This window comes from Urocitellus parryii, unplaced genomic scaffold (genome assembly GCF_045843805.1).
Source record: "Urocitellus parryii isolate mUroPar1 unplaced genomic scaffold, mUroPar1.hap1 Scaffold_40, whole genome shotgun sequence".
NCBI classification, from domain to species: domain Eukaryota; kingdom Metazoa; phylum Chordata; class Mammalia; order Rodentia; family Sciuridae; genus Urocitellus; species Urocitellus parryii.
The window spans coordinates 6,948,890-7,093,068 of record NW_027553586.1 but is presented as its reverse complement, the minus strand read 5'-3'; the positions used below and the strand labels follow the sequence as shown (position 1 = coordinate 7,093,068).

At 35.5% G+C, this 144,179-nt stretch overlaps 1 protein-coding gene and 2 long non-coding RNA genes across 3 annotated transcripts; all 3 read right to left on the bottom strand.

Annotated features, from left to right (window-relative positions):
* Positions 1–70,433: 70,433 nt before the first annotated feature.
* Positions 70,434–90,347, bottom strand: LOC144252271 (uncharacterized). Its single transcript, XR_013342953.1, has 3 exons — positions 90,296–90,347; positions 89,346–89,504; positions 70,434–70,548 (listed from the first exon to the last, which is right to left on the bottom strand). It is a non-coding gene; the product is annotated as an uncharacterized LOC144252271 (long non-coding RNA).
* An 11,515-nt stretch (positions 90,348–101,862) lies between these two features.
* On the bottom strand, positions 101,863–110,528 carry LOC144252283 (uncharacterized). The gene is made up of 3 exons (XR_013342956.1): positions 110,446–110,528; positions 108,642–108,691; positions 101,863–102,359 (listed from the first exon to the last, which is right to left on the bottom strand). It is a non-coding gene; the product is annotated as an uncharacterized LOC144252283 (long non-coding RNA).
* A 15-nt stretch (positions 110,529–110,543) lies between these two features.
* Positions 110,544–127,493, bottom strand: LOC144252331 (adhesion G-protein coupled receptor V1-like). The gene is made up of 12 exons (XM_077794727.1): positions 127,382–127,493; positions 126,104–126,182; positions 125,848–125,986; positions 125,119–125,260; positions 122,044–122,306; positions 119,312–119,487; positions 118,492–118,616; positions 116,818–116,976; positions 116,569–116,715; positions 116,132–116,239; positions 112,489–112,582; positions 110,544–110,660 (listed from the first exon to the last, which is right to left on the bottom strand). Exons 1-9 carry the CDS (start codon positions 127,491–127,493, stop codon positions 116,693–116,695), a joined length of 1,218 nt encoding a protein of 405 aa, XP_077650853.1. The 3' UTR covers positions 110,544–110,660; positions 112,489–112,582; positions 116,132–116,239; positions 116,569–116,692.
* Positions 127,494–144,179: the final 16,686 nt, after the last annotated feature.

The following is a 144,179-nucleotide window of genomic DNA, read 5'->3' as shown; positions in this document are numbered from 1 at the left end:
AAGGTCATTAATATCACCAATCTTTTCTGACTCATAAATCTTGTGTACTATGCCAACATCCATAAAATTATGCAAGACTTTCAAGGAGAGTAAACTGAAAGCCCTGCATAATATAGTTCTAGTTATTCAGTTCTTGAATATTGTCATGTGCCAACTTCCTCTAGATACATTTTTACTCTTATGTAACCTCTATTTCTGGAATGATCACTATAAGTATATAATTCCAACTATTCTTCATATGCTTGTCTCCCCAAATCTACATATTAACCCTGTTCCTATTTCCTTATATTTAGATAAAAGCAAATAAATGGTTTGAGGTTATTAATGTGATAGCATATTCCCCAAATGGTTATTCTTTATTATTTCTCTCAGTACATCAATATCATTTCCCTGAAAGATCTGGAATCTATGTTTAAAGGGAAGTCTTGAGAATTGACTTTACCTCTTATGAGAAAACGATCTGACTGATTTTCTTGACAAACAACAGGAAAAACTTTCTCCTTTACAATTTCTTCCTACTTGGAAAGCTCATTGTGTAGAATAAAACAAAACACCACTAAATAAACTAACCAATTACCAGGAGTCTGGCACTTTTCTTTAGGAAATCCCAGATAGCTGTATAGAGCTACCATCCCATTCCCAGTTTCAGACATAAGAGCAAAAAGTCATTTTCAGTGTTCATCCCAGTCAAGCTTCACCTAAAATGGCAATTGATTGAGTGACTGCTGAAGAAACTTGCCTTGCTGGGCCCATTCTAAACCCAAAATTGTGAGGGAGAATAATAAATTTTAGTTTTTGTTTTTAAGATTTGAGTTAGCTGGTTATACATCAATATTCACCTAAAGCTAGGAATATTTAGGTGGCCTATATGAAATCAAGTAGATATAAAGTAAGAGCTCTCTCTCTCTCTCTTTTTTTTTGCAGAGTTACAAAAAATTGTGCTGTGAATGGATAATTATAAATGTAATGCATTCCACTATTGTCATGTTTGTAAGAAATAAATTAATTTTAAAAAATAAAGTAAGAGTAGCTTCCAGCACTGATTTATTCAATTTTTGTCTAATACTGGGTCAATCACCACATTACACTAATACGCATAACTTAAAAATAACTGGGTTTTTAAATATTATTTTATATACACCTTAACTATACATCTATTAAGTCTTTAGATTCCATTTGTACTATATGCTATCAGAACCTGTGTCTTCAAATCCATTTGAAAGAAACATACCCCTATATGTGTTCTTGATCCATGGTAAATTCCTTCCATTCGCTTCCTTGAGTCTCCTAGCTAGACATTTTACCACAGTTTTCTATCAAATCTAATTAGGGTTATCATTTATTACTACACTTTAGTAGCTCACCAGTCCTAAGGAGGTTAATGACAAACTATCTGTGAATGTGTTAAAAAACACTCTTGCTTTCTTCTTTAATTTACATCAGCATCTACTGATTGCCATATTCCTTTATTATGGGTTCCGACATCATCTAATCATCATGCATTCTGTTTTACAAGAATCATTGTAATTGGTAGTAAGGCATAATGTACAAAAGTAGCTACATAATAATCAGATATCTCAATTAATAGGAATAGAAGAGAAAATAATAAAGTTCTTGTCATGAAATATTTGTGTTCTCCACTATTCCGTTCTATTTTTTATCTTTCCTTCTGTTTCCTCTTTCTCCCTCTCTATTCTTTTTTTTTTTTTTTTTACACAAAAGAGACGTCTTCTTGGGCTTGGGATGTGGCTCAAGTGCCGCGCTAGCCTGGCATGCATGAGGCACTGGGTTCAATCCTCAGCACCACATAAAAGAAAATAAAGATATTGTGTCCACCTAAAACTAAAAAGTAAATATTAAAAAAAGACATCTTCCCTTCATGTTTTTAAATTTATCTGGTTTATTGTGTGCCTTCTATGTCTCTGTTTCATACACACAGGCACACACAAACATCTGAGAATATCATTCTATTACAAGAACAGTATTCAACTAAAATTGAAGAAACTGTGGGCATACAAGGAGTTAGTATGAATCAGCAAAATGATAGAGTAGTAGGATGCTAACACTTGAGCATTCTTGTATTTTAACATTTTTGACAGACTTCAAAAATGTTGTCAAATTATTATCCAGGGCTTTGAACTTCAAAGTTTTTAGCTTTGAGAAGGTTTTAATGGGAAGAATCAACCATCATTCACCGAAATAGATAAAACTATGAAGCTAATGCAGAAAAGTAAAATTGATTTTTAAAGAGCATGAAGAGAAGTACTCTATCCAAGTAAGAATTTGCAGACTGAGAAAAATGCTTCAGAAATTACCAAATGCCTAAATAGACTCAGGCATTTCAGAGCAAGGATGAGGAAATGATTGAAAGCTCTAGAACTGAAAGCCCCAAGGAAACATTAAACTTGTAATTCTATGCAAATACATTTTAGCTGTTCCTCTTTTAGCAGACACTGAAAAGAGATTTTTTTTTCACCATACATTTATAAAATAGAATATGAAGGGTGATTTTTTTCCAAATTTCTCAGTAGTGAAAAAAAACCAATGATAACAGTAACAAAATAAAAGAATAATGAATAATTTTACAAAAAAAATTTACATAGATTTTTGATACTATCAACAGCAAAACTTTCTGCCATGTTAACAATTTAGTCAAAGAAAATATATTTAGACCATAAAATATGCTTTATACTTTCCTAGTTTCTGATAATATATATTACTATAAAAATGTAAAAGCCTATGACTCATGGAGCTTACATAGGATTGGACAGGGACATATATAAAAAGGACAGAAATGTAATGTTACAGATGGTGATCAGTGCATGAAAGTAAAACAGTACAAGGCATTAAGAGAGTGACAAGTAGTTTAATCAGCTACAGCAGGTTAAAATATCTCATTATCCTATCACCAAATGATTAGTATTATATTTTAATAGCCCAGAGAAAAATTAGCCAATTAGTGACAGTTCTTGCATTCTCAAATACCCAGTGCCCTGGTTACACTTCTTTAGAACTAATAACTGAGTCTTGTTTTGTGCAACTAAGTTTATGGTAATTTTGTTGCTAACACAGAAGTGTTTAGAAATACTAAAAATGACAATACTTTATCAAGGCTTTTGCAATAGGAAAGAGATTGAACTCAACTTCTCTGTAACAGAAGGCAGGAGGATTTTTAACCTCTAAAGTGAGTTTATGCAAGAGTACAGAAGAATGTTTGCAGAAAATTTCTCAAAATGATCCTGTTATATGTGTTTGCTTATTAATGTGCATGTTTTTACTCTCCAACAGAGGTTGGGATAATGGGAAATTATATTTCTTGTTCATGGAATTGTCTTGAGGAAGGCAATTCTGGGTAGTAGAATATTTATCTCTCAAAAGATAGAGAAAGAATTTACAATTTCAAGATTTCTGAGGTAAGTGCTCTGTAGAAGGTAGATTAGTTGTCTATGGTGAGAAAAAATATCTCAAGTCTGTGCAAACTGTTAAGAATGTTGAGACCATTTTGGGTATTACACAGCAATAGGTTACTAATATATTAGTTATCAGATATCAGTATGTAACATAGTCTATTCATTTCCCATCAGGATGACATGACTATTCCTGTATCTGTCTTGTCCCAAATAGTTACAACACAAAGGAAAAAATTACTTTGTCCATATTGTCTCTAGACTGTTAGTAAAGATGATCAGTTCCTTAGTCACCTGGAATCTTCCCTAATGTATGCCACATCATATGGAGAATAAGTTTCCCATAATTGTGAATCTCTAACTTAGTCCTCTAGAAACTCAGGCTGATGATTTTAAAATACATCAGATTTCACAATGATTAAAACATCCATTAGCCCTTTGTACATGAGGGTTTAAGCTATTTGTTAACACTGCTACACTACAGGAATTATTTTCTTAGTCCAATTATTTATGGCTTTATTTTCTCCAAAGTTCAATACACTCATTTTCTTGGGAGGTGCTTTCTAATAAAATCTGAATTTGTAGCTATTTTTTCATGCTTATGAGTGGTCTCTAAAAATGTCATTATAGAGGCATTAAGAGATTGACGAACAGACTTACTCAGACCCTTAGATAATCTCCTGAAATTCTCTGAAATCACCGAACATCCAACCACTGATATATGGGCCAAAGTGAATGAACCCACCTCATATGATGTTGCCCTTAAATATATAATATTTGAACATAAAAATATTTTATATCCCATGGAGCTCTTATAGGATACATTCTTTGTATCTCATGCAATTCCATTCCAGGTAAACCACAAAATTTTCTATAAACTTCTTTTACTAAACTTAACATGTATGATTTGGGTAATAAACAGCAACTATGCAACATCCATGATTGTATCTCTTAATATTGTCCTTGTTATTTCTACTTTTCTCAAATACTTTTCATATAAACCCACTTTTGCTATAATCAAATCAACCTCTGTCTTTAGTGACTTGACAGCAATCATTTTCCCTACCACACCATAATTTAATCATGGATTGTCACCCTAAAGAGAAAAGAAGTTCTGATGGTCAGAATTATCCCTTCCTATGATTCATTGGTAATATTTCTCTTAATTTATTTGAAAATTAATCAGAATTTTAATATAATATAACCTGTAAGTACAAGTTGATGATTAATGGGTTTTGGCTACCGGGAAATTCAGTGGTCAGGAGACACAGCATCATTTTTACTCCTAGATTATCCAAGTGCAGTATTCAGGCAGGCTTCAAAAACCAGTAGAATTGTAACACTCCTCCTGTGAAGGACACAGGTCTTCACAAGGGTTTTCTCTTAGCATCAGTCATAGAAAGTACCAGATCTAAAATGAGTACAGGATGGTATTATTCTCAAGATCTAAGAGTTTCTCAAGAAAATTCTCTGAATTTCATCCACATACAGGTATTTCTCTTATTTTTCAGAATCACTGCTATTTCTGTGTACTATCTCTTTGTCCTCCTACCCCTATTTGTTCTGAGTTTCTCACCCTGGCTTGACTGTGCCTCTTACCCATAGGGCAGATACTTTGGAAACTGGCTGTCATTTTTCTGTCAGACTCTCTTGAGATGGATGCCAAAGGATTTCACTAGATAAAAAAAAAATCACACAACTGTCTCTGTTGGTAGTAATAGAGTTGTAGTCAGTTTGTTCAAATTTGGCTGCAGGGGTGTAGATACAGTCTAAAGCACATTTGGGAACATAAACTGTCACATATGATTGCAAGGAAAATTTGACTCTTGCATTTGTATCCACTTCTTTGGATATTCATAGATATATAACTACCAAAATCAAAGAAAGATTTAGTAAGATGAGATAGAAAAATTCTGTATTTTCTTCCACCAATTCCTTATTACCCTTTTTGATCTTTGGAACTTTGTGCATCTTTAGTATATATCATTTAAAAAATTAACCCTTGTATGTAAGCATTTTTATCACATATTTTTTATAACAGGTACTTCAATCACCCATTTTAATTTTAAATGAGACAATGTTCTGAGAGTGTGGAGAAATGTAGTGTGTCTTTATACTATTTCCTTGCCTATTTTTTTTTACACATTGGTAATAGCAATGTGTATAATATGATTAGAAGAAATATATTCATGGAGTCTAAAATGCTAACGAATTTTCTCTCTCAAACTTTTAATTGTATTGTCCGAAACTGCTTCTTTTACAAGATAAGCTAAGCATAAAGTAGAATAAGTGAAAATTTCAGTTAACAACAATTTGTAGCACCCTGTGGCTATTGGCATATGTCCAAAATAATCCATTTGCTAGATATGGTGGAGCTCCTGAATGTGAGATATTTTTTCTAATGCTATTTTCAACTGAGTTTTTGCCTCTTCAAATGGCTAGAGGTAGGTTTTGTTTTGTTTTGTTTTGTTTTCCCCTAAGAGCACTTCCCTGGATTACCAAGGGGAACATTTATAATATGTATTATCTCCTCATTATTGCATTTTACCAGTACCAGCATTTGTATATGCACCATATGCATGGGGAAGAAACCTTTGAGGTTGGACAAAGGCACAATCCTTGAACTGACAAATGATTTTTGCATTTTGATTTTTATTGTGTATATTGTGTGATTGTAGGTGTCTATGTATGTATGCATTTATACACACACTTGCACACACACCTTCCCACAATTGTCTATGTGTTCCATTTTAATCTTGCTTGTTAATTCCTACAGAAAGTTTTACTATTGAGAATTCCAAAGGATGATTTTTGTTTTGACTATTTATCTAATATCTGTTTGTGTATATTGCAAGGTCCGAAGGTATATAAATATTAAAACAATGCCCTAAAAAGCCAAGTCTAACTTCTTTCTACTGAACTACAATGACAACAAAATGATCTCTGTGCCCTTCTGGCTCTAGGATTTTACCGTTTGCTGAATGCAGTGCAGATAATTTCCAAGCCACCAGAAAAAAACCTCAATAAGGGAATCAGGAAACTGGTTTTGTCTCACAGAGTCATATATTTTAGTTTATGCAGCAAAGGGCCAGAAAAGTCCTTGGAGTGCTCTACAGTTAGTCTGATGGGCAGTAAATTAATATCTGCCCATGAACAAGGTGGATGACATTCAACTTTCCCTAGTTAGTATGTCCAGTTATATACCACTTTGATTCATGAGCAGTCTTTTCTGGACTTCTTCATCAATATCTTTAACATCATCCAAGACCTAATCAGATGTCTGGTCCCAGAATTAACTGTGGGGGCAGTACATATCAACATCCCATAGAAAGGTATGGAGTGCTATTTAATGAGCTATGAAAAACAGCTGCACAGACAGCCTTTGAATGCAGAACTCTTGTGGAGGGCATGGAATAGACCGAGACTTCTGTTTCAGTGGGATTTATCAGTCATTTTGTAGTATGGTTGACTACAGTTCTTAATTCTTGTACCTTTTCCTCAGAGAAAGAAAGGATTGTTATCCTTATGCAGTGCAATGGTTTAGATATGAATGCCCTGCACCAAAACTCATTTTGAGTCTTAATTGCTCAGTGTGGCAGTATCAGGAGGTAGGGCCTTTGGGAAGTGGTTAGGTCATAGTGTTAGCCAGCTATCATCACTGTCAATGAAACACCCAACAAGAATGACTTAAGGAAGTAAAAGTTTAATTTCATGATTTTAGATATTTAGTCCGTGGTTGGTTGAGTCCTTTTGTGTGGGCTCAAGGTAAGGCAGCACATCATGGCAAAAGGGAGTGGTGAAGAAAACCAGTTTCCCACATGATATCCAAGAAACAGATAAAGCAATGGAAAGGGGTCCAAAGGAAAAAAGAACCCTTCCAGGGCTAGCTCCAGGTGACCTACCTCCTCCTGCTATGCCCTGCCTGCCTACAGAAACTACACAGTTAGTCCATTCAAACTTGGATGGTCAATCAGGGTATAGCTCTCATAACTCAATATGACCATATGACCTCTGAAAATTCCTGTATTAATACAGGAGTTTTGGCAGGACACTTCCCCCACAAACCATCACACTCATGAAGGCACTGCCCTCATGAATGGATTTTCTTTCTTGAAATCGTGGGTTACATTTTCTGAGAGTGAGTTGAGTCTAAAAGGTTAGTTACCATGAGAACACATTGTTGTACAGCATGATTAGTCCTGGTAATGTTGTGCTCTTTGAACATCCTGCTTCCTAGTGTTACCTGTGCTCCCAACATCTGATACCATCTGCCATGTTATGTAACATGAGGTCCTTACCAGTTGTAGCCATTCTAACTGGAACTTCCCTAACTCCATAACTATGAGTAAAAATAACTCTCTTTTCTTTACAACTTACCCAGCCTTTGTTAGAACAAGACAAATAGAATAATACACATATTTTAAGTGATTATGAAGTCTAATTCCTGACCCACTCTATTATAATAATTTAAATATTCCCATAGAAAGCAATAATTGTATACCAGATTTCGATCCATAAAGATTTCACAGAAGGTATACAGGTGAAACATGTTATTTGCCCCACGCAATATCTGGAAAATAATTATACTAAAAAATGTATTTATTTTATCTGAAATTCAAATTTAACTAGAATCCTGTGTTTTAATTCATAAACCCTGCACCCTATTTTTGTAACTAGATTGACTACTGATCTGTAAGGAAAACAGAATTGTCTTGTGACTTGCTATGCCTCTTGGTTCTTGCACTTCCTGTGTAGCCTACCCCATATTAAGTACAGCTGAATTGATGCAGGGAAACTTGTCTAATCCTGGAAGTCTATTGCTAAACTCCAGGAACCAACTGTTTTATGACCATAATGGTCATATAGGGTTGATAAAAAGGATTTTAGGGGGATTTAAAAAGACCCATACAATCATTCTCTTAATCATAATAGTGATCTCCCAATGCCTTCTGGAATACTATAATAATGTTTAATATATATGAACAATGAATTATTAGCTGGTTAAAGAGATTTCATCTGTAGATTAAATTATCCACCTAAAGGATTCACTCAGGTAGAATCTGTGTGATTACAGATGGGTCTTTCCATCTCACTTTCAATTTTCCTACTCAAACTTTACTTTAATTCCTTGTATCAAACATCTCCATATGCTCCAGTGCTCCATATGCTTTGCCTTAAGGCCTCCTAGAGTGTGCTGTTTTCACCAGAAGGATTATTATATATTGAAATTCTGTATCCAGAAATTCTAAAATGTGTCATGCACTACCACCATCCTGGACATGTCACCCAGTTCTTTATGTGTTGTAGGACGCCAACCCAGGAGTTGGACAAGCAAATTTAGGATTTTTATTTCATTTGGGACTTTTATTTCATTTTTAAATTTTTAAAAGTTTTGAATTCCTTTAAGCTACGATACAAAGGAAATATTTGGTATGGCAATTTAAGAACCAAATGGAATAAATCTCTTACCTCCAATCTCCACCTCATATTGTTAATGAACTATGTAATCATTAATAGAAATGCAACCAAATTTCTTTGTTTTTACGCCATTATTTAAAAGCCATCTAAACAACTCTATCCATTTGAGATATTTTTTCCCATGAAATTTTCTTCTGTTTTTTGTTTATCCTTCCTATTATGCTACCTAATGCATTACTGGATTTTTTCATGTCTTGAACCTCTTGAATGAAAACTAAATCAGTTATTGCTTTCTAAATATTCACTTGACCCCAATAATTAGATTAAATAAGGCGTGGAAGATCGGAAAGTGTGTGTTTGTTCCTACCACATATATGATAATTTTTGTCAATGACATTAAATTAAAATTTTCCTCTCATGGCATCATAAAGCTATTTTGTAGGCAGTCAACTCTTTTACACTAGGTCTGCCAAAAGCCTTTCTTCACTTTTGGGAAATATCTACTCAATTTGTTTATTCAGGAAAAAATAATTTCTTCCAAGTAGCATGTGAGAAGTTCTCCATACACTCCATGGTTAATCTTAAGAATTTATGTATCTAGGCTCATGATGGTTTGGTAGGCTTGTGCTATAAGAAGCTTAAGTTTTAAACAGTCTATTATTGGTATTTTATGGTACCTAGGCCATGGCTTTTATTTTTGTATTCTTTTTAGATTAATAAATGGTTTTCACTGAGTTAATTTTCTCAATAAATGTGCCAGCTGACCAGGTGGCTATGGAAGCAGCATAAGGTTTTTCCAGTGACAGAACCTCCTGGTTCTATTATTTTTTAAAATAAGAATAAGGAAACTTCTGAAGATCCAGTTTTAACTGTAACTGATGACAAAAAGTACAAAATTAAATTTTTTGTTAATTTTCCTTCTACCTAGTTGCATATCCCCTGCCTATCCATTTGTACAATTCCCATATATCTCAGATCTCATCAGTCCCCCATAGCCTGCCTCTAGATGTTCACACTACATGACAAGAAGGGAAAATATCACCTGCACATCAAATTCCTATTATGTTTTTTTTTTTATATCCTCCTGGTTCTTGACTGATGGAGATTGAGATTTTTAGGAAATGTGGATGTGAAAAATAATTGTTCACACTGTGAAAAATCTATGTTACAAAGGACAACTTTATCAGAGATCTTCCCCAATATCCTACTTCACTAAGATTTCAGAATTTTTATACAATCATGAGATATGAGAAAGTCATTGAGAAGTCTGTCACCTCAAAAACACAACTTCCACCAAGCGCAGAGGAGCACACCTATAATCCCAGTGCCTCTGGAGGCTGAGGCAGGAGGATGGTGAGTTCAAAGCCAGCCTCAGTAATAGCGAGGTGCTAAGTAACTCAGTGAGAACCTGTCTCTAAATAAAATACAAAATAGGGCTGGGGATGTGAGTTCAACCCCTGGTATTCCCTCCCACCCCCACCCATGCCAAAAAAGACAACTTCCATCATCGTTATCTGCTTCATTCAATATACTCTGGCAATTGTGACACTCAAGTAATAAATGTGGGCCTTTATTTACCCAAAGATAGTTTTTTAATTATGAAAGATCTTCATATTTTTCTCCCAAAATAGTATAGATTGTGGTGGCATTTACTTGTAATCCAAGGAATCCAGGATGCTGGGGCAGGAAAATCTCAAATTTGGAGCCAAACTCAGCAACCTAATAAGCCCCTGTCTCAAAATTAAAAATGCAAACGACTGGGGATGTAGCTCAGTGTAGATTTCTCTCCCAGCATGTATGATGCCAGAAGTTCAATTTTCAGTAACAAACATATACCAAAAAGTAAATAGTGATACTTCCTACTGTGCCATGCCCCACAAACCATAAATTCTGTATAATTTTTCATAAACAATTTAAATAAATTGAGTAAACTCCAGGAAAAGAACTCTGTATTGTCATTATAAACATATCATCACATGCAATTAATATATAATAAGTGATAATGAATCTCATCATTTTTCCCTTTTTTATTATCAGATTCTGTGATCTCAAATGTAAGCAAGGTGAGATACATACAAATTGAGCATTCAGTTTGTAATCATTCTTGCAATCAAAAGCATTGAAAATGGAAAGAAAACTCTATGTATGTTTATTTATGTAGCATATACTTATATGTCCCTTGTTATGTCTAAGCACATTAACAAATCATGTTTCATTTATTTCAATGCCAGTAAACAATTTCAAGAGGCATGTTGTTATTATTACTGTTGTTGTCATTGCCATTTGATGGATGAGGAAACAGAGATCCAGAGAGATCAGTAACTTGTTAAAGATAGGTAGAAGTGAAAAAAATAGAACTCAGGCATCTGGGTTCAAGGGTTTTTCTTAGTCACTATGATTAATTTGCTTTTTTTTTTTTGGAATGGAGATTGGACTTAGGGGCACTCAACCACAGAGCCACATTCCCTGCTTGTATTGTATTTAGAGAGGTTCTCACTGAGTTGCTTAGCATCTTGCCTTTTCTCAGGCTGGCTTTGAACTCTCAAGCCTCCTGTCTCAGCCTCCCAAGCCACTGGGATTACAGATGTGTGCCACCATGCCTGGGCTATTTGCAATTTAAGTAAATATTTATAAAGTTATTCATTCAAATATGAGTTTATTGGCATCTTTCAAGAAAGAACATCATGTAACATAAATGGATTGGCGATCTACAGTTCTGGAATCTATCCCGATCAGGTCATGAAGTTATCTGAATGAAAGTTTGCTAAGCCTGTCCATTATGCTTTGTTTCAGCGTTCTCATCCAGACCTTATAGAAGATGTCCACAGCTGGGCACAGTGTTGTATTCCTGTAATCCCAGCAGCTCTGGAGGCTGAGACAGGAGGAATTAGAGTTCAAAGCCAGCCTTAGTAAAAGGGAGGTACTAAGCAACTCAGTAAGACACTCACTCTAAACAAAACACACAATATGGCCGGATATGTGGCTCAGTGGTTGAGTGCCTCTGAGCTCAATAACCGGTACCAAAAAAAAAAAAAAAAATGCCCATTAATGTAAAATATTTGATAAATCTCACTTGCCAAAAGGAAGACTGGTCAAAAAAAAGTTAAGCCTCATGATAATAGTAGTAACATACTATGGTACAATAAATAAAATTATGCCTTTTCAAAAGACACTAAGATACTAAGAAGATGTGGAACACTAGAGGAGACAGGAATGCTCACTTGAGAAGAAATCCTCTACATGGTAACAAACAAGAAGCAACATTTACACACATAAACAGAGATAGATGGATACCCAAATATCAATATAATGGGTTAAGAAAAGAGATTCCTCTTCTGATCTAGTGCATTCATTCTTTTATTTACTCATTGAAAAAGTATTTATTGAGCTTGTATTACTCTGTTATGTATAATTATGGTTTTAAACACTGAGCACATAGGTGATTTTAAAAATGTAGATATATTATATCTGAATGTAAATGTAAATTAATTGAATATTATCTTATATTTATTTTATTTCTGAAAGGGTACTGGAGATTGAACTCAGGGGCACTAGACCACTGAGCCATATATCCAGCCCTATTTTGTATTTTGTTTAAAGACAGGATCTCACTGACTTGCTTAGCACCTCGCTATTACTGAGGCTGGCTTTGAACTCACCATCCTCCTGCCTCAGCCTCCCTAGCTGCTGGGATTATAGGCTTGTGCAACTGTACCCAGTTTTATTTTTAATACAGATATAAACTAAGATCTACAAAAAGCCAATAATAAAGCATGTGATCACTTTATCATATATTTTGCAAGTAAATTTTTAGATCAACTTTTTGCATGTAAAAGTCAATGTATTAAGATGTTGAAGAGTTGTATAAAATACATAAATTTATCAAATATCTTTAGGTGTTTCCCATTATTTAAGCATCTTAATATTTCTTGGGATTGCAAAAATAAACTATGGTCTCTAGTCTACAGCATAAGATATTCCCAGGATTTAGGGTTGACAAATAATATTAAGTAACAATTGTACATTAACCATCAAGCAATTAATATTTTCCTTTATTTAATTAATTGTACATGTTGTTGAGAAACTAGTATTTGAGCAGAAGAGATAAAGATGAAATTTGAGAATAGAATTGAAACCATTAGGAAAAGACTGAAATAAGTGTGGAGAGGAAGGCAAAGATCAGATTACATATGGTCTTATAGTTTATATTAAAAGATTTTTCTTTATCTCAACAAAAACAGAAAGCCATTAAGTGTGTGTGTGGAGGATGTTATTATCAAATGTAATAGTTCTAAAAGGAAGACTGGTCATAATTGGAAACCCATCAGAGATGTGAGAACTGGATGAGGATAGAGTGTTGGTAATCATGGACAAAACGGTTCAAAACAATGAAAATTTCATTTCAAATTATTATATTTTATTGTCTTGGATAATTTAATGCTTAAAAATTGACAGATGTTCTTTTAATTGTTATTCTAATTATTTTATATGCATACACATGTGTTCCTTCACACACACATACACACACACACACACACACACTCAAGCCATCTAGGGGTACTGGGCTGCTTTCAAGATGAACATATAACCCATTTTTTAATAAATATTTAATTGTTCCTTAAAATATCTTTTGTGGACAAATCTACTTCTTTTTTTATTAGTTGCTCATGACAATACAATGATCTTGACATATCATACATTTGAATCCAATGGGGTATAATCTCTCATTTTTCCACGTGTACAGGTTGCAGAATCACATTGGTTATACAGACACGTGTATATATACAGCAATACTAGTATTGATTTTATTCTTCTGCCCTTCCTATCCCCCCTTTTCGTGTCCTCCCCCCAATCACCTTTCTCTACCCAATCATTGATGTCAGATCTCAAGTAGACTTTTGATGCTACTTCATTTTATGCCCTCCCCCAGTCCTCTAGAAGACTGTGTGAGATATTCTGCATTCCTCTCACACCTGAAACCTGTCTTATGCTAACTGAACTCTCAGCTAGTGGCCTTGCTTGTCATTTCATATTTGAGCAAAAGAGAAGGTGCTGAAAATCCCACTACCATATCTCCCAGTGCCACAGCATAAATATTAGGATTTTCAATTTTTCTCTTTAAAGTTCAAGCTTGGGCTTTAAAGACAGTGGCTCAAAGTGTATACTAGACTCCATTTGAGGAGTTTGTGTTACCTATCCAAGGACTCTAGATTTATCTTATATCATCACTATTTACTATCATGTTGGATCTTTCCTGTTAGTAATAACTACATCATTTCTTTCATCTTGAAAAGTTCTCTTGAAGTCTTATTTTTTTACTATAGGATAACTCCTTGCAAAAGTTATTGATTATTGCATTATAATATTTGTCCTTCCATTCATTGTTTATTTTACTTTAGTATTAAAGATATTATATTAGAGCTTTATTTATTAGAATTTTGATTTTAGAAATAATCAAATATGGAGTAAATATAATATTATTAATCCATACACACATCACCTAGTTATACTGATAATTAAATCATGAAATTGTATCTCTTATACCCTCACTCTCTTTTCTCAAAAATAATTATTTGAAAACAATTTCCATGTATGTTTTAGTCAGCTTTTTCATTGCTGTAACTGACCAGAACAACTATAGAGGGAGAAAAGTTTGAGGGCTCACAGTTTCAAAGGTCTTAATCCAAAGAGGTCCAGCTCCATTCCTCAGGCCTCCAGGTGAGGCTGAACATCATTGGCAGGAGAGTGTGGCAGAGGGAAGCAGCTCACATCACAATGACCCTAAAAAACAGAGTGAGAAACTACTCTCCAAATAGAACATCTCATAGCCACACTCCCAATGAACCACTTCCTTCAGCCACACCCATCGGCCTTCAGTTACTAATCAGTCAATCCCATTAGGGATTAATTCATGATTGGGTTAGGACTCTCACAACCCATTTTTCCTTAGAACCATCTTGCATTGTCTCACATGTGAGCTTTTGGGGGACATCTTACATCTAAATCATAATAATATGTAATTATCCATAAAGATTCCAAGATATTTCTCTAAGAAATAGATCATATTTAAATATGTCCTGTGCCATTTCAGCAGAGGTTTGAAAATATACTTCTCTAATAATATTAAATAGCCAAGCATTATTCTAAACTCCCCACATTTTTCATAAATAGAATTCTTTCTCATCTGTTGACTGAATCGATTTCCAATAAATCAAATATTTTGGATTGATGGTAATTTTATGTTTGTTTAGGATCTATCTATTATGCCTTCATCATAGTATTTTCTTTTCCTTTCTACTTATTTTCAAACTGTGTATCATTTTTGCTACAATCTGGATTTTTACATATAACAAACTACGGTGTCACTTAACATATTTTAGTTTCAAGTTTGACATTTTTAAGACTATGTTCTGTTTTAGATGGTGATATGGAATATCTACCTCAGGTTAATAATCTATGATGTTTTTGTGATATCAGCAAACTGATGATCACTACTTGATTTTATTAATTCATTAGTCATCTTTTTTCTCTTAATTTTACCCAAATTATGATTTTGATTCTCAACTATAAAGATGCTGTTCTCCTTAGTCACCAAAGATCTCTGTTATTAGACAAAATGGTAAATTTTGTGTCCATAAATTATTTTGCTCTGTAAGCAATATTTGCTTGAATTGATTAGTACTTAAACTTAATCACTGTTTTCACTTGCCTTCTAGAAAACACACACATGCAAACACAAACACACACTTTATTTCTTCCTATAATACAGGCCATTCATTCTGTTTTCCTGGCTGGATCCCTTATTTTCTATATATTATTGATGATGTATTAGTCATTGGATATTCCATAAAATATATATATGAATATAATCTATACTATTACTCTAAATTTTATTTTTCCAACATGTATATTGTCTATGAACTTCTTCATACTTAACCCATTTATTTAGATGAATAATAGGCATTTATTATTTACCATGTTCATAACAAGTAATGAAATTTAGATTATATGAGGTACTCCTAAATATCAATCAGACAAATGATAAGCAAAATAATCCTATAGACACACACAAACAAATATATTCAATAAGCACAGGAAACACAGGGAAAGACATTCAACATCACTAATCATCAACAATTAAAAATATCAACATATTCTACTATATGCCACTACAAAATTGATTGACAATAACAAGTTCTGGCAATAACTTTGAGCAACTAGAACTCTCTTCTACAGCTGATAGATTTCTGCAGTTGTAAAATGTTACAATTCCATTGCAGAAGGATTTCCTCAAAAAGAAAACACCTAATAATGGATCTCACTGTTTTATTCCTATATACTTATGTAAAAAAAAATGAAAACACATGTCCACAAGATGATTTAGATTTGAATATTCATAGCAACCTTTGTATAAAACTCAAAACTAAAGATAATAAAAAATTCTAACAATCACTGATTAGATAAACAAATTGTGGTTTATCAGTAAATAGAACATCACTCAGAAATAACATAAAAGAACAAATCCTTGATAAATGCAATGACATGGCTTTATCCCAAAATGTTATGCAGTACAAAAGATACCATATCTCAAAATGGCATGCTATAAAATCCCATTATTAATATGAAATTATATAAGTAAAAAAAATATTTCAGAAAGCACATTAATGACTACCAACATTTGTCTTTGGTAGGGGATTGGTTGGAAAATAACATGACACAAATTTTGCAGGCAATATTCTATTTTTAAATTTTATTCTATATTTTAAAAATATTCCACATTTTCATTCCATTGGTGTATATTTATACATATTATAAAGCTCATTGTACATCACATTTAAAATGGATTTGCTTTATTGTATGGAAATGATGCCTCAGTATAGGTGACAGTGTATGTATTTGTATGCTTATTAATAATCAAACTCTGCATATTTCAATACCATCTTCAGTGTTATTTTTTTCATTCTGAGAAACCATTTTCTTTAATTGAGTCACTGTTTTAGCTATCAAATTACTCCTCCTCCTGTCAAATTTGTCCCCCTAAATTAGAATCTCACTAAGACATCTTTAGTGAATGTTGCAGAATGCACGGGAAATCATTTCACCTTTCTTCTCAGAATACTCTCATTTTACTCATACCCCACACACCCTTGCCTGTTAGTGTTATTCTCTTCTTGATTTACTTCTGGAACACAGGATTATTGGTTCTTTCTTCATAATTCCCCTTCATATTCTGCCCTCGGGACATTTCATCAGGTTTTTTTGTTTCTCCACAGAGCCCTTTCCTCAGAATTCTGCATGGCTACTTCTGTAGAATTTATAAAGATGAGTCTACATTGCTATGTTTCAGAGATTCTTCTCAACAAACTCATCTAAAATGCCAAACCCCTATGCCATCATAACCACTGTGCACTCTTTAGAGCTGGTTTCTATTTCTTCATGGAACATATCAACTACTAACACAGTTATAAGTTTTATATTTTCTGTACATTTCTGTGTAGATATTTTTAAACTTTATTGTGGTAAGAATATTTTATTGTGGATAACACAAGATTTTATGTAGTACTTAAAATATTAAAACTTTAAATATAAAATATAAAATTTGTTATTGCTGACTATAGGTGCAATGTTTTATGATAAATATCAACAGCTTTCTCAACTTACTTAACTGATGTACATTAGTAACTCCTCATTTTCTCTTTTGTCTATCCATGGAAACTACCTCTCCATTCTTTGATTCTGTGAATATGATAATTTTAGAGATCTAATTTTAATGCAATCATGCAGTACTTGTTTTCTTGTGACTGGCTTATTGCACTTGGATTAATGTTCTCAAGGTCCATCCACATGGTTGCATATTGTGAAGTTTCCTCCTTTTTTACAAGCTTCTTAATATCCCATCCTTACTTTATTCATTCGTTTCTCAGTGGACATTTAGTTTTTTTCCACATCTTTTTTTTTCTTTTGAAGGGGGAAGTTACCAGGGATTCAACTCAGGGGTACTTCACCACTGAGTAACATCCCCAGCCCTATTTTGTATTTTATTTAGAGACAGGGTCTCACTGAGTTGCTTATCACCTTACTTTTCCTGAGGCTGGGTTTGAACCTTGATTTGAACATGATCCTTATGTCTTGGCCTCCCTAGCTGCTGGGATTACAGGCACGTACCACCCCCACCCCTGGCATATGTATCTTGACTATTGAGAGTAGCACTGGAATTTGCAAACTTCTTGAAAACTATTTATTCCTGTAACTTCTCAAGCATACATAACATTGAAACAAACCAAAATAATTCTCCCTAAAATTGAGGAATATGGAGATGAAGGCGGTTGAAAAGCAAGTTTTGTCTTTTCCTCAAGTCTGATAGCAAGACAGAAACTGACACAAATGATAAAAGATTATTATTCTTTTCCTCCCTTTTTTCACCTAAATTCAGACACGTAAACACCCCTCTGCTGGAGAAAGCTGCACATTAGCCCAGAGTCGGTACCCAGAAGACACCAGAAGAATCTAAGAGCATACTGACAGTCATCCCATGATTTTTCCATCATTTGAAGTTTGAAATTTCTTACTTGTTTGTCTTATCACTCTAAGATTTATTGCTTTATTAAATTACTATTTTTAAAAGATTCCTAAACCACTGAGTAAAAGTTTCTCCTAAGAAAGGGATTTATCTTGCATGATACCTTTGCACAAGTAGGTGATAATTTATATTTATACAAAAAATCCATTCTCTTAGCCAAATAGAACAAGTAATTACACAAGTAAAAATTAATAAAACAAATGTCATCCAAAACTCCAATATCCACAATTATTTTTTTCTATCACAGTATTGATAGAGAGGTAGTTTAATCATCTTTTCCCTTGAGGTTACTTACTGTTTCATGTTGATATCCAAAGAATTGTCCTCTTAGGTTTCAAGTAAACAACCAGAACAAGTTCTGAGTTGATGGTAATTGCTATAATATTTTCCCATACATATGCTGTGACCCTTAGTTTTCAAGTTTTATTCATTTTTAATTCAGAACTTATATTTATTGAGGTATTTTTCATCATGAACAGTTTCTATCCCTTATTAAAATTATTCAAATTTGACAATAATAATTATCTTTGGTTAGATAATCTTACTCAATCAGAACTCTTGTCCCATCTTTAAATGTTTTAATTTTACTTTCATTTTCATACTCAATATAATTATTTCAAACTATCCCTCCATACTCTAGTTCGATTTTTAAAATATTTACGAATTTGAATGTTTTATCCTTATATTATATAGGTATTGTTCATTTTTCTGAATTGCCTTTCTGAACTGTTCAAATAGTCTTTTCATTAGTTCTGGTTATACTTTGTCTGATTTATCTGGATTTGGGGCTTCTGTTTTGCTGACTCTATATTTTTATTGTTTGTTGTATAGTTATCCATGTTTTCTCTTCTTCTGTGATGTTTAGAACAAAGGGTTATGTTTCCTGAGGCTGAGTTCTTCCTTTATATGATGCTTTCTACTTGTTTTCCAAGAATCTGTCTCTAATTACTAATATTGTTTATACTTTCTCCATTCTTAATTTTTATTAATACTTTTGTCCACATCAATCAGTTGAATTTTAAATTGAAGCTAGAATTTGAAGGATGAATCTTATTTTTGTTCACTTTTCTGAAACACAAAAGTTGAGAGATTGGGAAGAAATAGTATTGACCTTCACTCACAGCATGGGTTCATGGCTTATGAATTTCCTGGATCCTATTAGTTGTCAACTTTAATCTATCTCAAATAGTAAAAAAAAAAAGTAATGAGTTTAGGGGCTTTTATTATTCTTTCTACATCTATTTAACTCACATATTTTTTTGTTTTTCTAAGTTTAAAGTTGTATGATATAGATATGAGGTGTCCTCCAAAATCTCATGTGTGACACAATGCAAGAAAGTTCAGAAGTGAAATGACTGAGTTATGAGAGCCTTACCTTAATCAGAGCATTAATCTGCTTGAGATTAACTGGGTAGTATCTGAAGACAGGGAGGGTGTGGCTGGAAGAAGCAGGTCATTGGTGGCAGTCCTTTGGGATATATATTTTGTCCCTGTGAGTAGTGTAGAGACTCTCTCTCTCTCTCTCTCTCTCTCTCTCTCTCTGTGTGTGTGTGTGTGTGTGTGTCTGCTTCCTGTGCCATATTCCCAATTGTCTTTCCTCTGCCATAATGTTCTACCTCTCCTCTAGCCCAGAGCAAAGGAGTTGGGTATATGTGGACTAAGACCTCTGGGTTTGGAGAAACTGTTGACTTCCAATTTTAAAGTATTTTGTTTAATTTAGCAAAGGAGTTGGCTTTCTGTGGACTAAGACCTCTGAAAACATGCGTCCCAAATAAACTTTTCCTTCTCTAATTATTCTTGTCAGATCTTTAGGTCACAGAAAAAAAATGAAAAGAGTAAAACAAAAGTCATTGTTGAGGAATTTTAATACTCTGCCAACTTTCAGTGCTTTGCATTAAAAAAGTGAGATGTTATAGAGAATCTCATCAAACTCATTTTGAACCACACATTTGGTTCTTTGAATGTTCACAATATAAGTTTTACATAATTTCTCTTGATTTTTGCAAATGAAAATTGATGTTTCTTCCCTCTATTTTTGGTCCTTTGTTAATTGTGTATTGTTTTTTCTAACATTTGAAAACTATCTCTGTATTATTACATCTCTTATGCTTAGTTTTTTTAAATTATAAATTTTAGTATCAACAATATTTGTTTTGTTTTGAATATTACTAAAGAAATGTATAGTGTTTAATACGAAATCTTGTACAAAATTGATGATAATCATATGTAAACACACATATATATTACATGATTGTTGAAGACTATATATATGTAGGTTATGTTATAATATATATTATTATTTATAATTTTATGGATGTATATACACAAAATCAGTATTGATTTTATTCATTAATAAGGTATTGAATTGATACATATAAAAATATAATTAGATTCTGTAGAAAGATGATTTTTTTCATATGTATGTATCAAAATCTCTTGAGTCTTTTCTTAAAAAAATAAATATATTTTTAAGATACATATAAAATCTTCACATATTTTGGAATGGGTTTGGAGAAACTGTTGCCTTCCAATGTAAAAGTATTTTGTTTAATTTGGAAATTATATTCTAATGAAGCAGATGGAAAAGCTGTAGGTAAGCTTCAACTGCCATTAATTATGTGTATCTGTTGGATTTTAACAGCTGGCATCATTATAAATGTTATTAGCCTTATTAGGCATGTGCATAGCAGTTTATTACAAGATGCTTTACAGTGTTTAATTTGTACATAACAGCCATAAGAAATGGAGGTAGGTGGCTATATCAATTTCCAAGTTGTGAAAACAAAACTAGCAAATGTTGTCTCTGCTACCAATGCTATTGGTATTTTAGATTTAACACAAACTTAAATACTTAAATGAGTACTTACAACCATGTCCATATCCTATGGTCTCCTTGAAATTGAAATTTATCTAGGTAGTATAATGTTATTTCATCACCATGTCATTTTTCATATTTCCAATGTATGATAGCTCACCTTCAGTCCATGCATTTTAATTATTCTTTTTAAATATTTTTTAGTTGTAGATGGACACAATACCTTTATTTTATTTATTTATATTTATGTGGTGCTAAGAATTGAACCCAGTGACTCATACATGCTAAGCAAGTGCTCTAACACTGAGCTATAATTCTATCACCATGTGTTTTAAATAAAAGTCTTTCATAGGCAGGAGTTTCTTCTTCTTCATTTTCTATCTCATAGAAAAATTGCTATAATTTTGTACAGGAATGTAATTAATATAATTTATCATCTTTATGTATGTTTCAATTAATTATATAAAAATGGAAAAAAAACCCAAAGCTTATATACCATAAAATATCAAAGCATAACTTTTAAAACATTTTGTGATTTAAAATGTAAAAATTAATTTAAGATCGCATTTAAGATACTAAATAAAATTTAGCACAGATCAAAACTATGTGTATTAATTAGTACATTGGCCAAAACTAGTTGGACATTAATCCAGACATTAGGAGTTCTGGTCTCAAAATTTTGAAGTTGTGATAAGATTTGCATTATATATAGGTAATAACTTTTTTCTCTTTAAAATAATGAATATTCAAAACATAATTCTCTTTTTAGAGCTTCCTATGTATTGACCATTATATGGAAATGAGAACATGTATGATTAATTAAAAAATTATTTTTGTTTTCGAATAAATGATAACTTAAAATATGTCAACTTTAAAGAGTCAACTTTATATATTGTATAATTTAGTTAAAATTAGTGCTTTTAGACATTTAATTAAGGTGTTCATTAGCTGGCTTAGGCAATTACATCTATTTTCTACTTTTGTATATTTAATATCTCTTTCTACTTTATTTTTCCATTATTACAAGTATAGAAAATGCATATTAGCCACAAAGACAAGTGTAAATTAAAGCATTTATTCTGAACAAAAATTATAAAAAGAATTATCACTGTATAGTTCTTAATAAAACAAAAACACATATGATATTTATGTTATGGGTAAGGTCATTGAGGTGAATTTACACTATCATATGCAATTATTAACTTCAGATAGGTCAACTAAAATAAAAAATGCATTACTACACATGATGCTTGCTTATATTGCCCCAGGAAAAGCACTGTAGACTAATCATCACCACTGGTATTTATTAAATAGCCACTTAAAATGCCACTATCCAAATTTACACAAAACAGGTTTCAGGAGTGATACCTGACACTGGTACCCTAAGGGCATAATATTTGAGCTAAATAAAACTCTATTAATAGATTCCTTGCATAGATTTAAATATTCATTTTTCACTGGGACCAAAAGTTTAAGTGCACTGTGTATGATAATGAAGAACAATATGTGACCTTCTAGGTAATTTTTATTTTCACTGTGCAAATAGGCACTAGTTCCAGCATTAAAAAATATTTAAATAATCAAAAATAAATAAAAATGGTGTTTTCTATTTAAAACAATTATAGTTTTTAATTGAAAAAGACTTGTGTAGGATTGGGGTATAGCTCAATCAGTTGTAGAATTTGTGCATAGCACAATCCCCAGTACCACCAGGACAAAAAAGAAAAGAAAAGTTGCTTAAAACATGATTAATTTAAGCAAGGAGCTAGGAAGCACACCTGTAATTCTAGCAACTCAAGAGGCTGAGGTAGAAGGATAGCAAGTTCAAAGCCAGCCTAAGTACAGGAAGGTGCTAAGCAACCCAGTGATACTCTGTTCCTAAATAAAATACAAAATAAAATAAGACTGAGGATGTGGCTCAGTGGTGAAGTGCCCTGAGTTGTATCCCCAGTACCCAAAACAAACAAAATACAAATCCACAATTAATTTAAGAAAAACTTAAAACATTATGGTCACACAGCTGGAGATATGGCTCAGTGGTAAAGCATAAACTTAGCAAGCATAAGTCCCTGGGTTCAATCATCAGAACCAAAGTTAAATTAAATTAAAATAGGCATAATCATGCTAATAATGTAATAATGAAAATGAAGCTTTCAATTATGAATATATTTACAACCATCTTGTTAAAGAAGCAACTTCATGAAATTGATCCCTTATCAGATTTATAATTCTTTGAATTATGCGAAACTTTTCAAGAACATATTGTTTAAATGGACTGCCTGAAACAAATTATTTCCTCTTTAACAGAAATAAAGATTATCATTAATGTAATTATCTTTGCTAGGATACATTTACAATATCAAAAATTTAAGTACTAGTGATTATTATGGATTCCCATAATGAATTGGAGTAGCAGTTGCGGATCCCAAAGTTTGCTGCTTATTAAAATTACCTGGGAGCCATCTAAAAATCTGTGTCTAACTTGCCTTGCATCATAGTAAATCAAAATGTATGAGATTGAAACGTCATCAGTACTTGTCTCTGCTTTTCTAAATTCTTCATATACTCAATATATAAATAAATCAGGAAACAATATCTTAGAATAGTATTTGTCAAATTTATAGTGCAATCTCTGTTCTTACAGGTCTGAAGCAGATTCCCAGGTCTGTATCTCTAACAAGCTCCCAAGCTATATAGTTGTTATATGTCCTTGGACTTCACCTTGAATAGCTAGATCTTAGAGGACCTTTATGAATGCAACATCACTCAAATACTATGTGAAAAACCTAACACAGTCTGCTTTCTGATGAGAGGAGAAGCTGAAATTTGCAATTCATTTCTTTGAAGACTAACAATTTGCTAGAAAGACATTAATGTTAATTGTATTAAAGTTTAAAATTTATTGAACATAATCTTAAATTAATTTTAATGTAAGTACTTAGAAATATCTATTGATACAGGCAATCATTATCCTTTTGGTAGACATTTATTAAGTAAATCTTTTTCAATTACTTAAAAGATGCTTTAATAGTATTTCAAAGATTCCGGATGTAAGCATTGTTAGGATATCTTTTAGTCTGTAGAAGTTTAAAATAATTTTATCAACATTTCTAGAAAGTTCAATTGATTTTCTAATATTTTATTTTATTTGAATTTATCAACCAATGTCAGAGACAAATTATTTTATTTTATAATAAATAATTCATTAAAAAGCCATTATCTAAAATATTCAAAATATAAACCTTATAACCTCTTAGTAATCTATAGAAGGCTAAATATATTCTATTTTATATTAATTATTCAAAGAAAAAATTAGAGGAAATACAATCAATATATACCCCATGCCTCTAATTCTGTCAATTGTATAATTTTTAACTGTATGGTGAGGAGATACTTATAGCATTATTTGCTGCTTCAAATTTACTTTGCTCCTGCTACTTTTATTCAGTAGTAATATCTTATTTACTTTCTCTTAATTGCATTTTATTAATCAAAGCAATACATCTATATAGCCATTAGTTTCTAGTTATCCTCATATCTGATTAATGCAAGTGGCTTTTTCAAATGTTCCTCTGAGTCAAACATTAGGTGAAATGGTAATTGAACTTATTTCATTTTGAATATTTGCATCCTTTGTAAGAAAAAAAAATCTGTTATAGTTTTTTAAAAGAATTTCTTAACCATGCCACTTTTTAAAGTCAACAACACTGTGTTCTTCCATTGAAGTAGTCTATGATTTTTCAACCTATGGAACTACTTTAACCCCTACTACCAACACAGAGTAATGAGAAAAGTCAAAGCCATCCTTGTTTGGTAGGAAAGAGAGTGTTTAATTAAGGAAGAACAAGTTTTATTGAATTTTTAATCAGGATAGAACAGCAATAGAGTCTTCTTTAAAATTTATGAGCCAAGGGGAAGTGGGAAATATATCAAATTAATGTGTATTAAAATCACCTATTGAAAGCTTACCTCAGGTAACATTCCCTGGAATTGTAAAACTCAGGTACTCATCATTGCGTTAAACTAACTCACACTTGTGTGCAGTGGTTGAGGTGATTTAATTATTGTCATATTGAAAAGACACATGCTATTCTGGGTACATAATGACTTCTTGGGAAACAAAGCCAATTAGACAGTTACTCCTGTTACTGCTCCAGCAGTATGCTTTGCTAACAAGGTCCACAGGTCATGTCACCAAGAAGCCAAAGTACAAACATCCTTTTCTTTCTCAAATTTGAAAAAAAATGGTAAAAGTCATCTACAATAATGCTACTCAATAGGATTGTGTCATTATAGATCTTACTTTTTTTTCTGAAACTACTTTCACATACTTTGTTTTAGTTTCGAACAAAATGTATCTTAGAGATTTGATAACTATAGACAAAAAATCAAAGTGCATGTCTAAAATATTTAATATATGCAACTCAAATGTATATACAAAGCATTTTAGTTGCTGGTAACATTAACAACAAGAAAATATTAAATTGTAAACAGCAATAAAATTGTAAGGAAATTCCAAATTCAAAAATAAGATGTTGAGGCTGGGGCTGTAGCTCAGTGGTAGAGCGCTCACCTTGCACGTGTGAGGCACTGGGTTCGATTCTCAGCACCACATAAAAATCAAAAAATAAAAAATATATTAAGAAAATATAAGAGGTAAATTTATGATTCTCACATCACTTATTTTAACATTTGAAATAATTTTACATATGTATTATTCAGCTTTTTGTTACTGTAAGGAAAATACCTGATAAAAAGTACTTCAAGTAGGAAATATGGTTTTTGGCCTGTGGTTTCAAAAGTTTCTGTCCATGTTTGGCTGGCTCCATTACTATGGGCCTGTGGTGAACACGGAGACCAAAGAGCATGGCAGAGGAAAGCTGGTCATTTCTTGGAAGTCAGGAAGCAGAATGGAGATAAGAAGGCACTGGGGACAAGGTACAATACCTAATGGAATGCCTGGAAGGACACATACCCTTCAAGGAGGTCCCACCTCCTCCAGTTTCTACCACCTTCCAATAATGGCATTTATCTCTTAATCTACCACCTCCCCAAAGCCTCACCCCTGACCACTGCTGCTTTGGAGACTGAAACTTCAACACATGAGCATTAGGAGACTCTCATATCCAAATGACAACAATATAAATAGGAAAGTTGCAGAATAGTACAGTTATTTCCTCTACGTCCTTCACTCAGCATCTTCAAGTATTAACAATCATAGTATACCATGGTGACTATCAAGAAACTAAATTTAACATTAAATAGTTAAAGTGTAGATTCCACCAGTTTTTCTACTAATATGATTTTTCTGCTTCACAATAAATTCAAGATCCAAACTGCATTTAGCTGTTATGTCTGCATATTCTCCCACAAACTATGAAAAACCCTCAGTCTTTCCTTAACTTTCATGACCCTGACACTTTTTAAGAAGGCTGGTAAGATATTATATAGAATGCCCCTCAGACTGCGTTTGTCTGAAGTTTTTTTTTAATACTACATCAATTTTATTGAATGTTTTACAGGAATGATGTACACAAATTTGCCTTTCTCTGTGAATTTTGTCAATATGTATGGTTATTTAAGATGATAACATCGATCAATTGGTTGAAATTGCATTTCTGCTGTTCTTTCTTATAAATATTATTTTTCCTTTGTAATTAATAAATATCTTGAAGGAAATCATTTGAGATTATAAAAATATTTCTTTATAGGGGTGGGGATGTAATTCAGTATTTGAATGCTTGCCTGGCATGTGTGAGGCCCTGGGCTCAATTGTCAGTACTATAATAAATAAATAAATACATACATACATAAATACATAAATATGTGTATATGCATATATATGTATTTTTTTATTTTTAGCTATTATTTAGAGCATTATATTTATTCAAAGTATCTGATTTAATTTTACATAATTATACATACAAAGAATTTGATTTCAATTCCCATTCCCTTCCATTTTTATCCCCTCTTTTATATTTGTTTCTTTTCAAGATTTTGGTTGCATATTTTCGTATTCATTATAGACCTTACCTTCTTCACTTTTTACTGTTAGTCTAACGATGATTTTTAAATACTATTCTCTGGATATTTTTTGTAAGGGAGAGCTGTGCCACATTCCCCAATAATATATTCCTACTTTACAAATATATTTATTCAAATAAATACATAAATAAATAAATTCTATAACTCAGTAAAATAATAATAATAATGTTGTTGTTGTTGTTTTAAATTGTTTAAGGTTTAGGAGTTGGAGTTCTTTCAAAATCTCTTCTAAACTCTTCTCACATGCATGCACCATCTCTTTCTCCATATCAATGTCTCTGTTTCTATGTATGTATCTCTGGATCTACATAATTATTTATCTCAGCGTTTCTATACTTCTGATACTCTAAGCTGCCACAGGCTTTACTTGATTTTCCCTATATCAACTCTAGAATCAATTCATTCTCAAAGGAGTTTTATTTATTTATTTTTAATAGACAGAATTTAGAGACTCAAAGTAAATAAATATTTTCATTGCTACAGGGCATTATTTTTCTAGATTATCTCACTAGAATAAACTAGGAAATATAATTATGTATCACACTTATGCTGTTATACACATGGAGACATTTATATATTTCCTCCTGTTATGTTTGCATATGAGGCCTTCCCCCACCAATCTAATGTGAATTAATGCAGGATATTCAGAGGTGAAATGATTACATTATGGGAGCTGAAACTGAAATAGTGGAAAAATCCATTTGATGGATTAATAATTTGAATGGCCTAAGTAGATGGTAACTGTAGGTAAGTGGGATGTGGCTATAGGAAGTGGGTCTCTAGGGTCATACCCTGGATCTTGTATATTTTATTTTTGGCTCCTTCTCAGATGCCATGAGCTGAGCAGTTTTCTTTATCCATGCTCTTCCGCCATGAAGTTCTGCTTCACTTTAGGCCCAAAGCAATGGGGCCAGTCATCCAAGAACTGAACCTCTGAAAATGTTGAGCCCAAAATAAACTTTTCCTATTTTAAGTGGATTTTTTAAGACACTTTGGTCATAACGATGAAAAGCAGATTTACATATCTTGTTATCTGTGTATAAAGTAATTCATTCTTTCTCTCTGTTTACCTATCTATTTATCTAGCTATCATCTGTCTGGGTCTGTGTTTTCTTAAATTTAATTGCAAAATCCACCTTTGTACTAATCCATCTATTAATATGTTTTGATTCCTATGTATATTTTTCCATTTTCCAGAATGCTACAAAAATTAAGCTATACAACATATTGTGTATTAAGAGGTTGTATCCCCTCAAAATGTATTTATTAAAATTCTACCCTGGGCTGGGGATGTGGCTCAAGCAGTAATGTGCTCACCTGGCATACACGGGGCACTGGATTTGATCCTCAGCACCACATAAAAATAAAATAAAGATGTTGAGTCCACTGAAAACTGAAAAATAAATATTAAAATATTCTCTCTCTCTAAAAAGAAAAAAAATTCTACCCTTCAAATCATGGTATTTGAAAGTGGGTCCTTAATAGATAATTAAGATTACATAAGCCCATAAAGGTGGTGCTTTTGTGAATTAAATTAGTTTACCCCAAAATAATTCATGAGAGAGTTTGTTTTCTCCTTCTGTTCTCTACCAAGTGAAGATATAACCAGAAATTGACAGCATGCAGACTGAAAAAATAATTTTCGCAAAACACAACTACACTGGCACCCTGATCTTGGATTCTTGGCTTCCATAATTACAAAAAAATAATTTTCACTTCTTTATTGTATGTGTTCCTAGTCACTGGTGGGCTTGATGATCAATCAGCTACCTTGTTGCCGGGATTAGAGATGCCGAATCAACACATGGACACCAGGAGAAAACTGATGAGAAACCTCAGATGACATTCAGCAAGCTCAAGCTCATTTATTTTTGGAATGCATACAGCTGCTATAGGGTTCAGGTAGGGCGTGCCCCCCAATCACATCTTAATGTCTATAAGCCAATCATCTTATGCCTAATATAACCACACTATGAGGAAGCACTAAATATTGCTGTCTTGATGGAAGACAGTCTGGAAGTGTCTTTGTCCCTAATGGAGGGGGGCTTTATGAGTTGGGGGGTTACATGGTCTGAAGCATCTGACCCTCGGTTTCCTGACCTGGTAGTCTAGTAGCTTGGCAATGCTAACCACAAGTACTGAGGATGTGGTTTCACGGATGGCTTGCTAGAGCAGAGCACTCTGTCCTGCAGTTGTTCCTGTCAGGCCTGTACAAGTGTAGGTTTTCCTAGCAGTCTGAGCTGCTCGTAGCTACTAGCTGTGAACTGAAAGTTATTCCAACATTTTATAAGTCACTAAGTTTATGGTGGTTTTTTTCAGTAGCTCAAAGTGACTGAGATTCAAAAGTGGCTCTACTTCATTTTCTTTTTTACTAGTGATGCCTAGTGCTTAAGCTGTTCCATACATTTACCATCCCTAAATATTACCAGTTATTTCTTTTTTAGCCAATTTAAAATTTATGCAGTATTATCCAATTGCCATTTTAATTTACAGTTTTCTAATGATTATTGACATTGTGCCTCCTTTTGTATTTATATTTGCTTTTAAGATATACTCTTGAATGAAGTATATTTTCATAATTTGGCCAATATTGAAATTGAGTTGTGCTATTATAACTATTGTTTTTCTGAGAGCTATTTATACATTTGGATTATAATACTCTTGTCACAAGTATTATATCTAAGTATTTTCTTCTCATCTGTAGGTAATTTCTTCATTTCTTTATCAATGATGTTTATATAGCAAACTGTTTTAATTAAATTAACTTAAATTTACCATTCAAAACAAAGAAAAATTGATCATGCTTCCGACATTGTGTCCAGACAATTCTTACCCAAAGATTGTTCCCTACTAGAATTGTCTCTACTAGATTTGTCTCTATTAGAAATTCAATTGTTTTATTCTTGACTTCTAAATCCAAAATCCACTTAAGAGTTATCTGGTATAAAGTATGAAATACTGGATGAAGTTTAATATTTTCTCATTGACATCCAATTGTCCTAACACCATTTGTTTAAAAATATGATCAAGTCTTCATTGAAACATCTTTGAACCTATGCCAAGGATCAATGAGCTTATATGGAGTGAGCAATCACTAGACAATGATGGGAGGAATGGGCCCAAGCAGTATCCCATTGCTTGTTTATATTGGTGTGACATCAGGCAGAGTTACAAGTGCTTCACAGGGACTTTAGATCCAGTCTAGAAACAAGAACAAAGTCCCTATGAGATGGGTGGGAAAAGTGTCAGCAAAACAAATCCATAAGAGAATAGTAGTTTACTCAACACACAGAGGAACCTACTGTAGAAAATGAAATTTATAGAATGCCTAGAAAAAAACCAAAAAAGGTAGACACAGACAAAGCAAATTTAGAGATTATAAAGCATTGAATGTCAAAATGAGTTAAGAAAACACTGAATTTAAAAATCATATTGTGAGGCAGGTTCGGTGGCACACACCTGTAATCCCAATGGCATGGGAGGCTGAATGAAGGAGATCATGAGTTTAAAGCCAGTCTCAGCAATGGCAAGCACTAAGCAACTCAGTGAGACCCTGTCTCTAAGTAAAATATAAAATAGGGATGGGTTTGTGGCTGAATGGTTGAATATCCCTGAGTTTATTGCCCAATACCAAAAAAACAAAGAAAAATAAAACTATGAACAAGTTTATATTCATGCAGTTGTAAATGAAGACTCCAAATTCTAAAATAAATGAAAATAAATCCATGTGTCTGGGTTTTAAAAATCTGTAAAATGTATAAAGAAGTGTGAACTCTACTTTTACAAAATAAATCCTGGGTGCTATTTGTCTTAAATTCAAGGAAGAGTCAATAAAATACATACAGTGTAAAAGAAATTTAGTATCTATTAAAAACAAAAGCAAAACAAAGCCAAATATAACAAAAGAAGGAAGAAAAAGGAAAGTGAGAAGAAGAACACAGTCATCTAGAAACTCAAGAAAACATACATAATCAGGATTACCCTCCTCTTGAAGAATGTCTTTCTACCTTAGAAGATTGAGAGCAATCACTCTCAATCTTCCTGTCACAGAACCAAGAGTGGATGAGTCCTTCCCTTATTCCTGAAAAAAGAAAACCCAGAGCTTTTGCTTATTGTTTGGACATGAAATGACTCCCAAAGACTCATGTATTGAAAAGTTGGTCCTCAACACACCAATGTTAAGATTTGAGACTTTGAGGAAGTGATCAGTTCATGAGGGTTCATTCTTCAGGGGATGAATCCATTGGAAGCTACATAGAAAACTGACAGGTGATGGAAACTGTAGGTAGAGGGGTATGGTTAGAGAAAGTGGATCCTAGAAGGATATAATGTTTTCTGTTGACGTGTGTAAGCCATATATGTATTATAATTTATATATATTTATACACACACAGGGAGAATAGTGTGAGTGTAATTGTATAAGAAATTTTAAAACTCTATTTATTCCTTTAATATACATATTATAAAAATGGTAAAGCAAATGTTATTAGAATAAAAAACTTATAAAAAAGTTAAAAATTTCTTCAAAAGAATGTGATCAACTTTCTCTAGTAATCAAATAGTATTCTAATAATAAACAATGCACCATATAGATTCAGAAGCAAACATATGAGCCAAGCAAAAAAGGATAAAATAGACAGAAGATACATGGAGAGATAGAGGAAGAGAGAAGGAGATGCACAGAAGGAAAGAAGGAAAGAGGAATGCATAGAAAGTTAAATTATTTTCTGAAATTAGCAAGGAAAATATGAGTTGTAAAAGTGAAGTTGGAATAAATGGTGATCACTTTAAAAATAGGAGTCTATGAATATTTCAATATGTTTTTGGAGTTGTGATCTTTATAATGAAGATAAAGGAAAAATATCAGAAATTCCATTGTTGGTGTTATGAATAATGTATGCATTTAATTTGGTGTAACATGTTAAAGTCAATTGTACAATAAACAGGATGATTTTAAATAGGCATACATACAACTGGGCTGGTCAAATCAACTTCAAGGCCTTTATTTGTAAATGTACAGATATAAAACTGTACAAAATGTTGGCCACTGCACTGGTTTTAATAGTCAAGTATTGAAAGCTAACCAAATGTTGAAGAGATATGATGAACAGTATTATGAAAAAGTCACTTGAATTTTTCCAGGTATTTAACACACAGTAAATTCATGTATTTATGTAACTTATACAGCTTTCATTACAAGTATGCTTTTCATTACAAGTATCAAATTTTGACATACTATTTCCCACATGGCTATGGACCCTCTCATGATACCTTTTCAATATTTTTAATGAACCTTAGGAAATATAGTGACTCTTTGACAAAATTAAATGGAAACACAATCACATAGTAGGGCAAAGAAAAAGACAATGAATGCATTAATTTTTCCTGATTATATTACTTCTGAAATCTAGATATTAGAAAGAATATATTGTATAATTCTAAGTCATGAAAAAAACGTACCATTCTTACAAATACTTTGGAGAACTAGGTGCAGCTAAAAGAAAGAGTTGAATTGTCATGTTTTATATTACAGTAATATTCTTAACAAATAAAACTGAGAAGAAATTTGAGTTGGATAGAAAAGGCCCATTTATATCCTCCTCTAAATGCATTTTACTGCATCTAGAAATTATTATTGTTGTAAAAATTTATTTTTTTCTTTCAGGTAATTGTAGACATCACAATGCAACCATATGGTTGTTTTGAAGGACTGAAGATATTGTGAAATATAAATTACTACTGGTGCTGGAAATGGAAATGTAACTCAGTGTTAGAGCTATTGCCTAATATGCACAAGGTCCTGGGTTCAATTCCCAGCACTGCAAAAGAGGGGGGAACAAAAAAAAGTAGTAAATTACAACAAGAAACTCTTATTAATAACGCTCCAAAGCACTGTTAGGTGCCAGGTAGGCGAACTGGAAGGGCGGTTATAATGATAATGCCCCTCCTGACACCACAGATGCTGATGAGATCCTGCAATAGAAATACTTCCCTAGATAATGGCAAGACTTTAACATTGTCTGAAATGTGCAGCATTTGCAAACAAGAAAATTCTTTTAAATCTAATGCTTATCTAAAGAAGGTAAAATAAAAAAATATTCTTTCCAAATATTACACTGGAGTTATAAATATGAATCAAATATATAAATTTAAAAATAATGTAGTTAAAGAAAAATATTAAGTATGTCCACTATTTACATTTTATTACCAAATTTTAAGGATAGATTTAATTTTGTAATGTAAACAACATTAAAAATGCATGCATTTGGCTGCCAAAAGAAAATATTAGGTCATGAGATAAAATGCCATATTATATGGCAAGTTTATGACTGTGTTTAAAATGGTATTCTGTTTATTATGTGTCAGTTTTATTCTTTTTAGCACATAGATTCTTGATACATTTAATATTTGTAATTGCTTACTTTACTATTGTGAATTTTACTGAATCACATGTTTTAAAAGACCAACAAAATATTCCTGCTTCTGTTACTGTTTTAAAGCTAGGTATTACAAAAATGAGAAAATATATCTCTTTTATAATATCTCCTTATTTTAAGTGTAAACAAAATTGTACTTTTCTTTTCGTGAAAATTTTTACTTTAATGTATCACTTTAACATGAGTAATGTTTTTTTAAGCAAAACAAATATAGATGACATAAATACCCTCATTTTAACTGACTTTTGTTTTAACTGTAACTAACTTAGTATAGTTCCTATATTTCCAAAGCTATTACCATAAAATAAATTATTATAATAAAAGTAATTTTTAGTCAAGAATCATCTTTGAGTGCTTGTTCCCATAACAATTATTGACTACATATGGATTTATTTTTCACAGAAAACAAACTATGAGTTTTAGTCAAATTTTGTGGAATTAATTCTTTTTCATAATACTGTGTTGCAAATATTCATATAAGAATAATAAAATAGAATATATTATGTTTAGAGAAAAATAAAAAGAACAGAAATAGTATAATTTTTCCTATCACAAATATACATACATACAAATCTATGTATACATGCATTTTTTTTGTTGTTGTTGCAGTTTTTCTTTTTTTTTTTTTTATTGGTCGTTCATAACATTACATAGTTCTTAATACATCATATTACACGGTTTGATTCAAGTGGATTATGAACTCCCGCTTTTACCCCGTATACAAATTGCTGTATCACATCAGTTACCCTTCCATTGATTGACATATTGCCTTTCTAGTGTCTGATGTATTCTGCTGTCTGTCCTATTGTCTACTATCCCCCCTCCCCTCCCCTCCCCTCCCCTCCCCTCCCCTTTTCTCTCTCTACCCCTTCTACTGTAAATCATGTCTTCCATTTGTATTCTCTTGACTTACCCCTCCTTACCTCTTATATGACATTTTGTATAACCCTGAGGATCGCCTTCCATTTCCATGCAATTTCCCTTCTCACTCCCTTTCCCTCCCACCTCTCATCCCTGTTTACTGTAAATATTCTTCTCAAGCTCTTCGTCCCTACCCTGTCCTTGTTTACACCCCTTATATCAAAGGAGTCATTTGGTATTTGTTTTTTAAAGATTGACTAGCTTCACTTAGCATAATCTGCTCTAATGCCATCCATTTCCCTCCAAATTCTATGATTTTGTCATTTTTTAATGCAGAGTAATACTCCATAGTGTATAAATGCCACATTTTTTTATCCATTCATCTATTGAAGGGCATCTAGGCTGGTTCCACAGTCTTGCTATCGTGAATTGAGCTGCTATGAACATCGATGTAGCAGTGTCCCTGTAGCATGCTCTTGTTAGGGCTTTAGGGAATAGACCGAGAAGGGGAATAGCTGGGTCAAATGGTGGTTCCATTCCCAGCTTTCCGAGAAATCTCCATACTGCTTTCCAAATTGGCTATACATGCATTTTTAATTTATATTTCATTAGTTGGTTTCATGCATTGGAAATATGTTATCTAAAAATTAAGTGCTCAAAAATGAAGTACATAAGCAAAGGGAACTAAGAAATAAAGAATATAATCTGCCATGCATGATGAAGATAGGGGCAGTTAATAGACTGTGTTAGCTATTTTGGTCAAAGGGAATAAGAATAGTATTAACAAATATATCAGAAAAAGACATATATCTGTAGAAATGATAATAGAAAGAAATATGAAATTAAAATTAAAATGGGCTCTTAGACTTTCAGCTTCATATGTTTCTAGAACAGAAAGAGAAACAAACTTGAAAAAAATCAGGAAAATTATATAAAATAATTTAAAAGATCAGACACGAAAACTTCTAGCTGAGGATTTTAGTTACTTTCCCTACAAGATGTGAAACAAATTGCTATTTAAAAGACAATGACATGTAGCTACAAAATAATATATACATAAATGCAAATCAATGGTGTATCTGCTGTAAAATAAATGCTCAAGTAGTTTAGATTTATGTTAACTCTAAATATAATTGCCAAATAAAATTATCTTAATGATTAAAAGAGTCACAAAATATTGTCAATACAAAAATATTCCAAAAGATTGAAATTATTTTGAAGGGCTGTAAATGAACCATAAAAATAAATATACCTTATTTTAGTCATATCAAGGTTTCTAATGAGATACCCTGGGAATAAAGTCCAAGGTTGGCTTTGTAATTCCTTCATTAATAAAATGAGAGAAAAATAAATAGGACATCACTTTAAATCTTAATTTTTGCTAAATTGGGATCTATTTAAAACAGGAAAAAATATGAATTCTAACCTAGATAAAAATAAATTGATGTATTAAATAGCAAAATATCAGCAAACCTAACTTAGTTTCACATGGACACTATGTAAATCACTAGTAAAATCCAAACTCATATTTAGCATCTAGTTCTTATAAATAAATATTTAATTAATTTCCATGGCTCAATAGAGGCAATGAACCCATATGAATCATTTAGGTTTTGGATTTTAATTTTTTGTTGTTGTTCTGTTATTTATTTGCATAGAGCATCCTTTAAGAATGTCTGGTCAAATACAGTATGGAGTTTATATACTTTACCTAAAATTCAAGATTTGTTTGTCCTGTGGTCAGCACATTATTTTTTAAGAAGTAAAGATGAACACCTGTCCTTAACATGGATTCAGTTTAAAATATTTATATCATTTTTAAATAGCTCTGTAAAGAAAACTTAAACAATAACATTTGTTTAAATAAACAATTATTTAATAACAATTATTAAATATTTATTATTCAATATAATATGCAATAATTTATTATATAATATATTTCTTGTTATCATTATAATTATTATAATTTAATAATAATTTTATATTTATGAGAGTCCCTGATGGTGAATTTTTCAACTTTATAATGGTCCAAAAACGATATGCATTCACTACAAACCATGTTTCAATTTTTGAATTTTGATATTTTCTTTCCTACTATGAATGAAACTCTTCTGCAATCCTGAGCATCGGAACCAAATCAGTCAGCCAGGCCATCACAAGAATACAGAACCAATATCTTACTGTTCTCTTGTGGTTCTGATTTATGATGTTTGGTAGGTTGGATATATGAAATTCACTTTTGACTTTCACTATTTTTAATTATGATGGATATATTAGGATGTAACCCAATTTTCTGTCAGGCAACATCTGTTATTTCTCACAAGGACACAATGAGATAGATATCATTAGTGTCACCACCATTTCAGAAATGATTACATGGTGATATAAAAAGACTATATCCAAATGTGATCATTTAATGTGTGGCTTAAGGTCAACCAGCTAGTTAGCAAGAGATTAGTATTCAAGTTTAGATAATTTGGCTTCAGAGTTTGAACTTATAGTTAGTATACTGGATAGTATCCTTTTAATTTATCTTTAAATACAAACACTTTTTCATATCGGGCAAGCTTAACCTGGGGGCTTAACCAAATACAAATCAAACACATGACTGGACCCCAGACATATAATAGTAATACCCTTCAGTCCTACTGAGATGGAGATCTCTTAAATTACTTAAATCTCATCATTGCCACCCACATCTAGAATACAATTTATACTGTAGGGAAAGTGATGTTGGGCTCATAGTTGGAGAGCTTATTTAATAGACTCAGAGGAACTCACAGAGGATATAACTTTGTGAAAAATCATATATTGTGTTCCTAGGGTTGTATCATAGTAGTGATATGTAAGAAGTGAAAGAATTACTTATAAACTTCTATTTATTTTTTATATTAAGGAAAAACTGGTTGTTTATAAAAATTAGTATTTTTTCCTTGTCATTCCTTTTCTCTTGCTCCTCCTCCTCCTAGTCTTCTTCCTGTTTTTTTTTAACTTGGGATAGATTCATAAATAAGAATCAAGTTTTAGAGAGTTTACACCTATCCTAGAAAATAGAAGTAAAGATCATGAACACTATAATAGAGTTGCTCATCTAATAAAACTTATTTTTAATTTCTCAGGATTTTATCACCAATATTTCTAATTTCCACATTTTAGCTATGTAAAGACTTTCCCTAGCAAATGTAAATAATTCATGTAGGTTAATATTTAAGTAAGTATTATATATTACTTAATATAGTACAATATTCTTATCTTTAAATAATAATGAAATGACATTTAGAATATCAGTTCCTTAAGTACCTAGTTCTACTGTGCTCTGAAATATTAAAAAAATGAATAATCTAGCATTTTCACTCCAGTATTTAATGTCAAATGACCAAAAATATTCTTATTAAAGTTACCCTCCTCTGAATAAGTACATGTACAATTCATACAACAAAGACTATTTGCTTCAACTTAGTCTATATTAACTTTTGAAATGAATCACTAAACAATATTAAACATACCTTAGATTTTAAATAAAGAATTGTATTTAAAATTTCATTAAATATACATATGCGTGCTGCTGATATATATTACTAGTGGGCTTTTTTTTTGCTACTACCACTTTTATTGATGTTAATTATATTGAAATATGTGGATTAGTTCAGCCATGAAAATAAGCACTGAACCATGCACTTCGCGTGCAAAGGAATCAGGGCAGTCTAATGAGAAGCAGGTAAAAGGACCCATGAGAATAAGAAAGTAGGTGGAATGAAATTTTAATACATGTTGCTTCTCTTTTCTAGAGTTCTTTATATTGGTGTTTATGAGAATCTGTGGGGGAGATTATGAAGGTAACTGATGAGAGAGATAACCAGGTACCTAGTTATCACTGTTTTAAAAAACTTACTTAGTTCTTAGCTTAGAAGGAGTAAAGACAGGAGAGGCAAGTGACTCAATATGAATATGAATATTTGTGATGTATATTTTGAAAACTCTCATGTTTCTCCAAAATTATAATTTTGCTCATGTCATGCTTTAGAACATTCATATATCAGGTCTTTAAGAAATCCAAAAGAATATAATCGGACACTACTAAACTTCATCAGAGCTACAGTTAATAAAACAATCCAAATGCATTTTCATAAACAGTGGTTAGGAACTAAGAATTTGAAATACTATACCAATAATCTAACACCCTTATCTCTAAAAAGAAGAGATTTTGTATTTGCAATTGGACACCATCTTTTGTCCCTAGAAACAGACAATTATACAGCTATTGGTAGGCCTATACGTATGGAAGAAAATGAATGGATTCCTATATTAAGAAGAGATATAAGCAGAGTACTTATGGAAAACAAAGAGAACACAAGTTCAGCCCTGATATACAATCTTAGGATTTCCTTCATAAATTTTTGTACCTCATGTGTATTGTAGCATGTTATTGGAAGAATCAATAGGTGAAGATAGCTTATAAGATTTGATTTAATAATTGTTTCTTTTCCTATTAACCCAAGTTTGAGGATAAAATCTCGAATGAAACATAATAGTCTAATCATGCAAGCAGTAGGAGAAATAAAATCCTGGAAGAATATAATCTAATATCTTGTTATGATGAGTAATGGATAACATTTTTGGTAATATTACCCTCTAATTTTTTCATATATACTGTAAAATGTAAATAATCTTTCCCAGAGGGAAAAAAAAATAATACTAGTAACAAAAGTAGAATTTTAACTCCACTCACTTTTTTCAAAAAATACTCCCATATTTTAAATAAATAAAATCACATAAAATTAAAAAAAAATATTCAGAATCATTTTAAGTCTGACTCTCAGGAAAAGAAAACTGAGAACGTGGCAAGTAGAATATTCCCTAAGCAAATCAAATCAGGAAAACCACGAATAAGTCAAAATTTATTTAATTTTTAATTCTCTGTTCAAGCAGACTATTATTGTTTTTGTTAAATGTCCCAACTTATTGTATTTTAATAAACAAGCACCTAATTTTAAAATAGCATTGGATGTCATTAGTATTTTAAAGACACAATTTTATATAATAGACTGATTTGGATTACTTTACAAATCATAAATATTTGGAAGTGTTCAAGCTATTGTTTAGATGGGTTACCTTGTAGGAAGTGGAAATATATGCAGGAATAGCCTTCTACTGCATAAAACATTCATTATCATTAAAACTCATTTGTTAGATTGAATTTTTTTTTTGCCAAATTTCCCCACATATATGTTATACTTTATAAAAATAAGATAAAAACCACACAAAAATAAGGAGACCATTAATTTATCTGTAAAACTCAGAAAGCCTAAAACACAACCACTATTACTATATGAGATACAAAATCATAAATAAATTTGTTTTTATTATAGTTTACGAAACATCAACCATATACTCTCCAAAATTCAGAACTGTCTTTTAGGGAACATATTCAAATTAGATGCTTTTAACCCTTTTTATCTGCCAGTTGCTTTCTTCTTTTGATGGATATTATCACACTTAGTCAATCCATGGGCACTGATTTTGCTATGCTTTTCTTTTATATGTGTGTGTGTATACATACCAAAACATGTTATATGTAACATATTTACCTGTTTGATACATAAACATGAATATATAATTTGAATTCAAATTATTACTATTTTCAGAGGAAATGGCTTGGATTCTATAAGACAATTTTTTAATCATTTTAGAATATAACTTCTAGATTAGAACTATTATCATTAAACTTGTGTGTACCACACATAATGAAGTTGCCATGTAGATACTTTATAAATGAGTGATCCTGAATTGAGTCTGAGCTATGTTTGCTACTGATATGATAAAATATACCTGATGAAAAGGAAGATTATTCATGGAAATAATAAAAATTTTAAAAGTCCCTTGGCTTGAGGATACTGAAAGTGTCTACATCACATAAAAGAACAGCAGCATTCTTCCTCTCACAACCACGAAGAACCATTTGAACCTAATGAAGGGTGAAGTTGAAGGAAACATTTTCCAGGAGGGTGCCATAAAATTCAGGAACACATACTGATTTCATTCATGTCTACCAGTATGGTATATCAGGGTCAAAAGGGTTTTCTTAGTATTCTTGGATGGGTTGGAAAATAGCCTTACCATACAAAGACTCTGCAAGGGAAAAGTGTCAACACACAGAAGAAAGCAAAACCAGTGCCCATGGATTGACTGAATGTGATAATACCCATCAAAAGAAAAAAGCAACTGGCAGATAAAAATGTGCCATGTGACTAGCGACCATGACATGCATATTTATGAACATATAAGGGATGTCCTCAGTGCTTGCCACAGATATGCATATTAGACTATAAGGAAACTTAGATAAACTGGTTTAAGATTATAGGTCTAGATAGCTTCAAATATAAGTGAATACCAAAAGAGAGTAATAGTGACAAGAACTGATATTTTGAAGAGAATCAATGGGAATATAGCTTTGATAGAAGAATGAATATAGCTTTGAGACTCTGTAAAGGGAGCAATTGTTTTTGGATTTTCTATCAAAAATGAATGTGTGATTTAGTAATGTCCTAGATCCCTGATTCTATTTCAAACTGAAGCACATGCACATTATCTATAATTCCTTTAAAAATACTTACTTAGTATTTCTATGTTAATTTTTTCTTCTATTTCTTCTCCTGTTTACCTTGATAAATACCATTTGATACAGAAAGACTTTTCTAAATTTCTAGCTAACATCTGATAGTATGTCTAGTTTTGCATGTCTGCTCCTCCCTATTTATTTCAAACTGCACCTGAGACAATGTGTGAGAGAGAAACCAGGTGTGAAGAGCAAACTTCAGGGCAAGGGTGAGATGTTTTAAGGACATATCTTGCAATATTTTTAATTCAGTCACGCAATTTGCCATAGGAGTTTAAAGTTTAGCATCACCACACAAACAAGTTTCCTTTATCTTAAAAGTAAAATATTTAGTATAGATATAATTTTAAAATAAAATTTAAAAATAGAATTCACACCCAGAGAGGTCCCTGACTCCTCTTCTAGTCAATCTTTGCCTGCACTTTGGAGTATTTTGTTTCCCACTGCAGAATGATTTCACCCCTTCTAAAATTACAAATAAATGGAATCATGAATAAAAAAAATAGATTTTATAGATAAACACATGATATTGTTGAAGTAGATAATCTAAGCTACCTCTGTGGTTCCAGGCACTCAGGAGGAGACTTTGGGTTTTTGAGCATCAATACGTTCAAGAATTGTTAAGATCTCAATAATTTATCATATACTCTTTTATGCCTCCAGTCTCAAGGACTTGACCTTTTATTTGTCTTCTCTTCATAATCAATTCTAAAAATGATCTACTACCCCTATATTATCCTACTCCACAATAATTCATTGAATTATCAGTACAGTAAAAGTTTTAAAGTGCCCAGGCCACATATTAAGCTTGAGGTTATTTGACACTACAAGATTGTAAATGTTTCCCAGTAAACTTATGTTAATTTTATACTGTTTATATTACTTTTTATACCACTGTCAATTTTATACTCACATTAGGTCATGATAATTTTATACACTATTTTGATCTTGATTACCAGTTTCTTCTTGTTATTAGAAAATAAAAATTTTTCACAATATATTTTGTTTGGTAGACCAGCATATTTTTTACACAATCATATCCCTGTCAAGCAAAGAGATGTAGCTAGGAAGTACATTTATCTGTAGTATATAATGCTCAAGGAATCTCATCTAATGGACTTAGAGAACCTCCCTGACGCCTCCATTCTACAATGCTTTTTCTTTCTGAGCTTGAACTGCTCTGTTGAAGCTGTGGAAATATATCTTTCTTATTTTTTTATTGGTTGTTCACAACATTACAAAGCTCTTGACATATCATATTTCATACATTAGATTGAAGTGGGTTATGAACTCCCAATTTTACCTCAAATGCAGATTGCAGAATCACGTCGGTTACACATCCACAATTTTACATAATGCCCTATTAGTCACTCTTGTATTCTGCTACCTTTCCTATCCCCTACTATCCCCCCTCCCCTCCCATCTTCTCTCTCTACCCCATCTACTGTAATTCATTTCTCTCCTTGTTTATTTTCCCATTCCCCTCACAACCTCTTATATGTAATTTTGTATAGCAACGAGCGTCTCCCTTCATTTCCATGCAATTTCCCTTTTCTCTCCCTTTCCCTCCCACCTCATGTCTCTGTTTAATGTTAATATTTTCTTCCTGCTCTTCCTCCCTGCTCTGTTCATAGTTGCTCTCATTATATCAAAGAAGACATTTGGTATTTGTTTTTTAGGGATTGGCTAGCTTCACTAAGCATAATCTGCTCTAGTGCCATCCATTTCCCTGCAAATTCCATGATTTTGTCATTTTTTAGTGCTGCGTAATATTCCATGGTGTATAAATGCCACATTTTTTTATCCATTCATCTATTGAAGGGCATCTGGGTTGGTACCACAGTCTAGCTATTGTGAATTGTGCTGCTATGAACATCGATGTGGCAGTATCCCTGTAGCATGCTCTTTTAAGGTCTTCAGGGAATAGTCCAAGAAGGGCAATAGCAGGGTCAAATGCTGGTTCCATTCCCAGCTTTCCCAGGAATCTCCATACTGCTTTCCAAATTGGCCGTACCAATTTGCAGTCCCACCAGCAATGTACAAGTGTACCCTTTTCTCCACATCCTCGCCAGCTCTTGTTGTTGTTTGAGTTCATAGTGGCTGCCAATCTTACTGGAATGAGATGGTATCTTAGGGTGATTTTGAATTGCACTTCTCTGATTGCTAGAGATGGTGAGCATTTTTTCATGTACTTGTTGATTGATTGCATATCCTCCTCTGAGAAGTGTCTGTTCAGGTCCTTGGCCCATTTGTTGATTGGGTTATTTGTTATCTTATTGTCTAATTTTTTTGAGTTCTTTGTATCCTCTGGATATTAGGGCTCTATCTGAAGTGTGAGGAGTAAAAATTTGTTCCCAGGATGTAGGCTCCCTATTTACCTCTCTTATTGTTTCTCTTGCTGAGAAAATCTTTTTAGTTTAAGTAAGTCCCATTTGTTGATTCTTGTTATTAACTCTTGTGCTATGGGTGTCCTATTAAGGAATTTGGAGCCCGACCCCACAGTATGTAGATCATAGCCAACTTTTTCTTCTATCAGAAGCAGAGTCTCTGATTTGATATCAAGCTCCTTGATCCATTTTGAGTTAACTTTTGTGCATGGCAAGAGAAAGGGATTCAGTTTCATTTTGTTGCATATGGATTTCCAGTTTTCCCAACACCATTTGTTGAAGATGCTATCCTTCCTCCATTGCATGCTTTTAGCCCCTTTATCAAATATAAGATAGTTGTAACTTTGTGGATTAGTCTCTGTGTCCTCTATTCTATACCATTGGTCCACCCACCTGTTTTGGTACCAGTACCATGCTGTTTTTGTCACTATTGCTCTGTAAAATAGTTTGAGATCTGGTATCGCTATACCGCCTGATTCACACTTCCTGCTTAGAATTGCTTTTGCTATTCTGGGTCTTTTATTTTTCCATATGAATTTCACGATTGCTTTCTCTATTTCTACAAGAAATGCTGTTGGGATTTTGATTGGCATTGCATTAAACCTATAGAGAGCTTTTGGTAATATCGCCATTCTGATAATGTTAGTTCTGCCTATCCATGAACAGGGTATATTTTTCCATCTTCTAAGATCTTCTTCTACTTCTCTCTTTAGGGTTCTGTAGTTTTCATTGTATAAATCGTTCAACTCTTTTGTTAGGTTGATTCCCAAGTATTTTATTTTTTTGAGGATATTGTGAATGGAGTGTTTTTCCTCATTTTCATTTCAGAAGTTTTATTGCTGATATACAGAAATGCCTTTGATTTATGCGTGTTGATTTTATATCCTGCCACTTTGCTGAATTCATTTATTAGTTCTAGTAGTTCTTTGGTAGACCCTTTTGTGTCTTCTAGGTATAGAATCATGTCATCCGCAAATAGTGATAATTTAAGTTCTTCTTTTCCTATTTTTATGTCTTTAATTTCTTTTGTCTGTCTAATTGCTCTGGCTAGTATTTCAAGGACTAAATTAAATAGAAGTGGTGAGAGAGGGCATCCCTGTCTTGTTCCAGATTTTAGAGGGAATGCCTTCAACTTTTCTCCATTCAGAATGATGCTAGCCTGAGGCTTAGCATAGATAGCTTTTACAATGTCAAGGTAAGTTCCTGTTATCCCTAGTTTTTCTAATGTTTTGAACATAAAGGGATGCTGTACTTTGTTGAATGCTTTCTCTGCGTCTATCGAGATGATCATATGGTTCTTATCTTTAAGTCTATTGATGTGGTGAATAACATTTATTGATTTCCATATATTGAACCATCCTTGCATCCCAGGGATGAATCCTACTTGATCATGGTGCACAATTTTTTTGATGTGTTTTTGTATTCGATTCGCCAGAATTTTATTGAGAATTTTTGCATCTAGGTTCATTAGAGATATTGGTCTGTAGTTTTCTTTCTTTGAGGTGTCTTTGTTTGGTTTCTGAATCAGGGTTATGTTGGCCTCATAGAATGAATTTGGATGAGGCTCCCTCTTTTTCTATTTCCTGAAATTACTTGAAAAGTATTGATATTAATTCTTCTTTAAAGGTTTTGTAAAACTCCGCTGTATACCCATCCGGTCCTGGGCTTTTCTTGGTTGGTAGTCTTTTGATTGCTTCTTCAATTTCATCCATTGATATTGGTCTGTTCAAATTGTGTGTATCCTCCTGACTCAGTCTGGGCAAATCATATGACTTAAGAAATTTATTGATGTCTTCACTATCTTCTATTTTATTGGAATATAGGTTTTCAAAATAATTTCTAATTGTCTTCTGTATTTCTGTAGCATCTGTTGTGGTATTGCCTTTTTCATCCCATATGTTAGTAATTTGAGTTCTCTCTCTTCTTCTCTTCATTAGCATGGCTAAAGGTCTGTGATCTTATTTATTTTTTCAAAGAACCAACTTTTAGTTTTGTTAATTTTTTCAATAGTTTCTTTTGTTTCAATTTCATTGATTTCTGCTCTGATTTTAATTATTTCTTGCCTTCTGCTACATTTGCTGTTGTTTTGCTCTTCCTTTTCTAGGGCTTTGAGATGAAGTGTGAGCTCATTTATTTGTTGTTTTTTTTTCTTTTTTTGAGGAATGACCTCCAGGCGATGAACTTCCCTCTTAAAACTGCTTTCATTGTGTCCCATAGATTCCGATATGTTGTGTCTGTATTTTCATTTATCTCTAAGAATTTTTTATTTCCTCCTTTATGTCTTCTATAACCCATTGATCATTCAGTAACATATTGTTCCATTTTCCATGTGATGTAGGATTTTTCCATCCTTCTTTTATCATTGATTTCCAGTTTCATTCCATTATGATCAGATAAAATGCATGGTATTATCTCCACCCCTTTATATTTACTAAGGGCTGCCCTATTGCATAATATATGGTCTATTTTTGAGAAGGATCCATGTGCTGCTGAGAAAAAAAGTATATCCATTTGATGATGGTTGATATATTCTATAAATGTCAGTTAAATCTAGGTTATTGATTGTGGTATTGAGTTCTATAGTTTCTTTATTCAACTTTTGTTTGGAGGATCTACAGAGTGAATGCTTATAGATTTGAGACTCTGTTAAGAGAGCAATTATTGTTATTTTTGGTTACTTTTAGGTTCTTATATGGCATTAGTCCCTTACAGATGACAATGATTCTTGATTGTTCTGGAAGACTCATCATTTGTTTATGTTCTGCTTTGATACATAATACAGCCTGAATATCTTAGCTATGAGCTGATATTTTACCTAAACAAAGTTGATTTGGTTTACATTAACAACAGTGTATTTGAAGATATAGATTTATGAGGCCCAAACTTCATTGATACTGCCTTTGATACTGTCAGATTTCCCATGTTAAAATCTTTTTTCACATTTTGGTGCTACTTTTTCCACTTAGAACATTCAGCTCTAAATTCTTCACTTCTCCATAGGATATGGTGTCAAAGTTACTACTGTCACTCATCCCAATCTGAAAGTTTATTCTTAATCTTTACCACTCAAAAGTGGCCACATTTTTACTTGAAATCTTCCTGCACAGAGATTAGCTGTTGTGGATCTAGCTATAAGGTTTTGATTTAGGCGACTTGAATACTATATTTCTTTTCAAATGTGCAAAAAAAATTGGTAAAAAATGTAACATGAGCACTGGTGTCTTCTTGTTTCAGAAGAAGAAAGTATGACTTATTTTCAGGGGGTGGGGAGATGATACTTAATCAGATTTCGTTCAACCAAATAAAGTTGAGCTAGTGGGGGTAGAATCATGTAATAAACAGTTTCTAAGTACAGGTACTGTAGAGTTTGACATAAGATTCTATCCAAGACAAAGTGAGGCAATAGCACCTAAGCAACAAAGCTGAAAGACCTTGGAAAGAGCAATTTTTCAAATGATCACACATACCATATTAACTATATAGGTCTTAAATTTAGGGAGAACATGAGTCATTTAAAGGTTTTAACATTTTTAGACAGTCAGAAATTTAATTTTTAGTGTGATTTCTTGATTAGCAATGTGGAAGATTATTGCAGGGTAGGTAAAAATTGTAGTTAGGAAGAAGTCAGAGGAAGAATCCAGAAAAGATAGGACGATACTAGAGAGAATAAATAGAGGGGAATAATAATTAAAATTTGGACATTAAGAATACTTGATGGAAGAATATTTTGATCTAAGTATGAACTTTTATGTACTTTGAGATCCTCATGCTGTCCCTGATAATTCATGTGAATCAATTTTCCATCTCTAAATAATGAGTTCTCAACATGTTTAAAAGCCAGTCAAATTACATGATAACATTTTATCTTTATATTAGTTTACAAGTTCCCAAAGTTCTGCATAGTCATTGTTACTTAGTAAATATGTATAATACACACATACTACATATATACTGTGCTAATTTAGCCAAAACCTAGGAAAATTTTGTGTTAATTATTGTAAGGTATGGGTGGAGGGTGGAAGGGATTTCTGATGATATTCAGTAAGAAAGTCTTATAGCATGAATCCTGAGTGGTCCATTTAAAATAAAACCTGATCACATAAAATGAGATTTAATGCTAAGTGAGTCCCATTTTATATGGGCAACCCTAGATAAACTCTGCATCACTGAGAGTATCTCATTTTGTTACCACACAATTTTCGGTTTATATTAACAGTCTTCCTGAGGAATCAGAATGCTTTTAAATCATTCTATTTGTTACAAAACATTACTTTGGCCTAACTCACAGATAAGTTAAGCCACATAAAAATTTAATATCCTCTAAGGGTAAACAAAACAAAACAAGATGCCATAAAAATGATGAGGTTAAGAGAGTTAACCTGATGGCAGGGAAAAGAAAAGTTTCTCAGGAAGATTATTTTTTGGACCAGCTAAAGGACATTAGGAAGATCAATTGCTTTCATATACTGTCAAGGCAGTAATGCTGAAAAAGAAAAGAAAGAAAATCCAACATTGAAAGGACAATTAATTCAGAATTTTAGTTTTAATTACCAGGGATTAAATGGTGAAGTGACCCTTGTTCCATGGAAAACTGAACAACTGGATTTATATTTTGCTCTCGTAATAATAACCTGTTCCAGGCATTTATTCTATTCTGACATCATATTTCCCTGTTTTACCAACTGACCCACACAGAACAGGTAAAGAACAGGGATGCTTCAGTAAAGCCAGGCACTGCAACCTTTCAGCCATCCACAACATTCTGATTATGTAACAGCCCACTGAGGCCAGCAGGGATGATGTACAGGGGTAGTCCTGGGAATATGGGATTTCCATTGAACTTCCTATCCTAAAGTGAAAAGACCCTTCCAAATGAATAAAGGATGAAAGGTCAGGGAGTTTGGTTCTACTGATGAGAGAGAGCAGCTAAAAACTGTTCGAGAAGGTCAAAGTCATGCAGCAAATGTACTGGGAAATAGTGGAAGAAAAGCCAAAGAGTAAAGAAATGCCCTGAAGTGGAGCACTCAAGAACTTCATTGGTGAATGTGGGCAGATGCTTGTCTTGTGCCAGTCCCTGCACTAACCATAGGAGACTTCAGTGGGAAAGACAAACAGGTTTCAGAAACTCTACTAACCAAGTGAGGACAGAAAACAAGAAAATGCAAGTATTATAAGTTCTATAAAGGGGACATTTAAAGTGTGACAAGAATATGCAATGGGAAGAGGCTAACCTAGCCTGAGTCTTTAGAGAAGGCAGTGAAATGTTGGTTGAAACTGGGGGGATTAGAAAATGTTTTCCTCCTCTCTCTCCTACTCAGGCGGTGGCGGGGGGCGGGGCGGCGGGGGGTGCTGCCCTCAGGGCGGCGGTCCGGGAGGCGGGGCCGGGCGGCGGTGGGGCCTGGCGGCGGCTTGGGGCCTGGCGGTGGCTTGGGGCCAGGCGGCGGGGGCCCGGCGGTGGCGGGGGGGCGGGGCCAGGCGGGTGTGGGGGACCGGTCTGCGCATGCGCGAGCCCGGCCAGGCGGCGCGAGGTCGCAGGTGGGCGGTTGGCGGCGGTTGGCGGCGGCGGCTAGCAGTCGGGCAGGCTGCTTTGGATGCTGTGCCCCGGCTAGGGTCCTCCGCACCGTCTAGCAGGTGAGCAGGCTGGCGCTGCCGTCGGGGCAGCGGTCCAGGAGGCGGCGCGGGAGGGGGCGCCTGGCGGCGGCTTGGGGCCTGGTGGCACATTGGGGCCTGGCGGCTGCAGCGGCGGCAACGGAGGGCCGGGTGGCGGGGGGCCTGGTGGCGGGGGGGCCTGGTGGCGGGGGGCCGGGTGGCGGGGGGCGGGGCGGCGGGGGGCGCTGCCGTTGGGGCGGCTGTCCGGGAGGCGGGGCCGGGCGGCGGTGGGGCCTGGCGGCGGCTTGGGGCCTGGCGACGGCGGCGGGGGGCCGGGCAGAGGCGGGACGCCGGGCGGAGGCGGTTCGCTGGGAGGAGTGGATCAGGCTGTGGGGGGGCGGTGCCCGGCGGCGGGGGGCCGGCCGGCGGCGGGGGGGGGGGGGGGGGGGGGGGGGCCGGGCGGCGGCGGGCCCAGCGGGGGCGGGGCGGCGGGGGGCGCTGCCGTCGGGGCGGCGGTCCGGGAGGCGGGTCCGGGCGGCAGTGGGGCCTGCGGGCGGCTAGGGGCCAGGCGGCGGTGGGCCCGGCGGCGGCGGGGGGGCCGGGCGGCGGGGGGGCGGGGCTGGGCGGGTTGGGGGGCCGATGCGCCCTGACCGATCTGCGCATGCTCGAGCTCGGCCAGGTGGCGCGAGGTCACAGGTGGGCGGTTGGCGGCGGTTGGCGGCGGCTAGCAGTTGGGCGGGCTGCTTTGGATGCTGCTCCCCGGCTGGGGTCCTCCACACAGTGTAGCAGGTGAGCAGGCCGGCGCTGCCTTCGGGGCAGAGGTCCTGGAGGCGGGGCAGAGGTCCTGGAGGCGGCGCGGCGGCGGGGGGTGGGGGGGGGGCTGGGTGGCGGGGGGCTGGGCGGGGGGGGGGCCGGGCGGCGGAGTGCGCTGCCATCAGGGCGGCGGTCCATGAGGCGGGGCCGGGCGGCGGTGGGGCCTGGCGGCGGCTTGGGGCCTGGCGGTGGCTTGGGGCCCGGCGGCGGGGGGCCGGGGCCGGGCGGCGGGGGGGCGGGGCTGGGCGGGTTGGGGGGCCGATGCGCCCTGACCGGTCTGCGCATGCGCAAGCTCGGCCAGGTGGCGCAAGGTCACAGGTGGGCGGTTGGCGGCGGTTGGCGGCGGTTGGCGGCGGTTGGCGGCGGTTGGCGGCGGTTGGCGGCAGCTAGCAGTTGGGCGGGCTGCTTTGGATGCTGCTCCCCGGCTGGGGTCCTCCACACAGTGTAGCAGGTGAGCAGGCCGGCGCTGCCTTAGGGGCAGAGGTCCCGGAGGCGGCGGGGGGGGGGGGGGGGGGGGGCCGGGCGGCGGGGTGCGCTGCCATCAGTGCGGCGGTCCATGAGGCAGGGCCGGGCGGCGGCTTGGGGCCTGGCGGCGGCTTGGGGCCTGGCGGTGGCTTGGGGCCAGGCGGCGGGGGGCCCAGCAGCGGCGGGGCCGGGGCGGCGGGGGGCGGGGCGGCGGGGGGCCCTGCCGTCGGGGCGGCTGTCCGGGGGCGGGGGCGGGCGGTGGTGGGGCCTGGCGTCGGCTTGGGGCCTGGCGATGGCTTGGGGCCTGGCGGCGGCGGCGGGGGGCCGGTCGGAGGCGGGGGGCCGGGCGGAGGCGGGGGGCCGGGCGGAGGCGGGACGCTGGGTGGAGGAGGGACGCCGGGCGGAGGGGGACCGGGCTGCGGGGGGCGGTGCCCGGCGGCGGGGGGGGGGGGGGGGGAACGGCGGCGGTGGGGCCTGGCGGCGGCTAGGGGCCAGGCAGCGGCGGCGGGGCCGGGGCCGGGCGGCGGGGGGGCGGGGCTGGGCGGGTTGGGGGGCCGGCGCGCCCTGACCGATCTGCGCATGCTCGAGCTCGGCCAGGTGGCGCGAGGTCACAGGTGGGCGGTTGGCGGCGGCTAGCAGTTGGGCGGGCTGCTTTGGATGCTGCTCCCCGGCTGGGGTCCTCCACACAGTGTAGCAGGTGAGCAGGCCGGTGCTGCCTTGGGGCAGAGGTCCCGGAGGCGGCGGGGGGGGGGGGCGCTGCCATCAGGGCGGCGGTCCATGAGGCGGGGCTGGGCGGCGGTGGGGCCTGGCGGCGACTTGGGGCCTGGCAGTGGCTTGGGGCCAGGCGGCGGGGGGCCCAGCAGCAGCGGGGCCCGGGCGGCGGGGGGGGGGGGGGGGGGGGCGGCGGGGGGTCCTGCCGTCGGGGCGGCGGTCCGGGAGGCGGGGCCGGGCGGCGGTGGGGCCTGGCGGCGACTTGGGGCCTGGCAGTGGCTTGGGGCCAGGCGGCGGGGGGCCCAGCAGCAGCGGGGCCCGGGCGGCGGGGGGGGGGGGGGGGGGGCGGCGGGGGGTCCTGCCGTCGGGGCGGCGGTCCGGGAGGCGGGGCCGGGCGGCGGTGGGGCCTGGCGGCGACTTGGGGCCTGGCAGTGGCTTGGGGCCAGGCGGCGGGGGGCCCAGCAGCAGCGGGGCCCAGGCGGCGGGGGGGGGGGGGGGGGGGCGGCGGGGGGTCCTGCCGTCGGGGCGGCGGTCCGGGAGGCGGGGCCGGGCGGCGGTGGGGCCTGGCGGCGACTTGGGGCCTGGCGGTGGCTTGGGGCCAGGCGGCGGGGGGACGGGGCCAGGCGGGTGTGGGGGCCGGCGCATGCGCGAGCCCGGCCAGGTGGCGAGAGGTCACAGGTGGGCAGTTGGCGGCGGTTGGCGGCAGCTAGCAGTCGGGAGGGCTGCTTTGGATGCTGCGCCCGGGTGGGGTCCTCCACACAGTGTAGCAGGTGAGCAGGCCGGCACTGCCATTGGTGCAGAGGTCCCGGATGCGGCGCGGGGGGGCGGCCGGGCGGAGGCGGGGGGCCGGGCAGAGGGGGACCGGGCTGCCGGGCAGCGGCAGGCCCTGCGGCGGCGGGGTGCGGGGCGGCGGGGGGGCGCTGCCGTCGGGGCGTGGGTCCGGGCGGCGGGGCCGGGCGGCGGGGGGGGGGTGGGGGGGTGGGGGGGGGCGGTGCCGTCGGGCGGCGGTCCGGGAGGCGGGGCCGGGCAGGGGTGGGGCCTGGCGGCTGCTTGGGGCCTGGCTGCGGCTTGGGGCCTGGCGGAGGCAGGGGGCTGGGCGGAGGCAGGGGGCCGGGCGGAGGGGGACCCGGCTGCGGGGGGGGGGGGGGGGGGGGGGGCGGTGCCTGCGGGGCGGCGGTCCCGGAGGTGGGGCCTTTTGCCCACATCCTAAACTCACTCTTCTTCCTTACCCTACACTGGAATCCTGCCTTCTATCTCAATTTCACTGGAAGTTCCCTTACATTCAGTCGTCCCAGGTACACGATCTTATGCCTTTGTATATGGATTTAGAGGATTCACCTCTGCAGAACATAATTGAAAACTATGTATCCAAATAATGGTCCCAACACCCTTGTGTGCTTCAGATCTTAACCTTGTTTTCTATTTTCATACTTACATTTCACCTTACATTTTCATAAACATCCCAGGTGCCCAATACCCATATTCATCCAGCAGAATGACTCCTAACCCAAATCGAACCTGATATGACCCTGAACCATACACTGTTCCCTCAATCTATTTTCACATAACAGCAGGTCCTGATTTGATCTTGCCATACAGCTATGTAGGGAATCCTCCAGCTGCTGACAAGCTCAAATGTAGATGCAGAAATGATCCCTGGAGCAAACATAGGCAGCTAGGTACGACCTGTGAGGTCTAAAGTCATCTTCCATGGCCAACAACCCAGTCAGGATGAAGGGATGTGGGCTGAATCAGCCTCTGTCTTCTCAATGCAGGGAAGATGGGCACAATCAGGCCTAGGTGGGTTGCTGATCCCGGGCTCATAGGGTATATAGACCTTTCTGTCTTGTGAAAATGTCACAGGAAGGTGGGGCAGCCTCCATCTCATGGTACCCTTGGAAACAACTGTTACAAAAAACTGGTTGCCAAGGCAGTGACATCACTCGCTTCACTGAAGGAAGTGACCTCACCTCACTTCCTCTGTGATTGAACTCTCTGAACTTGGGATCCAGGAGACGAGACACCCAGAGGCAGTTCCAGTCCCAGTAGGCTCACTTGTTTTTCTGTACCAAGGCCAGAGTCATTCTTTCTTGGCACCTGGTGATGTGCGGATAGCCAAATGCCTTGAATGGTCTGAACAGGGGCCTTTCCTGACAAAGAAGTGTTGGCTCATTGCTGGCTCCTGTCAACTACACATAGATGGCCAACGAGACCAGAGCTGAGACAGGACAGGCCACTGCTGGGGAACATATTTTCACTCACCAGTCAGAGGACAGAGTGGATAGATGCAGACTAAATACAGGGGTGGTTAGTGTGTCTTAGTGGGTGTGTGTTTCAATTTGGCGTTTTGTCTCATGTTCTGAGAACATGAAGGAAAAAAGGTTTTTTTTGTTTGTTTGTTTTTGTTTGTTGGTTTGAAATGGACTGTTAACTAGTGAGTCTTTCTATGACAGTGGATCCCACTGGGTTTGTGGTTAAAGAGAGTAGAGAGAATGATGCTGCCGTGAATGTGTCCTGTCTAGTGGAAATCTTTGCAGGACTCCTCATGGCCAATTGATGAATTGAATGCTGCTTGCCTTGCAGATGGGCAACACCTACCAAGAACCTAAGTTCCTGTATTCTTCCTGAATTTTGGCTACTCTCTGAAGGGATTCCTGTTTTTGTGTCCAAGATGGGTACCACCTTCAAGCTCCGTGACATGGCCATTGACTGGATTGCTGATGGGAATGCCAAGCACTTCAGAAAAGTCAAAAATTAGCATGACTGGTAAGGATCTCTCTGGAGAATCCCTGCTTGCATAGATAGCCACCCAAGTTGCATGATTAGGAGCTGTCAGTGCCACAGTGTTCAATTAAAGAACAGTTTTTCTCCAGGCTTCTTTCCCCCCTATTGTTCTGTTCCCCTGAATGTCAGGGAGGTGTTTGCCTTAGGGCACTCCTTTGGGAATCCTCAAGGAAACAGATTCAGATGGAAATGAAGAGGCCCAATCTGTGCCTTTTAGGTAAAGTGCTTTGTAAAAGCTGTGTCTGAATCAGACTCTTGGCCCTGTGTGTGGCTGTGAATTACATTCTCTGCACCCCAGGAAACTCAAAGAGAAATCCCATGTGTCCATCCAAATCTAAAAGGATGAAAAAGAAGTGTAATATTGGATGAAGTCTCTTGCCTTCCTCTGGTCAGGGTCCTGACCCCGATAAAGTAAGGACAGGGATCCTCTGGATCAAATGACTTGTTGCAAGCCCACCAGTAACTAGCACAGAGGACTAGAACTCCTAGAAGTTCTTCTACGTTATAATTATCAAAATCATCTTTTCACAAAAGCAAACTCATCCACACTCCCAAATTCAGGATTGGTTCTAAAGAATCTTTGGGGTCAACCAGATTACCCTCCTCCAACCCCCACTGGCTAACTCCATCTATGGCTGAGTAAATTTGTCTTTTTCTAGACTACAGTGTTAGAAAGTCTATTCTTTCTTTCTTTTTTTAACATGGGTCATATTTTTTAAAAAGCATAATGAGTAAAAATGGTGACAATTTGGTCTCCAACTGCCTGAATCTTGGGTCTCTCTCAATTTGCTCTGAACATAAGTAGGGAAAGGTGTTGAGAGCCACAGCCAAAGGGGCCCCAGCAAACTTCCAGCTGCCAGCAAACTTCCAGCTGCCGGCTGATGATTGGCTCACAGTGGCCCCAGCAACATCTAGCTGATTGGCTCCTCTGCGGTGATGTTCATTGGGCTGTTTCCCTGCCCTTCAAGCTGCCAGCTGATGATTGGCTCACAGTGGCCCCAGCAACATCTAGCTGATTGGCTCCTCTGCAGTCATGTTCATTGGGCTGTTTCCCTGCCCTTCAGACTACGGAACTGCTCATTGGGGGACTTCTTTGGCTCCGCCCACGCGACCTAGCCAATCGGCCTCAAGAGCAGGAGGATTGTGGGAGGTGGTGGTTGGTGTGTGGGAGAGGCTTCTGGAAGCCGGTGGTGGCAGTTGGGCTCTGAGGGTTTTTCCTGAGGAGCTTTTTTGTTTGGCGTTTGTAGTTTTAAAAATAAAGTTTGTTTCTTTTGACAAGTGGCTCCTGAATTGTGCCCAGTCAGACTGCGGCAGAAAGGCAAGGTATCACTTATAGGATCCTCCAGCTCTTAATATCTACACCTATGTTTCAGAAATTTAACTCTTAATCATTTGCTTAGGAGAAGCTGGAAGATACTACAGCATTGAGAAAGATGAATCAGTTTTAAAGTATCTTACTGAGATACAAGTACATTTTATGGAATAAGGAATGATATTAAGGAGGCTCCTCACATTATTATTACCACAAGAACAAACTGAAAACAAGATTCAACAAGGTATACACCTTTCTCTTCATCAGGGTTTCACAGTCACTAAGATCTCTCTCAGGACTATCTATATATTTATCTAGTCTTCCTTCTTGCCACTAGTAAGCAAATTGATATAAAAGGAGCCATAGTATGAATGGAAATTTTTCAAAAAAATTTCCATCTCCTAATTAAATCTTCATAATACTCTGCGGGGGTTCCGGGGGTGGGGGAGGCAGTTCAATGTAGTAGGGATGAGTGATTTCCTCTCATCACATGCATTTCTAAGCCATGAGGGATGCATGTAATGGGAAATATAATGAGAAGGCAGAGTTCAAAACAAATGAGTTCTCTGTAATCAGTGAACTGCTGTCACAGCTTAAATCCCAAGAACTCTCTTTACCAACAATGAAGTCCAACAAGCAACAGAAGTGATTTTATGGCCCCTGAGATTATGAAGAAATTTTAGGAACAGCAACAAACAGGATGACTTTATCCATTCAGCCCATCTAATCTAAGAACTGTCCTAGCCTAGCAGCTTGCATATTCTACAGCCACTACAAAGAGCTGCCCAAAGATGTTTCAGTGTTGGTGGGCATCAATTACTATACACAATTTAAAACTCTAGAAAATAATCAGCTGAAGTGAGAATTCTAAACATGAAATCCTTTCAGTCACAAAATCAATTTAAGTCAGAGCACCATACAGGAATGTTGTATAAAGGAAGCAGTTGGGGCCTTAAAAGATCTGAGAGTGAACATCACCTGAAACGCTCAGGTCCCCTTTTCCAAATCTATAACATGACTATGATCCCATATATGACTAAGAATAAGAAAACCTTTGTAAGTACATATTTCTAGCCTAGTATAAAAGTTAGAGTTTATTAATTTAACCTAAATATACTTAAAATGTCTAATAACTATCCAATGAGTTTTGCCTATAAAATGAAATTATTTACCTCTTAAATTTAATAGCCAAGTACAAATATATTAAATTATTTACTTTTCACATATAAAACAGAAGAGAAAAGCCCTATAGTTGAGTAAACAGCCTTCTACAAGAATATCTGTTTCAATATATTAGACAACTCTCAGATTATAATATAATCACCCTTGAATGCCTTTCAAACTTTTTTTTTACAGGTAGTCTGATTTCAAATGAAAATCTGATACACAAATATTAGATTGCCCCCCAAACACATTATAAAACTTTCAGAAGCAATTAACTGAATATAACTGATGGATTTATAAGCCAGTTTACAATTGAGAACAAAAAAGAAATCCATAACTTACATCTGTTGGAATTTGTAGCTCTTCTTTAGTATATTCACAAACTACCTTGATGAAAACTTTTGGAAAATATCCAAAAATATGGCCAACCTATAGTGCAAAAGAGACAAATATCAAATAAATTCTGTACAAGGAATATAAATAAGAGATTTCTCAGAAGAGGCAGGAAATATACACATAATAGATAGGTATATAGTATAACCAAGAAAGAAAGTTGCTATAACAATTACACTGAGATTATTATTCCAAATAAAAATTAAGTACAGAACTGTTAAAACAACATTTCCAACCACTGAAGTTTTCTTTTTTACATTTAGCTGAATTCTCAACACAGAGCATATAAAGTTAAGACTTCTGAAGTAAATAAAAGATCTGCATAGGAGATTATTGTATATTATATGGTTAAAACTATGTAAATCAAAGTTGGTTATAAATGCAATTCCAAATAACCTCTAGCAAGAATTTGCCTGTACGTTTTGTAGCATTGCTCATAATCCAATATTTATGTCTTTCTTAAACAATACACAACAGTCATAAAAATTAATAAGTAAAAACAACACAAAATTTCTAAAATGTATTACCACTATAGCAAATGCATTGATAGTATACACTTTCCTAGCTTTTTCCAAATCTACTTTTACAAGTACTTGGGGAGAAAATAAAATTACAATATAATGCATATGAAACCACATATCAAGCTTCAGTTTCACCCAAAATTAATCCTCTGCAGAAAAGAACCCCATTTATTTTCAGCACCAACAGCTAAATTATATGATGTTACATAAAGTGTACAAAAGGTGTATAAAGCTCCCCTTGAGAAACACACTCTTATTACTAACTACTGACTAAAAGGAAGAGAAGATTCTTGCCAATAATTAAAGGAAACTGATAGGCAAATCAAATGCCCAAAAAAGAAAATTAAAAAAGGCATCTTATCACTACCTCTAAAATATCCCCATTCATGAATGTTCTTGTTATATCTAGAAACCATCTGAGAGCCAGAATTAGTGGTAGAATACTGCCATGAAGATTAGATAAGACGGAGCAATTAAAAGCTTCATCACTGCAGATAAAGTCTGAGACTCTAGAAAACCAACAACATTGCAGAATGAAAACTAAAAACTTGAAAGGAGAATCATTTTGAAAACTAAAGAGTTTTTAATTTCTTAACACTCATGACATGAGAGGAGAGTCTGAGGGGAAATACACTTTTCCCTTCTGATGAAAATTCTATTAAGGTTAAATTTGGAAAAGGGAAAGAAACCAGAGATGTATGGAGAAAGGAAACACATTTATCTCTTCTTAATCTGTGTCAAGTGAGACCATAGATTATATAAAGCTCCATAATTGCACACTGGGTGGTATCCCATTTCTTGTGATATGAAAAAAAAATGATGCAGAATCATGGAGGCTCATGACTGGAAATAATTTTTATATCTAATTTTGCTTCCATACATCATCCCCTCCAAGGTGCTGTTGATTTGGTTTGTGGGTGGGGAGCAAAGAACTGCCAGAAGAGAACAAATTCTGCATAAGCTACTATCAGAACAAATGTACTTAAGTGCCACTGCCCTGAAAGGAAATATTCAAAAGGAAGATGGATTAGACAGGGGTCCTTTCCTAACTGAGTTTTTCACTTTATAGGGAGCTAAGATAAAACACAACCTGACTGAAGGCAAAGAAGACAAATGAAAGCCCCAGGAGCAATGCAAACAATGTGCCACCCAAACACTCATCAGTCGGTAAAGATCCTTTCTGGTCAGGTGCTGAAAGCAGGGCTCCTCAGGAAGACAGGATGAGTGCTGCCACCCAGAATGGCAAGAGTCCTAGGGATGAACATAGTTAACAGGCTACAATGTGACAGGAGAAAATGTAAATCAAGCCCATTTATCCAAAAGCTCAAAGAAGGGAAGAAAGACGGCTACTATATGAAAAATGCCACTTAGGTACATGGAAAAACAGTTCCAAGTTTAAAGGTTACCAATCCTATTTGGTATACTTGAAAGAAACAATAGATGGTTCTTTATATGGAGTACTGCAACTGGGACTCTGTCTAAATATAAAGTTTGTATCTAGAGGCACCATGTTTCAAGATCATTCCCTAAGAATCAGAAATGGCAACAAAATGAAACTAGTTTTCCCATAGGTATTACTTTTATTTTCTGTCTTATTTTCTGCTGTGTGGTGTTTTATTTAGGGTGAGAACTTTCAAGGATGCAACCCGAAATGTCTCTAAACTGGAACATTCCTACAGTCATCAAAGACCCTTGCTACTATTTTAAGTAAACAATCCACATATCACAATTTTTTAAATGAAAAGGACAATACTCATAAGCCTCTCAATGAGGTCAGTCCTAGTGAATCTCCCCATTTAAAATATCAAAGCATGATATAAACAATGTCATGTCTTTCATCAGAAGATCCATACAACTGGCTGGAAGTAGAACCCCTGGGCGAACCTTCAGGCATAGAATATAGGAAAAGCAGGAAATGGATGACCCAGAAGTTGCAAAAAAGAAAAAAAGGGGGAAAAAAAGCACATAATGAACATAATATTCTGCTTTTTCAGAGTAAAAACAGCACAAATGATTAGGTAAAATACACAAAAAAAATCAACTTTAAATATGCATGCCTGAGTTACTATCTCAGACTTAATTTGCAGGATTAACTCTAATGTCCATGAATCCTTCCCTTTTGAAGCAGCAAAGCTAAGAATTGTCAGGTTTTCACCATGACAACCTTTATGATGTGTAGAGCCTTCTGGAACTTGATGTGAGGGGTAGCAACCACAACCAGTTCAGTTCTGTTTCAGAAAGTCTCCTGACTTTCTATACTGTGCCAGGCCTAAGGCGTGTTAGGATCACAGGGCCTTGCAGAGAGGTCAGGTTAACTCTACAAAGACCCCAAGAAATCAGTCATTTAAATCTACACAGCTGAAAAACCCATCAAAAGTAAGAATATAACACCTGTCAAACTTTTACTTACACTTCCGGCCCAAAGTTCTGGTGATACCTCTGCAAGTTTAGTAGACATATACAGAGTCACGTTTTGTAAAATTCACAAAACGACAATCTGGTCCTCTGAAATCTTCAAGAGCTTCACCTCGATACATTAATACTGTATATAAACATTGAAAAAAGAAAAACATTAGGATTTGATTTTTCACAGTCCATATTGACTCATCAGGAAATATGAATCCCACTATGAACAAAAATCAAGTTTTTCCAGTACTCTCTGGAATCACTTTTAATTCACCTGCTCAAAGTATCTAAAATCCTTAGAGATTTAATTGCTATAAAATACAATATTCCCTGCAATTAGACAAGGGAAAAGAAAGCTTCTCTATTTTTCTCTGTGCTGAGAAATAAAAAGCAAAGTGGCTACCACCAACCATGGCTGGTTTCAGTGAAACTCTTGGTTCTTGCAGGCCTCAATTTTTTTTCTGTTTCATAATCATAAAAAGCTTCATTTTGCAAATATGTAAATCCAAGTGTAGACACGGACAGGCTTAAGTATGACTTCATGCAGAGGTAATAGGGAAGAGGTTAGAATATCCAGGAACCCCCAAGGGGTTAATTAACTTGAACTAACCGCTAAAAGACATTACCTTTAAGTGGCTGCAAGTGCTACCATGCAGCCGTAAACACTGTCAATTTCATTTGCAGCAGAGTTGCTGTCTCTGTGTTCAGGATCTGGGTAAATTACCAGGAAATGTATTTTCTCTGAGGAAATATTGTTGACTATATCCAACATTAAGATTGTTTCAAAACATCCTCATTCATATTTTTTTAATAAACAAAATAAAAAGTGGGTATCCTATCTGACAAGGAACAAGTTTAACTGCGAGAAAAGGTCAGGCAATACCTTCATGCTTAAAATGCAGGACTAGAATCATAATTGATCTAGAAACTGGTAGAAGCAACATTTTTCTTTTGGTTGACCAAATACACAGTTTCTGATTTAAGATGAAATGGACAATAGATGTATGTAAAAAGCACAAAGAAATGGAAATAACACTTTTTCTAAAAGCCAATTAACAGTAAAATACACAAGAATGCGTGTTTTATAAAAATATATGTCTGAGAAACAAACACAGATTTGGAGAGGGTAACTTGTTTTTTTGAAGCTAAAATAGGACTATTTTCAGAACTGTCAGCATCCTAATTCATATATAATTAAGAGGCCAAGTTGAAGGTGAGAGACACTTTAAGGTGGGGAATTCTCATCACAAGTGGAAATGGCAATGTTTCTCTTGTGGGGACAGAGAGATGGACATTAGTCTTTAGGCTAAGATCTTAAGATTCTTATCTTTATCCATAAGGGAAGAAATTATTTAATTCAAAAGCATATTTTTAACTCTCATTTTGTGCTACCATTCATGCCAGACGCTGGACAAAGCCCTAGAATGTTGTGGGAGTGGATGAAAATCAAAAGACAAGATATCTGGTCCTGGTTGGAAAAAGTCCACAACTTAGTGGGAACCAACTGACAAAACCGATTGTCAGAGAAGAAAGCTAGTAGCTAACATTTCTTGAACGCTTTATGTCCAGTTGTTATTCTGAAGGTTTTATAGATATCAATTCATTTAATCTTCATAACAATAGTACCTTACAGTAGTAGTAGGTCCTATTCAAATCCTTATTTTAGAGTAAATTGAGGCAGTCACACATCCAGTGAGTAATGGAGCTAAGTTTCAAGCCCAAGGAGTAGACTCCTTTTCATCACAACCTATCAACAAGCAATTGTTGTACTTTCTGACAAGAGGAGCAAAATCTGATTTAAATCATAATATAGCTGAATTACTGACATCTACAGTTAAGAGGGGGAAGGCACAAGCTAGCCAGCCCAAGGAAGAGTGTCTGTAATGCTCCCATCCTTGGTGGAGCCATTCTCATCTGTCTGAGACCAAGGGCTTGTTACTATAGTCTCTGCTAAGGTTATTCATCAACCTCCAACAATGAACCCATCAGTTGTTTCCCCAAATTTACTGAATCTTTAAAACTTAGAGAAAAGAATGTAGTCCACCATGTTCATAATGTTAAATAAAGAAAACGATGGAAAAAAGGTGTGCACAAACATTTGTCTACAGGGGCCATGAGAGGTCCCCGTTGGTCCAGTGTACTTCTGCGCTTTCTGGAGAACCAGTGGATCATAGAGAGAAACTGTCTGAGTCATTCTTCATTTCTTTTCTACCATGTATTTATTATGTTATAAAATGTATCTAGTAGGCATCTCTAAAATGTGAAAACTGAATTCATTTTTCCTCTCAAAATTTGCTCCTTTCAGTCTTCCCTATCTCAGAAATAAGAATGACAATTTAATTCCCATTTTCCAGGTGATCAAAGCCCAAAACTTACAAACCATCTTTGATCTCTTTTCTCTCTCATTCCAACTCCAGTCCATTAGACAATATTATGTCTTTATTTTATAATTTTATTGAGATATAGTTGACCTACAATAAATTGCACGTTTAAGGTGTACGATTTGATAAGTTTTGACATGAGTATACCCATGAGACTATCACCAAAATCAAAAGAGTCTTTCATGGTTCTTTGTAATCCCTCCCCCCTCCTTTTCTGGGCTGTCTCCAAACATCTCCTGTCATTATAGATTGTTTTGCATTTTCTAGAATTTGATATAAATTATACAGCATTTTATTTATTTATTTTTCAGACTTCCTTCTTTCCAAATAAGCATTTGAAACATGCCCCGAATCTGACCACTCCTCTGCATCTGCTAAGCCAATATACAGGCCAAACCCACATCATAAGTCACCTGAATGATTCCCTTAGCCTTCTTCTGTCCTTGCTTCTGACCTCATTTTCCCCAATATCTACTGTCCTGATAGCAACTAGAGTGATATTCTTAAATATAAATTTGATTGTGTTACATCAGTGACTAGGGAAATGCCTAGAATGTATGAGAGTTAACAAATGATTTGTTGGATAAACTCATGGTTCCAATGATATTATAAATATACTACACTATTAACCTAAACACATATATTAACTATTAAGCCCCCATATATAAATACTACTGAGAGGAAATAAGCTATGAGAATAAGGCATTTAAGGTCCACCTCTCAGCAGCATGCATCCTCAACTCCAGGAATGTACCCCTGAATGTTTGTTGTTGAATAAAAACATACTTGTATGGAGAGTAGTTGTTTGGTTACATGATACTGGAATATTTATGTAGATCTTTTAAAACTAGTTTTAATTTTTTCTTATTTTTCTTATTATAAAATATGGTATGTTGTAGAATTTTTCTTATTGTAGAATAGAAATTAATGATAATTCATTGGTGGAAAAATCAGAGCAAAATGATCTAATTGCATATTATCTTCTTGATATTTACTATGACTCATAATCAGATATACTTTTATATGCATAGTAGTGCTTCCAGTTACTGAAGAACTAGCTGATTAGTCTGTAGAGTTTTCAATATTTTGATTTATCAGTATTATTTTTTAAACTTATTGCCTTAAAGACATATTAACTACTCTGGTGGATAATGAGAAGAAAATTTCTCAACTGGCCACAAGAAGGTAGTGGTAGTTCTTTCTACCAGGATACACACAATTAGTGGATGAATCAGCATTCACTTTTACTCATAGCATTTAAATATCTGGCATTGATGTTTAACATGATGTTTAATATAAGGTTATATTAAAAGCCTTCAGAAAAGGAACAGGATAGAATGTGTTGGTGATTGTTGGCATGGAGATAAATAATATCAAGTGAATTATTCTTTAACACCTCAAAGGGAATTCTTAGGGGGTAAGGGTTGAGTAATTGTTAAAGGTAAATGTGACCAGTTTGGGTGGAGGGGACATAAAATTCTAAGATATGAAGGGTTCCTAATGTCAGAGTACAATCTAAATGAGACAAGAAAAACATATCTGAAACAAATAATTGGCAGCATAATAACATATACCATTGGAAATTTGTGAAGGCACTTGCCTAGGAGCATTCAGTAGGCCTAACGCTGCTGTTACCAGGAAGAACCTCATCTATTGTAAATGATGTGCCAGAGAATAGTGTTAAACATTTATGGAAGACTAAATCTCTCCAAGAGGGGCAACAGATTTACCCTCGCATATGAAACATTGGAAAAAAAGTGGACAAAATACAAACAACAGTTCTCAGATATTAGATGAACTGCAGAGGGAGGGAGAGTGTGTACATGCACTAGCTCTCTAGACATCTATGGAGGGTTCCCCCTGAAGTCTGTGGCTATGTAACAATGGGCATACATGTAAGGCCAGAGAAAGAATCTTCAGAAAAGAACAGAATGGAAGGTGGTGGTGATTGTTGGTATGGAGATCAATTTTTGTAATCACCAGCTAGAATGGAAAATCTATAATAAAAGGGCATCAAGTAACATAGTCAGTAAAAGGGAAAAATTAGCCCAAGATTGAAGGTATCTCCTGTCTAGCAGAATTTTAAAAAGATAAAAATGTTTCCAAGATAGTTCAGAAAAAAAGCCGTACACAGCTCAAGAATATTTCAAAGAATACAAAATATGTTTCCAAGATAGTTCAGCAAAAAGCTGTACACAGCTCAAGAATATTTAAAAGAATACAAAATATCCAGTACTCAACAAGGTAAATTCACAATGTTTGGAATCCAATAAAAATGTATGAGGCATGCAAAGAGGTAGGAAAATATAACCCATGTTGAAAAGAAAATTAATAGAAATGATCATTAATTACACTGTGATAGAGTTATTATACAAGGACATTAATACAGTTGTATACCATATGTTCAAGATGCTATGGAAAAGCACAAGCATGTAAAGGAGAAAAAAGAAGATATAAAAATGTCTGAATTAGATAAAACAGATAAAATTAGATAAAATCAGATAAAACAATGGCTAAGGTGAAAATTACACTGAATGAGATTAATAGCAGATTCGACATTGAAGAAGTCAATATCAGCAAAATGAATATGCAGTGATAAAGACTCCAAAATCAAACACGGAGAAAGAGACTGAACTGAACAAAGCATCAGTATGCACAGCTTCAACCAGTCCAATATATATGTTATGGTAGTTCCTAAAAGAGGTGGGAAAAACACATTTGAAGAAATAATAAAAATGTTCTATATCTGATGAACACTCATATTCAAAAAGCTCAATGAATAAGAAAAATTATAAAGATGACACAAATATACACTAAATGCTTAAAACCAGTGCTAAGAAAAAAATTGAAAAGCATCTACAGGAAACAGATACCATTATGTACAAAGGAGTGAAAGTAAAATGTCAAAATTCATTCAAGAACCATGCAAACCAGAAAACTGTACATCAACATTTTCAAGTTCTGAAAGAAAAAAAACACTGACATCCTAGAATTGCATTCCAAATGAAAATATATTTCAAAATGATGTAGTCTTTTTTTTTAAAGAGAGAGTGAGAGAGGAGAGAGAGAGAGAGAGAGAGAGAGAGAGAGAGAGAGAGAGAGAGAGAGAGAGAATTTTTAATATTTATTTTTTAGTTCTCGGCGGACACAACATCTTTGTTGGTATGTGGTGCTGAGGATCGAACCCGGGCCGCACGCATGCCAGGCGAGCGCACTACCGCTTGAGCCACATCCCCAGCCCCTGATGTAGTCTTTAATGCAAAAGAATTAAGTTAAACCCTACCCCACATAAAAATTACCTCAAAATGGACCACAGACATAAATGTAAGAATTCAAAATGGACAACACATATATATGTAAGAACCAAAACTAAATGTAAGAAAGCATAGGTAAATCTTGGTGTAGACAATGACTTTGTAGTTAAGACACCAAAGGCCCAAGCAACAAAAGAAAAAAAAAATAATAAAGTAATGAACTTCATCAAATTTAGAACTTTTAAAGGCTACCATCGAAGAAAGTGAAAACACAATCATAGAAGAAAATATTTACAATTCATGTAGTTAGAATATAACTACCTAGAATATACAAGCAATCCTTACTGTTCAATATGAAAAGACAAATGGCAAGAAATTAGAATAGATATTTCTCCAAAGAAAATATGCAAAAGCAAATAAGCAAATAAAAGGATACCCAGCACCATTAGGGAAATGTACAACCTCAGTGAGATACTACTCCACATCTATTAAGATGGTTATAATCAAAAAGATATTAATAAGTTGGCAAGGATGTGGATCAATGGGAGCCCTCATACACTACTGGTAGGAATAGACTACAGACCTAAATGTAGCAGCTAAACCTATACAACTTCTAGAAGAAAATATAAAAAGCTGCTTGGCAGAGACTTTTAAAACTAACTAGCTCTCTCTGCCTCATGCTCTCTTTTTTCTCTCTCTCCTCTCAGAAATAAATCAGACTTAAAAACTTTGTCTCATGCTGGGCGTGGTGGTGCATACCGGTAATACCAGTGGCTCAAGAGGCTGAGGCAGGGGGATTGCAAGTTCAAAGCCAGCCTCAGCAAAAGTGAGGCACTAAGCAACTCAGTGAGACCCTGTCTCTTAATAAAATACTAAATAGGACTGGGGATGTGGCTCAGTGGTGGTATGACCCTGAGTTCAATCCCCAGTACCAAAAACAACAACAAAAACAAACTTTGTCTATTCTATATTGTTATGGAAATGGAAAGGTAAGCTGACAGACTAGGACAAAGTATTGGCAAAACATATATCTCTCAAGAGAATGATAGCTAGGATATACAAATGATTCTTACAAGTTATTAATAAGAAAAATCACCCAATTTGAAAAGATGGGCAGAAGATTTTTTTTTTCTTCACCAAAGTAGATACAAATATGGTGAATGTGCACATGAAAGGATATCCAACATAAGTTGAAATGTAAATCAAAACTGCAATGTTATTACACATACAGTAGGATGGACAAAATTTAGACTCATCATAACAAATGTTGACAAAGATGAAGACTATGGTATCTCTCTTAGAACTGCAGACTATAACATGTAGTATAAACAATGGCACAAACTGTTAGAAAACTGTTTGGCAGTTGCTTTAAAAATTAAATCACATCTGTCGAGATATTTACTCCAGAGAAATAAAAGCATACATCCACCTATTCATGGTGGTTTTATTTGTAATAGTCAAAAAATCCCCAATGTTGGACTGTGGGAACATGTCTGTCTTACATGCCTCAGAACCCTTATACTCATATTAACCATATAGTAGGCATTTGATTACTAACTATTACATGAATGTAGAGATTGATTTTTTTTACTGTTAATAGAGCTTCTCTTTTATTAAATATAACAGACAAAAGAAAATCACGTATAGCACAATGAATTATCACAAAGTAAACATATCCACTGAACCCTAACCCAGGTCAAGAAATTGGACATCAAATGCACCTTCATGAGACCTTTCTCATTGCTCCCCTAATTATTCCCTCCGCTCCCCCAGAGTTAGGCACAATTTTAACTTCTAATAACAAGGATTAGTTTTGCCTGTTTTGTTACTTTATACAGTGTAATCATACACATGTGTTCTTTGGTATGTGGCTTTTTTAGCTCCATATGTATTTTTATAAGATTTATCCAAGTTGTTGACTATGAATGTACTTCTTATTTTCATTGCTTAATAGTTTCCCAATGTATAAATATAACCTGGTTTACTTAAAAAAAATCCCCAATGTATATCAATAGGAAAATAGATAATAAATTTTGGAAACATACTTAGCAAGAATAAAGAACTATTGATAATAGCAAAAACAGGGAGATTCTGAATGAAATAAACTAGACAAAAAGTAATATGCATTGAAAATTCTTTTTTTTGTACTCCCTAGTACAAATATCCAGGGGTGCTCTACTGCTGAGCTACATCCCCAGCCCTTTTTATTTTATTTATTCATCTATTATTAATTTTTTTTTTTTTGCTATCAGAGATGGAACTCTTAGGAACTCAACCACTGAGCCACATCCCCAGCCCTCTTTTGTATTTTATTTAGAGATAGGTCCCAATGAGTTACTCAGGGCCTCGTTAAGTTGCTAAGGTTGGCTTTGAAATACCAATTCTCCTGTTTCACCATTCTGAGCCGCTGGGATTACAGGTATGTGCCACTATGCCCAGTTTAGTTTTTATTTTGAAACAGAGTCTGGCTCAGTTCCCCAAGTTTACCTCAAACTTGTGATCCTCCAGCCTCAGCCTCCTGAATATCTGGGATTACAGACTCTGCCACCACCTTCCAGCAGATTCAGTTATATTTAAAGGTAGAAAGTTATAAACCAGGTGAATCCTAGTAAAGGTCTTAGTAAAAAAATAATAAAAATAAAAGCACTATGCTTGGTCACAATATGGTAAGTCAGAAAATGACAACAAATATCCATTTTCTGTCAGGTTGACCAGAACAGTATCATTTCTCAATGGATTTCAAAGGGTCTCCTTCCTTCTTTCTCTGCCCTTCCTTCCTTCCTTCCTTCCTTCCTTCCTTCCTTCCTTCCTTCCTTTCTTTCTGAGTTTTGGTGTGTGTGTGTATGTGTGTGTGTATGTGTGTGTGTGTGTACATCATCTTCTGTGCCAGTGTAAGAGGTTTAGGCAATGGATCAACCTTTACACCTGTGCCGAAGGACCCCAATCTTGGATCTATCTCCAAGGGTGGAGGTGACTCTAGATCCTCACTATAATCTCGAGAATGGGAACTCCTAAAAAATAAACAGGTCTTTCTTGGTAACACCAGTTTCCTCCTTGGTAAAAGTTAGTGTAGTGGGAGGGTGGCAAGGGCCCTACTCTGCCACAAAATAAATGCTAAAATGTATTTTGGTACAAATTGTAAACACTAAAGAGTTAAAAGTAAGAGATGAGTCTTGGGATTTGAGCTAGACCTGGATAAGTACATAGGATTCAGATTCTAAAAAGAGAATAAAAGGCAAGTGAATTAAACAGCATAAGAAAGACTCAGCAGAAAGAAGTATGTTTAAAGAAAGTAAGGACACCTCATTTTGCTAAGAGGAAAGGATTCTATAAAGGATGACATATTTGTGTGCTTAGGTCAGATTATGAAATTCCTTGAAAATCAAGCATAAAGATTTAGACTTAATACAATAAAAATGCATAAAATATTAGACTTTAAGTAAAGGGATCATATAACTTAAGTGGAATTTAAACAAGTATCTTGTCCTTAAATCCAGGGAAGATGGAGGTTTAGGCTGGGCATGACCAGTAGGGCTGAGGCACTCCCCACAATTAAAAAGCCATGTTGAAGTGTACTGTATTAATGGAAGTGAGTCATATACAAGGCAAGGTCTTCTGCCAGCATCTACTGTTTGTCTAGCCCTGACAAATATTATTCCACTTTCAACTGTACAAAGAAAGAAACTCAAACATCTGAAATTGCCACTAATATATGGCATGTATATGAGTTCCTGTTTCTGGTTCTGCCTAATTTACCTTGGCATTCTTTTCACGGAGGTCAAATATTTGGTGTGTTGAAATAAATGCAGAACAGATATTGGGGACTTGTGGCCTGCACATCTCAATTTCCACAGTGCTCTGTTGGGCTTTATCCATTTAGTTTTCAGAAATATAAATTACTTCCTTACCAGAACAGCAGCAGAAGTAAGGAATATAGCCAAAAAGATTGTAGTAAGAGTCAGAAGTCTAATTGTGTGACTATAGTAAAATCATTAACTTTTCTGAGTCTCAGATATTTCATCTATACAAATATGGGTCAAAGTTAAAATTTTATAATTAATTTTTTAAGAAGAAAATGAAATAATATATGAAAGATTGCCCATTTATGTGGTTTAAATAATTAAACAGCAAAACCCTGGTGGTTACAGCCAATATAGACAATTGACAAAGCAACAAAAGTCTTGGCAATAAATGCTTTCATCACTAAGGAGACATTTTTAGATAGTGCCTACTCTGGAAACTGTTCTCTTCTCACTGAAACAAAGTAAGGCTGATAACATCCTCCCAAAGTGTGCTTGGAAGATCACAAGCACCTCTTGGAGGAGACAGGGAGAGTGGAGGAGAAAATATGTTCTTCAGGATAACATATAGTCTACCAGAGCATACACTGAAGCAAAGCAAACCCTCCCTGAATCTTCAGCATTTTAACTGATGCATGCAGTATAAAATTAGAAACAGGACCATAAACACTATTATGAAGACTATACTCAGTGGGGGACACTGAACAAACATATATGGGAAAGTAAGTTCTCTGTGATTAGTATGAAAGCTCAGTCTTACCCAAATCCACATGAAATTTGAAATGGTTTGGAATACATAAGAGGATCAGTGAACGACATCAAACCCAAATGATGAAATAGAGAATCTGAACATGATCTTTCTCTTATTTCTCACTGATCCCTTAGAACCACCAATAGAAATATAATATTAACTCTACATGTAAATTAAATTTTCTAGAAGTCATATTTTAAAAAATAAGACAGATGAGCTTCATTTAATAATACATTTTACATAATTCAATATATTCAAAATGTCATCCTTTTAACTTGTAATCAAAATAAAAATATAACTGTTATTTTACATTCTTCATAATAAGTCTTTGATATCTGACTTATGGCACATCTCAGTTCAAACTGGGCACATTTAAAGACAGTCACAGCATAAGAAAGTAGGGATTGTAAATTAACACTAGGACATATCATATATTTGCACTTATTTTAAAGAAAAGCCAAGTTTAATAGTATGTTTTAAGTTTTAAAATATTTTTGGCCAACCTCTCTTGGTACTTACACAGAAGTGAGAAAAGATGATTGAAGGTATCTGAACATCCCTCTTTTTTTTCACTCAGAGGTTAAGATTTCTGTTGCAATAGCTAGGGATTGCATTGTCATTTCAGATGAATGTCAAGTCTGTAATCAAAAAGTGTAAGTCATCATTAGGCTCCTACACTTGTCATTCTTTTATTATTTTTCATTGTTATCTTAAATATATTTACTTCTTGACAAACATAAAGAAATAAAGAATTATATTTAAATGGATAATAAAACAATTTGACTGCATAAAATCCCTTTTCGTTTTAGGTAGACCTACTGGTACAAACAAATCACCTGGGTGGTCTCTTTTTCTTTGGTAACAGGGATTGAACTCAAGGGCTCTAGATCACTGAGTCACATCTCCAGCCCTATTTTGTATTTTATTTAGAGATAAGGTCTCACTGAATTGTTTAGGGCCTTACTTTTGCTGAGGCTGGCTTTGAACTCAGGATCCTCCTGCCTCAGCCTCCAGAGCCACTGGGATTACAGGCATGCAGCACTGCACCCAGCACCTGCTCTGTTCTCTTACTTAACTGCAACTGTGTTTTCCTTGGTAGATTACTTCTTTGCACCAGGGTTTCTTGATAGAACTCTACTGGTACTTTGGTTTGGACTGTTTCTACTAGCTGAAGGTTATATACTATCTATGGGCCTGGCCAAAAAATGTTAGTAGTTTCCTCAGTCATGGTGAAACAACAACAAAGTGCCCCCAGGCATTTCTAAACTTCTCTTGATAAGACTAGTATCACTCTCCCAGTTTGAGAGTCACTGCTTGAAACGTTAAACTCTGATCATTGAACAAAAGCACCTTTAGTTGTAAGTATCCTATATTTTGTAGTTTGCAAGTATTCTGTATTTTGTAATTTCTCTTATCAGCTAAAAAGAAAGGATTATAAAATCAACATTTAAGGCCCGGCTTCATGATGCACACTGTAATCCCAGTGGCTCTGGAGGCTGAGGCAGGAGGATCTTGAGTTCAAAGTCACCCTCAGCAATTTAGCAAGGCCTTAAGTAATTTATGGATTTCCTATCTCAAAATTTTAAAAAATGTAAAAAAGGGCTGGTGATGTGGATCAGTTGTTAAGCACCTAGATTCAATCCCCTGTGCCCATCCTCCACAAATCAACATTTTAAAAACCAGAATCACTAAAACATCAAAGAAACTCAAAGGCCCTTGTAAACACAACCGACTTTGCTTCAAAGGTTTTTTGCTTTTTGTTTTCCACTTCAAGTTAACACTACCTTTAAAAAAAATCACATTTTTGAATTTCTTTTTTCTGACCTCTAAGAGGTATCTTATATTTTTATAGTTCCCTTTCCAAGACTATTTCCTCTTTTGCACTGTGTAATCTTGAATTTAAATCTGAATTAGTTGCATTGATTTTCCCTTGTCTTAATAGTCAAATTATGATACAATTTGAATTATTGAAATGCATATGGAGGGGTTTCTTTTCTTATTTTTAATGAAAACTCATGTTTTTAAAATTAGCACGTAGGGGACTATAGGTGGAGACTTAATATGTAGAGTCATCAGCATGATAATTGTAATTAAATAAACACAAATCAGTTCATGATAGCTGATTTCATTTACTATTATAATCAGCTTTCTCCTCTATAAAACAGCACAATTAGTCCTAAATTGACATTCACTAATTGTATATTAGAGTTTCAAGGAAAACAATGAAGAGTTAGTGACTATCATAATGATTGAGATGTGTTTTGACATCAGTAATTATTATTATTTTTAAGATGGGGGTCTTGCTATGTTGCCTAACCTGATCTCCAACTCCTGGACTCAAGCAATCCTCCTGGCTTGGCCTTCTGAGTAGTTAGGACTACAAGTCACCAAACCAGCCCAGTAATTATTGTTTAGTAGATCTCTTTTTGGACACTAAAATCTCTACTAATATGATTGTATATGTTTGAAATTGGTTTTATGAGCAACATACAGATTTGATGCAATTCCCATCAAAATACCCACGAATTGGTGTGAATATACTTTGTATACAACGAGAGATATGAAAAATTGTGCTCTATATATGTAATATGAATTGTAAAGCATTCTGTCGACATATATAAATTTAAAATAATAATAATAATAATAATAATAATAATAATAATAATAATAAAATGTCATTTTTCCAGACCTAGAAATAACAGTCCTGAAATCCATTTGGAAGAATAAAATATTCAGAATAGCCAAAAAAATTCTAAGTCAATAAGCAAGCTGGAGGCATCATCATAATATCTGACTTCAAATTATACTACAAAGCTATTGAAATAACCACTGCATGGCTCTGTCATAAAACCAGATACATACACCAATGGGAAAGAAGAGAAGACACAGAAAAAGATCCAACACAGTTAACAGTCATCTGATTCTTGACAAAGATGCCAAAAACATATTGGGAGAAAAGACAGGCTTTAAACAAATGGTGCCAGGAAAATTGGTTATCCATATGTAGACAAATAAGACTAGACCCTGTACAAACTTGAAAGAGATCAAAAGCCCAGGAATTAGACCAGAAACTATGCAAATCCTTGGAAGAAAATATAGGTTTGAGACTCCAGCATATAGGTACAGGCAATGATTTTCTTATTAGAACTCCTAAAGCTCAGAAAATAATGAGGAAAGTTAATAAACAGAATGGCATCAAATTAAAAAGCTTCTGCACAGCAAAGGAAACAATTAGTAACATGAAGAAAGAACCTATGGAATGGGAGAAAATATATTTGCTAACTACTCTTTTTTTAAAAGAAAAAAGAGAGAAAGAGAATTTTTTAATATTTATTTTTTAGTTTTCGGTGGACACAACATCTTTGTTTGTATGTGGTGCTGAGGGTCGAACCTGGACTGCATACATGCCAGGCCAGCGTGCTACCACTTGAGCCACATCCCCAGCCCTGCTAACTACTCTTTTGACACAAGATTAATATCCAGACTATATAAGAAACTTTAAAAAACTTAATACCAAAACCTCAAAAAACCTAGCTTAATTGGGCAAATGAATTAAACAGATTCTTCTCAAAAGAAGAAATAAAAATGGACAACAAATCTATGAAAATGTTCAACATCATTAGCAATTAGGGAAATGCAAATCAAAACTACAGTGAGCTTTCATCTCACTCTAGTCAGAATAGCAGCCATCAAGAATATGAACGATATGGGGCTGGGGTTGTGGCTCAACAGCAGACTGCTGGGGCTGGGGATGTGGCTCAGGCGGTAGCGCGCCCGTCTGGCATGCGCGTGGCCCAGGTTCGATCCTCAGCACCACATACAAACAAAGATGTTGTGTCTGACGAAAACTAAGAAATAAAAAAAATGTTAAAATTCTCTCTCTCTCTCTCTCTTTCTCTCTCTCCCCTTAAAAAAAAAAAAACCAGCAGATTGCTTGTCTAGCACATGCGAGGCCCTGGGTTTGATCCTCAGCACCACATTGAAAATAAATAAATAAAAACAAAGGTATTGTGTCCAACTACTTAAAAAAAAGAATATGAACAATAATAAATGCTAGAGAGAATGTGGAGAAGAAAGGACACTTTTTTTCTCTGTTGATAGGATTGTAAATGAATATAACCACTATTGAAATCAGTATGGAGGTTCCTCAAAAGACTAGGCAGGAAACCACCATATAACCCAGCTATACAACTACTCAATGTTTATCCTAAAGAATTAAAGTCATAATACTAGAGTAGTACATGCATACCCATGTTTATAGCAGCACAATTCACAGTTGCCAAACTATGGAACCAAACTAGGTGCTTATCAAGGATGAATAAATAAAGAAAATGTGGCATATACACAAAATGGAGCTTTATTCAGCCGTAAAGGTGAATTATGTCATTTGCTGGAAAACGGATGAAACTTGAGAACATTCTGTTACACAAAATAAGCTAAACTCATAAGATCAAGGGAGCATATGTTTTCTCTTGGATGTGGAAGCAAGAGAGGAAAAAGGAAAAGTGAAAATCAAAAGGAGATCAGTAGAGTGTAGGAAAGGGACCAGGAGAGGGAGGAGTGAAGGGAAAATACTGGGGAATGATATTGGCCAAACTGTAGTGTTATATTGTGCATGTGGAAATATGTAATGACAAATACTGCCATCATTTACAACTATAATGTATCAACAAAAAAATGGAAAAAATAAAAGAAAGCAAACAAAAGAACAGAATTGCTTTCATGTATGTATGTATGTATGTATGTATGTATACAGCCTAGCCAAACATCTATTGTGAGCATAAACATTAATACTCTGGTACAGTGATGAGCCTGACACTGTTTTTTTTTAAATTGTTCTCTTCTTTCTTTCTTTCTTTCTTTCTTTCTTTCTTTCTTTCTTTCTTTCTTTCTTTCTTTCTTTCTTTCTCTTTCTTTCCTCTCTCTCCCTCCCTCCTTCCCTCCCTCCCTCCCCCTCTCTCTCTTTCTTTCTTTCTTTCTTTCTTTCTTATTTCCCAGGCTGGCCTAAACTCCTAGGCTCAAGTAATCTTCTGGCCTCAGCTTTCTGAGTAGTTGTGACTGTTGGAGCACACCACGGTGTCCAACAATAACACTTGCTTTTGTAAACAAAGTTTTATTAGAACAGAGAAACTTATATTTACCCACAGTCTAGGCCGTCTTTGTGCTATACTGGCACTTGAGTGGCAATGAAGACTTACCTACAAAGTCTAATATATTTATTATCAGTCTCTTTTCAGGAAAAGTTTGTTGATCCCTAATTAGATTATAGATTAAAGTCAGCAGGATAAATACATAAACATTTCTTTTCTTACGACTAAAACTGGCTGTATGAAATGAGATAAATGATCTATTAATTGCCAAGATAAATGTCTCTTCCCTATAGAAAGTGTGTATTCAGGACTAGAAATCTTGGCACTGTGTCATGTCAAATGTAGGAAAAAACCTGGCAGTTCATTTTGAGAAGACTTAAGAAATTTCTTTTCCAGGGCATTTTGAGGTGCATCTAAACTTTGTAGATAATACAGGGAAGAACATTTTCATCTGCAAATAGATTATGTTCATTATTAGTTTGTAATCATTTCACAACTATCATATAATATTAAAGCATCATAAGAGACTGCCTATCATAATAGAAACTTTTATGACTCTAGCCATTAACATGTATTTTTCTAGTTATTGTAGACCCATACTTTTAAGCTAGTGCTATTGGTAAAATGTATGATTATTTAAGTCTGATTGCCTTACTAATTTTGACCAGTTTATTTCTCAGATATCCATTTTGGGGTTTACTCTTTCAATTAATTTTGCGTTCCATGGGCAATGAAATTGTTGTTGAGTATATAAGATGTTGCAGTTTCTATGTAAGTTCACCTAAGTGCCTCTACCACTATTGATGGGCAAGGATATAAGTAATTTAGTATTTTTACTTGAAACTATTATAGATCTACTGTACTGGGTTTGTTTTCCTGACGCAAAAGAGTATAAAACTGGAAAAACTAAACATTTTCAGGTATTAATTTCAGACATGACTGTAGGCCTGGTGCACTAAGCACAATTAGGGAGATGAAGCTCAAGTAAGAGGGTGGTCATACTGAGTTAAGGAGAAAATTATCAAAGTGCAAGATTATCATAGTGGTTGGAATTTTGTGGACAAGAATGTCTGAGCTATTTATGGTGGGTGCAATGTGATTATGTGTGTGTGTTAGAGAGAGAATACTAAAAGCCTGGAGGAAATTCATTTTTGATATGAATGTACCAGATGAGACTCTTTAAGGCTTAGCAGAGTTTGACTGCTATAAAGGAGACTGAAGATGATGCTAAATGGCAATGTTGGAAGAAATTAGGTTTCCAGCAGAGTCAGGTTGCAGCAGCTTCACTAATATATCAGGTACTTAATTTAAGAGTTCAGAAATAAGCCTTAGCAAAAAGAACCACACACAAAAGAGTAAAGGGAAAATGGTAGACCTAAATTTGAAATCAAAATTGATTCATGCTGAAAATGTATGTGGCAGCCAGAAAGGAAAAAGGAAAAGAAAGGTGTGTGTGTGTGAAAGGAATCTGACGACAATCAAAGGGAGATCAGTAGAATAGAGGAAAGAGATCAGGGGAGAGAGGAAAGCAGGTAAAAGAGAAATACTCGAGAATGATATTAGCTAAGTTTTATCACTATATTGTACATATGTATGAAAACATAACAAATCCCACCATTATGTACAAGTATAATGCACCATGAAATATGGAAATAAAGAAAAATACCAAACCTAGTGAGGCACGGTGGAATATGCCTATAATCCCAGTGACTCAGGTGGATGAAGCAAGAGGATCACGAGCTCAAAGCCAGCCTTAGTAAATGGAGGTGCTAAAGCAGCTCAGCAAGACCCTGTCTCTCAATAAAATACAAAATAGGTCTGGGGATGTGGCTCAGTAATTGAGTACCCTGAGTTCAATCTCTGGTACCTAATAATAATAATAATAATAATAATAATACCAAATCTAATATGATCAAAACAATTCACCAGTAATTAGCCTGCATGACACACAAAACAGAATATCCTTTATAGGAAGACAACATAATCCAGACTTCCTATGAAGTATCATCTATAAATGACCAGAATATAATTAAATTTTTTGGGGGGTACCAGGGATTGAATCCAGGGGTGCTTAACCATTGAGCCACAACCTCAGCCCTTTTCTGGCATTTTATTTAGATACAGGATCTCATTGAGTTGCTGAGTGCATCCCTTAGTTGCAGAGGCTAGCTTTGAACTCATTTTTTTAACAATTTCTATTTTTAATAATGGAAACATTTTGCTATTCCAGAAAAAATTTCAGGGGAGAAAAATCTTCCCTATAAAAATAAACTCATCAAAATTATAAATATTATAACTTTTTTACTTCTGCAATTTAAAATGCTCCCCTGCAATATCACCCCTTCATATAACACCTTTCCTGTACCATCACATTTTGAAGAGAAAACAGTATTACAGCAAAGCTCAGTTTTAATTTAACATAACATTTGTAAAATGACTTTTTAAAATCTTTGGCCTTCAGAGCCTTTTCTTATTTTACAACATTAAAAATGCTGCTGCAGTAACCAGTGTTTGGGAGAGAACATCACTCTTCTAGAACCATGAACAGACAGAATTTTAATACAGTAACTTCCAAATTGTAACTTGTAGTGCACATGACAGGGAGGTTTGGATAAACACAGAGGAGAATATGCCTATTTCAGACAATCTACTTCAAGTAAAAAAAAAATCACAGATACCCATCAGCTACTACTTCAAGTTCTAACAGTGTCATGAATCTGAGAAACAAATGCTTCACAAACTATAAGTTTACTGGGATGAGTAATTAAAAGACCAGGTGGTTGATAACAATATATTCAAACCCAATCCACAGTCTGAATAGGAAAACCAGTATTAAAATCATGAAGGCATTCCCTGAACAACAAAGGCCAAGTGTTGGATGACAATGTCACTAAAACCTCATTGATGCACTAAAAAGAAGTTACATGCAAAATTAAACAATGTGTGCCATGCATAATTTATTAGCTTTGAACTCTTGATCCTCCTGCCTTAGCCTCCTGAGTCGCTGGGATTATAGGCATGTAGAATATCATTAAATTTTGCCAGAATGCAAAGAAGATAGAAAAATGAGAACCACAAGAGAAAATATCACATATAAAAAAAGTTCCATGAGCTGACCCAGATGTTAAGATTAGCAGAAAAAAAAATTTAAATAGTTTTTATAACTAATTTCAAGGAGTTAAAGAAAAGCTTAATCATAATGAATAAGTAGATATGGGTGTCAACATATAAATGAAAAATTTCTTTTAAAAGAAATAAAAAGTATAGTATTTGAAATGAAAAATTCATGAAACAAATCTATCATCAGATTGTATAGTGCAAAAACAGCAAAAAGTTAACTTGGAGATAGACCAATAAAAATTATCTGGTCTAAAAATCAGAAAGAAAAAAATAGAGACTTGGTTACTATCAGTACAAAGTGACCTAACATACATATAATTAGATTTCTAGAAGAATAGAGGCATAAATTGTACAGAAAAAAAATATTTAAGACAATGATGGCTAACATTATCCCAAATTAACAAAAAAGATGTTAACAGATTTAGGAAACTCAGTGAATACTAAGGTTAGTTACAAAGCAAATCACATCTATATGCATCAGAGTCAACTGTAAATAATCAATTAGGAGGAAAAAGGTCTTGAAGGCAATTAGAAAAAAGTGGTGTGTTATGCATTGGTAAAAATGACTAAAATGATAGCTGACTTCTTATCAGAAATGAGAGGTTAAAGTTAATGGAAAGGTTTAAGGTGCTAGAAGACAAAAACTGCTAATCCAGGATAAATACTCTTCAAAACTGAAAGCAGAATAGACATTTTCAAATAAATAAAAAGTAAGAAAATTCAATACCAATAGATCTCTACTATTAACAATGCTAAAAGAACCTCTTCAGGATAAAAGGAGATGATCCATCAAGTAGAAACAGATGCACTGTGTGTTTTAGTTCACTGTGTAATAAACTTAATGGTTTAAAATAAAAATTCTTTGTTATTTCTCCTTATTCTATGATTTGGCTTTACATAACCTGATGGGTCTTTTGCTCTAGGTATTTATTACTGCTTATGTGGTTTCCTCTAGCAGGGATTGTTTAACCAAAGGTAGAACTGACAAAATAGCTTCATTTACATGTCTGCTAGCTCAACTGGTTCGGTCAGGCTTATCTCCTCAAATGCTTTTAGTCATTCAGTCATTCTAAATTTTTTTTATTTGTTGATTAGATTTCTAGAGGATAAAAGTAGAAGGTATACACCTTCCCAAGGTGTTAGGTCTAGGATTGGCATCACTTTCACCAAAAATATATTTTGTTCATTAAAACAAGACAAAAGACCAGCCCACACTCAGCGGGTGGGAAAATAGATATTACTTCATAATGAGAGAAGCAACATGATACAGGAATGTGGAGAATTTGGGGTAGATATTTTTAAAGACAATGCACCATAAACAGAAATGAAAAGTACTAGAAATAGTAAAATGTAGGTAAATATAAAAGGCAATATGTATACATATTTATTTTTTTAATTTCTTGGAAACATGACTAAGGTAAAAAACATAGGATATACAGCTGTAATATGTATGACGACAAAGCACAAAAGACTTGGGGAGATGTGAGAAAGTATCACAATTTAAGCTATGAAAACTGTGATAAATTAAAGAATGCATTTCATAATTCCTGGAAACATTGCTAAAACAATAATGCAAAGCAATACAGCTAAAAGCTAATGGATAAATTAAATAAAATTTAATTTTTATTTAATGTAATTTTATTTAATTACATTAAATAAAAATATGAATAGAACGAAAACAAGAAGTAGATAAAAATACATCATGAATAGTAAGCCAAGAAGAATGCAGAGGCTATACTAACATCAGATGAATTTAATTCAAGATAAAGAGTTTTATAAGATATAAGAAAGACATTTCATAATACCATAATGTGTTTTTAAGAACACAGAAACATGACACCATACAACCAAACATTTATATGCCCCAAATATATGAAAGCTGACAAAACTGAAGAGACAAATGCATACTTTGAATTTTTAACACCCTTTTAACAACTGATAGTAACACTATAAAAAAATCACTAATGATACACAAGAGTCTGAACAAAACTATCAACCACCTTAACCTTATTGACATTGACTGACAATGCCCCACAACTCCAGAATATATATTCTTTTCTAGTCCTCATGGAAATTTGCAAGATAGGTTATATTCTTGGCAAAATAATCAGTTTCAAAAAATTTTAAATATCGAATTTCAGTTTGGTTGATGATCATAGTAGAAATAAATGGGGTATTATTTAATAAAACTGGTCATTAAATAAAAGCCCTGCAAATAATCAATAAACAGTGTTTTAGTTATCTACTGCTATATTTTTAAAAATTCCAAAATTTAGTGGCTTTAAAAAATAACCATTTGCCAGGAGTGGTGGTGCACACCTGTAATTCCAGTGGCTCAGGAGACTGAGGTAGGAGGATCGAGAGTTCAAAGCCAGCCTCAGTAATGGCAAGGCACTAAGCAACTCAGTGACACTCTGTCTCTAAATAAAATACAAAATAGGGCTAGGGATGTGGCTCAGTGGTCGAGAGCCTCTGAATTCAATCCCCACTACCAAACAAACAACCATTTTATTTCTCATAATTTTGTAAGTCAAGACTTTAACCAAGGTTCTGCTCCAGTGTCACCTAGGCTCACCCATACAGCAAATGCCTGATTTATACTACAAGGTCTGAGATGGCTTTGTATGTCCGGAACTAAGGTGCTGACTGTTGGCTTTATGTAGTTTCCCTTTCCATGTAATCTTTCATATGTCAGGGGCTTTCTTCAAATGGACTCTCCCTCCAGCAAGATAGCCTGGGCTTCTTTACAGTGTGGCACAGGGTACCAAAGAGAAGAAAAAATGAGTTTGTGCCTTTAAAGGATACAGTCAGTCCTTCCTCAAGTCTCAATCTTGGGTAGGATCTTGGTCCATGAATTTTGGGGGAATTTATAGTTGGATGACATTTTAATCTACATTACTATGTGAAGTGTCTTTGTTTTTATGATTTCATTTTTGCTACATTGTTTCTTTTCCATACAATTAACTACAATATAGGATAATCTATTAACGATAATGTCTCTTCAGTTGGTTGTGTGAAGCTTGCTCTATAATAATTTATATAGAAAGGACTCATGGGAATAATATTCTCTAAATGCCAATTTCCTGATTTAAAAACATATAATTTGTAGCCAGTAGAATAGTGCATGCCTATAATCCTAGCTACTCAGGAGGTTGACAAGTAGGAGAATGGTAAGTTTGAGGAGAGCCTGGGCAACTTGGTGAGACTCTGTCTCAAGAAAAACAAAAACAAAACAAACATTAAATGACTGCAGATGTAGCTCAATGGTAGAGCACTCCTCAGTTCAATCCTCAGTGCTGCGGGGAATAAAAGGTCATTCATCACCATACTAAGATACTCCTTAGAGAAAAGTAATTTCAAGAACATTGTTCTCCTTCCTTGGGATATGTTTTTTTTTTTCTAGATTGGAATCTAGAAAGCCTTTTGTGTGCTTTGTGCTCTCATTATGGTTATGTGCCTTTTTAAATCTTGTTCATGCCATTGGATGTAATATCAGATTTTTTTTTTTTTTGGTGGTGGTGCTGGGGATTGAACCCAGAGCCTTGTGCTTGTGAGGCAAGTACTCTTCCAACTAAGCTATATCCCCAACCCCAGTGGGTTTCTTTTTTTTCTTTTTTTTTTTTTTTTGGAGGGGAATCTCTTCTCAACATATTTTGTGCCAGATTGTACTTGAGAAAGGGAAGTGATATGTACAGCATGGAACGATATTAGTTTCTGATTTTCCCACTTTTTAAAATCTTTTTTAAAAATGTATTTTATTTATTTATTTATTTTTAATTCTAATTTGTCAGCAGAATGCATTATAATTCATATTACACATATGGTACACAATTTTTCATCTCTCTGGTTGTATACATAGTCACATCAGTTGTGTTTTTTTTAAGAGAGAGAGAGAGAGAGAGAGAGAGAGAGAGGAGAGAGAGAGATTTTTAAATATTTGTTTTTTAGTTCTAGGCAGACACAACATCTTTTTTTTGTATGTGGTGCTGAGCATCGAACCCAGGCTGCACGCATGCCAGGCAAGCACGCTACTGCTTGAGCCACATCCCCAGCCCCTAGTTGTGTCTTTATATGTGTACTTAGGGTAATGATGGTAATCTCATTCCACTGTCTTTTCTATCTACTATTTAGATGTGTTTGAGAAAGATCAGAAAAACTCTTCCCTATTTTCATGAGAGCATGAATTTTTAGCCATATAAAATCTGTCCTGATGGGTTTTGGTTATATTTTTATACCTCATGAAAACAGAAGAAATGTTCGCCAGGACAAGCCTCTAAACTGGAAGCTAATAGCCATGTTGTGTGCTCTCTACCTCCACATCATCATTTAGGTTTGAGTGAGGCCAAAAACTAATGACACAAAGAATAGAAGGAACTTTTCTTGTGATTACTGTATATTGTTTAAATACAGCAAAGAATCAACTATTTGTAGCATTTTGAAAAATCCACATATAAATTTTTATTAGACTTTAAAATTTCTTCTTTGATACTCTGGTTATACTCAAATGGTCCACTCTCAGAGGGGAAATTCAGAGAATCCTGGGAGAGTCATTATTTGTGAAGTCATAGTTATGAACAAAATCCTTTCTTGCAAAGACTTTCAAGCTGCCTCCCTTTAGCTTTCACTCATTAGTGCTGGTTGATACCTGATGCTATTAAAAAAATCTGATCCTTATCTCACACATCCCTCTCATAAATATTGTAGAAGTACATTATGATCCCACGAATCCTTGTCCACGGCCATCTTTCCCAGGATTCCTCAACTGTCTCTCATTTCACAGGGTTTAATCAACGTCCTTCCATCCTATTTCATATAAAGTAATCAACATTCCTTATAAAAGCTGACAGCACTTGGGTCCCCAGAACAATCCTTGTTGAGAAGAAAAATAGAAATTCATGACCAAATAGTACAGAAGGCAGCCGAGTCACTTAAAAGCTAAAATTGTAATAAAAGAGAAAAGAATGATCAAGGAACCAATTAAAAGACTATTCATGTATTTTTCTCCTAAGAACCATCAGCCATGCTTCCGTTTGCACAGGGCGTCAGAAAGCGAAGCAAAATCCAAAGGACCACCAGGAAAAGTAACATCTTACTCCCCTAGTCCAGCCGCCGTCCCCTCTCCACAATCTCTATTTGCAATGGAAATCTTACACCTTCTGGATGGGACAGAATGATGTAAATCCCTGGCCAAACAAATGGGAAGGCAGCAGCCTATTGTTAGTTCCTGGTTCACTTCCGTTAACCAGTACTGGCTCAAGGGGCTGGCAACTCCATTTCCACCTTCAAAGGAGGAGTTGGGCGGGGCTAGGTTTTGTGCATGCTCCCAAGGCACATTTTTGGGCATGCTCAGCTTACCATATAACTGTGCTTTTTAAAAAACTTGGCATTAAAGATAAAGCAACCTTACTTTATACTTAATTGTGAATGGGCTGCTCTAACTACTCCTCTTTCATATTCATTTGTTATTTTTAACCATGCTTTATGTCTTCACTCTCTTTGGAAGAGGCAGCTGGAGCCCACAGGTCTAGACCCTCATCTGGGTCCTGCCAGAGGAACCATCTACCACAAAGAGAATCAAGACAGTCATCAAAGACAACATTCCAAATTTTTATCCAAGTAGAGAATCCAACAGTTAAACTGTCTGCAAAAATGTAATTTTTTTTATAGGTAGACTGAGATATATAATTATCTTTCTGAAAACACTGCAATTTTATTTTGTTCTGGTAAATAAAGTCAATCTAGATGAGTACAGAAAAGGGTGGAAACGTGGTACTAAGGTAATCAAATACAACTTAAAAATATGACCACACACATCTATTTTTTCTCTCACCCGAAACAGCTAAAGGACAATACACAGATTTCTAAAAAGATATATGAGGCAATGGTAGATGAAACAGTGCACAAATTCTTTGGAAGATAAAAAGTGGATAAGAAGAGAACAACAGATTCAAAAGAGTTGTGGAACCAAAACACTGGTTTCTAGCTGGGGCTGACTGCAGGAACCGAAACCCTTTCAGTTCTCCAAAAACTCAGACACACAAGCACAGGCACCACAGTATGGAGGAACTGAGAGGATCCGCACACCAAACACCAGGAGTACCACGTGCCCTCAGCTCCCTGTCTTTCCAATTTAAACCACCAATTTCACTGTAATGGTATAGGACTTGTCTTAGGATACAATGAGTTGTCCAGTGAAATCTTCATATCTGGCTGTCTGAAAAGCTCCCCCAGTGCAAAAGCTGGCTTGCCAACCAGTGCTGTTGGCATGAGGCCCAAAGGCCACACACCTGTTCACAACAGAGCTGCCTGTCAGCTTTGGGGAATTTCACCAGCACCCTGATCAGACAGAGGACACCAGATGTTTCAGGTAAACTGCTAACAAGAACGAGACTCCAAAACAAAATTTTTAAAAAGAGGAGAGGAAGGAAAAGCAAATGGAGGAAAAAGAGATAATACAGTGGGCAGGGTAACACTTTCTGAAAAGATATAATAAATATCCTCCCTGAGATATATTTTAAAAAGCTATAATAAATGTCCTCGGGGAGGATATTATGTCCTTGAAATGGGAATAGGATACGATTAAAACAACAAGCTGAGAAAAAGAAAGAGTTCTTGAAGAATATAAATGTGATACTATCATAACAAATTTTAAAGATGAAACACAAGAAAAGTCCAAGAACTGTGTTCTGTAAATAATGCCAATTGCCTAGATTTTGAATTCTCCATATATTCCATAAAAACCACACCAGTCAACAAAGATAATCAAACCACCCCTAATCTAAGCCTACCACAAAATTAGGAGTTGGGAACTACTATAAACTTCCACTTGAAGGTAAACAGAGAATGAACATCCCAAACCAGCTGAGCTCTGAAGCCCTCAGTGGTCTGGGGAGGCAGACAGAGACTGCACAGGAGCAGGACAGTGGGGCTCTAGCAGTGCCAGACAGATGAAGTTCATCCTCCAGAATGAGGTCACCCCAGGAAGGGAGAGCAATGAGGACGTCTGAGATTGGTAGTTCAGAGCAGTGGCTGCTTAGGAATTCAAAGGAAGGGCTGGAAGGAGACGCAGTCAGACAGCTAGGGACGGGATGCTCTGCTCTCAGGGTGAGAAAGGGGTAATGCAGACAGCCTTCGACAGTCTATGGCAGGGAGAAAGAGAGAAGCGATGGGAGAAAATTCAGAAGGACAAAACCAAAAGCCTTGCCCAGCCCATTCCCTACCAGTAAAGGAAGCACCCTACTGAAGCTACTGTGCTTCTCTGTATTGATGAAAGAAAGAACTCTTTTTCTTGGGCGGGGTGGGGTGGGGTGGGGTGGGGAGGGAGTTACTGGGAATTGAACTCAGGGGCATGAACCACTGAGCCACATCCCCAGCCCTATTTTGTATTTAATAGAGACAGGTTCTCACTGAGTACCTCACTTTTGCTGAGGCTGGCTTTGAACTCATGATCCTCAGCTTCTGGAGTCACCGGGATTACAGGTGTGCACCACTGTGCCAGGCTAGAAGGAACTCTTGAATTAAGAAGCTCAGTAAGGGTGAAAGATCTATATAATGAAAATTACAGAACCTTAAAGAAAGAAATCAAAAAAAGACCTTAGAAGATACAAAGATCTACCTTGCTCTTGGATAGGCAGAATTAATATTATCAAAATGACCATATATCCAAAAGCGCTATACAGATTTAATGCAATTCCAATCAAAATCCCAATGACATTCCTCATAGAAATAGAAAAACAATCATGAAATTCATCTGGAAAAATAAGAGACCCAGAATAGCTAAAGTAATCCTTAGCAGGAAGAGTGAAGCAGGGGGCATCACTATACCAGACCTTAAACTATACTACAGAGCAACAGTAACAAAAACAGCATGGTATTGGCACCACAACAGACTGGTAGACCAATGGTACAGAACAGAGGATACAGAGACTAACCCACAAAACTACAATTATCTTATATTGACAAAGGTACCAAAAACATGCACTAGAGAAAAGATAGCATCTTCAACAAATGGTGCTGGGAGAACTGGAAATCCATATGCAACAAAATGAAATTAAACCCCTATCTCTCACCATGCACAAAACTCAACTCAAAATGGATCAAGGACCTGGGAATAAAACCAGAGACTCTGCGTTTAATAGAAGAAAAAGTAGACCCTAATCTCCATCATGTGGGATTAGGCTCCAACTTCCTTAATAAGACCCTTTTGGTGCCAGAATTAAAATCAAGAATCAATAAATGGGATGGACTCAAACTAAAAAGTTTCTTTCTTCTCAGCAAAAGAAACAAATCTGTGAGGTGAATAGAAAGCCTACATCTTGGGAGCAAATCTTTACCCCTCACACATCAGATATAGCACTAATCTCTAGGGTATATAAAGAACCTCAAAAGCTAAACACCAAAAAAACCCCCAAATAACCCAATCAATAAATGGGCCAAGGACCTGAACAGACACTTCTCAGAAGATAATATACAATCAGTCAACAAATACATGAAAAAATATTCATCATTACTAGCTATTAGAGAAATGCAAATCAAAACCACTCAAAGATTTCATCTCACTCGTCAGAATGGCAGCTATTATGGATACAAACCACAATAAGTGTTGGCGAGGATGTGGGAAAAAAAGGCACACTCATACATTGCTGATAGGACTGCAAATTGGTGCAGCCAATATGGAAAGCAGTATGGATATTAATTGGAAAATTGAGAATGGAACCACCATCTGACCCAGCTGTCCCTCTCCTCAATCTATACCCAAAGGACTTAAAAACAGCATACTACAGGACATAGCTGCATCAATGTTTACAGCAGCACAATTCACAACAGCTAAACTGTGGGACCAACCTAGATGCCCTTCAATAGATGAATGGATTAAAAACTGTGGTGTGTGTGTGTGTGTGTGTGTGTGTGTGTGTATGCACACTCACAACGTATCTTTAAGGAACTACCCATTTTTTAAATGAAAACCACTTTATTATAGTAACTAAGAGCATGTAGTTGGAAGTTAAAGAGTGCTCGGATTAGAGTCATGAATCTGATGTTTGGAAAATTTCTTAAGATGGAGGTAAAGACAACGTCTATCTCATTTTTTTGTTATTCTTCTTCTGAAACAACTGGAAAAAGTGCACGTCACACAATGCTTAGCACACAGTAAGCATTCAATAAGTGTTCACCACATCTTTATCTGTTCTCTGTTTCTGTTGTGTTCTCCTTCTAAGACAAGGAACCTGCTTTCCTTTTTCAGGACTTCACTGCTCTATACTGCTTAGATTTATCAAACCAGAACCACGTCTTTTACTATTAGATTCTTTTAACAACTTAAACAAATGTCCTGCTGTATTTTGAGACAAGGCAGTGAGTTATCACCCTTGTTCCTGGCAACCATAAATAACTCACAGTCTGGGGGGAGGAAAGAATCAAGACACAACCAGAGTGTGATTTCTTGTCATGGCTTGGGCAGAAGTCCCACCGAGGTCCTCTCTACCAGCCCATAGTTTGTACTGGCCCCAGGATCTGGTACCATGGCAGAGTTTGTGCCTGTGCATTTCACAATGATGTGCTAGCAGCCAATATCACAGGGAAACCCCTGACTGAATGCCTGGAGCTCCCTCCACTGGGGAAGCATCTTCTCTAACTCCTGACACCTGTGCCTTCACAACAGCCCATGATGAGCTCCTCTCCCAAGGTCCTGTGAAGAAGTGTATTTAGACACCTACAGTGTACATGCACCTCTCTCTCAAGCTTTCACCTTCCATTTGAAATTGCCTCTTCAATATTGTGAAAATAAAATGCACAGCCTGCCCGGCCACCATGACAGATGAGCATGCAGAAGACTCAAAACAGAAAAGGCCAAGGACTCCACAGTTACTCTCTAAGATAAACAAAAGTCAAGCAAACAAAACCTAGGGTCCTTCTTTCAGGTTCTAGTACCCCCCAAATCTGTGACCCTTTCCTGCAGGTCAGTGACTCCCTAACAAAAACAGCACCTTCCCTGTCTGCAATGCTGATGTGTAAAGATACAGATGTGAGAAAACTGCCATTTTTAAACTCATGCTTGGGCTAGTTGTAAATTTGATGATTCTGCTTGTAATACTGTGTAATTTTTTCCCTTTCATATACCTCTTGAATTTTTTGTTTGATAAGCTGATCCTTTTAAAGCCTGGTTTTTCTTGCAAACTTTTCTAATTCCTTTCTTTTCTGAGTCTCCCTCTAACAACAATGTATATTGATTTTTACTACAAACTCTGTTGACTAAAGTGTACATTATCTTCATCTTTCTAATTTCTATCCCTATCTTCCTACTTTCTACTCTCATCTTTCAGGCTTAAAGGCTTAAAGCCATCTTGGAACTTGCTCTCTCTCACTGCCTGCCTCAAAACAAGAGCCAACTCCTGTCATTACTCTGCAGTTTCCTACAGCAGACTTTCCCACAGCTACTACCTTTTCTCAGACATTTATTACTCTCTTCATGCCTGAATCATGCTAGATACTAGGGGTTGATCTCTCTGCATCTAATCCCTCAGAATGACCTGGGGTATATTATAATATAGGTTCAATTTTATCTCAAAGGCTGCTGCTAAGGAATAACTCTAAACCTCCTACAAAAAGAGAGCTCTCTAGGATATTCTAAGCCAGCATTTGACTCCCATCTAATATTTCCTTCTTCAACAAATTAACTCTAGTGCTTTCATCCCTATATCCTATGGCATAATTTTGAATTCCTAATCTTGTTCACTCATCTCTAAATGAGTACTGTAAGTCACTACTCAAAGGGTCTGGGATTAAGGAGGAGGTATGGAACTAATCATCACTGATTAAAAAAAAAGGAAGAAAAAAAAAGAACTTAAACAAATTCTCTCTGAGGTAACTCGGTAACTCGTGGCACACTCATCTTTAGAAGCTATGAAGAGATTAGATCCATGATGTTCAGTTACATGCTCAACGTCATACATCCAATAAGGGATAAGATGTGAATTTCAATCCAAGTTAGATGGTTCAAAGCTCATTCTCTTTATTCTATTTTCTCCGCCTTTAAATGCCACCCTCATTTTTAGCTTGTATGGCACCTTGCATGTAGTTAGGTACTGAGAGGGTAAGAATTAGGCCAATGAAAAAATGTGTAATTTGCAACAATGGGTGGTTAATGCTGGTCCTTTTTATTTGCATTCTCATCCACAGAGAGTACTGGTTATAAATCATGAGACTCTAAAAAGAACACATTTTACCTGGAGGTCAGGATCAGCCAAAGGTTTCTGGGCTCCCAGAGTAAAATGGTCTCTTTCTATGATCGTGTTGGTGAGCTGCAGTTTGGAGGCTGCTTTCCTATAAACTATTTCTTCCACAGTGTCTCGGCCAATCAGCCGGATCACTTTCCCAGCCCTGTACTGGAGTCAAATGAGAGCAGTGTTAGGAGTCTGCAAAGCTGGGGGAAAAAGCATGCCAGGAAAATACACCCAAAAGGAAGCAGAACCAAATGCCACATTCAGGGAACAATGAAAAGGACACTGCTCATTGGGACCTGAGCATTTGTTAGAGAAATCTGGCCTCAACTTCTTCCTGAACTTTTCCCCAAAAGAGGAAGAGGAAGGAAGACGAAGTGACCACTATTGGGCCTTCATCTGTAGCCAGGATAACCCCTGGCAGGCATGTTACCTCAAGTCAAAGGGTAGCTGAACACAACTTTGTTTCCTCTTTGTGGTACTGGGAACCCAACCCAGGGGAGCTTTACCATGAAGTTATAATCCTAGCCTTAAAAAAAAAAAAAAAAAAGTTTTGAGAGAGGGTTTAGATAAGTTGCAAGGTTGGCTTTAAACTTGACCTTCCTGCTTGAGTCTCCCATGCTGATAATGATTACAGGCATGTGCACCCACTGGCTTTAACTTCATTTTAAAACTGAATTAGGATCTAACGTGAGAAACATGAACTAAATAAATTCTAAGTTTCTTCTAATTATTTTGGAATTTAACTGTTCTTTTCAACAAAGTGAGTCTGAACTGATCATGTGACCACTGATCCCCCAACATGACTCTACAAGCCAGCAGCACAACGGGGTTCAAACCCAGTGGTCTCTAACTCCAACGTGGCACTGTTGTCAGGACTACACGGTCCACCTTCCTCCCCAATCCACAGCTGCAAGCCAACAGAGCAGAAAGGTGCCAATGTCTAACTCACTCACTTGTTCTGGCCAATTCGGTGAGCTCTGGCAGCTGCCCGCAAGTCATTTTGAGGATTAAAATCACTGTCAAAAAAAATAACAGTATCTGCTGCTTTTAAGTTCATGTCAACTCCACCTGAAAACCATAAAAAAAAGGAGCATGATCAGCAACACACAAATAAGGAACTATAAAACACACAAGGCAGGGGCTGGGGATGTGGCTCAAGCTGTAGCGCGCTTGCCTGGCATGCGTGCGGCCCGGGTTTGATCCCCAGCACCACATACCAACAAAGATGTTGTGTCCGCCGAGAACTAAAAAATAAATATTAAAAATTCTCTCTCTCTCCTCTCTCACTCTCTCTTTAAAAAAAAATTAAAAAAATTAAAACACACAAGGCAGAACTGGGTCCTACTGAAAATCTGAAATCAGTCCAACTGACTGGTTTCATCCTTCAAACTGACATTTCTGCCCCAAACTTCAGGTTTTGACCACCCTACAGTGGCCAAAAGTGCTACCTCACCTTTCATTGTGTGAAGTGGGAAAATTTAATTATCAAATATAATAGAATGAGAGATACGCAGAAGAAAAGGATGCTTAAGTTAATTGTGTGAAGACATTTAATATTTGTTTGAAAACCTTGATTGGATTTTGCTTCAAGCAGTCTGTGAATAAGGACACAAGTTCTTTCAGAAAACAGCTCCAAACAGGTCTCGGGGCTGCAGTTGTAGCTCAGTGATAGAACACAAGTGATAGAACACGTGAGGCCCTGGGTTCCTTCCTCATCACCACGTAAAAATAAATAAAATAAAGGTATCATCTGTTATGGTTTAGATGTGGTGTCCTCCAAAAGCTCACATGTGGGACAATGAAAGAAGGTTTGGAGGAGAAATGACTGGGATATGGCTTTAACCTAATCAGTGAATGAATCCCTAATGGGATTAACTGAGTGGTAACTGGGGCAGGTGGGTGTGGCTGGAGGAAGGGGTTCATCAGGCACATGGCTAAGGGGTATATATTTTGTATCTGGACAGTGGAGTCTCTCTCTCTCTCTCTGCTTTCTGATCACGATGTGAGCTGCTACCCTCAGTCACACACTCCTGCCATGATGCTGCCTCCCCTGGAGCTCCAAGGAATGGAGTCGGCCTTCTATGGACTAAGACCTCTGAAACCATGAGCCCTCCAATAAACATTCCTCCTCCACAGTTGGTTCTGGTCACAGAGGTGAAAAAGCTGACTAAAACAGTGCCCATCTACAACTAAAAATGTATCTTAAAACAACAAGAGGTCTGCAGTGGGCAGTAAGAAACACACATGACCACACTTGCAGCTTCAACAAGGTAGGAAGACCTGACGCTAGCTATGATTAGAGCAGAGGATACCTGCCTCTGAGTGGAGAAAACCTGAGTGTCTTCCTGTACTGGTTTCCAAACTGATCAAAGAAGATGTCATAAAATCAGTTCAAGACAAGAACACTCAATGCAACAACTCTCTGGTCTTTCTCCAATGGTGCAGGAAAAGGCCAAAAGAGCACTTTGGGTTCAGGAATTTAGAGTACTAAGAAGCAAACCACAGGCTTCTCTTTGATAAATGTGGAAACTGTACAGAACACACTCTAGCCAGGGTCGTTGGAGCTCATTGCTAAAACAGGCCTAAAAGGGCTTGTTCCAAGAACTGAATGAAGGGTTCCTTTCCACAAGGACCACTAACTCCAGGCTGGATGTAAGACAAGCCAGGCAGGAACATTCTAATTGAAGTCTTCCTATAAAATCAAAGTTGGAATAAATAAATACTAATGACTGAATACGGAGAAAGGCTAAGTTATACCCAATAATAAGAGCTACACTTCTACTTTACTACTGCCAAGCACTGCTCATGGCACTTTACATGCATTGACTCTTTTAACTATCACAACAACCCTATGTCCTTGCTAGCACTATTCTCATTTTGCAGATGCTGAAATGGAAACAGCTAGATTAAGGGATTTATTTGAAGTTGCACCACTAGAAGAGAAAACAGTCAGGATTCCATCCCATATTCCAGAATCTGAGGTCATTACTCCTGGGACAGAGACAGGGTCTCACAGTGTTGCCCAGGCCGGCCTTGAACTCCTGGGCTCAAGCCATCCTCCTGCTTCAGCCTCCTGAGTAGCTGGGACTGTAGGCATGCACTACGGTGCCAGGCTCCACAACCTTTTTATCCACTGTATGCTAACTATCGAGGCAGTCATCTCATTTGAAAATGTGTTTGTGTTCCATAAGAATTATCTTTCTTGGGCTGGGGATGTGGCTCAAGCACAATTCACAATAACTGAACTATGAAGCCAATCTAGATGCTCTTCAGTGGATGAATGGGTAAAAGAAATGTGTCACGTATACACAATGGAATTTTACTCATCAATAAAAGAGAATAAAATCATGGCATTTGCAGGTAAATGGATGGCATTGGAGAACATAATGCTAAGTGAAGTTAGCAAATCCCAAAACAACAAATGCTGAATATTCTCTCTGATATAAGGAGGCTAACTGATAGAGGGGTAGGGATGGGAAACATGGGAGGAATAGATGAAATCTAGATAGGGCAGAGGGGTGGGAGGAAAAAGAAGGGTAAGGGGACTAGCAAGGATGTTGGAATGTGATAGACATTATCCAAAGTAAATATATGAAGACACGAATTGGTGTCAACATAATTTATATACAACCAGAGATATGAAAATATGTGCTGTATATGTGTCATAAAAATTGTAATGCATTCTGCTGTCATTAATTTTTTAAAAAATCAATTTAAAAAACACTGGCAAAAAAGAAACAGAAAATGCAAAAAATAAAAATGAAAGAAAGAAAAAAAGAAATGAGAGAGTATATGCTAAAAACCAAAACCAAAACTAACAATAAAACCCCAGAATGCTTCCAGTAATCATACTGTAGAAGTATTGCAATTTTATTCTTTGACTGATATGTATTATGGGACAAAAGAAATGAGCATTTATGAGACATGAAAATTAAATTATTCCCTCTATGCTTCCAAACCAGAGTTATCAATATGGAAGAAACAGTATGCAAAAAAAATAAAGATGATAAATAGAAGCTCTACTCTCAATTAAGTATCAATATACACATGGAAGTATAAAGTTCATAAGCATGTATGTATATACACACATAAAATATATACGCACATATAAAGACACGATAAATATGTAAAATATATACATATATACATATAAAGATATAATAAGTAAATACTTATATATACACATATTAAAGTATATCCTCAAATCCTCCCATCCCCCTCCAGTCTCTCCCAGGTCCAGTGGAACTGAGGGGTCCCTGAGTGCTGAAAGAAGGATGTAGTAATCACTGTGACCCAGCATGCCTGGTGCAGTCAGCCAATGACAGCACCTCCTAGCACCCTGGTGAGTGGTGCTGGTAGGTGGGTGAGAGGCCATAGGTCAGAATGGCCACTCCCCCCTGTAGACCTATGCTCCACTTCCAGTGGCTGAGAAAGTGAGTGTTGCATTTGTTAAAAATAATGTGTCTCTGGGCATTGGTCCCTAGATCCTCCCTCATACCATGGCAGGTGAACTGGTGCTTGTCTTGTATCTTCCTCTGATGTGGCTGGGACAGGAAGCTCCTTGCTTGCCTGCACAGGGTGAGTCAGAGTGCTGTCCGTCCACCCGTCTGTGACATGGGCAGATTACTGGAGAGAGACCAGGATGCAATATTTCTCTTTGTGTATTTATATAATCTAATATAGAAGAGTATTTTAAAGCCACAATTAAATATCAAACTTTTTTCACTAAAATATATTTCTTCTTATACACATCAAATTTTGTCTCTTGTTATTATTATCCCATAGATTTCTTGTGTGCTATATAAGCATTATGAACCTTCGTAGATTATTTTCACTTATATATCTTTTGCTAGTATATGCAAACAATTCATGCTAAGGTTTTATTAACATTGAAGTGAATTATATCTGATCAATATATTAGTTTTCTTTGGGGATGCACTTAAGTAATTTTAAATGATACAGAAAATTAAACTCACACTGCCCTTAACATAACACTTTCTCTTCTGTTATTTAGTAAAAATGGATCACAAAACTGTTAAATTTGTGCTGTTCTGCTGACAGTAAAACTTAATGAATGCCTGTATGCTATCAAGTGCAAGTTAAAAGAGTAGAGCTAAAGAAATTTTTTTATTGTATGTGAAATGTGAGTATTTTAGAAAGCGAATTGGCTAAAAGCAATTTAATGAGGTACCTTCTAAATTGAGGTGATAAGAAGGCTTTGTAGTGCCGCAGTCCGGCTGGGTAAAATAACCGGGAGGTGATAAACAACTTGAAGGTTGAAGCGGGAACTGCTTTATTGAGGAGAAACTCAGAGGAAACTGAGCACGAACTCAAGGTAGTGGGTACCCAAGGTAGCAGGCACCACTTTATTGCGGAACAGCAGAGGTATATATACCTAACTGATTACACACAGCTTGACTCAATTAGCATTATCTAGATACAGCAGTCAGCCAATAAGGAATCCTTATCATCTTAATGGCTCAGTGGCCTTGCCTCACAAACCACTCCTCCTGGCAAACTGCCAGATGCCATCTTGACTTGATTTGTGGTCCCCAACATTGTAGAAGTTGTGAGAAAGCAACTTAGATGTTCCTGATGATGTCTAAGAGGCCTGGGTGCCTAGAATCAATCTAAATCTGAAACTACTTCAAGGATATTGAATAGGAACACTGTGTCCTGTAACATTTTTGTATTTATCTTTGCTTGTTGATCTGCAATCACTCTTAAGACATTAACTATTTATTGTACTGTTCCATTTAAAGAGTCAGAGAATGAAGACATAAATCTCCAAAGACCAAAGTGATGTTCCTGAACAGGAAGTTTCTCTATGTGTCCTATATCCATGACTACTTTTTAATTTTTCATTATATTTCAACTATAATTGGAAAAACTCTCATATTACTTTCAGGTCTATATTCATTAAGTTTTGACTTATCTTTTGAATGTCCCAACTTCAAGAGATAAGTCAAAACTAATAAAAATAATTTATTATTTACCAAAGACATATTTAGCCTAAACTTCTACGATAAATATGTATTTGGTAAATAATAAATTAAAACACCTCATTATGTATAAAGCCATAAATAACTTTCTGCATCATTTATTATTTACTACCAGCAAGACATCTGTTAAGAGTTTACACACATTATCTAATTTAACCCCTATGGTTCCTAATAGGCTCCATTTAAAGATGCTCAAAGATCCCTGACTTTTCCAAGTTTTGAAATATTAATGGAGAAAATGGGCATTTTAACCCAGTTCTTCTCAGGCTGAAAACCAAATATATTATTGTTTAAAATATTAAATACAAAATCATAACTGTGTGAAAAATTTAATGAGACAATTTTTAATTTTACATTGAATTGGCTTTATGTAGAAAAGGCTAACCTAAGAAAAGGTAATGAGAGATTTGACTGCAAAATTATTTTAAATGACTTCACAAAAAAAGAATCCATAAATTGCAGTTAAAATTAGTATTATATCTATCAAATAGTAAAAATTTACATGAAAAAGTGATATTATCAATTGAAAAAAAAATAATGCTTGTACAATTAGGAAGAGACAGGGCACATACCTTACTAAATAAGAAATACAGAGGCAGCATTAACATATAAGAAATGCTGAAATACATACTAAATAATATGTAAAATTTTTAAGGTGAAAAATCATTTTAGAATTTGGAGATGGGCAAGATTTTTCTAAAAAATCTAAAAATATTTGTAAAAGAAAAAAATTGCTTTGAAAGAAAGAAAAGGGAATTCCAGGTTTTAAATATGTTGAAAGGAAGAGAGAAAAAAAGGAAAAGGAAGAGTAATCAATATGAAAATCACTCAAATCAGTCAATGCAATGAAAAACCAAAAAAAAAAAAAACCAAATAAAAAACACCAATGTGCAACAGAATGATCAAATTTACTGGATTTAAAGTCCACTACTTATGGTGAAAAAAGATAAATTTATTACCACCATATATTACAAAGGTAATATATTACCTTAGATTAGAAAAATGAAGAACAGTGTTATTTTATTAGATAATTAACAACTTATGCAAATGCCTGGAATTTTATTGAGTTTGAAGCTGAGAATTAAACCAAGTGTCACAAAGAGATTAATAGATTATCTCTTAGTGATAACATTTTTTTAAAATTTTTTGCCTACTAAGAGTTGTTTCAGAGTAATGTCTTTATTGTTTCCACAATTAAATAGCTGAAAACAACTGTGTTGTAAAAGATGGAGGACAATGGGAAAAGTTTAAGCTGCATTTGGACTAATCAAAGAGCAAATTAATGTATTTTCTGATTTTAAAAAATACTAAAAAATATGAACACCTTTTAGCTCATGAATATTCTTCCAAAATATAACAAGTATCATATATATATGTATATGTATATGTATATATACCTATATACATTATATATATACATATATATATATATATATATATATATATATATATAACTACTTATATATGAAGATTACTGTGACATTTTTATAGCATCTGAAAATTGGGTGTAGATTCTACAAGTCTATATAAAGGAATGGATTTAATTTTAGCATATCCATTATGTGAAAAAAAAAATATTAACTTAAAATTATGATGCCAATTTATTTACTCTAATAATAGGTATAAAAAGGTAATAAAGTTGAAAAACACATGTTTGATCCTGGTTTTGAAAAATGCTAATCCAGTAGTAATGATTCATAAGATTATACAGAAAATATTAGCCATAATCAAGATAATTCTTTTTTATTTTACACTGAACTTTATGAACATAAAAAATTGACATCCTATTCCTAAAGTATTGTTAGATGTTTGACAATAGGTAGAAATAACACAAAATCAGAGAATGAGTACTAATGCTAAAATTTAAGCTACAACTTTATTTCCACCTATGTGAATAATGAAACACATTATTTTTAAGTGTTCCTCATTCTTTGGTCATTTGAAAATGAAAGGCTGTATATGAATATACTTTGAACATGAAATAATATTTATAAAATTACTTTTTTTCAGAATAAAGTTTTAGAACCCCTAAATTTTCTTATGCTTCATAAAAGCACTATTGTGGTTCTTACCAGACCAATAATAATAACACTAATAATAAAAAATTTTTCAAGGCTGAGATTTCCCTTTCATGCTTAGAAGATAAACAGACAATTGGCACCAAATTATAGATTTGGGACAAACAAAACCTTGATCCGTCAGTACAAGTAGAGAAAGTGAAGCTCAAGTGCTACAAAAGGATTTGATAGTACAACAGTTTGTTTCTTTGTTTGTTTTGGTACCAGTGATTGAACTCAGAGGCCCTGGACTACTGAGCCACATCCCAGCTCTATTTTGCATTTTTTAGATATTTTTTAGTTGTTGATGGACCTTTATTTATTATTTATTTATATGTGGTGCTGAGAATAAAACACAGGGCCTCACACATGCTAGGCAAACACTATATTATGAGCCACAACCCCAGCCCTCATATTTTGTATTCTTATTTAGAGATGGTCTCACTGAGTTGCCTAGCGCCTTGCTGTTGCTAAGGCTGGCTTTGAACTCATGAGCCTCTAAGCCACTGGGATTACAGTTGTGCACCACCGTGCCTGGCTAATAGCACAACACTTTATTAAAGCAGAAGCATCTTCTGTGAATTTATTGGACAGCTTCTGCTAACACCCTTTCAAGTGCAATCATGGGTTTCTTTCATTCTAACTGATGACTGATTCCTTTCTCTTCTTCTGTCCAGATAACTTTAAGCTCCTCATCTTTATTGAATCTAACTTAGAAAACAAATGTGTTGTATTCTAACATCAAATATGAAACACATTTTGTAATAGAATATTGTTGTCTTTGATTTTCCATATTATATCCCTAAAATCACAGACACTTCGAAAAGACATTACATTGTGTTTTATGAACATTCCAAATAATAAGTAGCTAAGATAAATATTTTCTGAACTCTGAATGTTAAAATCTGGTACTTCTTTATATTCTCATATTCTAAAATAGCTACTATTACTTCTTTGTATTTTCATATTCTAAAATAGCTAATATGATGGGCATAGGTGTTCAAACTGGAGAGATTGAGTAGGGGTTGAAAATTGTTCGCCTTGGTTTCTTCTACTTTAATTATCATTTCTAGTTGAGTTCCCCTTTATTTTATGTTGGAATACTATAATAATATTCTGACTCTCCTGTGTGTGTGTGTGTGTGTGTGTGTGTGTATTTTTCAATTTACTCTTTAAGCTCATATGTCTGATATCAGCACCTCCCTATATAAGCACCGTAACTGTTCCCAGTAAAAAGCAAAAGCAGACACACTTTAAATTTTGCATCTACAATTTACCCCTTTCCCTCAAATGTTACTTTCAATACATCATCATTTTGTTGTTAACAAGTTAAATATTCTCCAATTCTCCTTCTTCTATCCTCTTTGTTATTACCACAAATCAGTGTTCTGGGGTGGGAGACTCCCCTGAGAACATCTGAAAATGCCTAAAGATATTGAGATATTGTTATACTGGAGGTGAGGGAAATATTACTGACATCTAGTGAGTAGAAGCCTTGGTTGCTGATAAACTACTACATTTTTACAGCAAAACCCCCAACAGCACAGAATTCTGAAATGCAGAACCATCATAATGCTGAGGTCCAGAAACTGCCTGAGATCAAGACATCATTAACTGGTAAGTAGATACCTGAAACAACAGGATGAATGAATGATCTCTCACTGTTGCTCTGGCTCCCATCCAAGACAAATTTCCACACTATAGCAGAGCCAGTCTGTCCAAAATGTAAAAAGAGCCTGTATTTTATACTTAAAACTTCAATTACTTAGTACAAGGGATGGAAGGCATTATAAAATTCTTCATAAATTATTTCCTCATTAACTCTTTAGTTTCTTCCCACCTCCCTTTTTCTTTCTTTACCAAACTTCAGCGCTACTGAAGAGTTTTCTATTATTTAAACGTTCATCTTCTCTCTCTGTTGTCTGATTTCTGACATTTTGATATGCTGAAGCTTCTGCATGATTGCTATGACACTCAATTGATAGGACTTGTTCCCTTTGGACATAGGTCCCCCTCTGAGGAAAAAATAGAATATAATCAGGAAAATGCAAATAACCACTGCATCACTGTAATTTCTGAGAGAGATTATTAGACTATTTTGGAAAATTAATTTAGTACATTTTATAATTGAGTTGGATTCTAAAAAACAAACACCCACCTCAGTTTGTTATTTTTGCCATTTTAACACACAATAAAATACTTCTGAGACAAAGTTTTTCTCCTGATTTGTTTTGGCACTGGAACCTGGAGTCATCCCCCAGGACAGAGTGGCTAAGGAAGATGGACTTCCCTTCATTTTCAGATGCCCCAGTTGTGTGAGCATTAAATATTATTCCATCTACTTAATAGCCAGGAAGTCACAAAATAATTGAGAAAAAATAGCAGGTTTTGAGACAGTGAGGAATTTTTCCTGCTTATACTTTAAGAAAGGCAAATCAATATGAACAAAATTTATAGTGATGTTAATTGGCTTAGGTAAGGTAGGGGATAGCCATTTGAACAAGTCACTGACATATGAAATGTTACCTTTTGGAATTTTAAGCAATTTTATGACAAAGGAAACTGATTTTGCCAATCTGAGAGACAGTGGAGACTTTTTCTCTTTGAATAAAATCATCCTATTGACTTAGATAGATCTCAAATTTTTGTATCATGCTGCTTGATTTTGCAAATGCCACTGTCCAATTTCCCTTAGATTTTTTAAAGTTCTCCTGTGTAATATGTTGGAGTAGTTTCTTGGCCTGATGCGCCCAATTTCCCCTTTGTGACACAGTGAAAAAAAGGATACTGGTAATAGACATCAATAAGTTCCATTCCAATTTTAAAGAATTAGCATTTACATATTTAGCTTTCAAAAAATAAAAATCAAACAAATGTTATTCCTCATAAAAGACTTGTGACACAAAATATTTAATTTTTATATTTTTGCTGTTTCCTTCACTTATCCACAATAACATACTCTTTTTTAGAGTGGAAGAGATAAAAGCTTTTGTGTTGATGACATATTAAAGAGAGAAAGTGAAATGAGCTTAAGTTTGATTTAAAAAATGTATTTTTCAGAATATGTGTAAGTTCAATTTTTATAAGCATTAAAACCAAGCATTTCTAAGTGATCAAACTTAACTCTTAAATTTATTCCATAGGTAATAGCAGGCAATTAAAAACTACTCCCCACATCCACAGAAGCATTATTTTACACTTGATAAACACAAGTACCTTTGTTTCATTATCTATTAGAGGATAGAGAAATAGTAGGCCTGACAAAAATATATGTATATATAATATATATGTATAATAGATGGGCATATTTAAGTATGTAAATTGTATCTCTGCCTGTCTTAAAAATTGCTAATTAATAAAGTGAATGCCATTCTAATTTTATTCTGTTTAAGAGGTAATTTATTCAAGAATATTCAGAAATCATCTATCTAATGGAAGGTTAGATTTTATTAGCATAATCCAAAAGTAGCATTTATTACTGGGGAAAGTAAGTGGTGTGGGGCTTTCATTTGGGCTTTAAAGTTTATGTCCACCTGCACTGTAGAATTATTACAAGAAGTTCCTTGTCACAAAATATAGAATTAATATTATAGCTCTGAATATTGGATATAATACACAGTAACTAGAAACTTTAGATATATTTTCTATTTAGATTATTCTTTCATTCTTCCTTTTATATACTAGATGTTGATGATATAAAAAATGATACAATATAATACCAATCCTGAAAGAATTTGCATCATAATGGAGAAGATATCTATTTGTAAAAACAGACAAAGCACACTTAATATTATGATTAAAGCTTTTGAAAAAGTATATGGAAATTAGATTAATAAGCTCTCACTTCTATTAGGATGGGAAAGTAATGATGGTGCAGCAGAAATTCTTTGGGGCATGAAAAAAAGAGAATTCAATGTGGAACTTAAGGAGCTAGAGGCAATGGAGGCTATGTTGGCAAATGTTAAGCATAAATAGAGACAGAGAAGCAATAAAAATCAGAAGAGGTAGGAATTGTGTGAAGCGAAGGAATGATGTGAACAAGTATTAGTGGGGCTGAGTTTGTTCCTACAGGGAATTTGGAAGACTATTTGTGATCATGCTTGGAAGAGCTGGGGGACATATGAATAAATATTGAGTTTATTGCATAAATAATAGAATACTTTCTTACTTTTGTGGGTATGGCATGGTTAAATGTTTATTTTAGAAACTAATGCTTGTGAGAGGGGAGAATGGCACACTTGAGAGAGGCTCATGACAGGAAGAGTAACCAGGGGCAGGTCACTATTCTCTAGGCCAGAGATAAGAGAAAGGAGGGTTGTAAGCACTGGCAATAATGACAAAATGAGAACTTATTTAGAAAGCAGAATAAACAAAACATAATAGTAAGGATTTGATTTTTATTTGGTTTGTTGTAGCTAAAATCACAAAATTTAGAGATTTAAAATTGCCTATAGTTATGTCTCAATTATGGTAAAAACTGCATTAAAATAATTGAATACTTGGTGTGTCACAGCAACTCATGTGGTGGGAACAGCAGCAGTGGCCAGGCAGCACAGTTTCAGAAGGTTCCTGAGAGCCACTGCCTGCAGCACCTGCATGAGCCTTGTGCTCTCAGCCAGGAAGCTCCAGAGGAAGGTCAGCTCTGAAGAAAGTGAGGCTAAGAAGAAGCCTAAGAGGAGGTCTTCCAGGCTGTCTTCTCCGACTGCTGCTGCCAAGGCAGATGCCAAAACCAGAAAGGTTTTCTTTCATAGTCAGCAAATGGAAATAGTGATGTGAATGAATAACTGTGATATGAGGTAATAAATGCAGTTTTGCAAATATTTCCAAAATAGAACTGACGGGAAGCAGCAAGTCATCAAGGAGACTGTATAAAGTGTATGTTCACAAAAGGGAGATTTTATAAGGATCCCAAAGAGGAGTTGGATATTTCCAGATGGAGCAGAGTGAGACTGAGAGGTCTGTGAAAAGAAAATAGGATTTCAGGAGGTGCATCATCATCTGCCTAACTAGAAATATATTAGACAGTTAAGGGAACTGAAAGACTTTAATTTGATTGAAATGCACAATATAATTCTACAACAAAGGGAAAATAGGCAAAAGAGAAATTAGAGAGTACATTGCTTGGTCCTTTAAAAAGCAAAGACAAGAATAACATAGGGACATTTATATTTTAGAATAATCTCATTGGCTTTATTGCTGACGATGGGATAACAGATGTAAGACCTATGAATGAGGGGCTCAGAGTAGAGTTTACTATATTTTAGCAGAGAGATGATACAAATTTTAATGTCATTATCAGTTACCAGACAATGTTATTTAGAGTCAACAAAATATGATTACATAGAGAAGTAAATTGAGAAGTAAAGTTGATATATGTTTGATTTGATATATTTTGACCTGGAATTTATATATTTTAAAAAACCTTTTATAATTTACACTAAGTGTTTACTGTGCCTCTATAGATGAAATATTTGAAGGATTTACTGAGTCTGACAATTTTAGTGTTTTAGCCTCCTGATTCATTAATATAAAATGTTACATTTTAAGTAAGGGAAGTATTTTTTGTTTGAATTACTGCTGTCTAAAAAAGATATTTAAATGATTATATCAAACAAGAATTTATTATGTCTGTTTTTATTATTTAATTTTCCTTTTAATGTGTTATGGAAAACAAAAGTTTAATAATGGAAAATTACATTTATTTTACATAATTTTGGAATAATTTTTAGCTAAGTTATCTAAGGCAAAAAATAAAAAGTAAAGTTTTACAAAGCCAGATATGTGGTAGGAGGTGGGAGAACTAGAGGTGTGCAAAATTTGTGGTTAGAGACTGATCCTTCCCATCTCTTCCAGATGCTTCCCTTATTCTTAATATTTCTCAAAATTTGATATTGATACTCTCTTCTCACATTTTTCCGAAGAGGCAATTACATTACTTTCTATGATTGCAGAAAGTTATGATTACATTATATTAGATTTTGACACTAAATTACACAACTGGTGAGAAAGCCATGCTCTTCATTTGGTTTTTATTTTCATCACTAAGACAATACAAAGGTGACTCCCATTCTGTAGTCACAAGTTACTTCAATATTCCTAGTAAAACATAACAGAAACATATATATGTTTTATTTCATTAAGATCTCCTGAAGGGAGACAATTCTTTGTTGTATGCTAGAGCCTTTTTCCCCAAGTTTTGAAAAGCAAAATGTCTCCAGGTATTGTCAACTATCTCCTAGACTATGAATATGGGGAAGAGGCAAAAACTTCCGTGATCCAGATGCAAAAGAAACATTAAATGTTTAAAGATATTTCATCTTTTAAATTCTAATGAAATGCCCAAACAGAATTTTTTTTTTAAATTTAATTTTTATTTGTAGTTGGACACAATTAGAATTACTGTAATTATCAACTACTTCCTATAAGCAAATAGAAATGATAGCTAAATAATCTTTAAGTGAATAATATTAAATATCACAATTATGAAAAAAGTAAAGAATATGAGTTATTTAATATTTTCTTTCGAATTCCAACTCACTGTTTTGCCTGGAATTACACTACATTATGTTGAAGTAATTGGTAAACTATACTATTATGAGTGTAAATTTTACAAATATTGAAATTACTGCATTCTGAATAAAATCACAAACTCTTAAAATGGGATATTTAAAGAGGGGAAAATAGTAACTAATACAACTATCTAAAAAATTTATTATACTTTACTGGGCAGTCATAGTCATGGCATTCTGATAAATATTTTTTAAAACATTTTTTTGTAGTTGTAGATGGACAGAATGCATATATTTTATGTTTTTTTTTATATGGTGCTCAGGATCAAACCCAGTGCCTCACACATGTTAGGCAAGCATTCTGCCAGTAGCTTCAGCCCCAATCCCAGGCATTCTTTTTAAGTATCATTAAGTTTACACATATTTTTTGGAAGGGATTGAGTATTTGTTCATCTATGATCAACACTTTTAGGCTAATTTTCTGTTTTAACTCAAGTTTTAAAAAAAACCTGCTTTTATTCACATTAAAAACAAACTGCTTGATATGTACTCAATAATTAGATGATGAATTAAGATGTAATTTTTCCAATAAGTAGGATGTGGATGCACTGGAGCAAACACCAGCAAGAGTGAGGGCATGCTGCTAAACTGTCTCACCTACTTTTATCATGCTGTATCCACTTTAGGGATCCAATTTATGTGGTAAACAAAACTTTCAACAAATTCATTTCATCCTCACAATAATTATACAATGGGGAGATCAACTTAATCTTCATTTTACAACTTGGAAAACTGAAGAACAAAAATATCCCGTAACTTATATAAAGTGGCATGCCAATAGTGGCACAGCATGGATCTGAACAGTCTGGCTTCAGTAGCAGGATTTTTCCAACCTCAATAGACACACAATTCAGTTAGCAATCTTATTAAATTCAGATTCGGACTCAGTACTTCTGGTTAGGGGAAAACAACATTCTGATTTTTAACAATCACACCTGTGATACAGATGTTGCTAGTCTGAAGATCACCCTTTAATTAGCAAAGTTCTAATCTACACTGGACAATAGTGAGAGATATGGCAACCATCAGAAACACAGTTTATACTCAGAAAATTACTCTTATGTGCAAATTGCCAACTTCTGATTTAGAACTTATGCTACTTCTTTTTCTTTCTTTTAAAAAGGGAAGTTAAGGGCTGGGGATGTGGCTCAAGTGGTAGTGCGCTCGCCTGGCATGCATGCGCCCCGGTTCGATCCTCAGCACCACATACAAACAAAGATGTTGTGTCCGCCGATAACTAAAAAAATAAATATTAAAAAATTCTCTCTCTCTTTCTCTCTCTCTCTTTAAAAAAGGGAAGTTAACAAAATTTGCAAGTATTATAGTATTTACAAGTATTATAGTAGCTAATTTCAGGTTTTGATAGTCAACATATGATTAATATAAACTTGAAACTGTAATATCTACCCCCCATAAGGCCTTCCATTCATCCAAAAAGGATTTACAATTACTCTTAAATATCTTCTTTAACATAGATTCAGTCCAAACCCATTAATATTTAGGAGTACATGTTTGTACCCTCTATACAGGAAAAGAAATTCAAGGTTAACTTAGAAATCCAGCACCTTTCCAAACTTTTGCTGTTTACACAAGTGCTAACTCTAAGTGGAAAAGGAAGCACATCCTTTGATAAACAGAACGTAAATGTCAACACATTACTAAACAACTCTCGTCCATAACTTTCTGTAAAACAAAGGGATGTTCATAATAATTTCCCTTCATGCTCACTGGTGAATTGATTTTTATACCATAATCTAAAATATAGAATGTAAAAAGTATAAAAGTAAACCAAAAAACATATATTATTTCCCTGTGTTTAAAATGCATTGGCCCACAGGCCTTCAATACTTAAAACCTAAAATACCATCAAATCATTAGAAATTAAATCTTTATCAACCTTGTTTACTAAAAGAAAAAGAAGTATTCCTATTGACATATAATCAAACACTTTTAAAGTCATGCATTTAATTTGACAATGATATCTTTCAAAGGCCATCCTGGATGTGTATATTAGACCTAATTATGTAACTAAATAATAACTTATTAATTAAAACAAAAGATGGGATTTAAGACAAATCTCCCTAGTACAAGTAATTCTGGTTTTCCTGTATCTCATTCAACATTTTCCTGAATGTACGCAGATACACTTAACATTTCTTCCCTGAGGGATAATTAACTGCCACATACTTTGACAAGTTTACACACACACACACACACACACACACACACACACACACACCTTACCAAAAGCCATAATTAAATAATTGCACCTGGAAGTAGCAAGCATAAGGTTTCAAAGGTCTCATGCAATATTAACACACAAATTCTAAATATACTTATGACTGTGGAATCCCATTTTTAATTACAACATAAATTAACAAATCTAAATAATACAATTACCATAAAGCTAAAATTCTCATTTATGCAGCTATGAGTTAAAAGAAATATAATACCACAATCTATTGCATTTTCTGGCATGAAAGCAAAAACACAATACAAATGTAGGCTTTTCTATCAAAATTACAAGAACTAACCTTCTACCCAGAAGAATCCAAAGACACACAAAAGCATCTGCATTATTTTACATATGAGGTGTATGGAAAAAAGTCTCTCCCCAAAGTAGTAAGAAACAACTTCTAATTTCCTAAGAAACTTGTATTTTACATTTGTTTTTTTTTTCCTGAATCACTTACACAGCCACAAAGAAACTCAGATATTAAAGAACTAGAGAAGTTAAAAGATGTCCTTTTCAATAGCCAACAGTCACCAAAGACTGTGACAAAAGAAAATAGATATAAGTATTCCATGTTACTGTGCACAAGCAAGCCCAAAGTTTTACTGCTTCAATAGTTAAATCACTAAATGTTAAGCATTATTTCATGAACCTAAATGAAATCTGGTATATAAAGAGAAAAAAATATGCGATAAGTGAAACTTACTTTCTATTTCACAGAAATATTATTATTATTTTAGATTATTTTACTTCATCTAAAATAATCCTGTGACCTTGTGGAAACAGTCCTGGGTTAAACACTTAAAGTACATTCCTTTACCAAATGTACTAGTAAATTACTGCTCTGAAAGTATTCAATATGTCTACTATGTTCTCTAGATGTAAATTCATACACTGGTTTAAGCCATTTGCAGAAAATCAACAGAAATTATCAGAATATATTCTGAAAGTTAAGTGATTCTTCCACAGAGCAAATTTAACTTGACCTCCTAAATGGTACAGATTTGACACACCATTTAGAAGGGTAAAAGAAATACTGATTTACTTCTTCTCTAAAGCAATACTGTTCAACAAAATTATAATACAAGTTACACATGTAATTTTGAATTTTCTAGTAACTATGCGAAGATGATAAAAATAAAATTTTTAAAACACTTACTAAACATGCCAAATATTATTTCAAGATGTAAAAATCCAGTATGCATTTCACACTTACAGCATATCACATTTTCAACTAACCACAACAACCTGGTCCATAGTCAGAATGTGGCTAGTGGCTACACTATTGAGCAGTATACTTTTTAAGTAATATTTTGAGATCTGACATACCACTCTGTTTATAATTAGTTCACATTCATGTCTGCTTTTTAAACTGAAATGGCTGTGACTACAAATATAAGCAAAACTGTTAATTCACTGGATAAATCAGGATCAGATCCCCCTTATCTGGGAATCTGGTTAACACACACAATAAGTAGCAAATGGATTTTTCTTTATTATGTCTCAAGTAGACTTCAGAGATGGTGCTGATCAACATGAGCAAACACAATTTGTAGCAAAAACACAGGTTAAACACCAAAACATTTTTATATCAAATCATAACACTGCCTTAATTCTAGCATCCCTTCCCCTCTCATTCTTGAGCACATATTTCTATGCAATTTATTTATAATATTGCTCTCTAAATTTGATAAATTTTGTAAACCATACAGTCACCATTCAAAAATAAACAGAACACTATATAAGACACAAATGAAAAAAATCAACCAGCTACTTTTAATACAATTTGTCAACCAATCTTAAAGTCTGAGTTCCACTGAATTTGATTCTTCTCACAATTCCAATTAATTTACTTCTAAGAATTTTCCCAAGTCATTAGGATATTTGTTTAAAATGTAAATAATTCCAACAATGTGTTTTCTAGAAAATAACAACTACAACCATAGCTTAGCACATAAAATTTGTCCTTTAGGCAAGTTACTGAATAAATCAAACAAAAACAACTATACTCCTGTTTAATGCTTTCACATTTTGTAACACCATATTCAACAATTTCTAAATTTGGAAAATCAGTTCAGATTGCACTCAAACATTAACTTTAAAACTTAAAACCTTACAGGTTTCTACAAAATACTTGTGAATAAATGTATTCCACAGAAAAACAACAGAAAAATCAACACCACTCAAACAAATCTCAGCAAGAAGCACAAGATCAGTATATTCATAAGTACAGAATATATGATACATGCTAAACAGTGTTTTCCCCTAATTTAATTTAATTCACCTAGGAAATTTTTGTTTAAAGCACTTGCAAAGTTTTAAGGAAGCAAACATAGCTAGCTAGCCTCTTCTGCTGCACATACATACAAGGATAATACATTCATCTCCTCATATCATTCCACAATTTAGAAATCAAAATAACAAAATTTGTTTCTTACCTGTAGTTAGGAGAGGGTTAAGGGTTATTTCAGCTAGCTCCTTCTGAATTCTATTAGTGAAATGGGAACAGACAAAAAGGATTTGAGACAGTCTACAGAATAACCAGAAAATCAGAATGCCCTCTACCATCATGCAGGTAACTGCAAGGCTGGTTTTGCCTTCAGTAATGCTAACATGGCTGCTTCCTCTTTGTTCTCAGAGGCATAACCCAAACTCCTTAACAGAAAATTGCAGCTTTTTTCTCACTTGGTACTGTAAATAGGTAAGTCATTTACACCTGATTTGAGAAAGTCCTCCACTACTACTCAACAAAACAATGTAAAATCTATTTTAAAACTCTTTTTACCAAAGAAATTCTCTTTTCAAGCTTATATGCAAATGAGACAAAACAGAAGGAGGAAAAGCACTAGAATATTTTTGACAATGACTTCAATCCACTTTTACTGTGGTAAAAATTAGAAAGCTATTGCAAGAGCACATTAATAGTTTTGTCAATATTTTATCTGTTTAAAAAAAGTTTAAAATTTACAAATACCTTTACCAATGAAAAACTTCCAAGGACTATTTTAGCAATCTTACTTAACCATTTCTTTTCTCTGATCTTAGGTACAGCACCCAAATTTAAATTTCATACTCTTGGAGGAAAGAGGGCCTTAAGGTAAGGGGAAAAAGAGCATTTCTCTGATTTTCTTGAAATTTAAAATGTTTTCAAAAGTTGTTTAATGTTCTCTCCACAAGATTACAACATACTGAGAAGAATTTTAAATTATTTCAAAGACTGCTGCTATTCAATACAATATTCTCAAGTTCATTAGTGTTTGATTAATGGTGCAATGACTGTGAAAATGTATAGAAAAATAAGAACATGAATCACTATAAAATGCAATAATTGATCAGTTTTTATATTTCCTTTTTCTTTTAGTTGTGATCAATGAAAAACCACAAAACATCAACATTAGGTAATGCTATAGGTACACTTTATGTTTGATACAAGAGTTCTACTCAACACAACCACTATCACTGATGGAGTCCCATTGATGGATTTTTTTTGCCATAATAGAAAATAAAAGTCAGCAGGAAACAAATAATCTTTCACTTATAACCAACAAAATGTTTTTTTTTTCCTGCTGTTGATTTTCACTACTATGTCAAGAACATCCAGGAGTTTTAAAGATGTGCAAAGTTTTAACAGCAAAGTGACACCTGAGATTGTTAATGGCTACTTTTCCATTTTATTTGTTCTCACAAGAACAAACAGGGATAACTATAACTACAAAAAAATTATACCTATTATGCAGGATTTAAAGACTTGTTTGTAAAACTAAGCAAATTTAAAATCTGCTTTCAAAAAAAGCCAAGGCCTGACATTCAACATTTTTTAGCAAATATAAACTTTTTTGATCATTTCCTTTCATGAAAAGTGACATATTTCCTTTTATGAAGTTGCCACCACAGATGCCTGGACTGACACCCACATGGACACAAGCTAATTTCACTCAAGAGTATAACTCACAAAAGGAAACATCCCCAATGTACCATCTAATTCAGTTTCACAAATTTTCCTTGCCAACTCCTTAAACTGTCAGGATGAGAATTCAGTCTCTAGGATTCTTGCTGAAATTACCAAAGTACAGAATAAGTTTGCTTAGAAGCATAATTTTAGTGAGGATATTTTCATGCTCCCTAAAGGATGACAATTCATTCAAGTACAAATAAAATTGGTCATGAAGTATTTCTGGAGTATTGTTCTTGATGTAAAAATAAAAGCATCCAATTGCTTGAAAGACAACCTGACAATGTTACCTTTTAGCACTAGTGGATAACTTAGCAGTGGTTTTGCGAGAGAGTTTGGTGCTCTTCTTCCGCTGGGTGGCAGAAGGTTCTTTCTTCATTATCTTCAGGCTCTGGAGCAGCAGGGTGTTGCTGGTCGAATCTGAACTGCCACTGCTGGTGCTGGGGCTGTCATCATCGGACATTTGCTTATCACTGGCCATTTGATGAAGTTATCACTTGAAAAACTTTTTTAAAGAGGAAAGAGAAGAGGGAAGAAATGTTAATCTAAGAAATCAATCAACAGCTTTTCCTTATCTTAATATCATTCCCAAATTGTATCTTTATAAAAAGGCTTCAAAAGTGTTCACATTTATTGTATGAAAATGTTACTGGGGATAGGATGAATCTTACAATGCCAGCTCTCGGATTGTCCGAAATCACCCACTCACATTTTTTTCCATTCCTTGGATAATCTATGAATTGTCTACTTTCTCAGAAGGCATGAAAAAGATTTGCCGGGGAACTTAAGGCAAGGAGTATTAACAACATAACTGTAAATAACAGGTTTTTATGAAAAATGTTAAAAAGTCACTACACGTCTAAATATTCACAGACTGACATGGGTCAGAGCTACCAAATTCCCTTTCCCAGAGGAAAACATTCCCTGTCAACCGCTCATATGCTTATTTAAGGTGAACATTCCTCTTCTATGCACGTAAAACCTTTAAACACAACACTGGGAAATTTAAAACTCAACTAACAAGCCTCCCTAGCCTTTTCCACAGCCAGCAGTGAAGATTCATCCAGCCGCCACCATGGGAAAAGCAGAATCCAAACTGCACTTTCTGCAAAGCTCCCCACGGCACCAAGGTTCCTTGCTCAATATTTACATCACCGGGGACATTTTATCCAAAATTAACCAAAAGAAGGGTAAAAGCCCAAGGAAAACAACAAAGCCCCAAGAACTGCAACAAATGTCTGCGCCCTCATAGGCGAGCCACTGCCGCTGTCGCTGCTGCTGCCAGCGTCCACGCAGCTCCGCAGCCCTTTGTGGGGAAGGCAGCCCCAGCGGGCAAGTAATAGGAGCAGCCAAAAGGCCCCGCAGCTCGGGGACACCGGTGGCGTGGACGCCTGGCGTGAACCTAGCTGCTGCCGCGGCCCTAACTGCCCACCCCCCAGGACCCCAGCCCCGCCGCCCTACCTTGCCGCCTGAAGGAAGTTGCAGCCGCCCCTACTGCCCCGATGCGGACCCCAGGACCCTGCCTTACCTCGCGGCGGGAATGAAGCTGCCGCCGCCACCTCCCCAGCCGAAGCCCATGGGGACACCATCCCCGCTGCCCTACTTCCTGGCGTGAATGTAACTATGGCCGCCGCTGCCCTAACTGCCCACCCCCCAGGACCCCAGCCCCATCGCCCTACCTTGCCGCCGGAAGGAAGCTGCCGCCGCCCCTACTGCCCCGCACATGGACCCCAGCCCCGCCGCCTTACCTGCAACGGGAAAGAAGCTGCCGTCGCCACCGCCCTGGCTAAAGTTAACAAGGTTCCCATCCCCGCTGCCCTACTTCCCGGCGGGAAGGAAGCTGCCGCCGCTGCTACCACAGCCCTAGCTGCCCCCAAAGCCGACCTCAATCGTGGCGGCAGGAAGGAGAACGAGGCGGCTGCAGGAACGAGAACGAGGCGGCGGCGGCGGCAGGAACGGGAACGAGGCGGCGGCGGCAGGAACGAGGCGGCGGCGGCGGCGGCAGGAAGGAGGCGGCAGCGGCAGGAAGGTGAGGCCACTGAAGTCGTCCCCTCCCCGCCCCCCTGGCTGCCACCCCCAAGCTGACCCCCACGCCGACCCCCACCCTCCCTCTTCCTTACCTCGCGGCAAGAAGGAAGCAGCCGCCGCCGCAGCGAGGCGGCGGCAGGACCGAGACCCCGAGGCGGTGGTGGTCCTGGCAGGACTGAGACCCAGGCGGCGGCGGCGGCAGGACCCAGGCGGCGGCAGGACCTAGGCGGCGGCAGGCCGCAGAAGTCGCCCCTGCCCCCCTGGCTGCCACCCCCACGAAGACCCACACCCTCCCTCTTCCTTACCTCGCAGCAAGAAGGAAGCAGCAGCCACAGCGAGAAGATGCAGAGACAAATCCACATACTTACAGCCATCTGACATTTGAAAAATCTGTCAAAACTATATTTTAGACAGACAAAAGACAGCCTTTTTAACAAATGGTGCTAGGAAACTGGATAGCTATGTATACAAAAATAAAACAGACCCCTCTATTTCACCCTATACAAACCCCAATCAACATGGATCAAAGACTCGGGAATTAGACCAAAAACTTTACAACTACTAGAAGAAAACATAGGCTCCATAGTCCATCATATAGATACTGACAAGACCCCCAAAGTGCAAGAAATAAAATGAAGAATAAATGAATGCCATAAAACTAAAAAGCTTGTCTACAGCAAAGGAAACAATTAAGAACATGAAGAGAGAGATGACAGAAAGGGAAAGAATCTTGGCCACCTATTCTTCTGATAGGGGATTAATATCCAGAAGATTAAAAAAAGCTTAGCACCATATATAATATAATAATAATAATGATGATGCAATCAATAAATGGGCAAAAGATCTAAACAGAAACTTCTCAAAAGATGAAACACAAATGGCCAACAAATATATGAAAGAAATGTTCAACAGCAATCAGGAAAATATAAATCAAAATTACAATACAATGTAATCTCAACCCAGTCAGAATGGCACTGCTCAAGAATATGAATAATAATTGCTGGCGATGTTGGGGGGGGGAAAGGTACACTTGAACATGGTTGGTGTGACTACTAAACCACTCTGAAGAGCAGTATGGAGATTCCTCAAAAACCTAGAGATGGAACCACCCTATGACCTAGCTATCCCACTCCTTGGTATTTTTCCAGAGAGACATAAGATTGACACACTGCAGGGATATAGCCACCTCAAAGTGTATAGCAGCAAAATTTCAATAGGTAACTTATGGAATCAACCCAGATGCCAATAAATAGATGACTGGAATAGAATGAAATATATATATATATATATATATATATATATATATATATATATATACACACACACACACACATATACATATATATATTCTTAATATGTATCACAATTATGATACATACACACACACACAATGGAGTTTTACTCAGCCATAAAAAAGAATGAAATGATGGTACTTGCTGGTAAATGGATGAAAATGGAAAATATCATGTTAAGTGAAATTAGCCAAACTCAGAAACTCAAAGTTTATATGCAGAAGGTAGAGTAAAATAAGGAAAGGAGGAGGTAAGGAAAGGATAATACAAATGAATCAAATATTAAATAATAGACAAGTGAAAGGAAGTCTAGCAGAGTGGAGGAAAGGGATGGAGAGGGGAAGGAGGATGGAAGGGAAAAAGAGGAGGGAAAAATGGATATCATGAACTAAAATAGATTTCCATGCATGTATGAGTTTTTCAGGATGAATGCAACTACTATGTATAACTATAAAGCTCTAATTTAAAAAAGAAAAATTAATAATTATGCAGTCAACAGTTAGGACTTTTGAGACAAGCATTAAGCTAGGAGCCTGGGTACACTGACCTCCTCCTTTATCACTCTTATTAACGATGAGGAAAAGGCAAAAACTCACATAGCAATAACTGAACAAATGATGACCATAAATTAAAACTGGTACTGAAGCCAAAAGTCAGGATGATATGATGAAAGAAATGTATGTATTAGGGGAATGAAGTTAGAAGGAATGACATGACAGTTTCTAAGATACAGATGGTTATGGTGCTCTGAATAAAAACTAGCCCAGAAAGCTGACAGTGCTAAGGGGTTGAACAGTCAAGACAGGAAAGGGGAGGTCATGAAGTATCCTTTCTTGGGTGACCATACAATTACCATTCATGTAGGGGTTCTTTAGAGATTGAAATATTAATAATAATTATACAAGGACATGGCATGATCCAGTGCTATCCTGGGCTAGAAGAAATATGGTTATCCTACATATATAGTATACTAACTAATGCTAAATTTATTATCATTGGGAATCACTAAATTTTTTAAATGAGTAACATGAATCAATATTTTTAAAAGATTACTCTTGCTACCAATAGAGAATGAATCTGAGGAGATCAGAGAACTTCAGAGACTTGCTTGGAGACTAGCAGTTCAGGTAAGAAAAGATAAGAACTACGCTTAGATGGAGATGAGCTGAGGTGGAAAGAAATGTCTACACTCAAAAATATTATGGAGACACAGATTCAAAAACACTTAATGATCAATTAGATGTGAAAGAAAAAAAAAGGGGTAATTCAACAAAATATATCACAGAATTCTCCCTTGAGCACTTGCATTTCTGAGGTTACTACTTCCCGAGATAAAAGCAAATACTCAAGCACAGTTTCATAGAGAAAATTAATTACAGTTCAGCTTGATATACATTATAACACACTCCTAAAATATATTTAAGTGGATGCATCAATAGGCAGTTAGACATTCAAGTCTGGACTACAGAGGAAAGGTTGCAGATATGATTTGAAAGACATTAGCCTACAGCTGATATGTAAAGCTAGCCTAATGTTCCTATGAAGAGCTACAGAACTGATGAAATTTCCCATAGTAGGTGAAAAGAAAGAAGAAATATGAACTAAAACTGAATTATGGAATACTCTAAGACATATTGATTCAGAAAAGGGAGGAGGATCCAGCAATGGAGACTGAGCAGACAGAGTTCTTAAGAAGGAAAGCCTTGTGGTATCACAAAGCAAGAGTAGAGGAGGATGAGATTTGGGTATGACTAAGTCTCATGCTGGTGGGAAGTTGTATATGACAGTGATAAACATATCCACTAGATTTGGCAACCCAGTCGCCATGGGTGAGCATGAGAAGTAGACAAAGCTAGCTGACACTTCTCTCACAACGTCCTACCGAAAAGGAGAGAAAATAAATGAAAAAAAAGAAATCAGAAAGGGAAGAGATCAAGAGATTTCGTTGTAAACTGAACAATTCTCAACTATTTATGCCAACTGTAATAATTTCGTGGAGAAAGAAATGCCAGCTATGGAGGGAATAACTAAACCTTATGAAGGCTGAGGGGCAGCCATGTGAAAGGAAGGGCTTCTCCAGAAGGACACTCCTCCGCTGCAGCAGGAGGGAGGGGCAACACTGGCTTTTAAGTGGAATTTTGAATTTGGTGTTGGGAAAATAAGTAATCTCCCTCTAGTGACTTTCATTTCACTGAGGTCATTAGTTGAAAATGAGGCGATAAGAAGCATGTACAGAAGCACCAGAGACAAAAATTATCAATTAAGCATTAAGGAGATTATAAGATGTAGTGTGCTAGAAAAATGTGAAATTTCTGGGGTGATGCTGAGTGCCCAATTGGTAATGTTAATCATGAATTTTTAGTGATACCATCTATCTAGCTGTGTGATTTTCCTCCATAATGTTTTCCAACTCAATTAAATTCTTATTAAATGTTCATGTTTATGATTACATTTGCTTTGGCTCTTGAAGAACATATAATATTCATAACTGTTGTTTAAAAGTTAATTGGGACCAATAAATATTCATATTCTCCTTTACTACTTTACCACAAACTATGGTTTTCTTTTATACCAAATCTCTAGACCCTACCTCATAACTTTCAATTACAGTATTTTTTTAAAAGTTGTGGAGATCTTCATTTTCAAAGATTCAAACCTGAGTTAATTCGGAATCCTCTCTTTGACTTGCAACAATTAAATAATCTTGACTGTTTGAAGTAAAATATCTTACTTGGGAACTCTCAGAAATAATGATTGTTTGCACCTGCAAGGAAGACAGAAAAGTGGGAATAAAAATTTAAAGAGTTTAACTCAGAAAGGCACTAAATATTATACTAATGAGTTAGTATTTGATGTTTAAGACTCGATGTTTAAAACTATTCTGATCACTAGGTATGCATATATCATAAGCATACATCATTTCAAGCCAACAAAAATAGCCCCCGTTTAATATACATGCTACAATTTGTATCAACTTGCAAAAAGTTCTGTTACTCATTAACATAGAATATACATTGTCATCCATTTAGATCAGTCTTACAAATCTGAATTTCTTTTAGGTAAAGCAATATAAAATGAAGATTTTGTTTTTACCAGGAATAACTGGAATCCAGATGTGAAGGTATACACACTGTTAACAGAAGACTTCTCTTCATTTCTTTCTTTATGAGTAATTACAAAGTAGGGGGAAAGACCAATCTTAAAGGCCTCACAAGTTTTAGGATTTTGTATCATTAAATCCTAGAAAATGAGAATTACAAAAAACAGTTAACTCATAATGTATCTCACATTTACTTGTATATTTTATTTTGTGCACTGTGGAAAAAAATAAGCAATGTTTACCTTTACTGGAATAAAAATCCCTTGCCATCGGTAAATAGTAAATGATGATTTTCTTAACATTATACCATATACTGAATCTTCCAAAGTAAAGAAACACCAGCCAGAAACTGGCTTGTCCAAAAAAACTTTGAAATATGGAAAAGACAACATCCATTCCCCCTAAAAAACATAAATCATTATTTACCAGTGCATAATTCCTTCTCAAACTTATCTGCTCTAATTTGTTATTTAAACATTGAGACTAATGACTTCAATACAAATGAATTCCCCCATGGTGTGTGTGTGTGTGTGTGTGTGTGTGTGAGAGAGAGAGAGAGAGAGAGAGAGAGAGAGACAGGGACAGAGAGAGAGAGAGAGAGAGAAAGAGGCTAGAAAACTTAAAAATAGTAACTTAAAATAACAATTATGGATAACAAAAGGAGTACTAATACTTCACTCTATAGCCATATGAACTTTCCCAAGGTCTATTTAAATATAAATACTTGCTAACTGTAATTTTAAAGGGAAATATGCTAAAACATGTTTTATTTCTTTCTTTTCTTTTTTCCAGCACTGGGGTTTGGACTCAGGACCCTGGACATGCTAGGCAAGCACTCTGACATTGAGCAATAGCCCCAGCCCGTCTCCCACCCTTTAACACACTCTTCTAGTATCTGCAATCTACTGTTTTCTCCTGTATTTCTCACCAGGTCTCCAAATCCCCTTCGTGAGATCACTCTGCTATCCCTAGCCATTCAATCTGATGCTTTTCAATTTTCAGGCTGGGTCTTCTTCCCTTCTCTGTCTAGAGCTCCTCTTCTCAGATTGTTAAATCAATGTCCATGACTTTAAAAACAGTAACACATGTCAGATCCCTAAGTCTATCTTGCAGCAGAGACCTTCCTTTGAGTATAAAGGCCTTCTCAAAAGGAACTCAAACTTAAAATGTGCTAAAACAGATTTATTTTAATTCCCTCACCAAAACAACACCTAGCCTTCTTTCACACATCTCTTAGTCAGTGGCAAGACACTCTATCCTACCACACAAGCTGAGGAACTAGGAGTCATCTGGGTCTCACCTTCACCCTTGCACCCAGTTCATCACCTGCTCTAAACTTCCATCATCTGTTGCCCTTTTGCTCATCTCCATGCATCCTCTCTTCTCTGCTATACCAACCAATTCTTTACACGGTCCTATGAATAACACTTAAAAATGCAAACATGATCATGCCATACCATCTTCCCCATGCCTAAACCACTCAAAGGTTTTCCATTAACTCTGGGATAAAAGATTGACATCCATAAAATATTTCTCAAGTTCTTCAATGATCTCTGCATCTCCCCTATTTCTGTACTCCCTATTCACTGAGGTTCTTCAATTATGACATGTCCTTTTATGCCTGAGTTTCCTGCCTCTAAAGCTTCCCCAGGTTCCTCCAACCCAGTTCTTTGCATAATTGATTCCTCCACATTGATTTTTACTTATTATTTTGGTACACCTTAAATTCTAAGCTCCATAAGCTCAGTAACATTCCTAGGCACTCAATAAATATTCTTGGATATAGTAATAAAATTAAATATCTGTTTCCCATTTTTAATAAACCCATAAATTATAATTCATGGAAATAATGTAAATCTTATACATGCAACATTTCTGAGTTACAGCATTTTTTTCTCATAAAAAACTAAACATACTCATGCCAAGGGCTGTTTCAGATATCGTCTCCCACTGCACACTCACAGCTAAATCAATGCCATTAGTACACGACACATTTAAGTATACCATTCTGTTGGTTTCTTCAATATCTATAGAAGTGGCTCTGAAATTGTGGAAAACAGAAAAAGAATATAATTTCTACATATTTAAAATATATGTCACATTACCAGTATATGCTTAATATGCTTCTACATTTATACAACCCAAATGACATGCACAAATTTGATACATGAATATTTTCAAGACAAATGTGTGCTTGAAAATATTCATTTATGGAGTTTTTTTAAGTACAAATGCAACACTTATAATCAGAAAATACTGAAGATCAGTAATTTAACATTACACATTTTAAAACTGTCTTTTTTGAATTTTTTCACACATAAATCAAAAACATCTGACAGGAAAAAACAGGAAATTCTTAGTATAAGAATAAAACTAAATCTCTTAATATACTGTATATAAATATCTGTCAGTTTCCAAAGGAAATTTTATAATTATAATCATTTTAATATGTTTAATGAGTCATGTATTTGGATTCAGTGACCAAGTATATTTTATATTTTTTCTTGCTTTTTATTTCTAAAATCACAAAATAATGCAGGCCTTTTCCTAGAAGTGTGAAGTATGAGAAAATAAGAATTCTGATGACACCATTAAGCAGGCCATGGTTAAGTCTGGAATTCATTTTAAAAGTCCACTTTACATAATCACACCTCAATTTTCTTTTGCATTTTCTTATGTCAAAAATTATTTCTTCCTTATTTTCAGAAGTGACATTTTCTTATAAATAAATTATACCTATTTTCAATAGCAGAAATACTGAACAGCCCCAAAGGGGCCTGATTTTGTAATACTGTTATCAAGGTTTGAACCTGAGCCCCTAGTCTAGCACCTCCCGTCGGATTAAACAAGGTGCAAACAAAATGCTCATCCATTTCTGGTTCTGTGTCTAATACAGCAGAAATGTGCAGGGCCTGAAAACAAAATAAAAAAGTAAAGTTACTAGAATAGAATATATTTGCAAAACACATACAGAGAAATTTACTAAACATTTTAGAAACCAAAATAATGTCTTTCAAAAAACAGCACCTCTTTTTTATTTAATAATGGTCCCCATAATGTGATAGCTACTTTTGGGATTTTCATGTTATTACTTTTGGGATTTTCAACACTGTGGTACACTACATGGAAGTGTCTAAAAAATAAATGACATTTTTAAATAACACAGAATAAAATATTAAAATATTAAATTCATGTCCTTTTTTGGGATACTTTTTTATCCTGCTCTGGCTATATAACTTCATTAATGTCTTTGTAGTCTAGGATTCACCATTAAAAAGCCATGGTAGAGGGGCTGGGGTTCTGGCTCAGGGGTAGCACTTCCCTAGCATGTGTGAGGCACTGGGTTGAATTCTCAGCACCACATATAAATAAATAAATGTCCATTGACAATTAAAATATATATATTACAAAAAAGCCATAGTAGGAACAAATTAGAAAACAACCCAAATGTTCATCAACAGGAAAATGGATAAATAAATGGTGATCTGTTCCACAAAACTCTATTCAACAATAAAAAAGGATCAGCTACGGATGTCTGCAACCACACAAAAGAAGCATGAAAGAAGCATGAAAGAAGCTAAACACAAAATAATAGATACTATAAGGCCCTATTTATACAAAGCTCAAGAATCAGCAAAAATGAGTCAATTAAAACTTTACAAAGTGGTTTCCTCTTGAAAAGGCAAGATGCCAAAGAGAACCATCTGGGTAATAGTAGTGTTAATATCTTTAATCTGAGTGGAGGTATTATGTTTTGGATATGAAATGTTGTCCAAAGTCTCATCTGCTCAGAGGTAGACTTTTTGGAAAGTGATAAATCATGATGGCTCTGATCTCATCAGTAGATTAATCCACTGATGGCTGAATGGATTACTTGTATTAAGTGGGTCACAAGGGATAGAGGTTTTCCTGGAAAGGTCTGGGTTCTCTCTGGCACTTTCCTCTTGCTTTCTGTTTTCCCCGGGTGCAATAAGCTGAGCAGCTTTCCTCAACTCCACCCTTCCACCAAGATGATTCTACCTTGGAGCCCGATGACACAGACTGAATCCTCTGAAACGCTAAGCCAAAATAAATCTTTCCCCACTAAGTTGTTCTTATCAGTATTTTGTTCATAGTGATGAAAAGCTGACTAATACAGGTCATTATATGTGTGTATACTATGTTTAAAATCATTAATCCATATGCTTGGAATTGGTGCATTTTACTATTTATATGTCAAAATAAAAACGTGGAGCAAAAACAGTTGTGTGAGCCAAAAATATTTAATCTAATTTTCTCTAATGTTTAATTTACCAAATGAACAAAAGTTTTACTTAAATACACGCCGAGAAAAAGACACAAAATATTACAGTAAAAAAATTTTAAACATTTTAAATTACAAAAAAATTATTAAGAGAAAAATATGAATAAAGCAATGACAAATTTTAATATACTTCAAATTTGAACTTTTGTATTTTTCACAATTTAAGTGTGTCTTTGAAGAAATCAAAGATTTTAAATTTGGAAGAACTTTTAAAAATGAACAAAAAATATGTTGAACTTTACAAAAACTTAAAATTGAGAAAGTTATTTGATTGTTAGATGAATTAGTTTAGAGGAAAGGGCTGCAAATGTATTTCTTTTTTTTAAGAGAGAGTGAGAGGGGAGAGAGGGGAGAGAGAGGGAGAGAGGGGAGAGAGAGGGAGAGAGGGAGAGAGGGAGAGAGGGAGAGAGGGAGAGAGAGAGAGAGACAGAGAGAGAGAGAGAATTTTTAATATTTATTTTTTAGTTCTCGGCAGACACAACATCTTTGTTGGTATGTGGTGCTGAGGATCGAACCCGGGCCGCACGCATGCCAGGCGAGCCCCAAATGTATTTCTTTAAAGCAGTATTTTAGCTAGCTTGAAAAATGTCTAAAGATAATTCGATGAACTAATTTAAACTTCAACTATATTTTTAAAAATAAAGTTTAGTAGGAACAGAAAATCAATATACAGGAATGGAAAATATATAGAAAAATAAGTTGGGAAACTAAACTTATGTAAGGATAGATCACATTCATAATTAATCTCAAATCCAGGATTTTTCTCTTTAAAACACTATTCCTATTCTCAAACAGTTTGAAGCAGCAGTTACATGCTGCTTAATTAAAATATAGCAAAAAGAAATGACTGACTGAGGCTGGGAGCTTTTTTGGCTTATGCTTTACATATAAAGTGAAGTATACCATTTAAATAAGTTTGGAATTTAAAATAAAAAAAAATGTGTATTTTTATTATTTCCATATTTCTCTATTAATAGTAAATTCCTTCAGTTGCCCTCTATACATATTATATAGTACATTAGCACTTGTCACATAATAATCTAATCGTGTCTTTATTTCTCACCTAAGTTGGAAATATCTTTTTCTTCTTTTGAGGATGCAGGAAAAAATATTTTGTAAATATTAGAGTTATAAGCTTCATCCTCATTAAAGTTGCATACTGTACCTTGAGTCGAACACCTTCTTCTAATACAATATAGCCTTTGGAAGGAGTCAGGTCCTTGGATTCTGTTGAAGAATTCACTTCCGTGACAATGAACTGAACTGTCACAGTTCCAAACAGTCCTCGTGCAGGTTCCCGAACAAAGTACAAGACCGCAACGCTTTCCTGAACATAGAGAGCTGCTGGCTCTCTCAGGAAAAAGTGCTCACTGTTGTTAAATGATAGAACTCCAGGGCCATCATCATTAGCAAGGATGGTAATTACAGCTGTCAAAACAAAAATATTCAATGATAAGTGAAAATAAGAAGGGCTGTTATAAATGCTGAAATGAGTGTGGATATTTCATTGGAAAGAAGGTCAACTCTCGACCTCAAGTGATCATTTTAAGAGTACCTTTTCCTTTTTTTTAAAGAGAGGTCATTTTTAAAGCATTACATAAAATTTCATATTCCTTTATTATATGAAAATACTCTGCAATCTTAGAATGGAAGGTAGGTTTTTCAACCTGATGTGATGCTACCTCTCAGAAGTCAACAGCAGAGACCAAATTTAATGATGAAACAGTGAAAACATTCCCAGTAAAAACAGAAGTTAACCAATCCCTAAAACACAAATGCCAAATGTCATCTTTGATATAAGGAGAGCAACTAAGAACAGAATAGGGAGGAAGAGCATGAGAAGAAGATCACCACTAAACAGGGACGAGAGGGTGGAGGGAAAGAGAGAGAGAAGGGAAATTGCATGGTAAAGAAAGGAGACCCTCGTTGTTATACAAAATTACATGTAAGAGGAAGTGAGGGGAAAGGGGAAAAAAACAAGAGAGAGAAATGAATTACAGTAGATGGGGTAGAGAGAAAAGATGGGAGGGGAGGGGAGGGGGGATAGTAGAGGATAGGAAAGGGAGCAGAATACCACATACACTAGTATGGCAGTAGGTAAAAAAGTGGATGTGTAACCGATGTGAATCTGCAATATGTATATGGGGTAAAATTGGGAGTTCATAATCCACTTGAATCAAATGTATAAAATATGATATGTCAAGAGCTTTGTAATGTTTTGAACAACTAATAATAACAATAAAAAAAGAAAGAAACAAGATAATGATGACTGCCAGCACTGCTACTGCTCAACATGTCCTGGAGCTATCCGTCAGGCAAAGGTAATGGAAAAGAAGGTCCAGAACTTTCATCCTTAAATGAAATGCTTGTCTACTAACAAGATACAAGAAAAAAATTATCATATGATAAGAGTTTGAAATATAAATTTAGAAGAGATTCAAGATAGTGGAATAGAGGAAGGTTGCATTTCCAGTTGCTCCATGACTCCACACTCAAGCAGCAGGAGAACTGCTTCTCAGCAAGGTGGGTAAAAAAAGGGAACTGAAATTCAATTTTAGACAATCATGGTCTCTTAGAAACATAGAAATGAAGATGCATTGAACAAAGAACAAGAAAGAGTACATTGGAGCCAACTTGGTAGCAGCAGCAGCAGCAGCATTGATTGGCCACAGAGGGGAGGGGTAATATATATAGAGAGAGACACAACCTATTGGCATGGAAAAACCTATGGATGATAAAAAGTCATAATTTAGCTATCCAGAGGCTGCACAACAGGCTCTTGTTTGAAATGTGCTTGTTGTGAAATCTGTTTCTCTCAACCTGACATGGAAGTCATCTTGAGGAGGCCACCTTGCAGTTTGCTGCTGCAGAAGCCTGTAAGATCAAACAAGAACTGCCATAATGTCCCATAATGTGGCCCAACGTGTACCTAGTAGAACACAAATGCAAGAGTTATGGAGAATATTGTACCCATGGTGATTCAAGTAAGAAATACAGAGGGGAGTGCAACTCACTAACCCTTTGAGTCTGGTGTCTCACATAACCAGCTGAAGAGGTCATGAAACTGAACAAGTGGGTATGAATACACTTAGGGACTAAGTGTGGGAAGGCCATGTTTGTGGGCAACAGAGTGTGTAAGACTTATAGAGACATGAAACACGTGGAGAGGACTGGCTTTCCTGTCCTACAAATAGAATTCTAGGGAGATTCCTGAGATCCTGGCAGCGATTGCCATCAGCCTGGCACTAGGAATGTGTGTTCTCCAGGGAAGATAATACTCAACAAAGTCCTTAAGCTCTGATTAGACCTAAGCCCTAGCCACCAGAACATCACTACTAGGACTGTGCAGAAGCACCACACTCGGAGTGCATCAATGTTATCTGTCTGCACAAAACTGCAGTTGATAGTACTTCCCGTTCCTTCCTGTCTTATAATGGTAAGCAGGGAAGCTGAAAGCTATTTCAAACAACTTCAATGTTAGGCCAACCCAGTAGGCAGTTTAGTGAACAACACAAAAAGAGGAAGGAGTTAACCCCCAACCAAGGTTGTGTCTCTTACTCTCAATACATAGCCCAAGAAGAAACAGAATGACAGTTGAGGATAGGCACCGACATCCACCTTTATCAACACTTTTAAACACCTAAGTGGAGATGATTCTTTAAGTGTGCATGTGTGTATGTATTCTTGCTGGAGTGATTCGTTGGTAGACATACATACATACATACATTTGTTTTTTTTTTATCTCAGTTTTAGCATTTTTTAAACATGTTTATTTTTCCTTGAATTGACCCTTAAGGGTCTGTGTTTTTGTCTTGTTAATTTTGGTTTTGTTTTGTTTCTTTATTTACTTGTTTCTCTTTCTCTCCTTTTTTTTTTCTTCTCACAGTCAAATTCTCTTATACATTCTTTTTCTTTCCCTTTATTTTGTTTTACCTATTTTTCTCCTCCTCCTTTATAGCCATCACTTGAGACATATTTTCTGCATTCTCTCTGTTCATGTTTTGAACATTCTAAATTGTGGAAATGACTCAATAGTATCTTTAGTACCAACTAACTCTTTTTTTGTTCTTTACATAAATATAACCATTCAAAAACACTGACATAGAATTCCAAGATGCCTAATTTAAAATGTTTTTTTATTCTAAGTAGAAATCATGAAGTCTCTCTAATCTGTCTCTCCCCCAAATTAGGGAAACAAGCATGAGAAAGAGGTGGCTATGGAGAAGAAATTGTCAAATACCTATTGTCTGTTGCCCCAGTTCCAGTCCAGGAGAAGGATTTGTTAAAATGAGCTGAAATTTTTCATCTCCTTCTGGAATGTCATCATCAAGAATCATGATTTCTATATTTTTATGTCTTTCTCCATCAGAAAAATGAAGACTCTGGTTAAAAGTTAAAAGGAATAATATCATTTAAAAAAAAACATTTTTTAATAAAATGTTTGGGATGAAACAATATAGTTTCGAACACAAAGAATTAGCTATCTTAATTTATTTAAATTGACAGTGTTTTATTTTAAAAGTAAAATTTATGGAGGAAAAGAAGAAGCTGAACATCTGATTAAGGGGAAAAAGTTACTAAGAAACAAAGTAAAAAGTTTTTAAAACACAAAGTGTTTCAGTAAGTTAAACACAATGAAATAAAGGATAAAAATTTCAAGATAAGAAACACTTTGAGAAGGTCATCTAATGATATGAGTTCCTTAACACAAGATCTGTATTCTCCAATACCAATTGTTACAATAGAAAAATTAATCTGCACAGAATAATTGTTACAATAAGACTAAATTTATATTACTTACTAAAATACTAAAATTATTTTGCCACATGAATATCTGTTCTAATTTACTGTGAATTGGGTTATATAATAGTGTACCAATTTACGTAGGACATAAGTCACTATAATTCTCAGGGAACAGTAATTTTAAAATAATGCATAAAGGTCGTCTGGGATAGATGTCAAGACCTACCACTGGGGTGAAGATGTAATCCAGCCCCAGTTGTGCTTCCAAATTCTGGGCGTACACAAACAAGGACACATGGCCAAGAGCCTCTTCACTCCTGTGAGCTACCAATATTACACTTTCAAGGGTTTCATTTACTTCAAATCTGTAATAACAGAAAGAGAAAGTAAAGAAAGTATTTTTTTTCCTATTTTGAACTTCTATTTGGTAGATGGTAAAAGATCTGAAGCTTGGAGAAGGGCTCACAGAGCCTTGGGATCACCTGCTGTGCTGCCATTGAATCATCCCTCCGGCACCATTGTTAGCATCAATAATGATTTGTGCAGTCAAGCCTTCTGAATCTGAAAAATATGCAGACGTATTTAATACAAATTTATTACTATAAATTTTGTATAAAGTTTTATTATTAAACTTTAAATTTTTATTATGCTTGATCTAGAATTTAAAGATAGTCCCTATGAGATTATATAATTCCTAATATGAATATTGCTGATATTACTCAAACGATTTTAAGACTACAAAGGCACCAATGCTATTAACATCTGAAAAAGACCACTTTGCTAACAAGAGCCACTGACTTATAAAACTTAAATCAACCACGAACAGCATGAAATAATAAGCAACTAAGGTTATGGAGCTTCTCCTATTATTTTAATAAAATTTAAAACTTGGCACCTCTGTTCTGTAATAGAACTGTTTCAGATGGGAAGGAGTAGAGAGGAAGAAAAAAGAGGTAAAAGAAATGAGAAGAGAAGGGCAGACCAGGATTGGCACAGAGACAGAGACAGGTCTGGTAAAGAGACACAAGGACAGGGATACACAAATCAGAAAGCAAGAAAGATGAGGTTTCTATTAAGGAGAAAAAGAAGGAGAAGAAGAAGAAGACTTTGTAGAATGAAAAAAGAGACTAAGATTGAAGTGAATTTCTCTTATCATTTTTATTTTGTACTCTGTCCATCAAGCTTAATATGTTACCAATACCTGCTATTCAGTCTTGAAATATTAATTAACCCTGTTACTTATGTTTGTTGGTTGTTTTTTTTTTAATATTTGCTCTTTTCCTTAGTCTAGGTTGCCTGTGACAGCTGCACAGGTAGAGAAAGGAGTAGGGATTTATGCACTTCTCTCTAGATTGAAGAGAGCAATACTGAGAGAATATAAAACCAAGAGAGAATATAAAACTAGGATTTGTGCCCATCAGAGTATCCCAGCCCTGCCATTTCATAGCTGTGTGATTTTGGTCATATTAAAATGAGAAGTTGTAAGTAACAGCAGTTTGTCACTGAAAACATATGAAATAGGAGCATCATAATGCATTGAACATCACTCCCCTACTCAACCCACCTCTAATACGAATATCACAGAAACAGGAACTATTTTATTAGTTTTCTTAGTATGAAAAATGTTTATCATGTAATCAGACTCTATGGAACAGCCAAGTCATTGCACTTTTCTATTTTTTTGCAAAAGATCTGAAATTTGTCAAACAATAATATGTAGGAAACTAATTACTTCCTTTCAGTGTTCTCAAACTTGTCACAATGAGTCTCTGATGTGAATAAGGAATGCTGTTCCTCAAGCCACTGGGCTTGCCCAGGCTTCTTCTTCACCAGGTTAATGTCCCCTGGGTGCAATATTCTTTCTACCCTCATGATGGGGCCATGGAGCTGGGCACCCTCTGTGCTACTCACCCCCACCCCCTAGTGGGCCATCACACACACACACACACACACACACACACACACACACAGGCTTCAGACAAAATTCTTTAATACTAAAACATTCAAACTGCAAACAGGAGTTTTTGCTCCAACATGGGAAGTCATCTTTTTAAAGGAATCTACATAAATCTATACCAAAGTTCAAATTTTACCTTTTAGTCTGTAATGAATTAACTGAGTCTTTTCTAAAGCATGAAAAGAAAAAGATCAAAGGTCAAAAAAGAATCAGAGAACACAACAAACAAACAAAAGATCTCTTACCAAAAAGAAAATAAAATCACCTGAAAGTTGGAGAACAAATGAAAATAGCTAATTAAAATGTTTGAAGAACATGAAAATAAAATGCCTTCCCAAATAGAACTAATTCTATTTTGAGGATTACAAATTTGCTTATAAAATAGTTGTAAAATGTAAACACCACCACATAGTAATTCTAAATGTGTTTATACTATCCAATGCCCAAAACCACAATAATGCTGCTCTCTAAAATAAATGTAAAAAGCTCACATAGTTGAAATGAACAAACACACTTCTGATTAAAAATGAAGTTACTTTACTTCACTGGAAGGAAGTAAAATGAAACAAGCAAACAAAAGAGCCATCATACCTAGACTTGGAGGAAAAGAGGTTACAGGGGCCATGATAAGTTCCACATAGGTTAAATTCACCAGGAAATATTCTTCTAGTTCAGGTGTATCATCCTACAAAAATTATATCCATTAAATTCCTTTAATTATGCTTTCAAAAGAATTACAAATCAAAAGCTATTTTTAAGTTGTCTTACAAATATATGCATCAAAGATACAGAAAGTATCAAAATGAAATTGCAGCAGAAAATATCTAAATTGGAAAAAAATAGAAGTATTAAACTTATACCTAGCTATATAGGTTGAACAGTATGAAACCACTTAATAATATATTTTCAGCCTAGACCTACATAATACACAAACCAATTATATAAATATATAAACCTGGTTATTTCAAATATAACATGAACAAAACATTTTAAATTCCATAATATACAATATTTAGAATGAGGGATAGAATGATATCATTATAATACACACACACACACACACATTACATATATGCTTTGCAATGAAAGAGATCTTCAAAATTCTATAATTTTAGGTAAGTTGCTTAAATATTAAGGCTCCAATTCAATCATATTTATAATGGAAGAAATAATAGCTACTTTGGGGTGAGATTGTAATAATAATTTAAAATAATGTTTGTGGAGTACATGATCTACAGACAATACTTTTTAAGTGATAGTTATTATTAGTAATCATTAGACCACATAATACCAATGAAAAACAAGGCTAGTGCCTAAGCAAAATCCATGTCAGGAGGAACCAGCCAACCACTAATAGTTACACACTGTGTAACTATTGCTTTTGTTTAACAAACCTGCAGTGTTTTAATCTAGTGCTACTCAAAGAGCAGAAAATGTTGTAAAGAGCTAGAGAGAAAGAAAAGTGAAACTGAAAATCCAGGTTTAAAAATTTAGACTATAGGGGGAAGAAAAGAATGGCTATATATTTTCTGTTTTTAAAACTAACATAACTAAGGAATAATCCACTTACTTAAATTCAGTTACATTAACAGATGAGACATTTGAAAGATGACTTGCCTGTGATTTTTGTCAAATCCTGTGTTACCTGTTACATACTGATATAATATTACCTTTTATTTTATAGATTTGGAATTCTCATAATACTACCTTAGCTCATAGTGCCACAGAAATCAAAAAAGCTACTCACTTCAGATGGCTTGTCCTACTTTTAAATTAATAAAAATAAAAGACCCTGAGAGAATAGAAGCTCTTAAAACTGGAACCCCCAAAATACATAGTAAATTGAAAAATATTTTTTCAAATGAAATATTCATACTCCACTACATACCATCCCCTAACCTCACTATAATACTATTTTTATAAACCTCTTGGAAATGTATTTTAGTAGCTGAAACACCAAGCCCTAAATCAACATGGGAGTTCACAATATGAAAAATTATTTAAAGTACAATTTCGGCCACCAATGATTACTTTAAGCTTGACCATAATCACATTTTATGGTATCAGTCTCTAGTGAGGTTCCTGCTGTCTCTAACTTAATAGGTTCTACTCACAAAGACTGTGACCTACATGGATATGCTGGTCCAATAAATTGTTTGGAGTAATCAAAATGCTCCTTTGGAACCTCTTAGGCCAGTTTCTTCCTATAGGGAACTTCCCTGAGGAAATTCTCTTTTTCACAAGATGTTTCTATAAGCAAAAGCACAAAAGCAGGATAGCCCATCTAAACAGGAGGAGAAACTTCTGTGTGATTTGAAAAAAAAAATTCATGAAAAATAATAAGCTGAACCAGAAGAGGGAATGAAACAGAAATGAATTCAAGAGTTTCTGGAGATTATAGTTGTAAACTATACCAACTTTATATTAAAGGCAGAGTAATGTTTTAATATAGAGAGAATTAAAAATTATCACATTATCTTAGCTTTCATGAAATTCATTACTTAAAAAGGGCTTGCATGTTTTGCTTGCTGACTTGTACTTCTACTGTTTGGTAGAAATCTCTTCCTGGAATATTAATATGTTTTAGGATATCCTCTCAGGTTCTACTTTGGGGTTACTTCAGGTTTATTATAATAACAGGAAAATAACAAGAGAGTTTTACCTCAAGTATAGTGATGTTGATGGCTGCTGCTGCTTCCCCTTCTTCTAAAATCAGAAAGCCAATTACTGGGACAAAATCAACTTCTGCTTCTGCAAGATTTCCCTCAGTTTGATTCTTCAGACTCAACATTCCAGGAACGGTGGTATAGGTAACATTGATAGCTCCTAATTGAATTGGTTCAAAAAGGTTTTGTAGTTATTTAAACTTCTAAATAAGTCTCACTGTGTCCTTGGCTTTTCCTTTAGCAACTGCAGTAACTTCTAATGTTGACCTCAATTCCTTGGCCTTTCCTATTTCCACAGTCTTTACCATGTGAGGATCAGCGATGGCCCTTTCTGGGTAAGGCATACAAACCCCACCTGGGGACTCTGAGTTTGTGTAATAAAATTGATGATGTGCTAGTCATGAGCCTAGACCTAAGGTTTTCACTTGCTTTCTTGTGCTTCTACTTGTCCAGGAGAAGAATAAAAAACATGGAGAACAGCCAGCCCAGCCAAGCCCAGTGTTATCAGTGAACCCACATGCCACCTCCTACCACATGCTACTGAGATTTGTAACACATCATTTCTGTGCAAATAGATAATTCCCTTGGAATCTTTTTAAAATTAAAGAAGTTATTAAGTACTAAACCAAACTAATAATTTAGTTTAGTTTAGTAATGGCTTTATCCACACAAGTAGAATACTTAGAAAGCCCTTGCCAGAAACCCCATTCATTCTAGAGCAATACAAACCCAGAGATCCAAATTCTCTGTTGATGAAAAGCTGAATTGTTATGTTAGCCTCCTGCAGTAAGACAAATCTTGATGAAAGAGCAAAATTTAAAACTCCATGTGGTTCATCACTGGCTTCCCAATCAAGACAGCTGAGTATCCTTGAGTATCAAGCAGAGCAATTCCTGCTGGTGGAACTCCTAAAAATATCAGGGACCCCATTAGGAAACCTAACAGCAATTTGGCATTAACATCTAAATATGTAAAACATATCCCCACTCTAAAGCATTTTAAAGTCACCAGAAAGGGTTCTCCTTTGTCACATCTCTACAGAAATCTCCAGGTGACAAAGATCCTGCATTCCATCCACCCTTCCAGAGAGTAAATCATGAAGTTTTCACTTGGCATATGTTATTGTCATTATTGATTGTATTTGTTATCTGAATTTCAGAAATGGAGTAAAATCTAAGGAAAGTACCTAGATGTCTACTCAAAAATAACTAAATTTGAATTGTTATATACTATACTTGGTCTAAAATCCAAATGAGTTTGTTGACATAAAATTAATTTCAAAATTGTCTACCCTTGAAATGTATTTCATTCCATAAATAACTATTTAGCAAAACATTTTAGAGTTTTTTTCACTTGTCCACAAAGTATTCCCAATCCTGTGCTAGTGTTTTTTGGATCTAACATTTCTATGGAACAGACAATATTTAAAGTAACATTTTTAAAATTGATATTTAATTGTTAGAAATACAGAAAGCAATACCGTTTCTTTTTTGAAAAGAAAAAGTTCAAATCTGAATTCTGAACTACCTTGTGTACTGACATGGTACAGAATGACTCGATACACTTCTTTTTCCTCAGGAATGTTATCCAACAAATGCACCAATATTGTTTGATTCATTGTCCCCTATGTCAAAAAGAAAGAAATCCATCTTTGTTTTGTTACTGAACATAAATGATCTCCTCATTATATTAATCTTATAAATCATGCATTCAAACATATTTTCATTTAAAAAAACATGTCTGTGAATTAATGAAATTAATTAAATAATAAATATTGACATGAGAAACAAGGCTTAAAGCAGAAAGGAGCTAAGTGTGGAAGATTCTGAAGGCTGAGTTAATTAATGTAAATATAATCTCATGAGCACTATTAAAACCTTCACACAAAGCAGTAAGTTGGGGAGATTTTTACAACAGTGGTGAATAGGAAAAAAAATGAAGAAAGGGAAAGAAGATACCAATGTTGTAGAGATGTCAGTTACACAAAGTCCACTGTAGTGCACAGGCAGAGGTAATAACTATTTGACTTAATACTCAGAAAGTGAAAATGAAAAGAAAAAGAATGCATACATCATCAAAGAAGAATTTATACCAATAGGTGTGAAAAGAGAGACTGATGATAACTACAATACAGTGATGTTGATTTCTATCCCATTTTCCTCAACACTGTTTTTTCCTAGAAATTTATGGTGAAACTTTTCTTTGTGGTATTACCTCAGGAAAGAAGAGTTGTCCAGTAAAGTTAGCAATATTGAATTCTATATTTTGTCCAATAATTTTCCAGTTAACAGTAACATTTCCTCTACCAGGAGGTTTTCTTATCACATGGAATTGCAAAATTTCTCCTGCAAGTGAAATGTCCTCATTGATAAGTACTTAATGGAAAATGAGCATTTACATTTGAACTCAACAAAACCCAAATCTCAAGCATGCAGCTACTGCAGCAACTTTTCCAAGAACATTACAAAGCTGTTCTGTTTTATATTCTCTAGAAGCCTTATTCATGCTTATTGCTCATTAACACTGAAATTCCACTTCTAAATACTTTCATTCAGGAAATTCAGTATATAAAATTTATAAGAGCACATGCTAAAATGGGAAACACAAACTAGTATACACTCCAAAACATGCACCAGAACATGAATGTTCTGCAAGTCAAAGAAAATAATAAAGTCCTCATGATCAAAACTATAACATGAGCAAATTCTTTCTTTGCTTTTCAAAAGGAAACAAATTCCTTACACCGATATGCAATGTGATTTTACACAATGCATGCATAAAAATGCTTGCAAATACCTGAAAATCACATTTCTCTAGATTGTAACTTACATATACCATCAATGATTTTGTTTTATAGAAAGAAATACAAAGGAAAGGTGTCAAATCTATATATCAATGTCTGTAACTTCATCAAAGTCACAGTCATTTGGCCCAGATAACAAGTATTTTAGATACTTCACATTCCTGGTTTTTATCTCTATGTATCATTTTATCAAATGGGAGAAAATCATAAGAATTTCTTTTTCATATTGCTAGAAGTGGAAAGAAAATTGCTAAGAAAAATAAGCTGATGACTATGTGACTTGCTGAAAAAATACTCAATTCACTCGTTTTATATGATGATGAATACATGTGAATGTATTCTAATGAAAAATAAAGAATACTGTTATAGAAAGATAAACAGAACAATGCTTAAAAGGTTTAAAAGAACACATCCTTATTCAAATTTTATAACACAGACATATAATTGAAATCCACAAGTATGCACTTAAAAAGTCACTTTTACTCAGTTATCCAAATAGCTTTAGCAAGAACTCCAACATTTTTAAAACAAGGGAGTAAAGACAAAACAATAAAATGTAATATTTTATCAAACTACTACTGTTTATATTTCTAAAGATAATAAAATTAATACATATTTCTAATAGAAATTTCTTAAATAAAAATCATTGATTTATTAATTTAGAAACTATTATATTAATTGCTAAAAACAAAATAATTTTTCATACTAAATTTTAACACATAAATTTAATGTAATGAATCATTTTTGGAGAGTAGAGAATACATATAAAAAAGAGAAAAGCATTAAAAAAATGTTTCATTTTTGTTTCATTTTAAGTATTTCAATACAAACATTAGTACTCTAAGTATTGGCTTTTCCTTTTCTTTTCTTTTTTTTTCTTAGCACATAAATATTGCAAGTGAAGAATAAAATTCTCTAAAATATTAGGTATAACAGAAAAAAATGTACAATCAGCCATAATTGCCAGCATACTATTTAATTTTTTTATTTGTATAACTCATTTGAATAAAATATAGACAGACAGTACTATCAAACTCTGGAGTTTCTCTATTGTACAAATTTCTTATAGAGCAACTTAGTGTTGAAAAATAAGTTTGTTACTGAAAACTATAGGAAAATCCTTGAAGTTAAGATGTTTCACCTGCAATGTTGTCTGCTTACACAAATAAAAAGGTCCTAAAGTCATAGTTTTCAAATATTTATGAATCAAAAGTCTGATAATAGTTCAAAAATAAAATTATGATAGTTTGATTAAATGCAAAAAAGGCAAAAAAATCCCCACGAATAGCAAGAAAATAAAATGTGGGTCAATAAAGATCCATGTTGAAGGGGGACTTAAAATAATAAAAAAATTATGGCTGAAATTTGTATATGAAGATTTGGGAATCAATATTCCATTCTGAGGTTAAAATAAAAGTGAAATGTTGAAGAGAAGAAAAAAAAGTATTCCCACAAACTTACTATGTGGAAAAATATGCAGTATAACACTACTTTAAAAATTTCACTTCTGAAAATTTAACAAGTTGCCATAAAAATAACTTTCAAGAAAACATTGCAAGAAACAAAATTCGAAGTATGGGTACAATGGGGCACACACACATACACACACATCCAGATAAGTTAAAAGTAAACAAAGTATTTCTTAAACACATAATCTTATAAACCTATTGCAAATTTATCATGCCAAAAGTAAGAATAGTGTGAAAATTTTTCTAAACCATAAAATGTTGAAATTGATTCTTCTTCCTAACACAGACACCTAGAAGCTAGGCCTATTTAAAATGTATCTGAGAAAAAAGCAGTGGATATACCACAGGGTCACCTTCTACCAAAACACAGAGTTGACCAACAAAGTTAAGGGAAAACAGAAAGACTCAGAAACAAGTGCTTAGTCTTCAAAATCTAAGATGAAAGACAGTAGGAAAATTCTTGAGAGTGTATGTTCAAGTTATCCCATAAGAAACATTTTCCTAGGTGCTATACTGCCTTCTGGTTTTTCCCAAGAATGAAAGTTGGAGGAACACCCTCAACTATCAAAGTCTGACCACATTACTTGAAAATCATCTTGATATAAAATTCACGAAGTCCACCCAAAGTGGACAACACATTTCAAGCTTCAGGCAAAAGATCTATCAAATAGTGTCTAGACCTAGCCTAATACAGATAAAGAAAATAAAACAAAAATGTTTCATCCACTCATTCCTCAAACCAAGATTCTTTTTATAAAGGTAAATGGCAACTAAGAGGTACATAAAATAATAGAAAACAAAATACAGAAAAATAGCTTAGTCAATAAATGATACATGATATATATGGATCACCCAAATTTACTGACTCTACAATGAAAAGAAAATGGTTAAATATTATAGGAAATATGAATAATTTGAATCATAGACTGTCAATGAGAACACTTTGAAAAAAACAATTTCTAATATAGCATGCCAATATTGGTAATTTTAAAAATAATTACATTTCTTATTCAAATCTTTATGTAAAAAAGCTTAATGCTGTCTTTAAGAAAAGAAAAAAAATTAAATCTATTGAACATAACATGATGATTATGATGCTGCTGAGTTGGGTGAGTGAAAAATCTAACACAGGTTTATAAAAAGTACATTTATGCACAATTTGCAATCACAGTAAAGTCCATTGTCCCATATTTCTAAATTCTGTCCATTACATTTGGAAAAAGTAATATTTACCACTGGTCATCTCTCTAATTGCTTTAGGACAAAACATAGAAATAGGATTCCTCAGAATTCAATACATAGCAATTCCTTCCTGTAAATCACAAATGGAATTCTAGAGCCCAAAGTCCAGTATCATCCACATTTTAAATCTAATCACACAGATGAAGTTCCAACACTAGCCAGAAGCAATGTTAACATTGTTGAGAGCCCACAGAACACGATATTTTACTCTATTTTATAGCAGTTATCCTTGAAGAATCACCATGAGGTTTTTATTAGTTCACTTTAGTAAACTCATCTTAATACACATCTCTCTATGAAGTTTTTGTAGTAGTATTATAAAGAATACATACATAAAATACTGAATTCTTGAGGTTCATTATTATTTTGAAAAAATAAAATTAATTTAGGCTGTCAGAAATGGCTTAGGAATAAAGGGGGGGAGTAAAAAATAAAAATTACCCTTCACTTTTATTTGAAAGATGTAAAATAGCTATGGAGTGCTCATGCAAGCAATAAAAACAATTCAGTGTTTTCTTTCCCATACCAAACACATAATCATAGACTAGTATGCTGATGCAAAATTTTAACCAATAACCCACTTGAACCATGTATTTTAATTACAAATCCATTTTCCTCTTTGTGTCTCCTGCAGTACCCAGCTGTTGATAAATGAAGATACCAGAATATGGTTTTCAGGTGAAGTTCATCCAACCCAAAGAGAATACAGGTGCTGGTGTCTGAAATTTCTCCAAGATCTTTGGTGCCCAGAAGGAGAGCCTTGGTTTCTTTAGAAACTATGCATTACTATCATCACCACTAGACACTCACAGGATGCACGTGCACAATACTAGGTATCTTTCAGTTAAAACTCCTTATGTTAATGCTGGACATTAATATTTTTTGAATTTTTTAAAAATGAAATTCCAGAGCTGGGGTTGTGGCTCAGTAGTAGAGCACTTGCCTCATATGTGTGAGGCACTGAGTTCAACTCTCAGCACCACATATAAATAAGTGAATAAAATAAAGGTCCATCAACAACTAAAAAAATATTTTCTTAAAAAAATGAAAAATTCCATCATATCACAGCAAAGCACATGTCTAGTCTAGCTCTAAATTCCTTGTTTCATCTAACCTTCCCTGGCCTTAGCTTTATTTGTAGCCTCCATACCATCAACACTTAAATTCTGTATTTATACAGTATTCCCTGCCCAAGTTTCTTCAACAAAGCAAAAGCAAATTCAATATACTCCTCTTTAACTTATTTTCTCCAATGTTTCTCCTTTCCTTGTTCTCATGGCCAAAGAGCAGTGATTCTCAAAATTTTATACTATAAAAAGGCTGGGGTTGTAGCTCAGTGGCAGAGCGCTTGTCTAGCATGTGTGAGGCACTAGGTTCCATCTCCAGCACCACATAAAAATAAATAAATAAACAAAATAAAGGTATTTTTAAAAAGAGAACACATGGAATACAAGCCCATAGATAATGCTTCTGGATGTCAAAGCAAAGTGAAACTGGTGTAAAAGTTTATCTCATCATAGACCATTAGCACTCTGTGAATGCAAATAGGCCTGAGGACATGAGGACACTGCTTTTTTTTTTTTTAGCTGTAGATGGACACAATCCCTTTATTTTATTTATTTATTTTTATATAGTGCTGAGGATCGAACCCAGTGCCTCACATGTTAGGCAATCATTCTACCACTGAGCCACAACCCCAGTCCGAGGACCCTGCTTTGAGGGCACTCCCCAAAGGCCACTACATCCTTTAGTTTATCCTTAGATATCATCTTTCTATCCCCAATTTTTCTTTATAATCCATCCAGAGCTGCTACTATTTTCTCTAGCCCACTTGAAAATCTTACTTGTTGGTTACATTAGTATGAGACCCATTGATTACTTCCTTATTCTGGTAATTGATGAACATTTCTCCTTAGTTTCTTCTGACTCTCTTAGTCCTCTGAGCGATTACTTTCCCAGTATCTTAGCTTGCTGTTCTACATGATGACGTCCTTGATAACTTGTTTTCTCCTATGTTCCCAAAGATTGTATTTTCCTGATTTCAACTATTTGAAAATTCAACTTCTATCTCTGAGTTAGAAATAAAGTCTCTTACCAAATTCTTCCTTTCACATGGACATTACTACTCACATTCATTACTCTTTCAATTAAAATCACTTAATATATTTATCAAAAATCCTTGCATTATCAGGTTCTGCAGCAAATACAAATTCAAACAAAACAGTCTCTCCTCACAAGGTGCACTGTAGTGTGGGCTTTGGATCCAGTGTAGCTGGGTTTAAAGCTCCACCTCTTATCTCCAATTCAATTTCCTTATGTAAAAATGTTGTGCATTCAATTATACCCAGTTCATAGGACTGCTGCTAAAATGAAGTGAAATAACTGATGTGGAGCAACTATCACACAGAAAATACCTCATAAATATTCTTGTTGTCATTAATATTAACTATCCCAGCAGTGACATTTTATTTCTACTATGTTACAAAAAAATTTTTGATAGTTAGTGATTTGTCTTTAGATTGGGTTTATGGCAATTTGTTAGTCACTCTTAATCATTGTTGCTAAGACAACATGCAATTCTAAACCATTAACAATAGTAAAGAGTGTCAGAAAATGGCTCAAACATTTGCACAGATAAGTTCAATAAACTTGCAAGTTGGGAGAATATACTAAGGAGACGGATGGTAAACACTGAAATACATTCAGTTTCCAGCACAGTCACAAATTAGTTATTTGACCTTGTCAAGTCATTTAACTTCTCAGCTTTGTTTTCTCATATGTAGAGATCCATATACATGATCTATATCCTTTTTATTTCTTAATTCTTTAAGATAAAATTATTTAATTCCAAATACAAACTATGTGCTGAAACAATCTGTAAATTTTTTTGAATCTCAAAAGAGGCTTATTCAAAGACAAACAAAACAGTTGTAATATCTAAAACACAAAAATTAGCCTATATATGATATGCAATAAAAAATAAAGATTCAAGAAAATTACAGTGTTTCAAGACAAAAAAAAAAAATACATATTACATAAGATTTTCCAGTTTGGCACTCTTTATAAAACATACAAAAATAATATAAAATCAAGGCTAAAATGTTCACTGATTTTAATCTAGTACTTGTTTTTAACAGGGAGCCACTAGTTCACTGTTTCATAGTAATAGCTACTAAAAAGCATATAGTATATTTGCCAAGAACTGTGCCAAGCACTTTATACTTATTAGCTCACTTAATCCTCATGAAGAAACCTATGAAATAAGTAATATTTTGCCATTTAACAGATGAAAAACCTGGACATCCCACACCAGTGGAGAGTGGCAAGCTGGAACCCAGTATCATTCTATAAGCCTCCTACATCTAGTTAAGCAGTTCACTAAGCCTCCTCCCAAACATGTCCCGCTTGGATGAAAACACACAGTTCAACAAAATAATTAAAGGAAAAAAATCACAAGCTTTAAAACACTAGGCAAAAAATGATACCCATAGAAAAGAAAATGAATGTGCTCAGAAAAAAGAACCCACCTTCATGACCAATGACAGATTTGGAAGCAGTCTGAAAGCTACCAATTCCCGCCACATTGTCATTGGCCAAAATGTTCACTCTCACAGTGTCGGAACTGGGCAAAATTCTACTTCCTCCTTCAGTGTACACCAAACTAACTATGATGCTTTCATCATCCTCTGGATCAGAATCATCCAGAATGGTTAAAATGGCTGTCTTTTTGGTTTCACCTATAAAAAAAATATTAATGGAATTAAAAACCAAAGTTAAGAAAATCACCAATGTAGAGAACTCAAAAAGGCCCCAAATAATCTATACCTTAAAAAGTGAAGTAAAAAATAATGTGAGTTCATTATAATAGCTCAGTATTTTGGGCAATATTAACACCATTAAAATCAAATTTTCTTTGTTCATCTATATATTTTTTTACACATAAAGCACCAAAAATATTCATTAATGTGTAGAAAAGAACATTCTGAATTACTAAAAAGTTAAAGGGTAAAATTATTTCAAAGAATCATAGCTTTATTTCCTGGTCTTTAAAGAACAATGACCTAAGTAGAGAATAAGCTTTAAAAGCATTTTATATCTAAGAACAGTTCCTTTAAAGACAATGGGGTCTCATTCTCATTCTGGCATTATTGTGGAAAATTTTTAATCAGGTATTCAACCTAACACCTCCCTGAATAACCAGAAGCACATAGGGAATTGAGATCAAAATGGCAGAATGGGACAGGGGCAGGAAATGGATGACAAATACTGAGTAAAATAACCAGCATGAATAAGATAAGTCTTTGGGTAATTAGACAATGTCAAGTACCAACTTCTAGGATGTAGAGCACTGTGGGAAGCAGGCAGAAAATAAATTCAAAGGGAGGCAGGATGGCCAGAGGGGCCTAGTAATTTGCTTTGCAATTTGATCTAGGACCCCAGTAGTAGATAGGGCACCAGTGAGCAACCTAAAAGCAAATACTGCATCTGTGGTTTTAGGTAGACACCAGTATTTCCTCTGCAGAATCTCAAAATTAGGTAAAGAAGACATACAAATTAGAAGCCCATGAATTAGCACAAAGACTGTTATTTAAAAACATTTTAATCTGAAAATAAAATGCTTAAGACTTAATGTTTATAGACCAGCTATTTGCTTGAAAAAAAATCTCCTTAAAATAGCAACTTATTCTTCATTGCATCAAACTACATATAATCTTTTCCCAGTACCAATTTTAGTTAAGTACTTATTCATGTTATTACATATTAATAACTGTTACTAACTTTCTTGGGGGTCTAAGTTACGTGACCTTGTCTCATCCTGTAAAACAAAACAAACCTACCCACCTTATCAGTCTCCTCCACACTTGTGGATCTCACCACACAAGAACCTGGCCTCTCCTGTATGTTTGTAAGGTCCTGCGGGGCACTCTGAGATGCTGCCTTTGGAGGCAATGGAGCACGCCTCTTCTTGGGTGCATCCGATGGCAGGATGTTTGAAACATATGGTTTGGAAATAGTATTGGACCTCAAAAAAGTTGGGCGGTGCTTATTTATTAGAGGGGTTGCAGGAGCACTTGCAGTCTAATAAGAAAAAGACAGTGTCTATATGCAATTTCAAGATAAAAACCACTTATTTTATACAAGATTTGAAGACTCTTCTAAGATATTGCATAATAAAATACTTACTTGCTCCCACTTTTTCTTACTACATTGAAAAAAACTAAAAAAACCTTTTGTCTTTTTCCTTCATAATGTCCAGGTTTTGTGATATTTGGGAGGATTGAAAAAAAGAATAAAGTCATCTTACTTTGGTACAGAGAGTTGAATATTCACTTCCAAGTTTTTCTTCTCTTACTGTCCCTCTAAAACCCTATCTAATACACTAGGCATGGAGGTATAAGCGTAGAATCCCAGTAACTCAGGAGGCTGAGACAAAAGGATTCCAAATTTAAGGCCAGTTTCAGCAACTAAGCAAAATCATCTCAAAAATTTGTTTTAAAAAAGAGGGGGTAATAGGGAAGGTAACTCAGTGGTAAAGCACTCCTAGGTTCAATCCCTAGTACCAAAAACTTTAAAAATAAATAAAAACAAAAACTTAAGCAGTAATAAACGTTGTCATTATAATCTGAAATGAATCACTCAGGACTACTTTTATCAAATTCTCAAAGAAACAAATATTCCTGTTTCACAACATAGGAAACTTAAACTAAGATATACTCAGGATCAATAATCACAACTAAGACATACACTGAATTCTTTATGACTCAGCCAGTGTTGCATAATTACCAACATTTCAGAAGTATAATGAAAGCAGTACTAAGATGGAATTTTATAACTATGAGTACATACATTAAAAAAAAATCACCACAGCAAACACAAATAATCTAATGATATTTCTCAGGGCATTACAAAAACAGGAGCAAACCAAATCCAAAATCAGTAGCAGGAAATAAATCATAAATATCAGAACAGGAAATAAATGAATAGAAAGAATAGAAAGGATCAATTAAACTAAAAGGTGGTTCTTTGAAAAGATAAACAAAATTGACAAATACTTAGCTAAACAAACCAAAAAAAAAAAGAAAACCCAAACAAATAAAGATATGAAAAAAGGATAATATGACACATATCACTGAAATTCATGGGATCATTAGCAATATTGAGTAAAACTATATACCAATACACTGGAAATTCTAGAAGAAATTAACAAATTTCTGGGCCCAGATGACCTACCACAATCGAACCAATAGGACATAAAAAATCTAAATAGATCAATAATAAGCAATGAGATTGAAGCAGTAATAAAGAGTTTCCCAACAAAAAAGTATAAGAACCAGATTCATTGATGAATTTTTACCAGATTTTTAAAGAACTACCACCAATGCTCCTCAAACTATTCCATGAATTAAAATGGAAAGAAACCCTTTCAAACTCATTCTGCAATGTATCACCCTGTTACCAAAACTTGATGAGGATACAACAACAACAAAAAAACTATAGACCAATGTCCCTGATGAACATAGATGATATATATCCTCAATAAAATACTTTCAAATGGAATTCAACAGCACATTAAAAAGAGCATATATCATGATCAAGTTGGTTTCATTCCTAGGATGCAATGATTGCTCAATATATATGAATCAATAAATGTAATACAGCATACAGCACATAAATAGAATCAAGAATAAACATCACATGATCATCTCAATAGATGCAGAAAAAGTCCTTGGTAAAATTCAACAGTCCTTCATGATTAAGTTCTGAATAATTAGATATAGAAAGAAGATACTTTATTATAATAAAAGCTATATATGATAAACCTATATCCATCATCATTCTGAATGGGGAAAAACTGAAAGCATTTCCTCTAAAATCAGGAAATAGAGTATCTATTCTCAACCTTTTCATTCAGTACATTGCTTGAAATTTTAGCCAGAGCAATTAGGTAAGAAAAATATATAAAGTGATATAAATATGAGAGGAGGAAGTTGAATTATCCCTATTTGCAGATAATACAATTATATTCTGAGAAAATCCTGAAGATTCCACCAAAGAACTCAAAACTGATAAATAAATTCAGCAAAGTAGTAGGGATACAATATCAATATACAAAAATCAATAGCTTTTCTATATATCAATAATGAATGGACTGAGAAAGAAATCAGTGTTTCTTGAACAAGGAGTCGAAAGATTGCTACAGTGAAAATTGGAAAGTAGTGAAGAAAGAGATTAGAGAGAAGAAGATGTAAAGATCCTCCATGTTCATGGATTGGAAGAATTAATATTGTTAAGACAGCCATAGTACTGAAAGTGATCTATGGATTCAATGCAATCACAATCAAAATACCAATGACATCTTTCACATTTCTTCACAGAAATAGAAAAAAAAATCCTAAAATTCATCTGGAATGAACAAAGACCACAAATAATCAAAATCATTCTGAGCAAAAGGACTAAGGATGTAGGCATTGTAATCCTTTATTTTAAAATATACTATAGAGACCCTCATCAGTATACAAAATATGAAGATGTGAATTTGGTGTCAACATACCTTATATACAATTAAAGATATGATAAATTGTGGTATAAAGGTGTATTAAGAATTGTAATGCAAAAAATAAATAAACAAATGACTAAACAAGCAAATAAATAAAGTATACTACAGAGCTATTTTAATTAAAAAAACCTGGTGTAGACATAAAAACAGATATCCATGGATACAACAAAAAAGAATATAAAGGGGCTGGAGTTATGGCTTAGCAACAAAGTACTTGCCTAGCACTTGTGAGGCCCTGGGTTCGATCCTCACTACCACATTAAAATAAAGGTATTGTGTCCAACTACCACTAAAAAAATAAATATTAAAAAAAGAGAATATAAATATAAATAACATATATCTCCCTATTTACAGATAATACAATTTTCATTGCAATTTCTCTCTCTCTCTCTCTCTCTCTCTCTCTCTCTATATATATATATATATATATATATATATATATATGAATGAATTGAGGACCCAGAAATAAACCCATGTATCTTCAGACAGCTGATCTCAATAAAGTGCCAAAAGTCATATACTGGAGAAAAGCCTTTTCAACAATTATACTGAGACAACTGGATATCCACATGCAGATGACTGAAACGATTTCAATCACCCTGAAGAAAAATCAACTCAAAATGGATCAAAATCTTAATTTAAGACATAAAACTTTGAAACTACTGGAAGAAAACATATAGGAAAAACTTCAAAATACTGGGACAGGCAATGATTTCCTGAATAGTACTCTGATATCTCAGGAAACAAAAGCAACAATTGACAAATACGATTACAATAAATCAAAACTGCTGCACAGCAAAGGAAACCACCAAGAGAGTGAAGAGAAAATCTATAGAATGGGGGAAAATCTTTGCCAGCTATTC

Excerpts from the sequence above, each read along its gene's own strand:
- LOC144252331 (XM_077794727.1), bottom strand. The coding sequence starts at position 127,493 with ATGAGGGTAGAAAGAATATTGCACCCAGGGGACATTAACCTGGTGAAG. Across the intron at positions 126,183-127,381 it reads ATTCACATCAGAGACTCATT|ATTCAGAAGGCTTGACTGCA; the intron begins GTGACAAGTTTG and ends CATATTTTTCAG. Across the intron at positions 116,977-118,491 it reads TGAAACAGCCCTTGGCATGA|GGGGAATGGATGTTGTCTTT; the intron begins GTATGTTTAGTT and ends TATGTTTTTTAG.